The sequence below is a fragment of the Mercenaria mercenaria genome, chromosome 15 (assembly GCF_021730395.1).
Source record: "Mercenaria mercenaria strain notata chromosome 15, MADL_Memer_1, whole genome shotgun sequence".
Classification (NCBI taxonomy): domain Eukaryota; kingdom Metazoa; phylum Mollusca; class Bivalvia; order Venerida; family Veneridae; genus Mercenaria; species Mercenaria mercenaria.
Window position 1 is genome coordinate 66,844,548 of NC_069375.1, and position 132,975 is coordinate 66,977,522.

The 132,975-nt window shown below is 34.3% G+C and overlaps 2 protein-coding genes and 1 non-coding gene across 3 annotated transcripts; 1 reads left to right on the plus strand and 2 right to left on the minus strand.

The window, feature by feature from the left end:
* Window positions 1–43,907: 43,907 nt before the first annotated feature.
* On the plus strand, window positions 43,908–73,476 carry LOC123527633 (DBH-like monooxygenase protein 1 homolog). Its single transcript, XM_053525504.1, has 12 exons — window positions 43,908–44,195; window positions 48,791–48,940; window positions 49,851–50,033; window positions 50,930–51,013; window positions 51,518–51,691; window positions 53,936–54,047; window positions 54,762–54,946; window positions 56,989–57,177; window positions 67,327–67,386; window positions 70,587–70,709; window positions 71,748–71,882; window positions 72,831–73,476. Exons 1-12 carry the CDS (start codon window positions 43,926–43,928, stop codon window positions 72,915–72,917), a joined length of 1,752 nt encoding a protein of 583 aa, XP_053381479.1. The 5' UTR covers window positions 43,908–43,925; the 3' UTR covers window positions 72,918–73,476.
* A 5,387-nt stretch (window positions 73,477–78,863) lies between these two features.
* LOC123557078 (phosphatidylserine lipase ABHD16A-like) lies at window positions 78,864–121,414 on the minus strand. Its single transcript, XM_053525505.1, has 19 exons — window positions 121,259–121,414; window positions 111,776–111,832; window positions 110,182–110,248; window positions 108,885–108,971; window positions 106,956–107,041; window positions 106,581–106,654; window positions 105,929–106,012; window positions 104,234–104,307; window positions 100,922–100,962; window positions 99,861–99,962; window positions 99,032–99,145; window positions 97,675–97,839; window positions 91,539–91,602; window positions 84,283–84,346; window positions 83,739–83,795; window positions 82,658–82,720; window positions 81,316–81,389; window positions 80,647–80,795; window positions 78,864–79,114 (listed from the first exon to the last, which is right to left on the minus strand). Exons 1-19 carry the CDS (start codon window positions 121,325–121,327, stop codon window positions 79,028–79,030), a joined length of 1,578 nt encoding a protein of 525 aa, XP_053381480.1. The 5' UTR covers window positions 121,328–121,414; the 3' UTR covers window positions 78,864–79,027.
* On the minus strand, window positions 87,661–87,765 carry LOC128549201 (U6 spliceosomal RNA). The gene has a single exon (XR_008367519.1). It is a non-coding gene; the product is annotated as a U6 spliceosomal RNA (small nuclear RNA).
* Window positions 121,415–132,975: the final 11,561 nt, after the last annotated feature.

Consider the following 132,975-nt stretch of genomic DNA (forward strand, 5'->3'; position numbering starts at 1 on the left):
ATTATATATAATATTTCTTTTATGTAAAATATCTTTAACAAATTTTCTGTCAATAATAAATACAGGTCAATGGAGACGGGAACTTAGAATTTGGACTAAGAATTGAGACAAGAACTTGTCAGATTATCCGGTTTGTATTAAGTAATTTCTTTGGCAAGTGCACACCATAGCAAAACCGGCTACATCGTATTATTTCACTGATCTTCCAAAATCACACAAAAGCTATAAATAAGTCTCTGTTTTGTGCTCAAAAGTCGTTATACCTGATTAGAAATAGAAATCTGAAATTTCGCGCTATCTGTTGCAACTTTGAGGAAATTTATGATTTGCCTCTTCAACCAGTTGCACAATAAACATTCACTGAGAGTTGGACATTTTTTTTAGAAAAAAGTTTGCAACAGAAATTGCTTGAAGTACAAGTTTGCAACAAAAAAGAGCTTGAACAAGATTTATTTGGGTATAGCACTATCCCGAAAACATGCAGAGCCAAACGTTTACAGAATTCTTCACAATTAGTTGTTTTGTCTCGTTTAAGGGTCCAAAAACAGGCTAGTTTAATCATTAGAGTGTTAAAAACGGCAAGAAACGACACAGTTCAAATTTCTAAACATGGACATGACCATTTTATAACTTCAATAACTTCGAGAATTTAAAATCTACAACCCTGAAACGCAAAACCGAGTGTGACGTAGACATAGAACTGATGCATGCACATATTCATAGAGTTCAAAGTACCGTTGAAACCCACTTACCTGATAAAAAAGCAAGCGAACACGCGATGATTTCAGAAAATATCCGCCATTTTGTAAGTTTGCGACCATTTCGCTCGCTTGAACAAGGTGTGCAACCACTTCACGTCCTGCCCCTTGAATTACGTACTTTCAAAATAAAAGCTATTAATTTTGCGCGGTAACTGACACGTAACGTCATGACGTCAATGGCGTCATTTTAAAGCAACACTGTTTTGAAGCGCTTCTGCGGCAATTTATTCATTATTATTCATTATTAAACCATTAAGCATCAGATTGGAGACAGGTTCATGATTTTTTTTCTTAAGAATGAATATAAAAACACATTTAGTTTATCGTAAACGTCGTTGTAAATGGTCACGTTAGCTTCCGCTTGGACATGCGCAAATACAAATATTAAGGTAACCTACCTCCTTAATGTATAAAAACAGTCTGAAATAAGATTTAATATGTTTTTTTTTTCAGTTTACAAGATAAGATATGTTATAAATAGATACATTGATACATTTCCGCATTTATGACAAGTTGAAAGATTTCGCCGGATATATTCAACCTCAATAAAATTACTGTCAATAGTTCAACATATTTCTACCTTTTGCACTTATGTATAACATATGTCACCATGGGTACCAGTACATCTCAAAATTAAATTGAAAGGTAATTGGCAATTACATGTGATGAGCATAACAGTTAGTCATAAATTTAATATCCAAGAAGCATGTTTTAGAAAATGATTATAGTGCCATCCAGATCATTTCCGACTTAACATTATTGTATAGTGGTGTCCTCAAAAAGACATCTTATTGATTGCCTTATACTCAACTATGTCCCCATTAGGTTATATTTAATTCATATATCGTACAACATTCTCAAAATGTTTTGTTACTATGGCTTATAACTTAATCCACAACGTAAAATTAATGTAATTTATTCTAACTTATGATAATTTTGTTATTAAGGCATGTGAATAACGTAAAATTCTAACATAGCTCGATTTGATTTCCAGTTAAACAAAGAAGGAAATCAAGCTCTGTATATTCTGCGATTAACAATGGTTGACGCGCGGACCGGGTAGGGATCATTATGACGTCAAGTAAGAGTCTGTATTGTTCTCGGTGCTTCCGAGGGATCTACTTTCCAGATTATATCTACTTCAAAACAGCGGGTGTTAAGTGCTGTGTGGCGGCCGTAAAAAGTCGCCCCGACTTCATCTCAGTGTTGTAATATTTTCTGGTCATTCGGGATTATTAATTTCAACTCATTCAGATTTGAAAATTGAATACTGCTTAAGCCAGTGCTAGGGGGCGTGGGCAGTGTTGCATTCTCCATTACTGCTCATGAACAGACTCAATTAAACCGAGTCTGCAATTTTTAATGTCTGTATTGTTCTCGTTGCTTCCGAGGGATCTACTTTCCCGATTATATCATATTGCCAAATGACGTCGAATACATTACTCCTCGGGTAAATGAAGTCATAATATTTATTAAAATATGTCAATAAGCAAGTCAGAATGAAAGCAATCAAGGTCTTATTGTGAGTTATCGTCTAATTTTCCACGGTTTATTGTTCACATGCTTCAGTATTTAACCACTCGGGCTAATCCCCTCGTGGTTCATTTCCTACGCATCTGAACCCTGAACCGTGGTAAATTAGACGATTAACCACTCGAAGGCCTTAATTATTTGTTAAGTATGCATGTAAATGTTTATATTTCTATGTAAGGCAGACTCGGCCATTTCTTGCCTTTTTATTTTTAATTAATACTGTTTATTAGCATTTTTAATATATTTGCAGTATGTCTTCAAATTGTTAGGACTACACTACCATTCTGAGATGCATTAAAGCTTTTAATCTGTTTGGAATGATATTGGAAAGAATTATTTTGGGGAAAATGTTGTCAAAGCAGAATATTTAGAATAATAGTGATTCCACGTAAGTGTAGTATGATAAGTGCTAATTGACCGATGCAACTAAATGTTATTTTGTTGGCAATTTGTTAGTTTGTCAGGACTAGGTTTGTCCCAATCTCTCTCGAATATAGGGTAATACTCTTTCTCAGTAACAATTATGGTATTTTCTAAAACAAGAATAATATAATTGAATTTTATACCTTATTTATAAGCGAGATTATAATGTGAGTGTTATGCAAGCAATGGGCAATAATTGGGGATTAAGTAAATATAAAAATTATTATATTATTTTATAGATATCTTCATTTCAATTCCTGTACTACGTTTTATCCATTTGGCTTTCAATATATTCCGACGACTCCGAGCATGTTCTTAAGTTAAGATCATAATAACGTCTTGCTATATCGTACATGTTCACAAATGGTGTAATAAATATCACAATTGATAGAATCATAACTAAGGAACATTTAATCAAACACCGTTTCGTGTTGAAATTAAGCGCTTTCTTGATTTATGGGTTTAATCAAAACCTAAAAATTGTGCCAACAGATATGTCGAATCGATAAACATAAAAATACCAAAGTCTTAACAATTATTGCCATAGCCTAGTTATAGGTTATAAAATGGGTTTTACAGCAAGACTTTTGTGAGCACAATCTTATTTTATGTTTATAATGAAATTATCATATGATTCAAAATAACGTTTTCAAAAAAAAAAAAACGCATGAAGTTCTTATTCTAAGAGATGATGCGTGGAAAGCCGCATCGATGTACTCGCATGTTACACTTATAGATTGAAAATATCCTACCAAAATGGGCCCAGTTCGATGAAAAGCCAGAGATATTAACTTGGTCAGCGTTCCAAGTCGTGTGATTTAAAATCACATAGGTCTTTCAGTCCATTGTTTTTAGCTTCATCAACCGTTATGATTTCACATCACCTTCTTTCACTGCATTATCTTCCAGCTTCATCAAGCGTTTTCATTTCGAATCACTATCTATTACTGCATAGTGTCCGAGCTCCATCAAGAGTAATTATTTCAAATCACTTCCTGTCATTGCAGTATCTTCGAGCATCATTAAAAGTTTTGATTTCTAATGACTTTCTTTCACTATATTATTTTTTGGTTCACTGAGCGCTATGATTTTAAATCACTATTTTTCACCGCATAATATACAAGTCGCATTACGTGTTATGATTTCAAATCCCGATCATTCACCGTATTATCTTCATTTTCTAGTTTCATCCATTGTTATGATTCTAATTCACTTTGATCAAACATCTTTCACTGCATTATCGTCGAGAGTTCATCAATGTATTATTTCAAATCGCAATTCATTACTACATTATCATCAAGCTTCACTAGTTGTTATCATACAAGCTTCAACAATTGGTGTCATTTCAAATCACAATTTATCACTGCATTATCTTCGAGTTTCATCATATTTTATGATTTTAAATCACAATTTATCACTGCATTATCTTCGAGTTTCATCAATTTTTATGATTTTAAATCACAATTTATCACTGCATTATCTTCGAGTTTCATCAATTTTTATGATTTCAAATCACAATTTATCACTGCATTATCTTCCAGTTTCATCAATTTTTATGATTTCAAATCGTAATTTTCCACTGAATTATCTTCGCGTTTCATCAAGCGTTGTGATTCCGAATCGCTTTCATTTACTGAATTGTCTTTGAGCTTAGCTTAATCAAGCTTTGGATTTGTAAATAAGCTGTACTTCCGTCTTTCAGACGTTTACTGTACTTTTAATGTGCCTTAACATTCACATCTCAACCACTGAAATTTCACCATAGACCTATAATTATGCTTCAAACATGGTTACTAGACAACTTGAAAATATTATATGGAGAACCTGGAAAGCAGTACCTCGGTTAAGATTCAATAAAATATGTTGGATTTACTTTAATTGTTTTTTCACAATAACCACTACAAATGTCCTACACAAAAGACAAAATATCTCTGAATTAACGTTTTATATGGTCTTATAGGAAATTTGCAAATATACCTAACGGCTTTATAAACATCTGACATTTAATAGATAATACAACAAAAATTACTGTGAATATCTGAAATATTAAATTTAATAACAAAATAAATTTTGACATGTAATGTGAATTTTCTGAAATCATTTTTGCGTGAAAGTGAGCGTTCATATCATGTTATCCGATCTGTGGTGATTTTAAAGCGGTTAATAATGAAGAAAGCTATTCTGTTTCGTCTGTTGGACCAAAACGTCATTTTCTGTGTAAAATGTAGGCTTGGTTTGTATGGACCTTATCACTTTTCAAAGGTCTTAAGATTTGATTTAACAGGAAGCAATAAGTTATTCTGACACTGCAATTTAAACCTCTTTTGTAAGACCACTTGTGTTACACCTGACACCTCTTCTATTGTCACTTTTAATGAACATTTTCAATCAAACCCAATACCCAAAAATAGGAGATGTGAGATGTTTAAAGCAAATGTTTTCTTTCATAAATTGTACTTCATAAACGTTTTTATGTAACAGTACTTATGAGTTGTCAAAGTAACAATGCCAATACTAAATTTCAGTGATTTATTATGTGTTTGGCATATTTCTCTTTACGAAAGCATATGATACGGCTGTGACTTTCTTTATTAACTTCTCAGCTTTAACATATTAAAAAGTATGTACACATCCTTACTTGTTCCATTCACAGTTAAAAGTCTAAAATAACCTGTTACATTGTAAAGGCTTCAGACAAACCACTGCACTATTACAGTATTATGTTATATGACAGACTAGACTTTATTCAGAACACATCCAGAATGAAAGTACTGCCAGAAGTTCCAGATAGCGAACCTTTTAGCAATCGATGTAACTAGTGCAATTATAGCATCATACATGTACAGCAAATTGAGATTCATGCATTCTTATACAACACATAATGAAATCAAAGGTTGTAAGCAATTAATTGCAACGAGCATAATGTTCGCTATGCCGCTATTCTGTCTCCACGAAGCCTTTTTTGGCTGATGATCATAGTAACATTTGACAACATCCTGGCAATTGCCTACTTAATAACTGGATTTGAACCTCAATTTATTATTGCATTTTTGTCAGGACAGTGTATCCAATACAGGATTACAATTGACTTGAAAAGACCATTAACTTTCGAAATTGAAATAACAGTCATTAATACACGAAAGGATAAAAAACCTGACATCTTGAAAACTGAAAAAAATGACAAACATATTTTTATTATAACAACATGGATAAGTACATGCACGTGTACAGTATATACGAGAATAGGGTAAACAAGTCAGATATAGAAATGATTTGTATTTTTCTATTTGCCGTTTATATTGAACATTAAGTATACCTTTAAAATAGTATCCAGAATTATACCAAAAGAAGTGACTTTTATTTCTAAAATCGGACATTTCGGTTTATCATATATTTCTTACAAGAATCATAACGCATCATTTACATCTTATTCACTTTTAGGTATACCCTCTATATCATAAGGATAGTATTTCTCAGGTACTTATGGAGGAATTAAGAATTATACATGCTGATGAATGATTTTATCATTGTGACTTTAACCCAACAGGGAGCATTTTATTTCAATATTTACTTTGAAGCTCACACACCTCCTTCCATTATTAACAGTCTAAACAATAGTGCCTATAATGTTGCTTGATTGCGTTCTACGCTACCAAAGAACCTTAAGTTTGTAAATTAAGCTATATATGCATCCTATATAAATTTAATGGTAGGAAACAATTTTGTTGTATTACATTTAGTTTAAGAATATTTTATTGCAAATGTTACACAAGATACATTCATACACATACAGACAGACATAACAACACAAGCAATAGGATATTGACGGAAGTATTGAAATACTTATCGAGTCAACCTCCGGAAAGATAATATTTACAATACTATGGATGGCTGTTAAACGAATGTGTAACACATTCTTAGTTATTCATGAAAAGGAAAAAAAAGCAAAATGAAAAACCAAAAAGAAAAAGGAAAAACAACAAAATGCTCAGAAATGGAAGGTAAAGATGAAATAAAAGTATTAGTACATCGCCTTTTTAGTATTTAGAATATTTTAGCAAAATTAGGTAACCATAATGGTTAATGTATAGTACATAGAAGAACTATATTCTCTAGAATGAAAAGGGAAGGAAGTAAATATGTAGAGAAAATGTTCAGCTGCTCCAAACCACTCCTAGCTTTATATACTTAACAGTCTTGTTGTCTGGAGATAATGACAGTGTGAAACAGTATAGGGGTCAGATCACAAGTCAAGCGAACCTATGGCTTCCAAGGATAAATTGTTGCACAGCTGTGAAGATTTGTCTGTTGTCAGTATCAGACAGAGAAGTATCACCATAAAGTAAGGTGTTAACAGTGATAGACTGGGTGAAATTACCAACAGAAATTAACATTACATGCCGAGAAAGGTAATACAGTCTACATTCAAGCAAAAAATGTGAGCTGGTCTCGGGTTGTCCGCAATGACAAAGCGGAGAGTTAACAATATTACGTAAGAACAAATGATAATTAAGACCACTGCATTTCAAACGAAGTCTAGCATGAAGAATTTGTGCTTTTCTACTTCCACAGTAATAATAAGAGGGAGTTTGACGCTGGTCGGCCTTAAGACGCCTCTTTAACACACTAAGCGACGGTGCATTTTTGATGTCATCCGAAAGATCGTTCCATTCGCGCACAGTCAAAGGAAGAAAGGAATTGAAGTATTGTGAAGTGCTAGAAGCCACCGAGCGGAGATCACCGGAATTGCGAAGGCTGTAGTTGGAAACTGAATTAACGACTGGCGAGACGAGACCGATCAGATACGAAGGAGAAGTGCCTCTGCACATTTGAAAAAACATGATAATTCTGTGATCGCGCCTTCTATCTTCAAGCGTCCTCCAATTCACCTCTAGTCTTAAGTCATGCAGTGATACTAGCTTGGTGGCTCCAGTTACGATTCTGGCACACTCATTTTGTCAAGTTGTTCCTTTTCATATGCTGTGCAGTTGTTCCAGATTACATCTGCATATTCCAAAATCGGTCGTATAAAGGAAAGGTATATCGTTTCAAGAGATCTTCGATCAAAGACAATTTTCAGCTTGCGCATAACATGAACCCTTTTCCAAGCCTTGCTTGTTATGTAGTTGATATAATGATGCCATTTACAATCGTTTGATAGAGTGACACCAAGATGTTGATGATAGGAAACCTCAGGAATCTGGAGTCCTGCCATAAAGAGGTGTAGATGTAAATGTTGATTTGCTTTGCGAGAAAACAATAAAGATTACATTTAACAATCCCAAAAGACAAATAAAGACAAACATATGGATATTTAAGATACTATATTTCAAATAGACGTGAAATCTTTAATATTCCTATATTAAGGAAACTGCGTTACAATTACTGTATATATTACTTTTGAATATGTTGCTGTTTGTTTGGATTTAACGCCATTTCCAACAGTATTTCAGCTACATAACGAAGGGCAGTTAACTTAACCAGTGTTCCTGGATTCTATACCAGTATAAACCTGTTCTCTACTTCCCCACAAAAATCAGAGGTGGAAGACAATGATTTTAGGCACAATGTCTTTTATCCAATCGTCAAGAAAAAAATACGGCCCGCCCAGGGATCGAAACCTCGACCCCGTGATCCGTAGATCTGCGCTCTCCCTACTAAGCGGGCGGGTAATTTGAACTAACCCGTAACATTTCTTCCCAAGAAGATACAGAAATAAATGTTGCATAATTCTGCAGGACTCAGAAGATGAAAGTAGAATATTTTAAGATTGATCAAATATCATTTTTATGGACACAAATGTATTTTTCCAACAGTACAATTTGGGCAAAATTACAATTTTGAATAATAATCTTTTTACAAATACACCTAAATGTTACATTTATTCTAATTAAGATATCCCCCACCCAAAGTTCATTACAATTGGTTCACAGATACTGTTTATATTTACCTTTTAATAAAATCTATTGAAAGAACCTTTGGAAGCATAGGATGCAATCAAGCGAAACAATAGCAGACTCTTTCCGACTGAGTTTGTTCTTGAGAGGTAATAAAATGTACAACACCTCTCGCGCCCACTAGCATTGGCTTAAGGGGAATTTTTTTCAGGTGACAGTACAATTTAATGTACCCAATAATTCTTTAGGATTGGAAAATATAACAAAACTGCGTAAAAGTTCGGGGAGACTTTGAAGATTTTGTTGCCCAGAATGGCTGAAATTTACATTGAAAAATACCCAAAAAAATCCTAATGGTGATTATAAATTCAAAACTAATGAGAGTGTATTGAAGTTAAATTATATGTTATTTAAATCGAAGTTCTTATGACCACTCTAGGAGTAATTTACATGATTTATAATATCAGTTATATTATTGTTGTTATCTTTTAAGATAAAACAAGGAAAAAAGTGGACCAAACAGTAGTATTACAATAACCCACTAGGATAAAAAAATATGTATGTAGGATAGGGCTATAATTTATTGCGTTAGACGGATATTAGATACTGACACCGTAAACTGCTGTATGTTTGACTTATACGAACCGGACAATTGATAAGAATTTGATCTTTAGATTTGTTTGTCCGAATAAGGTTTTCCAAATACTTTGTGACCTGATACATGTTTATTTTTACTTTTACAGATGGCTTTAACATTCATAGTCATATAGCAGAGACCTTTTTGTAGATAGAAGTACAATCAGATATTGTGCTTAAGGTCCGTCAGGTTTTATGTGACTATTATATATTGTTTCGACGCATGTTCTTATAACAAACATTTAATGTTTTCAGGAGTTCTAATCGGAAAAGAAAATAATTCTTTTCGTCGGTATAGTTTTGTACGGTTGTTTTTCATGCTAGGACAAATTAATTCAGGCTGCACTTATTAAAGGAAGGATGAGATATTATTGAAGTAGTTTTTACACTAGAATCAGTATGAACTGTGTTAATCATGGTAGTCACATTTGCTTTGCATCACTGATTATTGTGCTCTTGAGAGGATACATTGGAATGGTTTATTTGTTTTTTATTATGTTGCACTTTTGACTACCGTTATGAACAGATGCAATTAAGTAGAGTTTGCTTATTATATATTTTTCTTAGTTGCGTTCTTTCCTTTGGCTTTCAACGTATTTCACTTACTACAACAGAAGTTTTTAAGTGACTAGTGGCAGTTGCAAATAGTCTTTCTGTACTTGCATTAAATATTGTTATATCATCTAGACTGGAAAAATAGCAAAGTTTAACAGTACTATAATTTTATTAATGAAATGATATCAATATTGTCCATGTAGTTTGTCCGAGATTAATTGTAATGGTCCAAGGCTAACAGCCAAGAGCTATTCGTTTTTCATAGGATATGTATTTAGAATATATATACTCATATGCTTAATGATAATTTTATCATCCCCTTTGGATTGCACCCCATCCCCACAACCGCCCAATTAAAATGTTTGGATCCAGGAATTGCTATTTTACGTGTTGACCTATATATTTTCTTACTGGCAATGATCTTCGTATTAGCTCAGATGCGTTTTGTATTGTGACACTCTCTGTCTGTTTCATATGATACATATAATTCATCTTATATTGTTCCAAACACTGCATAGAATCCATAGCATTTTATCTGAGAGATAAAAATATAATTTAAATCGGGCTTCTTTTGAAATACTCCTCCGAGATTTAACGAACAACATAGATCTGACACTCCCCTAACCAATGAACGGTACGGAATGAAAATCAAATAAATATGTAATCTATGACACATCATAACCGAGAGTGTGACACGGCACCACGATTATCAGCCAAAGCAGACCTCTGAGACAAAATATTGCGGCGAAGCGCCTGCAACTTTAGTAGCACCTAAATATCATTGGCATTTAATTTCATTTTCAGATGGATTGGAGTCTTTGCAAACTTTAATAGTATATTTTTTGAAATGCTCTCGCTGAAGTAAAATAACCAACATTTTTATAGCTTTTATTCAAATTTTAATATGTTTGAATATATATCAACTGAAGCGTATGAAGGATAAGGTAATAATACTGAGTTTTATTTAAGGATGGGAGTTTCAATCCGCTGACATGTAAGCATCGTGGATATTAGTACTTCCGTTATTGTTAATGAAGGTTTGAGCGATATTTCATTTTTCATCACGTTCCACTGGGCATTGTTTTAACTATTAATTTTTTTATTTCAATAGAAGGTGATAACTGTTCCTTGGAAAAGACATGAAAAACACCATTTCATGTTAGCGCAGGATGGTACGAGATAGCATTTACACCTAAATTTAGTGCCTTTGTTCTAACTGAAGAATCTTCTGTCAAAGTTAATTCTTATACAATAAAGAAATAAACCATTATTTGATCAAGCGAAAGAAAGCAATGATTTTTATTAAGAATTAAATTCGTTGATTTAAGCATCTGTCTCACATTTTTTTTCAGAATTGAGTATTAGCATGTCAAAATACCCAGAAGTATGGTACGTATTTAAATACAATATTGGGTCGTTAACTCCTCTTTTAGGCATTGACCCGTAATGACAGTTTTCATGCAATATTTTTTTTCGGCCTCCTTTGGCCATATCAGAAGACCTTTCCATAGCAGAAGACCTTTCCATAGCAAACGTAGGGTACGAAAGACGCATACGGATAATATGTAAATGAATGGAAAATTCCGATTGACATTACGCGCCGATAGCTTTAATAGAAAAAGCTTCTTCCTCTCATTTGATTTTCAGTTTAAAAAGGAAGTTTTATATATAAGAGATCATCTTTTTTAATGGCATCATATCGGTAAGGTAAATCAATTCAGTGTAAAAATGTAAATGTATTAATAAACAACAATTAACATTTAATGACTATTGCCTTTTCTCATTTGTTTTTTTTTCTTTGTTATTTTGTCTAAGTTTTTAGTTGTGATGTTCACTGTGGAATTTTCTCTCAATAACAAATCTATGTAAGTTTTATGATATTCATTTTAGAAAAAGATTGCAGTTCATGTGTCTATTCTTTTTTATACAGTTTCTCTCGATCATTAGAAAACGTGCTTCAGCCACATAATATATGAAAAGAGTTTTATGCCCGTGTCTGCATAAATGCCTATTTTTAATTATAACAAAACATTCCTTTTTCCTCCAGTTTAAGTATTACTTCAAACATTCCTTAATCCTCCAATGTCTGTGTCTTATTTATTTTCAATTTTTGTTTACAATATATGCGACAATAACATTAAATAGGTCTATCTGGTTTTATTTAAAATGGTAGAAGACGTGCATATCAGACTATGTCTATATTATTTCCAAAGTTCAAGTGTCTGTTTCCGAAAATAATTCAAATAGTATAGAGAACATTACAGTATACATTATTTTTATCCATATAGATATTTTTGTGGTGTATTGATCCACAATGTACGGAGTAATTGTGCTTTTCAAAATATCCATTAGGTGCCGTTCTGTTAATTATGGTATTTAATGCACCTTTTATAAAATTAATATTGACGTGACCACATGGCGTTATTATCTCATCGCAAGAAAATATCTTCTGTGTCTTCTATAGAAAATGTAAAAGCAAAATGACAAGCACTATTACCATATTATTTGAACGTTAGTAGTAAGAATATTCTAAAGAACTCACAAATTGCATGGCCAGTATCAAATAACGAAATCATAAAACAAGGAAATGGATAAAATATGCCACATATTAATGCTAACTGAGTTTTACAATGGACGTAAAGGAACAAATATAGTGATTGCCTGATTATTTCTGACGTTCGCTCGATCTTATTAATGCTCTACAAAATGAATTATTAAAAACAACGCTTAATAATCTTAATTTATCGGAATGTCTAAAATATGTTCTACAAAATGAATAGACTGATACTTTTAATAACGATTAAAATTTCAAATGTGTGAAACCGATACAATTCATTAACACTGTGAGTAAAATTATCTGTTCACATTGTTTTTGGTTATTTTTTGCTTTGGCTCCTATCTGATTGTTTAGCACTCGTATCGCTCCATTCGCTTTATCAATAAGCAAACAGGGACCATTTCAAATGTCATTTACAAGTCTGTGGTCCAAATGGGATTTCCAAAAAAGTGCAAAACGATAAAGATTAAGCAGAAAGTGTTTCATGTGATTTTCAGGGGATTCTGATATCTTAAACTTTTTATAGTTGATAACAACAATTTATCTAAATCTGTTAAATGCATTTTGAGACGTTTTGAGAACTGCTGCACATGTTGTTTTGGCCCCAAATAAATCAACTTTAAAAACAAAAAATAAACATTGGTTGTAACGTTATATTTTTTCTCGCTGAAGTAAAATAACCAACATTTTTATAGCTTTTATTCAAATCATAATATGTTTGAATATAATATATGAACTGCGTTCGATGTGATTGTTTTATATTATTATTGAATGAAATAATACTTAAAACGACATACTTGCCAGACAATAGCTTTTTATCAATATAAACTTTTAAATCGTTTGGTAAATGTATATAAGGATACTGATGAAATTTTCATGTGTGTACAAAGCCGCTAAATCCTAATGTAATGCTCATTCAAAAGAGAAGATATTCATGTCAAAACAATGTTACGAAAACTTCTGTTCCATACAAGTAAACGACCATGTACAGTCAAACCTGTGTTAAAGACCACCTCTGAACAAGAATCACCTGGCTCTAAAGACCATATGTTTTGTTTCCCATTTTAACATTTACAGTGTATTCTAACCTATGAATAAAGACCACCTCTCAATAAAGACCACATTTTGGCTCTCTCAAGAGTGATCTTTATAGACAGGTTTAACTGTATTTTATACTTAAACGAAATTACATAACCGAGATTTAAACATGTTTTATATGTTTCTATTCTTTCTTTCTTTTATTTTAATCTTAAGAAAATGTAACAGCGGAAGCAACCGGAATTCTATTTAAAATCATGTCTAGTGCTTCTCTTTTCTGCGATAGGTTTAAATAAATTCATCGGGGCTAGAGATAGGTGGAATCCTGTAACTTTTAAGGCATCTTAGTTTGAAGGAAAAGTTTTTGGTGTTTGTGAAAAAGCCAAACGCAGCTACTGCAAAAGTTCACATGAGAAATTGAATAAGGTATCTTTCTACAAAAGCTAGCAAGTGACACTTTGAACGTGGATTTTACCTGGTAAATTGTGCATAAAATCATTTAACACACTCTTCTGAGCTTTGGTGGCACCGACTTTTGCAGCAACCGCCTTACCAGACAATAACCTAGAGTAGTCAAATCTTTCATGGAAGTCTTTTATATCATGTGTAATTCATATATTTATATCATTATTTCGTGTGCGCGACTTGAGTTTAATTACTTTCTTGTGATTGTTTAATTTCTTCGAGTCCAGAAATCGCTGTTACCAAGATATGCAGTTTCTGAATTAAACTTTCATGATCCGCCGGGAAGGTGACAGTCACATATTCATAAATTTCATGCAAGACACTTGATATAGCTATGATCAATTCAATCGTGTTCCAGATGCGTTACCGTTTAAAACAATCAAAAAACGTTTAATATCTATTTCATTTTACACATAACCAAAAGAGCTCGAGCTCAGATATTTGACACTTAGCCTCATCTATCTGACATTAATAACTTAATGTCCCCTATGGTCAAAATAGGCTCCTTACGAGGAACACTTGCCCCCCCCCCCCCCCCCCCCCCCCCCCATATACACACTTAGAAACATTTGTAAAATTCCTCTTCTTTGATAACACCAGTGCTTATGTAGTATTAGTTAGTAAGTAACATTCTTTTATCTAATAGACCTGTCCTTAATTACTTAAAAATATTCAAATCATGGCCTTTTGTTAAAAAATATTACTACCTTTCACAATATGTTTTCGAGCTTCATCAGTTATTATGATTTCAAATCACCTTTTTCACTTCATTGTGTTCTAGCGTCCACGCGTGTTATGATTTCAAATCCTTATCTGTCACTGCATTGTTTTCTAGCTCCGTCAAGCGTTGTCATTTCATATCGCTATCTGCTACTATAATTATTGTCTTCGAACTTCATCAAGCATTCCGATTTAAAATTACTATCTTTCTCTGCATACTAGTTTGAATTCATTAGCGCTATGCTTTCTGGTCACTATTTTTCACTGCATTATCCTCGAGAATTCAACTAGCCTTTATGACATGAAATCACAAAAAGTCACTACATTATATTTGAGTTTCATCAAGCGTTTTGATTTCGAATCCCTATCGTTCACTGCGTGGTATTTGAGCTTCACCAGGCGTTGGGTTTGTTCATGTGAAGAAGCTGTACTTTCGTCTTTCATACGATTCTCAGAAGCCTTAAACAATTCTCAACCACTGAATGTTCACCACTTACTTAAATATGCATACTGGTTTCTGGGTAAATTGAAAATATTACATGTAGAACGTGGAACGCAATGCTTGGGTTTAAATGCAAGAAAATATGTTTACTGCCAAAATCACAATAAGCACAATAAATGCCCAAGACAAAAGAAAATATTTCTAAATTAAATTTACATGATCTTATAAGAAATGGGCAGATATATTCTAATAATGCCAGACAAATATACTGAACCGCTTTAAATATATTTCATTGTAATAAAAAAAATAACTTAAACCTGTAATGTAACGTTTCTGTATAACATGTAGGCACGATTTATCACGACCTTCTCGCTTCTCAAAGAACAAATATTACACGACAGTAATATAAATCTTGAAATACCATGTAGTAAAGATTTTATTATATATTTGACAGATTTCTCTTCACTAAGGCATATGATACGACTGTGACTGTTTTTATTAATTTGTCCTGACTTTAACTTATTATAAAGTATGACACACACCCTTAATGTTGTAAATTCACGATTAAAAATCTAGAAGGACAGCCATGATACATTTAAAAGGCTTTAGACAAATAACTATACTATATTATTCAATGCATTTGATTTTGCTCAGAACATCACCAGAATTAATGAAAGTTCTGTCAGAAGTTCAAGATAGTGTAACGTTTAGCAATCAATATAAATAATGTCATTATTTCATCATACATATATAGCAAATTGAAATTCACTCCGCCTAATACAACACATAATTAAATCAAAAGTTGTTGGCAATTAGTTGCAACGAGCATAATGTTCGCTTTGTCGCCATTCTGTCTCCCAGAAGCCTGTTTTGGCGGATGATCATAGTGCCATCTGACATCATTCCGGCAATTGCCTACTTACAAATTGGATTTGTACCTCAATTTATTATTGCATTTTGACAGGACAGCGTATCCGATACAAGATTACAATTGACTTGAATAGATCAATGGCTTCCGATATCAGTTATCAATAAGTGTAGCAACGGTCATGAATGTACAAAAGGATCCAAAATTTGATACACATGTATCTTGAAAACTGAAAAAAGAAATTGACAAAAATGTTTTATTAAAACATCATGGATAAGTACGTGTACAGTAAATACGAAAGTAGAGTAAACAGGTCAGGTTGTATTTTTCCATTTGGCGTTTATATCTAATATTATCTAGATTACCTCAGAACTGACTTTTATTTCTTAAATTGGACATTTCATTTTACTATAGATTATACCGCAAATTTCGTATAAGAACCATAACGCGTCATTTACACCTGTATATGTTATTCTCTTTAAGATTTAACCTCTGTACCATAACTTTTGGATCTTCTCTGGAACTTATGGAGCAGTTAAAAATTACACTTCTTGGAAATTAATTTTATCGGTGTAGCTTGCACTTATCAAAGATATCATCACCTCAAAGCTGACAAACCTTCTTCCAAAATATGTTTAAAAGTTGACAATCTAACAATAGTGCCCATTATGAAGCTTGGTTGCGTTCTACGTTTCAAAAGATAAAAAGCTATAATTATATAGATACTATATAAATGTAACGGTAGAAAGCAATTTTGTTTTATTACCTTTGAAATCTCCAAAGACAAATAATCACAGACATATGGATATTCAAGATACTTTATTTAAAGTAGACGTGAAATCTTCACTCTTCCTGTATCAAAGAAACTGCGTTTAAATGATTTACTGAGGTACAACTAACTCCTAACATATTGTTTCGAAATGCGGTTAAATTTTGCAAGATCTAAAAATAAACGATGTATTCTACAGGCCTCAGAAAATGAAAGTAGTATATTTTTTTATTTTTACAATTTCTTTTTATGGACATAAAGTATATCTTCAAATTGTAAAAAGCTGACAAAAATTCAAATTTCGAAAAATAATCTTTGTGAAAATGCACGGAAATGTTACGGAAATGTTACAGTTGTGCTATTTAATTAAGATATCCTTTAAGTTTTATTACAGTTGATGACCAAATGCTGCCATAATTTATCTTTTAATAAAATCTATCTGAAAAAAGAAACGTTTGGAAGCATAGAACGCAACCAAGCGAAACAGTAGCAATCTCGGTTTGACTGAGTCTGTGCATGAGTGGTGATAAAATGTTCATCACAACCCCTAGCGATGGCTTATGCGAATTCTAATACACTGCATTAGTAAAGTTGAAAGTACTTAAAGGACGAGAAAATGAAACAACTCTGCATCGAAGTTCGGGGAGACTTTAAACATGTTGATGCCCGAAATGGCGGAAATTAGCAATGAACAATACCCCCAACATATTCGTTTTGTAATTATGAATAAAATTAAAAAGGTGTATCAAAAGCTATAAAGAACGTTTTGTGGAGAATGCGTTATGAACGTGGCATTCCCTGTTTGATTATCAGATATTTTGATATTTATCTTTGTTTTTTTTCCTATAACCACCCTTGGAGTACTTTTAATTGATTTAAAGTATCAATTAGGAAAAAATAATCTGGAAAGTAGATCCCTCGTAAACACCGAGAACAATGCAAACAGTGAAAATTGCAGACTCGGTTTGATTGAGTCTGTTCATGAGCAAAAATGGAAAATGCAACACTGTCCACGCTCCCTAGCACCGGCTTAAGCAGTATTCAATCTTCAAATCTAAATGAGTTGAAATCAATGATCCCGAAGGACCAGAAAATATAACAACACTGAGATGAAGTCGGGGCGACTTTTTACGGCCGCCACACAGCACTTTACACCCGCTGTGAAATAAATAACCTTTATATATACTTGTTACGGAAAAGGCGGCTCAAACAGTAGTATTACATTGCTCACTAGGATGAAAGCAAAATTAAACACGTACGCATGAAGGATAGGGCTATAAATGTATTGAATTAAACGGAAGGATGATAAATGCTGACACCATAAACTGCTGTATGTTTGACTTACACGAACCGGAAATAAGAATTGTATCTTTAGATTCGTTTGGAGGACTTAGATTTGCCTAAGATTACGTGACCTAACACATGTTTTAGTTTAATTTTACTGGCGGCTTTAAACTTTATGCACATATAGCAGACTCGCTTTTGTAGAAAATTTAGCCATTAAGATCTTCACGTAAAGTTCCATAACATTTTATATTACTTTTGATTAGTATACCGTATTTTTTCAAAGTGTATACATTTTAAAAATATTAAATTCTTTCATCGGTTTTAGTCGGAAATGATTATTATACTTTTCATCGGCGTAATTTTGTACGGTAGTTTCTCAAGCTGGTTAAAGTTGATTGAATACTGCCCATATGAAAGTAAGCATGAGTTGTTATTGATGTTAATTTCACAATAGAGTCAGTTTCACTTGTGTTAAGCTTGGTTGTCTAATTTGCTATGCATCACAGATTATTTCCATTTCAGAGGATACTCTGCAATTGCTTATGTCTTCTTTCATTATGTTGCACTTTAGATGAACCTTATGAAATTGAGTTTGCATTTTACATGGTTTGCTTAGTTGCGTTCTATGCTTCAGCTTCTAACGTTTTTCTTATTTCATATACTACAACAGAACGAATACTAGCATCAAATATTGTTATAATCTATTAAGTACTGCAATTTTATTAATCAAATTATTCGTGGAGTTGATGTATTTGTTCAAGGCTGAACGCCAAAGCCCATTCCATTGTTATAGGATATATATGGACTCCAAAACCCGTTCCACTGTCATAGGATATATATGAACGCCAAAACCCATTCCACTGTCATAGGATATATATGAACGCCAAAACCCTATATGAACGCCAAAACCCATTCCACTGTCATAGGATATATATGAACGTCAAAACCCATTCCACTGTCATAGGATATATATGAACGCAAAAACCCATTCCACTGTCATAGGATATGTATAAAGAATTCCGCGTTGCACCTCCTTTCCCACAGCCCTGAAGTGTAACCAAGTAAAATGTGTTGGCCTATATATTTTTGCCCTCTGTGTTTCATATGATACATCAATTATCGTATAATCCATCTTATATTGTTCCAACCACTGCATAGTTAAATAAAAAAAGCCTTAGCAATTTATCTGAGAGATTAACATATAACGACATTTAAAATCGGGCTTCTTTTGAAATGGTCTTCCGCGATTTAACAAATAATATAGTTCTGACACAAGGCTAACCTGAGAACATGTGGAAACCTGCAAATAAAGATGTATTCTATGACATTGCCATTTCCCAAAGTGAGAAACGGCACAAAAATAATCGCCGAAAGCATACCTTTGGGACAAGAATTTGCGGCGAAGCACCCGCATCATATATAGCAAATGCCTTTAATTTCATTTTCAGGTGGATTGGAGTCATTTCAAATTAATATGAAGTGTATGAAGGAAAAGTAAGTCATATTTGTTTTAATCAAAGATGTACTCCAATTATCAGGCGCAGATCCAGGGCCGAGCCAAGGGGGCACGTGCACACCCCCCCCCCCCCCCCCCTACAATTGGCTGAGAAGTGACCAATACTTATCTATATATCTATATTTAGGCAAAGGAATTATATTTCTCTCAACATTTAGACCCAGAAACGCAGCAGAGGCCACTATTTCATACCTATACTTCAAAATTTTCCAGAGGAGAGAGCCCATTGACCCCCACTCCAAAACAGAGGGAAGTAACTCCTTCTTTTCCTAAATATCTAGACCTAAAAATGCATCAGAGCTCACCATTTTATACCTGTATTTCAAAATTTTCCAAGGGGGGAGCCCCTGATCACCCTTAAATGAAGGGAGTATCCAGTAAATATCCCTGAGGCCACCATTTCATACCTGTATTTCAAAATTTCCAGGGTGGGGGAGACATCCCTGACCCCAACCCCCTTAATGTGCAGAAATTCCCACACCCGTACCTACCCGCTCTCGGGAGTGGCATCTTCGTTCTAGACTGTTGCTCCCACCCCTACCGCTTCCCCCCCCCCCCCCCCCAGTCAGATATTTCTGGATCCGGGCCTGATTATTTTAATGAAATTCCGAGCGATATTTCGTTTTTTATCATACTCGATTGGGCATTGTCCTTACATCTTTGTAGAGCATATACAGCATTTGCATTTAATTTCATTTTCAGATGGATTGGAGTCATTTCATATTAAAGTGAAGTCTATGAAGGGAAAGTAAGTCATATTAGTTTTAATTAAAGATATACTTCTATTATCATACTGTACTTGGAATTGTCCTTACTATTAAAATTTCCATTTCAGTGGGGAGGTGAAAATTGTTCCTTATAAAAGATGTGAAAAACAAATAAACACCATAACATGTTGAAGCAGGATGGTACGAAATTTACACCTGAATTTAGTGCCTCTTTCCTTATTGAAGAAGCTTCTGTCAAAGCTGATTGCTATGTAAAATAAGAAATAAAAGACTATGTGATCAAGTTTTTTGTATAAGATTTCTCACGTTCACTAGAAAACAAGATTCAATCATACTATTGTTTTAATGATCATTAGAATATTTCAGCTGCACAGCTCTCGGACGACAAATAGGTTGATGTGTAACAGATACTCCAGGATTCACCAGCGTAATGTAACAGTTTTCTGTGATTCTGAGTACCAAACATCCATTGAAACATTAACCAACATGTCATTCTGTGTAAACGTATATTTCACAAATGCTTAAATTTTTATCTTTGGTGCCTTGAATGACTTTCAAGTATCTACCATACGCAAACGTGTCACAAATAATTGTGGCTGGTACACGTAGATCACTGGGCGGTCCTATATATGTCGAGCACATGGTTCCGATATCATTATCTACATCATGTCGACTCCTTGATACAAGAAAATATATCTCTGTGTTTCTGACACCTACAAACATACAATAACTTTAAGATATAATTTTGTTAACCCTTACTCTGCTGGACACGATTGGCTCTGCCTTTGCGACCAGTGTAGGTCATGATCAGCCTGCTCATCCGTGTAGTCTGATCATGATCTGCATTGTTCGCCATTCAGTAAGTATCTTTTTGGTAAGCACTGCTTTTAACAGTTAATGGTACAGTCCAAACTGGAAGACGAACAAGTTCAATATATCTAATATTAGAATGGTAAGGGTTAAAAAAGACTAAACTTGATAGATGACATCAAGTGACATCGTTAATTAAAGACAGTTAGAACTCACTATAGAAATGGCCGGTAAATGAATCTACTTGCATGATTAAAGTAACTAATTCAGATAAATATCTAAAGTATGCTACTATCGCGTTGTGTTAACATATTCAAAAGTAATAAGAATGTGTTATTAAAATTTCAGACATATTCAACTTACATATGCTATTAGAAGAGTCCGAGTAGCTGAGAAAAAAAGCAACAAAAAATAAATGGACAAAAGCATCTACAAACGTACTACAGCAGTCAGATCGGAAGTAAAATACAATGCGTCCAACTGGTCCCTCTGTACCGAATTCCATTGCCCAAAAAGCGCCCTCAGGATATTCGGTATGTGTACATGAACCGTCAAAATAATTTCCTTGAGTGTTTCCATCCAGTGCTAATTCAGCCCGACCTGATGTATGGGTAGAAGATTGCCATGCAGTGGCCCCTGTAGTCAAATCTCTGTCTGAGAAAAGATAGAAATAGCCATATTTTGTAGTTTGTTACTTCGTGAAACTTGAAAAACAAAAACAAATACAGCCGTTTCATTCTTCGTGGTGTTAGAGTCTTTTCGTTGTACAGCTGAGACATTTTACTGAAATTGCACGACATGAACTATATGCATTTATAACACTGTTTTTACCCTAAGAGGTATCGAGTGTTCAAATACTCTATAGTTTTCACTCTGTTTTATTTACATTTCGACCTTAAGGGTTAGAATTACGCTTTGAGAAACAAAAATCAAACAACACCAAATCATAGAAGGAAAGAGTTGTTTAACATGAAAATTGAACAGCATGCAAAACATGTATATTACTTTACGAAACGTGTGTCAGTATACTGATATAAACGTTGAATTCCAGAAAAGGACTGCCTAAAGGGGCCCCACTTTCGGACACTCAAACGCCTTTAAAAACTTTTCTTTTACTCAATAATTTAAATACTACCAAAGACCCGTTTCTGATGATATTCAAAACTTCCTCTTTTTCTGGACAGTGTTTGAATAATTTCTTCTTAAATTTTGAGAATGTTGTCAATAATGATTGATAGCTGTAAGCATCTAAAGGGTGTAGTAATATCATCAAATTATTTACTTGGATTTAAAGTGGGATTTGTGACTATTACGCTAAATGCGTTAAAATATTCCCAACTGAATTATTTAATGAATCGGGAAAAATACATTTTAATTACATTGGTTCTGTATAGGTTTTGCACTTCAAATATTACAAGAAATAAAACTCACCATAAACTGCTGAATACGAGTTATACGTTCTCCACCCCGCCTCTGGTTTATAATTCGTTGACATTTCAACAGGATAATCCTCGTTTAGTTCGCATTCCCGTTGATTAATGTTGTAATTTAATGAAAGACAGTTAAGGTGTTGATCGCAGAATCCAGTACATTGCACGCGTGAAACGTTTGAGAACGTAATAAACTGGTCATTGAATCTGTGCCAGACATCCGTATTTTGGAACAACCTGTACGTATTGTGGCGCACACAAGCTTTGCTTGATAGAATAAAAGGTGAAATAAAGCATGTAACGGTAATAAATTGAGTAATCATGTCACATTATTCACGTGAAATATTAAGATGAAATTGAAAAGTTCTGCTTTGGTCGAAATAGTAATTTGGTTAAAATGTCGTTAGACTCTTTATTTATATATGTGGCCTTTTATTTACATAATGTTCGTTCTGTGTGTACCGGATGAGTGCACATTAAAACGTTATAGGCACTGTGAAAAGCTTCACAAATCTTCTTTTCAGACCCTTCAGATCCTGCCACTATTGACTTTCGTACAATTGCTTCAACGGAAACTTTCAAATTAAGTCAATATTTCATTTCCACTTGTTATAAATTGTTATTAAAAAAGATACGAAAAACTTAAAGCTTCCATTTGAAACAAAGCGTTGTAACGTGAAATTTCCATTTAATCTAATGCGTTTGTAAATATTACATATTAAACCTTGACTAACAACATTTTGTAAGCCGGTTAATGGTCGTTTTTCATTTTTTCAAACTAGCCCAGATTGTTACTTGAGTGGCATGAGGCTTCATCGTTTCATTTTGATAATTTGAAATTCGCTCATTTCCTTCATGTCTGGGTAAAATGATTAAAAGTGTGTACAACATGGTCAATGTTCCTTTTTCCACAGAGAAAAAAAAATCTCAATATACATTCAATATGTTATGTTACATAAAAAGATGTTTACGCAGGTACATTCTATAGTTAACACAGCTCTATGCCAAACATACTCAGATATCACACCTATGTAGTACTACTATACAGTCCTATGCCAAATATATGTAGTATTAACACCTTTTAGTACAGTCTTGTGTCATACATGTGCAGACATGATACTGTGTACACAGTCCTATGCCACATATAAACAGTCTGCGGACAACTGTATGAAGACATAACACATATTAACACACCCCTGTGCAATATATATACAAATATTAAACCTCACGTTTTGTAAATTTGGTTTTGATATGATACTACTATTTAATTAGATCAATAAATCTTTATTCTTAAGACATGAAAACAACTTTTTGGCTGATTTCTTATTTTTAAAGCATTATTTATACACCTTCTTTCCTGAGCGACAGATCTTTAAGAAAGCTGACCCATGACGGCAACCGGCGAATTCCGTGTCATTTCCGCAAAACTCAGGTTATGCATTTTGAAAAGTTTCAAAGAAAAGTAAACAGCTTCCTTATTTGACGAGAAACAGACATTATGAAAAACTTGAAAATATGTTGGAAAAAAATTAACAGGCAGTTTCCACATTTTCTATTTTTAAGCTGTCTACGCAATACTTAGTAGCTAAAATGAATTAGTATAAACCAACACGCGCATTTCATGAGCAAAGTCGTGTCACATGTGTGTCGTCCGACGTTTCGCTGCAGGCAACCGGCTAGGCATTCGTTTGGCTTCCCTACACTACCTGGGTCAATTCGGTGAACGTCAATATGCACCGGCCTTGTAAGATAGCCTAGGTGACAAACCATGCATTTTTGCGAAATATCGATAAAAATTTGATAATTTGTGGTAGATACCAGTTAAGAAAGAAACATTCCGCAAGAAAAACATCTCTAAATTATATATTCTTCAGTTCTGGTGGGCCTTGTCCATCTGGTTATACAAGTGCCTTCAGTCACTGGACGATTTTACAATAACTCTGTACTGTACTGAATAAAGTGAATATGTTTTACCAAGTAAATGATGGTCAGGAATCAATTTTATACACGACAACTCCTCACAAGTATGAGGTTGTTACGTTTTTTTTTTTTTTTTTTTTTGGTTTTTTTTTTTTTTTTGGCTTCTGAAAAAAAGTGAAAGTTATAAACCAATCGCCTTATTTACCTGACCTGAGTCCCTGTGACTTTTTTAATTCCAAGACTTAAGAAAATGCTTTCTTGAAAGAACGAACTATAAGTCTAGAAGTTCTCTTGGCAGTGCTATTTATCAGTGTCTCAGTTACCAAAAAAAAAAAAGATCACTTATCTACTTTTCACCACTGGGCAAAAGGTTACAAAAATGTGTTTCCGTTAAAGGGGAATACTTCGAAGCTTTGTAATAAAAATAATTTTGATCAAACGTAGCACTTAAGAAAACCGAACCTAATGACAGAACGTTTTTCCAGGACACTCGTAGACAAGCCTGATGAAACTCAACTTTCTTATTAATGCAACACATGCAATGTATTGTTGACTTTATTGTGGTGCCAATATTACGTTTTTGATTGCTGAACTAATTACGTAGCTATAGTTTTCTCAAATGTAGCACATTTAGAACTACGAAAGTCCGATAGTGACTTGACGTTATTGCTATTCCCATTCCCTATTTTTCACTCCTCATTTCTTGCTATATGCTATGAAATATGTATAGAATCTAAACAATAAGTAGGGAAAAATGCGGAAACGAGACGTGAGCTCTGTGAAATCAAGATTTGGTAGTATGCAAGGGTCGTTCATAAAATACGTAGACTGATGCAATAACTTTGTATCCATTTTGCCTTTAAGACTAAGAGAATGAGGTTAACATAATAAAATCTTGCAATATTGTACTTGTTCACAAAAGATGTAAATGTCACAATTGATAGAAAGATAACCAACGAAAGTTTTTGCTAAATGATGCAATAGTATTCGAGGTAGAAATCATATGCTTCTACGATATTGTCTTTCACCTTTGAGTACAATATTGTACAAATATAGGCCTATTAAATTGAAAATTAAACGTATGGAAGTAATCGAAATGAACCACTTTCTTGATGTATGGGTTTAATTAAAGCGAAGAAAATGTACCACACAGATATGTTAAATGGAATGAAATCAATATCAAAGTCTTAACACGTGTTGCCGTAGCCTAATTATTGGTTATGAATAGGTTTAATATCAAGACGTTTGCTGTATATACTGTTTGCACACAATCATATTTCATTTGATTATAATGAAATTATCGTATCATCAAACACAGTCCTCTTTACACGTGTGCATTAAACAGGCAACAGTTATTTATGGAAAAGATTATACTCAAACGTGTTAAGAAGTTCGATGAAAAGTAAGAGATGTTACTTGCTCCTCGTTCCAAGCCGTATGATATCAAATCACCAAAGGTCTTTCGAGCTTCATCACTGTCTTTCACTGTATTATCCGCGATCATCATTAAGCGTCATTATTTTTCACTGCATTTTGTTCATCAAGCATAAAGATTTCAAATCACTTTTTGCAACTGTAGTATCTTCGAGCATGATTAAACGTTATGATTTGAAACGACTTTCTGTCACTGCATTATATTCGAGCTTCCCTGAACATGATGGTTTCAAATCACTATCCGTCACTGCATTATATTCCAGCTTCCCTGAGCATTATGATTTCAAATCACTATGTGTCACTGCATTATATTCCAGCTTCCCTGAGCATTATGATTTCAAATCACTATCTCTCACTGCATTATGTTTAAGCCTCAGCAAGCGTTATGAATTCTAGTCACTGCATAATCATCGAGTTTCATCAAGCGTTATGAGTATAAATCAATTTCTTTCACTGCATTATGTTTGAGTTTCATCAAGCGCTCGATATGCGAAAATGCTTTATTTTTGTCTTTCAGACGTTTGCTGGTGTTTCTCAATGCCTTAATGCCTGAACTTAAGTTTGAAATCATTCATGAGTGAAAATGAAGTAAATAATCTAGCTCTCATATTATGTTTTCCGATCAGCGGTTATTGTGCCCAGAACCAGTCTGAGAATTAATGAAAGAACTGCCAGAGGTTCATGATAGGTTAACGTTCAGCAATCAAATTAGCTAAAGTCATTAATTCATCATACATATACGGCAAATTGAAATTCATACCATTTAATTTAACACATAATGAAATCAAAAGTTGTTGGCAATTAGCTGCGAAGAGCATAAAGTTCGCTTTGCGGCCATTCTGTCTCCAAGAAGCCTGGTTTGGCTGATGATCATAGTGCCATCTGACACCAACCTGACAATTGTCTTCTTATAAATTAATTGGATTTGTTCCTCAATTAAATATTGCATTTTTGTCAGGATAGGGTATCCTCTACGGGACTAAAATTGATTTAACAGATCAATGACTTCCGATATCAGTTATAATTGTAGCCATGAATGCAAGAAAAGATCCAAACCTTGACATCTTGAAAACTTGAAATCATTTTTTGACAAGAACTATTTTTATTATACCATCATGTATAAATGCGTGTACAGTCTACACGAGAGTAGCATAAACAAGTCTGGTATTGAGATGATTTGTAGTTTTCTATTTGGCTATAATAAGTATCATTAAGAATACCTTTAATATTATCTGGATTACCAAAGAACTGATTTTTATTTTAAAACTCGGCTATTTCGTTTTATTATAGCTTATGCCATAGATTTCGTGTAAGCTCAATAACAAGTGCATTTTAGCCTGCCCGGTTAGCTCAGTAGATAGAGCGTTGGTCTACGGATCTCGGGGTCGTGAGTTCAATCCTCGGGCGGGGCGTATGTTCTCCGTGACTATTTGATAAACGACATTGTGTTTGAAATATTCATCCTCCACCTCTGATTCATGTGGGGAAGTTGGCAGTTACTTGTGGAAAACAGGTTTGTACTGGTACAGAATCCAGGAACACTGGTTAGATTAACAGCCCGCCGTTACATGACTGAAATACTTTTGAAAAACGGCGTTAAACCCAAAACAAACAAACAAACATGTGCATTTTATTTACGTTTAAGTATTCCCTCTATACCATAACATTTAGAACATCCCTCGTGTTGGAGCAGTTATGAATTACAATTTTTGACAATTAACTTCATCAGTACAAAAAGTACAAGATATTTTCACCTTAAAACTGACAAACCTCCTTCCAAAAATACTATTAACAGTCTAAACAATAGTGCCCATAATGTTGCTTGGTTGCGTTCTACGCTTCGAAAGAAACTTAAATTAAGTTAAACATGCATCCTTTATCAATTTAGTGGATGAAAACAATTTTGTTTTATTACCTATGACAATCCCAAAAGACAAATAAATACAAATAAAACATATCGATACTCAAGATACTATATCTATAATAGAAGTGAATTCTTTTAATCTTCATATATCAAAGAGCCTGTGTTTAGATATTAATTTTGAATTACTATGTCATCCAACTAACCCGTAACATATATTTTCGCGAAATGCGGCTCTATTGTGCAAGATCCAGAAATAAATGACGCATCATTATGCAGGTCTCAGAAGATAAAAGTAGAATAATTTTAGATTCTTCAAATATCTTTTTTGACAATTCGGGCAAAATTTTGTACGTTAGTGTTTCGTGCTACGACGAATCATTTCAGGTAGGACTTATTGACGTAAGGATGAAGTTTCCATATTAGAATCAACATGACTTGTGTTAAGCTTGGTACCCACATAAAGTTTGCTGTGCATCACCGATTATTGTGCTCTGCAGATGATACATTGCAATTTCATTTTTCATTATGTTGTTCTTTCGATTACCTCTCATGAGCAGACGCAATCAAATTGAGTGTGTCTTTTATATATTTTGCTTACGTACGTTTTATGCTTCGGCTTCCAACATATGTTCTTCACTTACTACAACAGGAGATTTTAAGTGTCATGTGGCGGCGGCCGCAAAAAGGCTAGCATGCATTTTCACTACCGTACATGAACAGGCTCAATCAAACCGAGCCTGCAACATTTTCATTTTTGTTGTGTTGAGCGACCTGTGGAGTTTCCACTTTTTCTATTTTATGTACTTGCATCAAGTGCTGTTATATCTGGTCTTGAACATTTGTTCTCCCAGTACTATAATTGTATTAATCATATGATTTCATATTGGACAGGTTGTTTGTCAAATGTTAAAGGTATTGGTCCAAGGTTGAAAGCCAATGACCAATGACTGTCATAGGGTAATATGTTTTTTGTTGTTGTTTTTTTTTGTTGTTGTTTTTTTTTTTTTGCTCTTTTTATTTGTTTGTTGTTGTTGTTTTTGTTTTGTTTTTTGTTTTTCGTTGTTGTTTATTTGTTGTTTTATTTTTCGTTGTAGTTTTTGTTTTTGTTGGTTTTATCGTCACACCGACACAATTTTAGGTCATACGGCAACTTTCCAGCTATAATGGTGGAGAAAGATCGCAGGTGCCACTCCGTGCATTGTTTTATTACAAGCGGGCACCTGGATAGAACCACAGACCTTCTTTAAGCCAGCTGGATGGCTTCCGCACATAAAACAATCAACACTCCGATTGAGGCTCGAAACTAGATTGGTGAGAAGCAAGTGATTTCAAGTCAGCTACATTTACAACAAGGCCACGAATGCCCCCATAGGATATGTATCAAGGGCAATATGAAATCACATGTTAAATGGTAATTACATCAATCATCCACGGGTTGCAACCCCCGACTCCTTTCAACACTGCATTTTGACTAGTCAAAATGTTCGAATCCTGAATTTATAATGTTTTCTGGTGTTGGCCCATATGAGCCGTGCCATGAGAAAACCAACATAGTGGGTGTGCGACCAGCATGGATCCAGACCAGCCTGCGCATCCGCGCAGTCTGGTCAGGCTCCATGCTGTTCGCTTTCAAAGCCTATTGGAATTGGAGAAACTGTTAGCAAACAGCACGGATCCTGACCAGACTGCGCGGATGCGTGGCAGGAAAGGCCGTACCGGCGACAGCAACCATCAGAACAAATCAACACCCTTTACAATATTTACAAATTTATTTACATAAGATGATTATTTACAATGAATAGATATGAAAAGAAAAATAAACTGATTATAAGAAAGAAAAAAAAAAAGTTCAGTATCTCTAGATACAAAAGTTCTTATACTTCCATTCTAATCTGACGTGACACAGGTCTTTAATGTAATTATGAACTTTAAGTAGCACAAACAAAACATAGCTTCTAAATTCAGTCCCTTTAAACCGTGAATACGTTGATTCCGTGTTGGCTCCCTATGGTGGTAGGTGATTGCATCCCTGAGCTGACTTCAGAGGATAACAAAAATCATCGTCTTTGCGGTTTACGGCACAACCATGGGACGTAAGCTCTGCGCTGGGAATATCACATCCAGGCGAGTGAAGACAAGTGAACCTCGGGCATTGTACTTCCGGGTTATGACATCACCAGGAAAAATCGTCTGGCGGAAGAAGCTAAAATATATAACATATGGTAAGCACCATAGCAAAACAAATAATTCAGGGCATAAAACTGCTCCTTTGGGTACACCATACCTCCGTAGGCTCCCATAAATAGTACGTGCTACTTATACAAAACATATGTGCTACTAAGTTCAAACGTCACGTGATTAAAATACGTCACTAATTACTTCCATTATTACAAAAATTACTTACTTAAAAGACTAAAGTTAAAGTATGAGAAAAATATGAAAAGTATATGATGAAACATTATAGATACGGAAATGATAAACTGCAGCTATTATTTACAACTACAAATTAACAAAATTCAATATAAATCAAACGTTTTCTCTACCTTACTCAATCTAAGCCAACCATCTAAATATCTACTTATTCTGGCTAGAAACATCACAAAGGTCTCATTATCACGAGGCCTCTCAGTTCTAAACTTTTTCTTATAGCCATCGTCAGTGAGTTCGAACTGACGTAGCAAAGCGGCTTTCAGTTTATCATAATCCTTCCTATCTTCCAACGGAAGCCTATCAAAAACCTCTCTTGCCGTACCCTTTAGAAGGAACGGTAAGTTAAGTGACCATATCTCTTTATCCCAATCCTGCGCAACAGCGTACGTTTCGTACACATTCAAGTACGCATCCATGGAATCAATTTTCTCATCAAAGGGAGATATCTTAACCTTTACCTTTTTCTTACTCATCTTTTCTAAGTCTGTCTTGAACTTATGCTCTGTTTCTAATTTCCTACTTTCTGCTTCCTCCTTCTCTGTTTCTAACTTTCTAGCTAACATTAACTTATCCTTTTCCATTTCTAACTTATCCTGTTCTAACTTACGTTCATATTCTATCTTTTCCTTCTGCAACCTAGCCTCTAACTCTAATCTTTCCTTCTCTGCCTCTAATCTTTCTCTCTCTCTTTCTCTCTCTGCTTCTACTCTTAATCTTTCTGCTTCTAAACTACTTTGTTTTTCATATTCTATCTTTTCCTTCTGTAACCTAGCTTCTAATTCTAATCTTTCCTTCTCTGCTTCTAAACTACTTTGTCGTTCATATTCTATCTTTTCTTTCTGCAATCTAGCTTCTAACTCTAACCTATCTTTCTCTGCTTCTAATTTACTATGTCTTTCATCACGTTCCCTAGCCTGCTCTTCCTTAACAAAGTTACATAACTCCTCTCCTTCATAACCTAACTCCTTTCCTACCTTCGTTAACTCTACTACACTAGTCATGTTTAATTACACTACGTTAACACTATACAACACTACGCACTACAGCTACTATAACAACCTGAGACACTAAATAAACAATCGTGAGGGAATACTAGACTACACTAGTTTACACTAAAGCTATACAGTTACCACTGAAGCCAAAACAAAGTACTATACACTACGTATATACTACACAAAACGTCCTCACTAAAATAATACACTAAGTTGCGCAACAGTACTATGTGTCAATCAAGGTTGCATAGGCAACAATCAACAAAGTACAGTGACAGTAGGCTGTAACAATACCCTAGCCTTATCAAATATCAATCAACTGTAACTAGTGTTAACACTTTAGTGTAACAAATAAACAAAAATAAATCAAAGTGTTTTATCCTAAGATAAAGTATAGGTATAACACAACTGTGTAGCACTAAAACATAAGAGTAGGTTAAAAGTATATGCAAGTAAACAAGCTTGCTAACACACACAAATAAAAAAAAATAATACTGTATCTGGTATGTATACAGCACACTAATACCTAATAGGATCACTGGGAGAAGTAGGGCGACGCACAAGTAAGAGTGAGTAGGATAACTCTCCTTGTCAAGGGCGGTCACTCTCAGCACAGATATATGGTGGCTTAATCATAGAGTGACACAAAATAAACCCAAAAGAAAAATAAAAGGAACGAACTCACCCCAGAATCCAAGTGTCGTTTGCAACTGTCTATCAGTCTGTGACCACTAAAGCTGGTTAGCTGAAGCTATGGATCTGTCCTTGTCTTGTCTGAGGTAAGACGTCACTCTGAAAAATGAATAAAACTATTATATGTGTAACAATAGAACAAAACAAGAGGAATCTTTACAAATTATTGCTGCAGTTGAATGGGTGTTAATAATGTTCGAATAGCTACTGTGTCTGGTCGACCAATCCCACTTCTGACACCATTGTGTCTTATAATTTCGATATGCATAATTCGCCTTAAATGTTCTAAACATTGCATAGTTGAATATCAAGCATTTTATCCGAGATATTAAAATACGATGAAATTTAAAACTGAGTTTCTTCCGCGATTTAACAGATGATACAGATCTGGTATTCTGATAACCTATGAACTATGCAGCGTACTAAACATAAAATGAAAATCCGATAAAGATGTTATAAAAAAACGTTAAGCCCAGAGGAGTGTGAAACGACACCACGATAATCAACCGAATCAGACCTCTGGGACCAAAATTTGCGGCAAAGCGTTTGCAATAGTCGTAGCACCTAAACGGCAACAGCATTTAATTTCATTTTTAAATGGATTGGAGTCTTTCTAAAGTAATGTGAGGTGTATGAACGATAAGGTTTTGGTATTACTTTTTTTCAAAGAATGATGTGAAGTCTCGAGCGATTTTTTTTAATTATAATTCCACTGGGAATTATTCTATCATGGTTTTTTTTCTCATTTCAGTTGGAGGCGATAATTGTTCCTTGAAAACAGATGTAAAATAGATTTAAACGATAACTAATTCAACAACTGGGAATACCAAGTCACTTATTTATTTTTTCTTTCTGTATTTTCTTTCTTTTTTCTTACTTTTTAGTCGTGAATTTTATTATGGAATTCTCTTGATACTTAATATATGGAAATTAAGCGATATTCGTTGAAAAAGACAGCAGTTCATTGTCAGTTTTGAAATTTTGAATAGAATATTCTCACGTTCACATGAAAGCAAGATTCAGTCGTGATATTGTTTTAATTCAATTGTAAAAAAATATTTTCGTTATGAATGCGAGTTTTATTTTTTTAATAACTTAACATGGGGATTTTGAATTTCTCCAGCTGAAGTATAACTTTAAACACCTCGCCCTTCCTAAGCCCTTCGTATTTTTTTTTCTGATTTATTAACATTGTCAATCTTTGTTTACCATTTATTCTACAATAATATTTAACATGTCCATCTGGTTTTATTCACAATGATAGGACACTTAGAAAGTGAAAGACGTGCAGGAAAAACAATAGACATATTGTTTCGAACGTTCCAAGGTCTGCTTCTGAAAATAATTGTATATGCCAAGATCTATGTATTCTCATGTAGAATTAATAAAACAAACATAAATGTGTACATATAAATTTAAACGTCTATTCTCAACACATTGAAAAAAGTTAAAATGATTATCAATTTGCGTTGCTTAATGAGCCGCACCATGAGAAATCCAACAGCTTTTGCAGCCAGCATTGATCCAGACCAGCATGCGCATCCGCGCAGTTTGGTCAGGATCCATGCTGTTCACTTTCAAAACCTATTGCAATTACATACACCGTTAGCGAACAGCATGGACCCTGACCAGACTGCGCGGTAGGCTGGTCGTGATCCATGCGGGTCGCAAATGCACAATGTTGGCTTTCTCATGGTGTGGCTCAAATTTGGTATTTTGAATTCGAATGTCACAATTCTTTTTCAAAGGAAAAAATCAATATCATTCTTTTACTAGAATATCTCATGTATCACCAGGAATAAAGAAAAAGAAGATTCAGGACAATCCAGAAAACCTAGACTCTTATTTTTTAACAGCATTTTTGATAGAATCTTCAGTGAAACTACAGAATATAAATTGCTTTTTGACATCCATGTTGTCTCAAAACAAGGGAGGCTTTGCAGTAAACTGAGTAACTAATACTCAAATTATACTGAAAAGAAGAATAATAAGGAAGGACATGTATAACACAGTATTTTAAATTTAAGTATTGGAAAGATATTTGAATAATGTTTATTTTTACACAACTTCACATGTCAAAACCAATAACTGTTTTCTGTTCTTTGCAACTATACATGCCATTAGTTCAAGTTTTATATTGCATGTACAACACTTACGCTTCATTTTGGGTAATCGTGTTTTTCTTGTCTAAGTTAATAGGTCAACAGATAAATATTTTCTATTTACGAACTTGTTTGTTTATTTCAATTTTCTTTCATTTCATATATTGACCATTGTAAACTTTAATGTATATATAGTATAAAAAGATAAGCATTAAAGAAAGTTATTTTTTGAAACTCAACAATTTACAAAAAAAAAGTATATTAAAGAGAAAACATTACATTAATATTTTTGTAGCGTATTGATCCGCCATGACTGTAGTGAGTAACTGTGCTTTCCAAAATATCTATTAGGTGCCTTCTGTTAATTATGACATTTAATGCACCTTTTGTATGTATAGATATGGCCAAATGACGTCATTATCTTATCTCTGGAAAATGTCTTTTGTGCCTTCTATAGAAAATGTAAATGCAAGATGGCTATTCACCATAATCATATTGCTTGGACGTTAGTAGAAATGAATATTCTAAAGAAAACGCAAATTATCGGGCCAGTTGACAAAATATGACAATGATGCTTACTTTTTTTTTTTCTTTTTTTTTTTTTTTTGTTGTTGTTTTTTTAATGTACGTATAGTCCGTTTTATTTGACCTGGCGGGGCGGAGTTAATCTCTGACATATGCAAATAATGGTAATCTCAAAACACGAGCAAAGTAGGTAGAGCAATATAATTGTTTAATTCCGCAATTTGCGGTAACCAACGACTAAAATTCAACGCTATAATGGTTACATGTACTACATACCCTGCACAATAATGTAGTGGACCGTTGCGAAACCACGCCCCGCCAGGTCAAATAAAATGCACTATAACATACAAGTTATCTGATTATTTCTGACTTATAACTGTTCTACAATTCGACAATTACTGTCCGAAAATTCTAAACAGCGCTTACAATTTATCGCAAAGTCTCAAAATATATTCTACAAAATAATAAGATAAATAAATTTATTTCAGAAATATGTCTAAAATATGTAGATGAGTAATTTTAAGCAATGCTTAAGGTTCATCGGAATGTCTAAAATATGAAATTAGATAATTCTGATTAAGCTACATACAAGGAAGCAAATATTGATATTATCGATATTACTTAACAAAAAAACAACAAGTATAAATATCAAACAGGAAATGCTACGTTCCAAAACCGCAGTCTCCCCAAAATGAAACCAATAGCACGCAGAAGTACACACTGCTCACACACACACTAACATTCAAAGCAAACACACCGAGGACAAAACAAAACAAATAAAGGAACATGGTGCGGCATCGCCCTGGAACGGTCAGTGACAAAAACACCACTGGGGAGCTTTAATCGGTTTATGGTGCGCACCCAACCCCCCCCCCCCCCCCCCCCCACACACATACAACCACACTCCCATCATGTTTCAAAGTCGCGTGACAGTGTAAATAAAAGTAATTCCCGCCAGGTGAATCTCTAACACACGCAATGGAAACAAAAGGCATGGCATGTAAAACACAAATATACTCCTGTATAATTATATAAAGAGGAAGCCAAAATTGTATGTACTCAAAGCCTTTTCAGAAGGCAGAGGATCATAAGAAACTTCCTTAAAAGCTTGTCAACAATAATATATGATTGTGCAATATAAATGTGTTGGGTGTTGTGCGTTTGATTAATGTAATTTTCTAGACGTAACTTGTAGGAGTGGTGTTTTGTTTGTTTGCTTGTTTTGGGTTTAACGCCGTTTTTTCAACAGTATTTCAGTCATGTAACGGCGGGCAGTTAACCTAACCAGTGTTCCTAGATTCTGTACCAGTACAAACCTGTTCTCCGCAATTAACTGCCAACTTCCCCATATGAATTATCAGAGGTGCAGGACGAATGATTTCAGACACAGAGTCTTTTATCAAATCGTCACGGAGAACATACGCGATCCGCATACCCCGCGATCCGTAGACCAACGCTCTCCCTACTGAGCTAAGCGGTGCACAGTACCTACTGGTATATGCATATAGGTATATGATTAACAGATGCATTTTGTTCAGAAGGACCGCGGTCCAATGAACTTAGTTAAAATATATGGACATTTAAACTGCGAATACTGTGCACTCAAATGCAGCTTTGTTCCCATTTTATACTTCCATGCTCTTTAATCACATCTCATTTGTTCAACACATCTTACAGTAACTATTTAATTCTTCTAGACTTATATCTAACATATTATGTAGACAATATCATAATCATTTCCTAACTGTTTGTGTGTAGATATGAAATTGGAAATTGATTAGAGTGTATGAATATGTTTGTGGATTATGAAATAGACATCACTTAGTAATAATTGTCTCTTATACTTTGGTATGAGGTTGGTATTGCACTTTGTAATTTTATATTTGTACATAATACGAATATGTACACAAGTGATACTCGAACACTAGTCAACAAATAAAAGATTAATAATTTAACTGTGTTTAAGCAATTTAGAGCGATAAGATTCATTGACATTGTGCGTAAATCTTTGGCATTATCTGTTCGCATTGCTTTTTTTTTTCTTGGATTCTAGCTGATTGTTTAAATTTCGTATCATTCCATTTGCTTTATAAATGAGCAAATAGGGACTCTTTCAATTCTCATTTACAAGTCAGTGGTTCATATTGGATTTCCAAACAATACAAAACGATAAAGATTAAACGGTAAAAAACGTAATTTTCTGGAATTTCTGGTATTTTCAAACTTTTTATAGTTGATACAAACAATTCATTTTAATATGTTAAATGCATTTTAAATCGTTACATATTCTGTAGGCCCAAGATAAATCAACTTAAAAACGGGTGAACATTGTAATATAATATCTTTAGAAACGCTGTCGCGGAAGTAATTAAGAAATATTTTTATCAAAAGTTTTTATTTAGATCATATTATGTTTGAATATATACGAACAGCATTCGATGTGATTATTTCATTTTTTATGCCCCCGAAGGGAGGCATATAGTTTTTGAACCGTCTGTCCGTCAGTCGGTCTGTCAGTCTGTCAGTCTGTCCGCAATTTTCGTGTCCGGTCCATATCTTTGTCATCGATGGATGTACCACAGTACGACGACGTGTCGTGCGCAAGACCCAGGTCCGTAGCTCAAAGGTCAAGGTCACACTTAGACATTAAAGGATAGTGCATTGATGGGCGTGTCCGGTCAATATCTTTGTCATCGATGGATGGATTTTCAAATAACTTGGTATGAATGTGTACCACAGTAAGACGACGTGTCGCGCGCAAGACCCAGGTCCGTAGCTCAAAGGTCAAGGTCACACTTAGACTTTAAAGGATAGTGCATTGTTGGGCGTGTCCGGTCCATATCTTTGTCATCCATGGATGGATTTTCAAATAACTTGGCATGAATGTGTACCACAGTAAGACGACGTGTCGTGCGCAAGACCCAGGTCCGTAGCTCAAAGGTCAAGGTCACACTTAGACGTTAAAGGTCATTTTTCATGATAGTGCATTGATGGGCGTGTCCGGTCCATATCTTTGTCATTCATGCATGGATTTTAAAATAACTACGCATGAATGTGTGACACAGTAAGACGACGTGTCGCCCGCAAGACCCAGCTCCGTAGGTCAAAGGTCCTAAACTCTAACATCGGCCATAACTATTCATTCAAAGTGCCATCGGGGGCATGTGTCATCCTATGGATACAGCTCTTGTTTATATCTGTAGAGACCTGCATGCACGGTTATATTTTATCAGTTAATGCATCTTTCAGTACATTGATGAAATATAAATCAACATATGTACACATCCGCTAAAATCGTAATGTAATATTATACTCACTCAAAATATGTAAGATTCATTAAAAGAACTAACTTACGTTTCCTACAAGTTCAAGACCACGTACGTATTTCAAACACAAACAGAAATTACAAAAACTGAAATTTATTCATGTATCTATAGGTTTTCTTTTTCTTTTAATCCTTTATTTTGCTTTAATGTATCCAATGCTGCATTGTTTGCTGAGATAATACACTCGTCAGCCAACAGCCGCTATTCGAACAGTAAACATTATGACGTCGTGACATAACACACGTTTTAAAAGGGAGCGGTTGTTAGTGGTTAAGGTGTCGGCAACAAAATCCGGGGGTCGTTGGTTCGAACCCCATTGTTGGTACGACCGCTCCTTGTAGCATGACGCCAGTACTGACTTTTAGGAAGAAGACTTAAGCATGTTAAGAATGGTTCAAGTACGCTGAAAGCTTTCCTCACAATCGAGCTAAAATAAATAAGTACAAACCAACATGCATTTTTCTTGGATTTAAACATCCGTTTAAACTCACGTGTGTAATAGGATGATGTGTTAGAACATGTTAGAATGTTCGTGTCGTACGTAAACTAGCCAATCGAGCGTCGTTAAGATGTTCCGCCTTCATCTAACACCATAGTGATGTGAGTTCATTAGAAATTGTAATCAAAGGCCTTTCAACTGAAACCATGCATTTGAAATTCGATCTAAAAGTTTATTAAAAATCAATGTTTTCGTTAGTGTATCATTAAAAGAAAACTGAATTAATGGTGTTAACACAAATAGAATATGATGTTCTAGAAGTAATGCTCAGTCATACATAGATGTTTCCTGAAAGGTTTTGTTTTCTTTCGGGTCCGTAATTTTGTAGGATATTTATTTTGTGGCCATACAGGAAAACACACTGCATATACTCAGTTATCAGGAGCGATTTTATGTCATGCATAAAGCAGTCGTTTTAAGTGAATAACTAACCTTTTGCTATAACACCCAATGACAACGCTTTAGAAATATGCGTCTTCCATTAATAGACAGGCATAAAGAAACCCAACATCCTTAGTTAGGCAACACATGTTATGTATTCTAACATATATGTGTCTGAATGTTGCTTTCATTTTGCAACAAGTGTTTTCTCAAATGTATCACATTTAAAACGTTTGACTACTTCTTGGCTTAATCCCAAAAAGGAATATTGAATTATCGGCTTTATACTCTTACAACTATTCTTAAAATAGGACTTCTTCCGTTGACACTCCTTTATATTTCAGTTGGAAACTGATGTCTTATCTTAAGGTCCGTGTGAAAACATTTACGTACGATAAATCATGATAGTCTGTATGTTGTCAAAATATAATGGAGCTGTCAAATAGTATCTATATAAAATGAGGGAAGTTAATTTTAAAACATTAATATCACTGCTACTTTTGGAAACGGCAATAAATATAAAAAAAACAAGAAATAATAACATGAAGGTTATCAGTCAGCGATTTTAACGCATAAAATTCAATAATTCAATATTCGACAACAATTTTAAAAATTCAGCGTGATATTAAAGAAAAAGACAAACCCTTGTGGCAAGCATTTTAGTATATGACGTTTTTATTTTGTTTTGTATTTCTTTGTTGTTGTCTGTTGTTGTTCATACTGTCGTATATTTTGTTTATACTAATTTATTTTAGCTCGATTGTGATGAAAGCTTCAAATTATTGGAACCACTCTCGAGTCCGCTTCCTGGAAAAGCCAGTACTGGTGTCATATGAGAAGTCATGGTCGTGATCCCAGAGCAATAGCTTGTGCGCAGTAAACCGGTTTATATAAACAAGTCAAGACGGTGCCCGACTGTGTTCCTTAATTGAGTCGATTTCTATCGTCTTCACTTTCATACATACACTACTTTACAGATTCCCTTCTTGTAGGATATTCTTCATTACGCGATATATACACGATTTCTAGCAAATATTTCACTTATATATATACAAAAAGTTTCATCAGTCATTTTGTGTTGAATGCAAAATTTCAATTGTTAAATTTTCCAAATTAGCTTCTCACTGGAAACTAGTTTCTTCGAATAGCATTTGAATTGAATCAATGAATGTGGCAGCCAAAGTATGGCATATTATGCTCCCAGACTATGACAATTAAGTTTCTTCTAGAGATGCCAAAGCTGTCCAAGGGTTCTTGTCATATAATCATGTATCAAATGATTTTTTTATGATTTTTTATGTCAGAAAAAATGCACGAGAAAATGGGGGTAGAGGAAAATTTATGACAATACTGCGAAAACGAAGTCGGTGACCCCCGATTTTTGTTTGATCATTTTACAGTAAAATAAATTTGTAAGATAATATTAATTGTTATTTTTTAAATCTATGGACCAGTTTTTGCACACTACTTAGCCATTCCGCAAGAAAACAATAATTCCATAGAATGATTTTTGCATGATTTTTGCATATTAAGTAAGCGTTCCTTCGGCGAAGAGTAGGAGCATATATTTGAAAATTATATAACCGTATAGGTTTCGAGTGGCATAATATATAAAATGAGAAAAAAATAAAAATAAAATGAATGCCCCGAAACTAAATTAATCGCCATGAAAATGCCAACGTTACAATTATTTCCGACTAGGCCAAAACGTGAAATAAATTTCGACGTCATTTGCGTAAAAAGTGTGCATTTGACCTTTTCAATAATTGTACATCGGATAAAGATTAACTTTTGCTGTTACTTACGTATGTTATCAATGGTGCAATTTGTTTTTGAAAATTCCGCTCAATACACCTTCTTTACCTTAAACTAGATCCATACAGAAACAAATGTGTGTTTACGGCCGAGATTTTGTTTAAAATATGTACAAAATAAGTCGTTTAGAATATTTAAACTGGCCTTTCTTGTATCAAAGCTCATCTCAGAGGCCAAGCGTATCTGGATTTGGTGCGGCTGTTTGTCAGAGTTCTTTATCATGTCATCTTTTCTTGTATTAGGAATTTAAAAATATTCTTAAAAGTATTAAACAACTTGTTATTTCAAAAACATTGTCAAGTCTTTTTATCCTCTTTTGTAGTATTCAAAGGTTGACCTTAAAGCTGAAGATCTGCTCTTTTTAATATATAAAATGCAATTCCATCTCCATATTTTACTATTTTCCAAAGATAAAGATATTGACGAAAGTGCAAATTAAAGTGTTTTTCCCCACTCCATGTGGTATTATTTCTCAGGGACATTTCATTTCGGTTGAATTGTCTTCATAAGAAATGTTGAATAAATTCATAAATTCTGCAAATGTCAATTATATTTGAATTTTAGATGTTTTTGTATAAAGTATAGATCTAGATCAAAAGTTCATATATTGAAATAAGTAACAAATTAAGTTTATCTGATTTACAGTATATCAAAAAAAAAATGGGAGGTAAACATTTGTAACAAATAAATGATTCACTTTATTATATGTTCCTTGCCAAATAAAAACGGATGACCGAGCCTAATATGTTTAGGTTGACCTTCGAAAGAAATCATGTTCTGCGGTAACAGAACATAGCGAGATAAATGCAATTATTATAACTTTTCCCGAAGGCCAGTAAGTGACCTATTGATAGCTTAACAATAACCAGCAACCTCAAAATTGTCACAGACAAATGAATTAAAAATTTGTAAAACTCTGGTTGCTGTCTAATGGTTTGGACAATCAGAATGCCATCAGATAATGATGAAAGCTAAATAAAATATTTTTTTCTGAACAGTTGTGTCACAAGAGTACAGTGCAATTAAATTCCTTTTATATTGTGTCTAATTATATTGCCCCCTTTCTACCTGATGCACTGACTGCAGGGAGAATTTTAGAAACTAGCATGCGAGTCTTTTATTCTATTTTACACGTATAGCATATAAAATATAAAACCTTGAAACCAGAAGAATTTAATACCAATAACTTACATAAATGATTCATTTTGAAAGCAACACCATTAAAACTTTATGTTTTTAAACTTATTCATATTTACATGTAATTATGACTGTTTTATATAGAACGGCTTTCGTGATAAACTCGCTTAAAAGGCAGGTGGCCGAATTCGCTCTCTTTCGGTAGAGAAACAGAGCGATCTGACCAGATGGATGACAGAGTGAGAGAAAAAAATCCGAACTAAAGACAGACAAAGTCTTTTAGCAACAAGCACAACAATCATGTCCGGCTAATTAATACAGCTCTGTGTGAATAGTAAGCCAGGTTTTTGAACGTATCCGGCATATAGCACCGATACACACGAAGGCCTCTTTCCTCAGAAGACCCAGTACCCACATCTAAGGTAATCTATATGGGCTACTCCTGAAGAAAGTCAGTAGAAATGTGAAATTCAGAAGATTCCCCTACCACAGAAGCTTCACTCGTTCTTTAGCTTACCGGTTGTACCCATTCACGGGGCTCTTATCCGGATGCTGGCAAGAGCGGTATCTCGAACTCACGGCCCTTCATTTCGTAATCTGGCGTCTTACCATTTTTCCACTTCTTCCGTATCTCAACACTCTAAAAGGTAGTGTTCTTTTTAACTTCAGACAAGTCAGCTGTGATTTGTAACTCTGTGTCGGTTGTACTTACCGTTTCCATAGAGATTTAGACCATAAATATTGAAAAATAAAACAAACTTTGACACTTTTTTTAAACAAAACGTTGTTCGTCGTGACAGTGATAATAGGTCAACTTTTTAAGAATCAGATATTTTTCAGCTGTTTTACTTTCTTTCATTAAAGAAAGTTACTATTCAGAAGATGATATTATCTTTAACATCGACACGTGCGGTCAATGAATCAGTGTTGTCGTGCTTATTTTTGTAAATAGCTTGGAAGATAATCTAATTGTTTGCATTTTTTCTAAGTTAACTAATATTCGAATATCATATAAGCTCTGGATAAGTAAGTATAATGAGAATTTGATAAACAAGTATACCTATTAAAGAAACGTGAAAATGCAGTCAACACTACCTCTCTTTGGCATAGCTGAATCTCTATTTGGACGAGTTCGAGTAGTCAGACGCCGGTCTACGAAACCAAGGATCGCGAGTTACCGCCAATTAAAATATTCTTTCGGCGTAACTTAAATCGAGGCCCTGTGTAGAGCGTTTTCATACCATGTACTTAAAAGACCTGGATTTACGTCATCATGTCTATCTTGTACTATCTTCCCAAATCATAAAATTATTCATTTTTTTGTACAGAATTCGCTCATATTGATAAGCAAAAAACTTAAGCCATGTTTACATGGCGGAAGTGTTACATCTGTGTATAAAATGTGTCCGTGGAATAATTGCGTCAGAATTTAGTTCGCATGCTAAGGACTAATTTATTTTAAATTTTATTGGGCAAAAATGCAAACTATTTCTAGGGATAAGCATCTTAACGAATGTCTTTCATATTTTTGTTACTTAGATGATTGTCCTGCAATATCCAAAGTTTGAAGAAATTCTATTATTGGGAAAAAAATCGCCCATCTCTTATACAGAGAATTCTAGCGTACGCCTTAAAGTTTTGTTTTGTTAGCTAATTTAACACCATTTGAGTGTAAATAGTATGTGACTATGACAGTTTTATAGGTATCTTGAGTTAATTTATTACAATGACAGTGTACTATATTCCATGCATTTTTATCTATGTTAGAATCATATTATCAGATAACTTAAGATATGTTTACCACGTTAAAGATTTTTTGCTTGTAACTGTACGTGGTTTTGTATCCCGGTTTCGTTTGATATCGATCTATAACATGTACACAACAAGCAATTATTTTATGACAACAAATTCTTTATGCTTGTATTTCTTTGTATAAATACATGTAACATTGAATATTATGATATTTGCATTTAATGACGCTTGTCAATACAACGAAATAAAGACACAATTATTTCTAGACTAGCCACTAGACTGGTTATAAGATGTTATGTCTTTTTTTATTTTTCGTCTGATTCCATCTCAGAGAAACACAAGCCAGTCTATTTAAAGAATTGTCTTAAGAGGATATTGTCTTAAGAGGATTATCGAACGATTCGTACAGACTGGATACATTCACTAGATGCATGTTAAGATTTTAAAAATATAGCAATGATATGTCATAGTTCAGGGGCTAGTCTACGGGATGTCATAAAAATGACAAATTAACAAATCAACAAAAAGACAAGAATATGAAATAAAAACAATGATTGATGGACAGGCGAAATTATTTCAACCTTTCGGTCCACATACTCAATTGTCTTTCATAATTAACCATGTCGCTAAAACAAAACTATCTTATTATTGCCTCTCTGTTTTCTATGGTTACACATATATGCACCCAAACTTTGGATTATAAATATTACAGGGCATTGGATTATGAAGCGAACTATGTTATGGGATGGCGTTTTAATGATACTCATATAGACTTTGAGCTCACTGTCAACACTTTGGGCTATGTGGGGTTCGGAATCTCAGATGTTGGGCTTATGAACCCGGCTGACTTACTTATAGGATGGATTAGTGATGGAAACATGTACCTTGGTGTAAGTGTATACATGTAGATATTTATGTACTATGTTTAGATGTACTTAGTCATTTGTCAAAATTCGTTAGTGAAAACAGATAATGTATTAAAGGGAGATAATTTATTATATAATATTTAAATCTCTTTGAATGAATAACATTAAAAAAATAGAAATTTATTTAATTCATTATTTATACATACGTAAGCAATAAGGGAATTCTACATTTTTATAGGATATATAAAATTACATTTTGCGTACAACTACTAATATACATCGTCCACAAAATGAAAAAGAAATATACGCGTATTATGTAAATCAAGTTCTTGCTCCATTCTTTTAAGATGTATATACAGGGTATTGCATCATCTAAACATTGCGGTTTTGAACTATGATATAATCTCTATATGTACTTACAGCCTTAAATATGGGTCCGAAAGACAGAAAGGTTGCACAATTTAGTAGCATTTTCTTTCTGTATCGCGGTGATCTCTTGGTTTCCTCCGTGCCTAGCGGTTTCAAAATTAGGGTTGAACAACAGTCTTAAACCTCCAGCATTAGATAAAACAGTGACTTAACATACATAAAATCTGTAAAACAAACATATTTCTCTCTAGAATCTAAACTAGAAAGCGGACAAACCCTTTTCCGGATAACCAGCTGATGGGTAGTAGTAAAAGAACGCTTCTGAAGTACATTCAAATACAAGTTGGAGGTTCGGTAATGCTTTTGAAAAAAAAAACGTAGCCGTATCAATAGTATTCCAATGTACTCAAACAAAAAGCCTTTACTTTTGGAAGTGAATTTCAGAAGGATTCGCAACTCCTGCTTATAGTAAACCTGGATTCTTAGTTTTGAGGCTTTTTTTTTTGAGAAAAGATAAGATTTTTTGTTAAATTAGTGTATGTATTTTTACGGTTATAAATATTATTGAATTACATAACTGAGCGCCGCGCCGCTGTGCGAAAACCAACGGCAGGGCTTTGCGATCAGTATGGAACTAGATGTGCCTGCGCATCCGTGCAGTCTGATCTTGATCCATACTGTTCGCTTACCAGTTGCATACAAGCACTGAAACTGATAAACACTAACTGGATTCTTGCTCGTCGCTAAGCCCTAGCGTTGTTTTACTCATGTATAAACAGCACCGGCCCAGTACACTTGTATCTGTCATTAATATATGTCAGCAATATGGATGATGTTAAGACTTATTACAGTGTAATTGATGTTAACATAATATGCTACTTATGGCGTGCGTGTTTTTTCATGTCTTTGTAGCCAATATTGATCATTTTTAATTAGTTTTTTTCAGTTTTTCTTTAGCAACATCGGCACATTATTTGCCTTCGGCCATTAACAAACTCAAGACAAATATAGCGGAGACATAAAAAAGTACAAAAAATTACGATATATATATATATAATAGTACAGAGAATTTATACGAACTAAATCACCACCACAATATACCAGACCAATTACGGCAAAGCGCCTAGCAGTACAAATGAACACGCATATGTCACAGCAAGTCCACTAACCCAAGAAGATTAGTTTCGATGCTGCTTTATATATGAGCCCGAAATGTACTACACATTCGTACTGGTTCAACATTTGCATATATATACTCAAATCTCTGTTTTCATGTCTCATAAATCAGTAGTGACAGTTTAGTCTTTTTAACTGATTGGGACCAGAGAAGCTATATTTTCTACTAAAATGTGACTAAAATTTGAAATTTGAATACACGCAATCATTGACCACTGTAGTAAAAATGGTTTGTAGAAGCGTCGACAAGAATGATGAAATACGGGCTTACATCATAGCTCGCTCATAACTTGGTTGTTCTTTGAAGCAGCTGATGACTGAACTTTCTACTGCTTATGTACCTTCTTGTGTGTCACATGACACAGTTCGGCGGTGGAAAAAGAAATTTGAGTCTGGTGTAGAGTCCATCAAAAATGCACCGAAATCAGGTAGGCCAAAATCTGCATCTCGTAAAGAAATCGTTACCAAAATAAAGGAAATCATTGAAGGAGATGCCAGGTTTACAGTTCGTGATATTGCACGAAAGGTAGGCATATCACTATCAACGGTTCACCTTATTTTGAAGAAGCATTTGAAAGTCAGAAAGATTTCTGCTAGATGGGTGCCACATCTGTTGACTGATGAGCAAAAGAGGCAATGGGTTAAAGTGGACAAAAAGCTACTTCAAATGTTTCCAAAATATGACAAAAAGCAGTTTGCCAATGTCGTCACAGGTGATGAAACCTGGGTCCATTATTTTGAGCCCGTCAAAAAGGTTAACAATAAGATCTGGGCCACTAAACACAGCAAACGACCAATAATTGCCAAACGTTCTTTGAGTGCAAAGAAGGTTTTGTATGCAATCTTCTTCTCTGGTGAAGGAGTCGCAATAAAAGTGCCGGTGAAAAAGGGCAAAAGCATCACCGGAAAGTACTACAAAGACGTAGTACTGAAGAAACTGAAAAAGTATTATCAGAAACGACGCCCTGCCACTGGTTTTAAACATGTCCGTCTTCTACATGACAATGCCCCCGCTCATACCTCCGCAATAGTTACGGCGTTTTTGAAGAAAAGAAAAAGTAACTGTTTTGCCTCCCCCCCCCCCCCCCCCCCCCCGCCGTATTCCCCAGACCTTGCCCCATGTGATTTCTTTTTGTTTCCGAAATTGAAATCATTCCTTGCTGGACGGAAATACCAGTCCCGGCAGGCACTTGGATCTGCCATTCATCAGTACCTTATTACTGTGCCCAAATCAGCGTACCGTGACGCCTTCAAGAAGTGGATACATCGGCTGAAACTTTGCATTTCTAGCCACGGGGAGTACTTCGAGGGCATGAAATGAGCCCTTTTGGGCTAACTTGAAATTTGAAATAAGCAATTCATTTCGAACATCCCTCGTATATACTCAAATCTCTGTTTCCATGTCTCATAAATCAGTATATATAATACTAGTTGATAGAAGCGTGGGCAACTGCATATAAAAAGCTTTTTTCGTTTACATTCGATAATGCTTAAACATAGCAATAATGTTAACAAACTTGTTTACAAATATTTATTGGACAAATAATAGCGTCAAAGCGCATTTATCATTTGACAGCCGTTACTTTAAGGTATTACAGAAAAAAATGAGATGTCACGGGCGGGCATGGTATGATCTCAGCGTACGAGGTGTAAAAAAAATGTCAATAAAATTTGACATATACCAATTTATCAAACTATGTTATTTTCAACGCGTAGCTTTACGTGTAGCGCGCACTTCGGCCAACTTTTTAGGACAACGCATATAAAAGATTTCTACCCAATTTGGAGGCTTTTTACTTTAATCTATCTAGTGTCTAAAACTGAAACAACGCAAACATTTTAACCACCGTTGTAAAATGTCTGAAAATAAGCAAACTAAAAATAATAAATAAATTAATAAAACAAGCAACGTTCTGGAAAAAGAAGAGATGTAAATATTTGGCAGTGTAACCAGAAATCTTAAACAAAAGCGCTCATAATCCTTTTTAAAGGTTCTTCACTTTACTGCTTGTTATTTGATATGGTCTGTGTAATAATTATAGACATGTAGCTATTGAAATAAAAAGATTAACTTCTTACGCAGCGCATGCGCGAATCACTCATACAAAAGCATGTCATGTTTTGATCATATATAACAGCTGTATTTTATTATCAAATACATTGATTTCACCTTTGGCAAAATGTTTACATGATGATGTATGATATGCATTTATTGTCATCAATAATGATATACATGTAGCTGAATGTCACAATACATACTTGTTATAAAAATGCATTCATTTCAAAATTTCTTTGTCATTCACTGCTAATCAATGCTAAGTTAACTTGTTTGAATATAAATTTATTATTCGGGAGTCTTCATAATTGGGTGATTACGGTCGCTGACTTTAAACCACTTGCCCATCAACATTGTGGGGTCCGAAACACTGGGATGGATTTTTTTTCATGTGAGGAAGCCATCCAGCTGGTTCGTGGAAAGTCGGCGGTTCTACCTGGGTGCCCGCCTGTTCCTGAAATAATGTCCCGAGGATCACCCGGTGTCCTTACTAAGAAAAGCTGGAAAGTCACCATATGACCTGTAATTTTGTAACTTCAAACCTAACGAAAATCTCGTATTTAGATACAACGTTATAAGTAGTGGAATGTTAAATTCGTCCATCATTTTAAAGGCGCCTAACACGATTTATCCCCTGGCCACCTATATATTGATTTATGAAATCTGCAAATGTATAATATGCAGTCTGTAAATAAGTTCATACTAAATTCTATTTCAACAATATAATTTCCGGACAATTCTTGGTAGGTTATTATAGCTGTAGATATTTTATATATAGTTGTTTCACCGAAACCAAGAGTATAACTTCATCAAAACGCTGTACTTAATTTATTGATTTTACCGTTAGCAAAAAAGCGTGTGTTTTTTTTTTTTTAAATTAAAATCTTTGACAAAACCCTTGAGGCGTTTTACCTTAAAGAGAATATGTATTATTTATCTTTATCTGTAAAAATTATATCTAAAAATGGGACTATACATAGACCCTTTAAACCTGACGAATCACATTTTTTCTTTTCAGGATTACCATACGAAAAGTGACTCCCGCACGCCCTATATGGACACCAGTCAAGACTGGATAATACAAGATGGTGAGGAACAAAACGGGACGACAATTCTCAGATTCTCACGAAAACTGGTCACCTGCGATCCGGGAGATCGGCCTTTTACGGTAACTTGACACTTACTCAACGTCAAAATATGTTTGCTGGAAAAGTAAAAATTAAAAGAATGTTCCGATGAACATTTTCATGCCCGGTTAGATCAAACCGCATGTTTCATACAGCTTTGCCCATACTACACCCCCTCTCTGTCGACTAACGAAGAGCGTTATTAGGAGCGGCAACTCCAAAAGAGTTTTTTCACAGATTGTTTTCAAGCGCTTACTGTATGCGACACCAGATCCTTGAATAAAAGATTCTAACCGGATCACAATTACTTAAAAGAGAAGAATGTGCACAAAGTATATGTTTTCTCTATGCTTCTGTAGATTGTGTTTTATTTTTTGTTTTGTTTTTTCAGAGCTAAGATTTTCCCGTATTTTTATTAATATTTTGGTCTAGTGTACCTTTAAAAAGATAAGAACTGATTGCGATAATGTTCAAACGTTCGCATAGCCGACACTTATTCCAAATTGCCTAACCGTATTTTCCTTTTTTTTTCTTTTTTTTTTTTTTTTTGCATTTCTTTTTCAAATTATCTTCAACACATTTTGTTCATAAAAGATGGATTTAAAAAAGACATTATTGTTCGAACAGTCTAGATATTTATACACGTTTGCGCAAGCTGGAAATATCAACGAAGACATGCATCATCAAATTCAAAAATTATTTTTGAGAATAATAACAAAATGTTTCAAAACTGGTAAATCGTTTTCTTTCTCTTTCCTCAACATATTATCTACCATGTGTACACACCAATTTACCGTCAAATCGAGAGAAAAAACCTTTAAGTTCATTCATTCATTCATTCATTCATTCATTCATTCATTTTTCTTATTTCCAGAAAGATCGACTGCAGCTGATTTGGAGTTTTGGGGGAGATGATTCATTCATTCATTCATTCATTTTTCTCAATTCCAGAAAGATCGACTGCAGCTGATTTGGAGTTTCGGGGGAGACGATCCAGAACTGGCCAACGGTCTGGTTCCCTATCACGGTGACACCAAGCGAGGCTCCACAAATATAATTCTTCTTGAAAATGACGCAATTCCGCCAAGCTTTCCACCACCCAATACATTCTTATTACCATTGAAGAATCATGAGGTAATTTAGTGTCTAAAACAATTCTAGAATTCAGTAGAATAAGTGATAATTCTATTTTTAATTCTGTAACGTAACCACTGTTTGATCCAACTTATCCGTGTCAGGGTTTTCTTGCTTTAGTTTCAAAAGATATAAACTATACAACATTTAAATGGACTTCTAGGGTGGGTGGTAGCAGTATCTTCTTGAATTTTAAAAATATATTTTATAAAATCAGTAATATGATCGAGAATGTTTTATTTTTCGGGCAAATTCACAACTTAGAAATATTTTGAGACATTTTCAAAAGTGTTGAAAGGAAATATTGCTTTTATACTAACTTTAATATACTGATAGTTTTATATAAATTACGAATGAAGTCAAAATTGATATTTAAAAATGTATGTCAAAAGTAACATTTTTTGTATTGAAATCGCTGGAATTTACGATGGATTATACCCCGTCGTTCTCTTTTTTATGATAAATTTACGATAATTTCAAAAGTAATCACGATATTTTGAAATTTAAAAAAAAAATCCTAATACAACCATTCTTTAGTCTAAAATGCTGTATAGTATGAATTGTTTAGTCTTCTAGTTAACCTTCACCCTGCTAAATTTCTAAAATGGACTGGTCCACTGACTGATTAGCGAACAGAGCTTGCGCGGATGTGCAGGCTGATCTTGGTCTGCACTAGTCGCAAAGGCAGAATTACTTGCCGCCAGCTGGATAAAGGTTATGGAGAAATCGAGGAAAATCTTGTTACGGAAAATGTCGATCAAAGTTAAATGGCAGTAGTTGAAATATGTTTTACATGTAAATTTCTTCAATTCAACCTCCTCATCAACAATTTTATTTATTCTGGACATTACGACTTAAGATGTCTTTAACAAAATTTACAATACTTTACATTTCAGTATGTAATTCCAGCGACTGGTTCCTCCTTACAGTGTATTGTCTTTGATCTCAGCAGCCTGGTACCAGAAAGTCATATAATCAAGGTATTACTTATAGTAGAATATACCTCATGAACTGTCCGTTAATTAACTGTTTCTAAAATCAATTCTCCACTGATTTTTTAATGTTAAAAAGCTAGTAGGACAGAATAAAGTCATTAAAATATTTAAACAGATGTTGGTACAACACAAGCATAAATTTGTTTTAGCTCTCCTTGACCATTTTGGTAATTTTCCTATCTCACTTCCTGTTATGTATCATGGTGGTTAAAATTGTATAGGAAGTACTCTAGTAGGCTAAAACTTCCTAAACTTGCGGCCAGTAAAGTTGCCTTGATTCGAAAATTCATGAATTAAGTTGACGCTTTACCCATACAACACTCTGCCTCACCTGGCTTGTTTAGGGACGACAACTCCAGAAGAAATTTATCACAGATTTTCTGATATGTTGTTTAGGAGAACTCGCCGTACGCGACTCCAAATCCTTGAAAAGAAAATTTTAACTGGATCACTATCACTTTAAAACTAAATGAAGTTGACATTTTTCAGTACGAAGCGGAAATAACTCCCGGAAATGAAGCATTTGTGTATAGAATGATACTGTACAGGTGCGACCTAAAGGACCCGGACCTAAATGGTGCAAGGTTTGATTGCGAGGCAGACGCACCGAGTACCGTCAAATCCTGCAAGAATACCGTAGCCAGCTGGTCAATGGGAGCAGAGGTAACGTATTTAACGCCAATCAAAATATTTACAATGATATCTTTCCTTAAACAGTGATTTGAAACATTTAAATGTTAATCAACCATGTACATATTAATCTGTGTTAAAAGAACAAATAGCATTATCGAATAATCATTTCTATTCATTATAGAATAGGTTAAGAAATGTAGTTGCATTTGTTTAAAATCATATCTCATTAAGATTCGATTTTATACCAAAATAATGTGTGATCAAGTGTTGTAATGCAATAATTAGGTGCTCAGCGTCAAAGTGTAACAAGTTATTTTACCAAAAGATTTATCTACGATAGCCAGTGGTAACTCAGAGAATGCACAAAATATCATTTTAAGTTTTATTTCGGTTCTGTCGAGGCAAAACACTAGATCCCTTCGAGAATCAGAGTTTCAACTGAATATTTTGCAGTCACAAGGAGTTGTCTATTGTCGACCTTTACATACAAAAAAAAAAAGATATTTTGATTTTTGTGCGTTTCTGTGCTAGCGCAACATAGTAAAATCCTGTTTGTTTGTTTGTTTTGGGTTTAACGCCGTTTTTCAACAGTATTTCAGTCATTAACGGCGGGCATGCCGTTAACCTGACCAGAGTTCCTGGATTCTGTACCAGTACAAACCTGTTCTCCGCAAAAAACGGCCAACTTCCCCACATGAATCAGAGGTGGAGGACGAATGATTTCAGAATGATTTCAGACACAATGTCTTTTATCAAATCGTCACGGAGAACATACGCCTCACCCGGGGATCGAACTCACGATCCCGCAATCCGCAGTCCAACGCTCTCTCAATTGGGCTAAGTGGGCGGGCTTGTAAAGCCTGTAGTACCGAGAATATGTAAAACTAATAATAAAACAAATAACCGATGGGTTTTTATTAGTTGGCATCTAAATGACCTCGACACAATTTCTTCACTTTTAAACATGATAATCCTTAACACCTACACTAAAATGAATTACAAGCCACTCCACTCTGTTTTACGACTGTTCTAGTTCACAGGTCCTTTCGTTTCTGCTAGTAACAATTATGAAATTTTAGTAGATCTTACACTTGACATTTGTTTACACCTTAATAAAAGTGAAATGGAATCTGGTTGACTTTCAGACCTTTGGCAAAAGGAAATGTTAGAATGGTATATGTAATTACAGTTATAATTAATGTATTATCACGACCTTTCCTTTATTCACAAACTAATGTTACATGATATGAAATTTCAGCAGATATTTCTATTACCATTTTGATACATTAATATAGGCGGAGAAACCTATAGGTTAAATTTCAGATATCTGATCGAAGAAAATATTAGAATATGATATTCGCTTTTCATTTAACTATTTGTCCTTGTCAGTTCACAACTTCATTAAAGCTATCCCCGAAGTTCGATGTACTGGTGTCTGTCTTATCGGTAAAGTCTTGAAAGGTCATTTACTTCATCATATGTATTGATAATACTACAGCCTCTTGGTCCTCTTGAAAAAATAAAACTAAATTTTCCTTCTGTTTTTTTTTACAAATAACGATCTATCTAAGGTTACAAGTTTCCAAATACTTTCGTGAATAAGTGACAGCATAATGATTGTCGAATATAATTATTACTAGAAAAGGCAAGTGTAGTTTAAATATCACTGTAAACACATTTTTTTTCTGGCTTTAAGACCCAAAGTTTTATCGCAGCAAACATATTTGTATATTTTAAAGGGGATCGCCTCCAGTTTCGATATCATTTCAGTTCGAAATAAGTCGTTTACAATACATGTTTCTAAATTTGTGTAAATTTCCAACGTGCCTTTAAAGTAATATCTAGAAGATTTTGGCAAAATTCGCAATTATTTTGTTTGTGTTAGAAGATTTGTTAAGCGTTTTCGCAATGTTCTTAATTTTGCTAATATTTCCGAACAGCGTTACACAAAATTTAAAAATCCGTGAGTATTAACGTAGAAGATCGGAAAACTCTATTGATAGCGTACATACCGTATCGTATTTCGGAATTTCTCGCCTGGCTCGTTCTAGCTGAATAAACGGCCGAAGATTACCGAAGTCGAATATGGAGATAGCGTTACCGTACGGAAACTGCAAATCGCCATTAGGTGTTGCGAAATAAATTTGTCACGAAAATTAACAATCTACAGTATTATTATATAAATCTGGAGTTATATCCCTTTAAATTGTTTTCTTTATGGATCTTTACTCTTTATGATATTTTTATAAAATGAATTCAACTTCAATGTTTCAGAGCTTTCACTTCCCCGATAACGTAGGTATACATATGGGCGGAGCTAACGAGCCGTCAACGTACGTTCTGGAAATCCATTATTCAAAGTACCAAGAGCCAATGGCGCCTGACGGTATGTTGTTATATCTACTAAATTCTTGCTTATCATTCATAATATTGAATAGGTCCTGCAGTAGCATGTGTAAGAAATCGTGGCGTATGTTCGACTCTTTTTTTCAGGGCCTAAGATAAAAAATATATACACTCGAGACGCAGAAACGTGGGAAAGAGATCAGAAAAACAAGACGCCTCCTTTATGCTTCCGAAACATTAACTTATTTACACGTTTCATCACTATTTGTTTTTCCTTGTCAGCCCGGATTTCGTGTTTTCTCTTAAATATGAAACACTATAATAAATGCAGAGTTTTACCGGAACCGGAAGTAATATGTGGGATTCATTTTTGAAATTGAAGCCATTGTTTGTGCAATATTATATCATTGCTGCATCTAAAATATGATTTTAATGACAGCTTTAACATTTATTGTTATGACGTCTCTTAGAGCATTTCCGTAATGTAAATACGCATTTAATGGTTGGTTTAGAATAACTCTTATGTTGTTTACTTCTTCCACGATATTTCATTCAGCAACAAACAGTGCGACGTGTGCTTCGAATCGTTTTATATTGCCCGGTTTTTCTAAATTTTCCTTCCGTTTCATGGACAAAAGCAGTATTATTGAAAGACATTAGAACTTCATTATTAAAACATGCAAGTAAATGGATGCCTGGAATCAGTTTTTTAATCGGGTAACTATTTTAATAAGGCGTAATAATTTAACTTCAGGTACTCCCATAGTAATTCCGGACAGTTCCGGACTTCAGATTACCTACACAACGTCTCCGATAGTAAATAAGGCCGGTATGTTAGAGATTGGAAAGGTGATCAGTCCTGGATGGCAGCAGATTATACCAGAAAAGGAAGAAGCGTTCACATCAACGTCCGTCTGTTCGCCGAGATGTATGAACTGGGTAAGAATTACTTATATGTTAATGTTTTATGGTCTTGTAACTTTTCCAGGACAGTTTGTGTTGGAATTGCTACAAAAAGTTGTCTGACTGGTGGTCATTTACTGATACATTTATATCACTGCCATTTAGCTATTTGGATGAAGTTGCGAAAGAGTGGTTGTTTTCAGAATCTTTGAATACGATTCGTTTTGGGAGTGTGTTGGGTGGCTGGCTGGGGGAGCGTGAGGTGCGGCGTGGAGTATATTGTTAAGTAGTCATTTATTGTATATTAAGCCTGCCGACTTTTATTATCATGAACCCACTATTCATGGTTAATCGAAGTCGTGACAAATCAGCATAATGCCTAAACGTCCTGGCAGGTCAGCACAATTCGTAAACGCCGTGTTAAATCAGCATGGTTCGTCAAAGCCGGAACAAAATAGTACAATTCGTAAACGCCGTGTTAGATCAGCACAATTCGACAAAGCCAGGACAAATCACAATTCGACAAATCAGCACAATTCGTAAACGTCATGATGTTAAATCAGCACAATGCGACAAAGCCACAACAAATCAGCAGATTTCTTAAACGCTGTGTTAGATCAGCACAATATTCAACAAAGCCATGAGAAATCAGCATAATTCTTAAACGCCGTGTTAGATCAGCACAATATTCAACAAATCCATGAGAAATCAGCATAATTCTTAAACGCCGTGTTAGATCAGCACAATATTCAACAAATCCATGAGAAATCAGCATAATTCTTAAACGCTGTGTAAGATCAGCACAATATTCAACAAATCCATGAGAAATCAGCATAATTCTTAAACGCCGTGTTAGATCAGCACAATATTCAACAAATCCATGAGAAATCAGCATAATTCTTAAACGCCGTGTTAGATCAGTACAATATTCAACAAAGCCATGAGAAATCAGCATAATTCTTAAACGCCTTGTTAGATCAGCACAATATTCAACAAATCCATGAGAAATCAGCATAATTCTTAAACGCCGTGTTAGATCAGCACAATATTCAACAAATCCATGAGAAATCAGCATAATTCTTAAACGCCGTGTTAGATCAGCACAATATTCAACAAATCCATGAGAAATTAAACGCCGTGTTAGATCAGTACAATATTCAACAAAGCCATGAGAAATCAGCATAATTCTTAAACGCCGTGTTAGATCAGTACACTGTTTATGGTATGATTCGACAGAGCCGCGACAAAGCACAATTCGTAAACAACGTGTTAGATCAGTACAATTCGTTAAAGCCGCGACAAAATCACGCCGTGTTAGATCAGCACATGTATACATTACTTTAAAAAGCTGACCAGCCTTAGACTCCTTAGTACATATCTGCATTCTTTCAATTAGATCTATGCAGACATTTTTATTTTATTTCATTTTTTTTTATTTTTTAATTTTTTTTTGAATGCCACCACCACCACTAGTGGAATCGGGAAAATGTTCAAGGAAATTAATTGGGAAAAATTGAAAATTATTATAATTTTTATAAAGTTTTGTTTGTGTGCGTAATATTTACACATGTGGGATAATGACATTTTAATAACTGTTGTTTACATAACCAAAGTAAACATACAAAGTAGTAAAAATATTGTAAAACCAACAAAAACCATAAAAGCTAACAATCATTTTGGAATTTTAAGTTCAGCACTAGGGAAAAACATATTTTTAGCTTTAGGACTGCCTCCTTTTACCGGAGGTAGATTCATAAGCCCAGCGATAGAACCTTTAAAACAGTTATGATAATTTCATCCGTGAGTATGAACCCTTCAATAAAAATTAAATATAGTGCTATTTATTACATTACGTTAGGATGAGTTGTTGTCTTGTGATAATTAACTAAGACAACAACCAACTTACTAAATGTGCTGTCGCCAGTATAAACTATCCGAACAATTGTAAAAAGCTGAAAAGGTGAAGGAGAAACAAGCACCAAAGCTAACATTTTTAGAGCATTTATCATTATTTCTTTGAAATCTTCTATTTAAGATAAATGTGCACTTCTCTTCAGACACTTTTTTCATGTTTTCAGGGGTTTTCAACTGACAAGACGCCAGTAAACGCTATAGCTGTCATGTTGAAAGGAAATGACGTAGCATCTGAAATAAAACTACGTCATTTCCGGGGAAATGATGAGTTACCATGGATTACGGTGGACCAAAAATTTTCTAACTTTTACCAGGCAGCAAGGTTGCTTACTACTCCAGTGACAATAGAATCGGTAAGAGTTATCCTTAGTTCGTAAAAGGTAAAGTTTTCTATATGTATGCCTTTCATATAGCCCAATCATCTCCCCTGGCCACAATTTTAATATAGACGGGTCATTCCACATATAGGCTGCTACAGTTAAGACAATGTTTTCTCACAATGTTATATTAATAATCAGTTTAATGATAGAACACCTTCGAAATATATACTGAATAAAACATTTAATCTTTTTTTTTTTCAAATTTGTTAGAGCTATAAGACATTTTGTTTAATCTAGATCTAGTGTAGTCTCTACGCTTAGATCAACAGTAATATTTATGACATTACAAAATTTCAATAAAATTAAGCTATGTCACCATATAAATTGTTCCTCAAGAGGATTTAGATACAAAAAAAACGTTGTACAGTCAACACCGAATAAGGACTACTGCTGTAAAACCTATATTTAAAATACACTGGTTTCTCTTCCCGTGTAAATTTACCTATATTGAGAGTCCATTTACCATCCAAGATCAGGGCCCAGTTGTTCGAAATTTGCTAACAATCGACTGAATTTTGGGGCTATATTTTGACAATTTAGAAGACTTAGTAAAACAAATATGAGTTAAGGATTTTGAATGCTTTAAAAATGTCTTTACAATTAAATAAAAAATCAGACTGTTATTTCTAACCAAGACCAATATTTTGAAATAAAAAGTTATCCGGCGTTTAGTTTAACAGCCGGCTCAGGCTTCGAAAAGCAGGACCCAGTTTTTTCCAAAGGTGGGTTTCGCAGACAAGTTTGGATGTACTATCAATTTTTACTAAAATAACTATCAAGCAATTCAAAGCTGATTTATAAAATTAAAAAATTCAGCACACTGTATCGCTGTTCTGCCGGCCATATATCTATATCATTTTTTGCAAAGTTTGTGTTAAAGAGTAGGGCAGATTCTCGAACTCAAGTATAGGCACTCTTAACTTGTCTCCCACCCGCCCCCAGACCGACTCAGTTTCATACGAGAGTGTAGAATAACTGATATAATAATATTATTAAATGTGTTATTATGGTCATTAATATTAACCTTTGTCAAGGTCCTTTGTAACAAAAGGTAATCGTATTTCTATGAAATATTCCCATTTACCCGCCTAAACTTTTATCATTTCACATGTTTGGGTGTGTGAGGTATTTATTACCGTTTTCATTCTCGCAACTTTGGTAAATTACAAAACTGATACCTGTCCATTCTATCACAAAACGTGAAGAAATGAAACGCAGACCAGAAAGATGTCGTAAAATGTTCTTCTTTATCAAGTACCAACTTTATGGTAACAGTTTCTAGAAAAGAATGTTACCCGGACAATATATAAAGCTGAAACCAGATCAAAATATTAAAGTATGATTTTATTCGAAGCGAAGTTCTTTTGAATTGAAGTCAAGTTTCCGGTCCCGTGGCAAACGTTTTTTTTATCCTAATCTAAAATTATTTGGATTTCAGCTACCAGGGAACTAGAATAATTTCTGTCTGTAGGAGGAGCTGTCATGATTACCTTAAGTGTTTGTAGAGTGTTTTTGTCATACATGTAATACAGAACTTGTGCGTAGAACCCCATTACATTACATTACATTACATTACATTATAAAAATAATATATTATGTTATACCAGGTTTATACAGTGCCCTTTTATAATGCTACAGTGTAATCTGAACAGAGGGACAGAGCACGAGAATGCCACCAGAACAGAGCAAGTGAAATACATTAGATAAGACCTGTCCCTCTAACTTAGCCTAGCACTTGGCGAATAGAAAATCTGGTTCTTTTTTACGTACCCGGTGTATAGCACCGACACACACGTCTTTCCGTGGAAGAACTAGGATTCAACACTTAACATAGGAGACACTCAAGAACATTTCAGAAAATTCGAGATCTTGGAGCGGGGTTCGCACCCTGGACCTCTGGATTGAGAGTCAAACATGTTACCACGCCACCAGGCCACCCGAGATATTGAGGAAATATTCTGTTTTAAGCCTATTGTAGGTGGGGGGGGGGGGAGTTAGGGAATGCACATTTCTTTACCTGTCATCAAAATCAGATCATACGTTAGCTTATCTTGCTTGATTGCACTTTATGCTTTCAAAGGAGTCTTCTAGTGTCATCATGACGGAATGGAAGCTGCAAAAATTGCCCCTTACTTAAATACTTTGGGATCATGGAGTCCATTCAAAATTAATTAAAGTTTTTTGTTCTTTTTTTTAATTTTCTTCTCTTTTTTTTTTTACAAAATCGGGATTTTGTGTTGGATTATACCGCAACAGGACCTTGTTTTGCAGGCGAAGCTCGCCTATGAAATATTTTGCAGGGAACAGAGATTAGGTACTTAGACAATCCGTATTTTTTTCATTCCCGAGAGTTTGAGTAAGATTGTACTGTAAGGGGATCCTATTGATAGTACAGTGTGTTTGTTTGACAATACGCAAGGTTTCCAGTTGTTCCGGCCGCCGCCGCCGTCAAAAACCATAAAAAAAGAAAACGGAAAACAATTTATAGCTGGTATTAATAGTGGCAGCGTGTTCGCACTTTTTAGGCGACAAACGTATCTTCCAGAAATAAATAAATGTGGGTGCTGTGAAAGTGGCCCGTGATACAAACGTACTGACATAAATTTTGCAAGGTATCATAACATTTCAAAAATTAGCAGTACTGTTGCACCTGCTTTAGCGGCCGCCTGTTTTAGGCAACCACTTGCCTTAAGCCCACAGTCAGCGAACTTCACAAACTCATTTCTTTTTAAATTTCAGTCTACCTCAAGTGGCCAGATTATGTCAGTGCCAGCTGGCTGCTTAATATATAGTTAACATTTCTTACAAAACTGACAAGTATTTGGGCTCCTCGGGAAGTATTTGACAAATTAATGCACGCTCGTTTCATTGAACATTTAATGAAACATTCTTGTGGCCTTGCCAATGGTGTATTTTTCTTTTACGTTCTCTTCGCGAAGAGGCGACTCCATTCACATGTTTGTGAGTGTGCGTACACCACTAAAGGTGTTCGCCCAAATAACTAAGATCAAATTCCTGTGGGTTTATGCACTAAACACGTATTTTCCTATTTGAAATGTGATAAAATTGCTTCTTTCCGGCGGCTTAGCTAATGTTTCTAATTGGAATTTGATCATTTGAACATGAATGTTATTGAAATGACAACCTTAGTCATCATGTCTCGATGTCCTTGATTATTTTTTTTCGAGGATATTTGATCAAGCGCGATACTTAATATCTTACCGGGTTGCACAGATATATATATATATATATATATATATATAAAAGTTCGTCACGGTGTATTTAGCCTTGACTGCACTTTCAAATATAGACTATTCCTGGTTATGGGGATTCTTAGCTATGTTCGTAAATGTATAATTATGTTATGAATATATTGTATAATTATTAAAAATGCACAGAATTCGAACCCTTTTTATTTAGACCCGAAATATGAAAGCTCTGCCTACTGCTCTGTCCAGTCATTTATTCAACTTCTTCCTACTGATTTGATATATACGACGGTAAATGGCAAGGTCAGATCGAATATTTGACTACCCATTCAACATAGAACTCTTCTAAAGGTAAACTTCAGAGGTCAGTGACGAACTAAAACTACGTGCTTTAAATTTCACCGGACCGGAAAAATAACCAAATTTTAAGTATCTAGGTATATAGGCTGAATTAACGTTCCAAGCTTTTAAAGTTTGAATTAGTTTTAGGTTTTCATGGTACTCAAATCGTCCATCCCTTGTCACTTTTACTTACCAAATAATCGTTATTGCTAAATGGATACAAAGTAAAGACAACTGCGTAAGATATTTTTCCAATTAGAAGGATATTTTTGTCATAGTTGTTTCCCTTGAAAAAAAATGCGTAGAGAAGGGCCTCGTTTTACAAATGTTTTCTGCTTAAGAGCATTTACAGAATTTTTATCGCTAGTTTCTTTCCGAAAAACCGCGAGCGACTTGAAAGGGAAAAAACTCCGGCTATACAAAGTAAAGACAACTACTGAATATTTTTCGAATCAGATTTTTTTCAAGTTGCTTCCCTTGTAAAAAACTATGCATATCGTGTTAGTAAAATAATAACAGAATTTGGTCTTTGCACCATTTATCTAGACTTCATATTTGAACAGAAATTAATAAAGAACATGCAAGCCAACACTCGATTCGAGATTCATTATCCATGGAAGTAAAACATTCAGTTCAATTTTACTTTAAGGTATCAGTCTCGTAATAGAGTACCTCCTTTTGGAATTCCTACCATAAACCTACTTTGACTGCAATTTTCAGGGGGTCGTAGGTTCAAGCCCCACTGGGGCCAATTTTTTTCCCTTATTTTCATTTTTTTCCAGTAAGTTTTTACTTCTTTCAAGGCTTATTATTAATTTATTGTACAAAAGTGGAAAATTTTCATTTAATAAGCGATTTCTATCTGTTCAAAGTGAATTTACCTCTGAAACAGAAGGGGTAGAGTTAGACATCTGACTTACATGCGGTTAAAGTTCTCTATTTTGCATTCACTCTTCAGATTACATATTGTGGAATAATTGTAGGTAGGTTTTACTTCTGCCCCGAGGTTATTTTTGAATGAAGTGAGCAAAATTCAAAACAGACCTTAATTTTTCAATGTTGGAGTTAGAATTCTGTCTCATTAAATCCGCTTACTTAAGGAACCCTAGAAAAAATTAAATTGACAGTTTCATTTTATGTTTTATAATTGTTTACCAATAGTTTGATGTTCCTTTTATCAAAACTAATGGTAAAATGAATTCTCTGCGAACGTTTTGGATAGCGGCCATCACTTTGAAATTTGTCTCTACTTGGGCTTGAGGAAATATCATGAATTATACAAAATTTACAACAAAAAAACGGCACGGTAAAAGTTGTTTAAAAAATGCAACACAGTGCGAAACATGGTCAACTTTAAGAATATACCAAGCAAATGCCATTCTTTAAACTTTACTATTAGGGGTCCAATATCTTAACTTTTGTACTAATTTATTTCTTTTGGTTAAAATGTTGATTCTATTTTGCAGTGCAATAAAATCTGGAAATTGATACAAAAACCACAATTCTATTAGATAATAGTGCTCGAATCGAGTGTTGGCTTACGAAGTGGTAAATCATAAACTGGCTTTGAATCTCTTGTCTTTGGCCGCTGTAGGAGACACCGCATGGAATGACGAAATTTTCGTGCGAGGAAACTATCCACCTGGCTTATGGAAGGTCGATGGTTCTACACAGATACCCGCCCATGCCTATAGTAATGTTCAGGTGCTCCTGGGTGCTTCCCTCACCGTTACCATATGATTCAAGCAGCGTCTGTGTTTTCTTAATACTAGAAATTCGTGGAAATATTGCTTAATATCCAGCTTTATTTCATTCACATGTTTATCTGTGTGATTTCCCATCCATCAACAGGTCATATTAGAGATCGGGTCAGTTTTCACGAAAAAAAAAGTGCAAATCTATTAGGCCTATCTTCTTACGATGGGTTACAATTAAGTTTCGCAATGATACACTTGTCTAATAATGGACTGTAACCAAAGTTTCATTATTTGTCTAATTCACTGTATGCTGTCACGTGACTTGGTGTACGGCGAGAAAAAGTTAAGATGGCGGATGTGGATATTGAAGAAGGGTAGGCTCCTTGTTTGTTCATTGATTTCTCTGTTAATATATCCTTTAGGGGAGAATGTTTTATCGTATTACACAGCACTGACATTTGTCTTTCATCGGTTGTATATCATTACCTCAGACGACGTCTCGATTTTCTAGACTTTGCCCTTGAATGCAACAAAAACAACGGAAAATAAATCTAAGCGAGGAGAGACTCGGTTTTTTTAATTTTCCATCACTTTCTTGTGCGATTTCTGCCAGTTTATGAAGTAGACATAGACTATGTACATTGACAAAATGTGTGTATCAGCCAGTTCCCAAAAAGCCGCACATTTCTTAAAAAAATACTTGTTTTAAAATTTGCCAAGTGGACGGTCAGAAGACCGAGGTTATTCTGTCGGTGTACGGAAAGACGACGGCCAAAAGTGTACTGTAGGAAGACAAAAATTCAAAGATTTTGCTACGAAATGGTGTACGGAAAGAAGACAAAATCCTGACACGATCATTTATTGATTATATTTCGACATTAGTGCTGCCAATTTTCAATGTTTTTTCAAAACAATAGAATTTTAAAGATTAATGAAAAACTATGTTTCTGTATTTAGCTCATTTGACTCAGAATCGTCTTGGATGATAAGTATATTGGCATATAATCTGATAGATCTATTCTTACATACGTTTTCTTTAGACGATTTTAATTTGTTGGGAAGGAAAGTACAGAGGGATTCTAACCTTGTAGTGTTCTTTTTTACCTGAACATTTGAGCTCACTTATGTCATACTTATGTGAATCCTTCGTGCAAATACAATTTTTTTTTAATATTTAACACGATTTTAAAGTATGGCATGCTGCTATTTTAGAAGAAACTTTGGAGTCGCCATTTGAGAAGTTATTTATGATCGACATTTAAAATGTATTTTGACGTATCGGCTTAGACAAGATCAGGTGTTGATTTTCAATAAGATCATTTACTGAAATATGCTAAATACTGATAATAGTATGTTGAAGTTCAGATGAACACCTTTCCATAGGTATATTTAACACCTTGTAGGTACTATCATTAATGTTTAAGGATGTAGGAGCACATTTTTTTCTAACGTTAAGAATCTTTTCATACTCTGTGAGCTTGACGAATATTAGTTTCTAAGACAAACAAGGGAAGAAAAAACACAAGTCACCGATGGTGGTACCTTATAAAACATGTAATATCCCATTTAATGCTATAGGGATTTCATGTCTTACAGGTTGATAGGAATACAATGTGATGTCAGCATTTTATAAGCATAAATGTCACTAACACATCTCTTTCATTTTTACATGTTGACATAATTACCCCACCCACTTTATTTTCAATGGAAAATGTATTTAGATCTACAGAAAATTTCTGTTTTCAAAATATTTTGCAGCTTTAATGACACACAAAAATGCTTCAAAACGGAAAGAAAAAGGTTGGGATCACCGTGTATCTAAGAGATTTATGAAGAAAAAACTGTTAAAAACTGGTGAATTTTGATATTATTTTGTTCTTTTTGTTTTAATCTATATTTTCTAGATAAAATAAAGTGCTATCTTGAAAACTTTTATTTCAGTTATAGCCTATTGTTATATGTATCAGTCAGGAAAATATCAAAACCAAACCTGATCTACTTTCGTAGATATTTGAAATTACCTACCTCTACCCCATTGTAAATCTTATGTCAATTTTAAGCAAATGCCAGCCAAAAATAAGGGTGATTTTTTTTTTACAAAAAGTAGAATCTATTTTGTTAAATGGTACATTATTAGTCAAATTTTAATTATTTAGCGTTAATTTTTGGCAAAACTTTTGTTAAAATTCAATGCTCGAAGAAACATTTTTCAAAATGGCGGATATGAAAAAAAAAACGCTCGTACATCCTTAAGAAAATCAACATAGACATGATAGAGATCAAAAGGTGGCTTTTTAACGCCTTTTGATGCAAAATGAAATTCAGTATTTCTTAATAGAGAAAATACACTTACAACAATAAAAATTATAAAGTATTGATTTAGTAGGTATGACACTAAAGAGTAAAGAGCTCCAAACTCTTTTGGAAATCAAGTTTGGCTACTTAATGTAAAGTTGTAACGGAAAATGTGAGTATATATGCGTTATTTTGTTTTTAATGTTATTAGGTGTATGCTCTGACTGCAAAAACAGAAACCTTATTCATGCAATACCTTAAACACTTTTGTGTTACGGTTTATGTTATCTGTGCTTATAGCTGTTTTGGCAATTTTAGATTTAGTGATGTTTTCTGTGAACATTTTGACCAGTACGTATTTACTCTAAATTCGGCCTTTATTATGACAATGTTTCTGGAAGAACTATTCACAAAATTGGCGGAAATACTCCGAGTCCGTGATTCGAACCATAACACAGCTTGTGTTAGGCTGATTTATGACTGGACTCTTATTTACTTAAAATATGACAGAATCACAATCAAATTGATAACAAATTGCAATGCAGGCATCTGTTTTTGACATACAGTGATAAATCGAAAGAAAATTGTAGCTTGTATATTCATTTGTTCAAGTTAGCTCACATGATCAGGTAAAACACAATACTGTTATCTCTCCATACTTTGCTTCCCAAAAAATTAAGGTCCCCCAAAGCAAGTGCATGAAAGAATATGCAGATTATATGCAGATATTAAACATCATTCAAATGAGCTAAAAACATAAACAAGTTCATTCTAATTTTTCAATAATCTTTAAAATTCTGTACGGTTTAGAGAGACTGGAGAATTCTTTGGAAACACATTGAAAATTGGCAGCACTAATGTCGAAAAATAGACCACATTAATCCTTCTAAGTTCCCGGGTAAGGCAGCTGGTGATCGTGTCAGGATTTTGTCTTCTTTCCGTACATCATTTCGTAGCAAAATATTTGATTTTTCGTCTTCTTACCGTACACTTTTGGCCGTCGTCTTACTGTACACCGACAGAATAACCTCGGCCTTCCCACCGTACACTTGGCAAATTTTAAAACGAATATTTTTTTAGGAAATATGCGGTTTTCAGTGAACTGGCTGATACACGCGTTTTGTCTATGTACATAGCCTATGTGTACTTCATAATTTGGCAGAAATCGTGGATGAAAGGGATGGAAAATTCGAAAAACCGAGTCTCTCCTCGCTTAAATTTATTTTCCGTTGTTTTTGTTGCATTCAGGAGCAAAGTCTAGAAATTTAAGCTGTTGTCGGAGGTAATGGTATACAACCGATGAAAGACAAATGTCAGTGCCGTGTTATACGACAAAACATTCTCCCTTAAAGGAAATATTAACAGAGAAATCAATGAACAAACAAGGAGCCTACCTTTCCCCAATATCCATGTCCGCCATCTTGCATTTTTCTCGCCGTACACCAGGTCATGTGACAGCATACAGTGTAATTATTGTTCTACGTTCGCCACTTTTTAGAGAACCTTCAACACCTCCAAATTAAACACTCTTTCACATGTTTATGTGTGTGTTTTTTTCTCTTTTTTTGTATAAAGGTCTAACTAATGTTACTAATAAATATTCGACAGTGTTTCAATCTATAACGTGGTGAAATTAATGGCTTCTGATAGCATGCATATACGTCATGGTATCATGTTAAATACGTCATGATCATGGCCCTGAAATAAGACCAAGGCTAGAGAATCAGAATATAGAACAAGGCTGAAAAGATCGTACTTCTATAGAAAACATACGATTTTACTGACACTTTCGTACACAACGTAAATAAAACTCTCACAAAAGTAATTCTGTTTCACGATTCAATTGTCATAGCGGATTTGGTTGGTAATGCAATTTTCAAATGGGACATGGTTATACTTAGTCCCAATCCGTGACTTTAGTTACCTCCCCTGACGGTAATATCGTTCATGGGTTGAATCTTTATTGGTATCGAATTTGACCTAAAATTAACTTGCGATACATTTTTTGAAAAAAAAAATCCTCTTAATTAAAGCGGCCAGTCATCATGACGTCATCGCTATTTCTATATATTGTCTGCGAATTGCATAAAGCTTTACATTGTCGGTTTAGTTCTTGTACACTTACCAGGAGTTTAGACCCGGTGCTTTGACCGCGTCTAAAATTCCGATCTGCATCTGATATTATATAAATGTTCTTTATTTCTCTTTAGTATTTAATATTGAATCTTACATTACTTTATTGAATTAATCATATAGATCTTTAACATAATTAGGCCTAAAAATGGTCTGTTTCCGGTATCCCGATTTACCCTAAAAATTTGCCGCGACCCTAAATGTTTTATGGCGTTGGAAAAATAATCGATATTTTCGCTACTTTTCATACTTTTCAAGGGAAGTTGCTCTTTCTTCATTGTAAAAAACAAAACAAAATAATGTTTCCTATCCTATTTTGGGGGCATGTTACCGGGAACAAACAATATGTTAGGCCTTGTTAAGCGGTGGTGGTTGCTGATAATAATTGATATCCTACTCATAAATAAGATAATCTAATATTTAATATTTCATATTTTTAATTCCAGTCGGACACGCTTATGGTAGAATGCACGTTCAACACTTCTTCGAGATCTGCGAAAACAAAGGTAGGCTGAGTTAAGGTAGTTTTTCACATTTGATGAACCGTAAGTAATATTAGCGTCACGTCATTTATCCAGAAAACGTAGAAAAAAGCCTGGATTCGGAGTACGGCAATGAAAATCATTTTTAAATTATTGATTTTAATAATGGTAACATGTGATTAAATTTACAACACCAACGTAACTGTATATATCTTTCTAAAGTTAAAATGTCTTAGAATCAGCTCGAGATAGGCGGATCTCTTCTATCATTTGCAAATATCTTGAAAACAAGAACACGGACCTACACATTTTATTTCACCATATTATAGGTCATATGTTTATTTACTGTAAGGAGTTTCATTCAATTCTACATTGTAGAAAAAGATACATCCGCGAAAATGTTATCAAAATTATGACTTTCCTATCGGAACTTCCATTATGAAAACATTTTGTTAAGTCAATATTTTTCAAATCGGTCTAGCAAAAAAAGCGAACACACGACCCTACAACCCTACCTTTTTCATTTGCCTAATTCTAAGTAAATTCTCGAGTTTTAAAAGAGGGTGTAATCGAAATCTACAATGAAAAAAGACATTGCTCCGAGGGTGCAGCACTACCTTAATCTGTATGTTTTACCAAGGGAGATAATCAAGAACAGATTCAGTAGAAGCCGGGTGTGTAGAATGGGTCATGCATTGGTCTCGTATCTGACAGAACATTGGGCGTTTAAAGTTTGGGAAGGACATGGGGTCGAACAAGCCACCACTAGTTTCGTAGTCGATTGTCTTACAATTGGACTACACCCCTCTCCTGGTCGACCTATCCCTCTCATATATAGTGAGAATAGGGTAAATAGATAAAATTGTCAATATTTAAAGATATTTTAAAACTTCAAAAATATTTTCCTACCACCCTAGGTGTCATGTAGAAAGATGTATAGCTTATAATCTTGCAAAATACATATGCAATTCACAAGAAACACTAACGGATTAGATTCAAACAGTAGGTTAAGTCTTCTGGATTGAAAACAAAAACAGAAGCCATAAATTAAGTACAAAGAGTTTAAGAATGAAAAAAAAACCCTCCTCTAATTTCATTTATTTTGTAAATTGTTATCTCGGGATATACATTTTTTTAGCTTTTGCTAAAATTTTAATTAGAAAAAAAAAGTTATGAAATTAGCATTTTAAAAATAAATGCATGAATCCCATTAAAATAACACTTAAAAATTTGAAAGGATTATTTTTGTTGATGATGACAAAAAAAAAACCCAGAAGATTATATTTTTAAATAACAGGTGTGTAATCAAGCAGCCACTTGAACAAAATTATAATTTAGATGTAGAGGGATTCAGAGTTTTTTTGTTTTTTTTTTCAAAAACTCTACACGTTTCATCGCTTATTTTCTGACCTTTTCACAGCATAGCAACAGGGCCGGGCGTTGTGAGAATTTTTCTGATTTAGCGAAAAAGTGAAAATAGTATTTTAAATTATGAACCCTTTATTGGCGATAGTACGACAATATTCATTTTCTATAAAAAGAGATTTCCGGTTCGATGAAAAGGGTAGAGAATTAGTTATTTTTATAATTTAATTTAAATATTATTTGATATGTTTGAAGTGGTTTTATTTTAAGTAAATGTAAATAATTTCTAACGTATGATGTTATTAATACTGAGATATTTTACGACAATGACGACAATGTGATAATCTTCATTGGAAGAGTACTGTTCAGTCCGTTGAATCTATCAAATTTGTCATTAATTAATTACTATAAGATTCTTTTACTGGTTGTAGGTGCAGATGGGAATATCCGGCCTCGAGGGTAACTGTTTAGGCGGTAACGAGGCTCCCTGCCGAGTTACCGCCTAAACAGTTACCCTCGAGGCCGGATTTTCCCATCTGCACCTACAACCAGTGAAAGAATCTTATATTCTTATTGTTTAAAAAAATAATCTACAATTAATGTAATGTATCAGTTACATAAACTGAGTCTCTGATTGTAAGCCAAGAGCGCATTATCCGCCAAAAAAGCTATTCAAAGAATAGTTTTTTTCTGTAATTATGTGCACTGGCTCTATCATTTTACTCCCACAAAATTAAATTATTTCCCTTTAAAGATATATAAGACCCAAAGTCATATCTGAAAATATACACGATTACTTCATATTTTCAGTGTAAACATAAAATTAAAATGTGTGTGTGTTTGTTTTCAATTTAAAATTGTACACACCTAATACATGTATAGCTAAAAACTTCGGCGCTGGAAGTTCCTTTTACAAATTATATACATTTAATTGTGAATGTAGCTCCGCATATATACTCAGTTCCAAAAGAAAGTGTGCACTTTTTAAGTTTAAATATTTCAAAAAAATTCCCCGACGTTTTAGTTTCATTTTTTCATACTCTAACTCTCAGGTATAACTCAAAATCTAAAATGCACACCAATTTGTTTACGAACTGATTTAAATTTTGGTACCAAACATTATAAGTTTTCATGAAAATAACCGAGAAAAAATAACAGAAAACTAAGTGCACACTTTCTTTTGGAACTGAGTGTACAGTTGAGTTATATCTTAAGTAATGATAAATACTAGTACATTTGATAAGATTTTCTACTTTTGAGACATTTATTTGTGAATGTAGCTATGCAAGCACAGATAGTGTGTATATAAATATATCTATTTTAGTCAAGTTAAATTCATTTGATGAAGAATTTTAACATTTAAAGTTAGTTTCTAAAAATAAACAATTTAATGAAAGATGCACACTGGATATTTTTAACAGAGAATTTTTGAGTCGTACTTTTAATTTATTTCGTTTTTGTCACACCTGATACGACCTGGGGAAATATAGTCATGTAGATCTGTATAAAAATCTACATGTCGTACCTACGTACCAGTTGTGAGGAAAATGCAAAATGTTCAAACTGAATAGACAAGGTTTAAATGTTTCTAAATTTCAAATTTGGCATAAGACTTATCGATGTTTTTTCGCTACCCGCATTACCAACATAAAATATTACAAACTTCATAAAAAGTACTTTTTTGGTTTTAAAATGAGGTTCACTATGAAACATATCATAAATATTCTAAGCAGAATTATGTTCAAAAAGCAGAATTAATATTTCCTGTCTAAAAAGTACCACAAACAGCATTCTAGTCTGCTTTTAGTTGTCAAAATGAAATAATTTCAAGATAAAAACATTTCAAATTCATATCTCAGGGTGGCTGGTCCCGTATTGAAGAGGTGTGCCGGGCAACAATCGTGTATTATCCCGCCAAACCGTTTGACATGTGTCTCAGCTGGTCCAGTTACGACAACCTGTTTGCCAAGAACGGTACCAAGGTGAGTCGTTACAGCTTTATCTTGATAAAAGTCTGGCGTTATTAGTAAATCCGCGGTAAATAGTTGTTTCAACTTACACACTTTCGCCAAGTCAGTAGTTATGTGGTTAATAGCTTTTTGACTGAGGTGCATGTTCTAGGGGACCATTGATAAAATACACTGTTGTCTGCAATCAGTCGTCCTCCACATGTGGTTCACGAGGGAAAATGGAGAACAGAATCCGGTACAGAATCATTCTGGTAAGGATAACTGCCTGTCATTACATAACTGAAATACTGTTGAAAAACGTGCTACACACAAAACCAATTGACGTGTTCACATAGGACTTCTTGAACTGTCAGCTCTTGGTCTCTCCCTCATGAACAGACTATTTATACAATCAAGAGTCTGCTTAAGTTTGACTGGTTGTGTTGAATCAGAGACACCCCGGACCACGTTGGTCACAACCCGGACCACGTGTTAGGACGACCCGGACCATGTTTCTGAAAATTCCAGGAAACTATTTACTTTGAAATATATGTTATTTTGATGTCTTGGAATTATCCGTAGAGTCATAGATGAACAATATTCATTGTCAATTAACTTCAGTAAACAGTAAAAGTAAAAAATAGTGGTATAGAACTTTCAGAGACATGGTCCAGGTCGTTCTGAAACGTTGTACTGGTGGTCCGGGTTGTCCCGTGGTCCGGGTTGTCCCATGATCCGGGTTGACCAAGCACCGTTGTGTTCTATGCTTCAAAAGGATAATCTAGATTTGACCCGCACCAGTCACAATTTTGTTCCGTAACATGCATTATGACGTTATGAGAGAACATAATGATGTTAAAGAACACAAAACAATAGGTAAGATACAAATGCCCTTGGTTGTCAGTGTCTTTTCAGGGAGAGTCTTGGGGTACGGTCCGTACCTCTTGACAAGCATGTTTATCTACTTATATAAATAATAGATATATTATTATATAGACGAGTAAAAATGTTCCATAATTGATTACATATGCTAGTTCGTCTGCTAAACATTCTACGTTATTGATTCGATAGATTCCCGAAGAAGCCGCTGCAGATTTTTTGGGCAACGTCACGCAGTGGGATGCTCCAATGAAGAATATGTTAAAGCAAGCGCTAAAGAAATCAAGCGAAAGATCCATCTGTTCCTCCATATCTAGACAACCAGCCGTAAGTTCTATACACCATGACATCTGTTTACAACACATTCAAAGTACAAAAACCTCTACAAATATATATATTTTCCTTCCCAGTAGATTTATTATTTAGTACATTTACCTCCACAGAACAACAGTAAATCTGACCCCCGTCCAAGCATGGCCTCCGTGACAATTTGATACTAGACACTGCGTCTTGAATCGTTTGTCCTCCACATATGATTCGAGGAGAAGATGCAAATTACTTATGGAGAACTGGCCCCGTGTTCACAAAGCATTTTTCGGGGGCTGCTGAGTTTGAGCTTGAAGTTTTAATATCAATTTTACTAAAACTTAAGAATTCCGATTGAAACTGACCATCAATACTGAAAAGTCATTTGAAAATAGTTATTAACTTAAAATTTAGCTTTAAACATGCTATTTAGATATAAATGACAAATAAAGTTTCATTATCAAACTCAGCTGAGACTGAAAACGTTTTGTGATCACTGGCGTTGGGGATGTGATAAGTGGTGGTTGTATGTGGGGGAGGATATTGATACTATATATCATAATGAAGAAATACAAGGTATTAGACACTGAGAGATATTCTTTCGGATGAAGATGGGATTGTGGCGGAGGTAGGAGAGGTTAAATCCCAAATAAAATCCCAGATGTACATTTTCACATTTTGGACAACATTCTTATTAAGTTTCATGGCTCCCAGGTCAAATACATTTTGATACAGGTTAGCAGAGGAAAAGTGACAGCTATTGTAAAATTTCGTCAAAATTAAAAAAAGTAAGTCGCACAGTAAGTCACGGTCCTGTCTGAATCGTCTGGATGTCAAAAAGCTTACAAGTGGTGAATAAAATTTACAAAAGCTGCACACATAATCGAAAGAGCAAGTATTGCATCTTTCAGTAGATCCCAAAAGCAAAACCTAAAGAAAATGCAATTATGTCTTCTTTTTCTTTTTCAGTACGCCATTGACCGCTACAGTCTGCCCCCGAATACCAGACGATACGCAGAGGCGCCCTCACCCTGCGAAAAGAATGTGCGCCAGTGATGCTATTATAAAACATCTATATCTTTTCTCTGATTGCGTGTTAAAACAGTAGCGTGTGTAATTTTTGCGACTGCCTATTTTCTACAAATTTTAGCAAAACCGTGCCACCTGTGAATTGAAAACGACTGTAAAGAAATGGAAAATATCTAAACAATTCTTATGAATGCGAATAAAAGCTCTTTTCAAAATATGCGACGCGAAAAGTACGAATTCTACGGTACATGTGGAACTCTTTTCCGTGAAAAAACATGCAAAAAGATAGCAGTCTTCTTAAAAAAAAAAAAAAAAAAAAAAAAAAAAAAACGGCAGATGGACTGATGGACATTTATAAATTTCTTATGATATTGCGGACTTTTGGATACTTTTTATTCATTACTATGTAATGGCTGGATGACTTCAAGTTCGTAGTACTAAAATTAAAGATGATATATGTGACCTTGCTTCATGTGTTCTTATTTACATTACGTAATGTACACAGGAGCACCATGTCCTTAACCAAACATAACTAGCTTGATTGATATATTACATAGACAAATCACTGTTTGTAATATTTAATGTCATTCTAACACGTCAATGATTATTTTCTTACATCTTTGAAGATATTCACGAAATAGTTGCCCTTTTTGTGTGGTTTTCTTTTCCAGCGTGATGGTTGATGCTATGACGTAATAACAGTCATGTGTTGCATAATAACACACAGTTTCAGTCAGGGAGATCGGGTCCAGTAGAATACACGTTCCTGTATTCTCTACAGGTCATGCTTAACTCAGTGTGGAGGATCGCGAGTTCTTCCCAAAACGAGGCTGCCCGTTTCTAAGACGATTTGCTGGAAGACAATTTGTCTTAAATCGTTTGTTCCCAACTTTTGATAAATGTTAAGAAGTCGGCAATTTCTTACAATGAACAGATTATTACTGGTACTGAATCCAGGAACCAGTTACAAAACTCACTGTTGAAAAACGGTGCTAAAGTTTAAAGTTCATAACAAACAGGTTACAAATTTCTGGAAATTAAGGATTATGGAAAGGGACGATCAGCCTGTCGTCTTAAACACCAGAGTATAAACATATCCATAAAATCTCCATAAGTGGCAATTTCAGCAGGTACGGTATTACATTTTTGTCTACAAATTAAAATGACAACATGTTCAAATTGGAGACTGTAGAATGAGTAGAAGAAATTCAAGAAGAAACATTATGGAAAAAGATGATTAAAACATGAGCTTTTAAGATCACAGAGACATGGATATCTCCTCCCGACATTATCACTAGGGTTTTGTCTAAGACACCATTTATTGGTGGGTTTTCTTCATTCATAATGGCTACATACAGGGTTACACTCTTGCAGATGATAATTACAGGTCATTAAAACAACTTCCATTCACAGATTTGTTAGTTTTATTAAAATCCAAAGAATTGTGTAAACTTTGTCACAGAACTGAAGGGATTTGGAAAAGTTGTTCCCTTCATATACACCACGTCCACCGTTTATGTTTAATTTTCTATTTTCTTTTACATTCTTATTTATTAGGTTAGGAAATGCTCAATATAGCCACATCAAACCACAATGTCCCACCTTTTAGTGACACTGTATAAAGATACGAATAGAGTCCAAAGGGTTTGTATTCAAATTTGTTTTAAGAACAAATTTACTTCAACACAAGGCATAAATAAAATTAAATAACAGCGACATAACACTGGAGCAGGGGGTCAAATTGTTCAAATCCCTAGTAACTCTATGGCCATAAAAGAAATACAAAATGACTCCATTAGTGGAACATAATAAACATATCAATACAGTCTTAAAATATCAAAGTTTTATCAAAAAGTCTTGTTTTCAACTGAATATGTGACATATTTCATTCAATTAAGGTAGTGGATTAGTATTGACAATTGCCAATTTTTCGTGCCACCTCATATTTTAATATGCTATGTCAACATCCTTTGGCAATAACCAATACTTGCTTTTCATAACAACCTGATAATGCTGAAATTGCATACAAAAAATATGTAAATGAATAGAAAATGCAGAATTACCATTTCGGATCCTCTATCTGAAATTTGTAAGAAAATCTTTATGATAAATTTATAACAAGATCCTCAGAAATCAAAGAATGCAATCAAGCAAAATAATAGACTAGTTGACTCTGTTCACGAGAGGTAATGAAAAGTGTAACACCTCCTATGGGATAAAGCAGCTTGTGCACATTTTTTGATGAAAATAAAGCAAAAGAATCATTAAAACCAAATTTTGTGAATGTGGCTTTATGTATAAACCTGTGGACATATGAACATTTGTTAAAAATATCTGTCGGCAAGAAGAAAAGGAAAACTTCATATGAAGTTTCATATCTATTGGTAAAAACGATTTTCAAATTTTGGGGCTAATGGAAGGACCCTGACTCAATATTTGCTGACCAAAAAAATCAAATAGTGTCATCTAATGAACATGAAATTTTACCACAAATTGAACTATCACACATTTCGGCTAAACCACTTGAAACAAGTTACACGGCCATTGTGACCATTGATCTACTAATGGCACGAACAAAATGGTATACTGTATCTATGATGTTATTAAGTATGATGACTAGAAGGTTCTGCAGCTACTGGTACTGGTCAGAATGTATCTGATCTACAGACAGACTGACCAACAGAGTTTTAATTTAAGGTGACATTTAACTATTCATATTTTTTTTCACAAAATTTTTCAAGTGATGTATCTTTTTATTATATTTAAAAATTATATAAATCTACACATTTTTGAAAAAGTCTTTATATTTCTTTAGCAGATAAAACAGAATGTTTAAAGACTTTATGAATAAAATTTCATACAGCATAATACCCTACCTGAATGAGGGAGTAACCATTATGAGTTATGTTTACTTGCTTTGGTTAAATATAATAAATGTAATAAATAACTACATGTACAAAACATAAATCAGAATGTCTGAGCAAAAACAGTATAACTGCACCTTATTACCTGTAGATATAATTGCTTCATTCAAATTCTAGAAAATTCAATAAAACTACTAAAGAAAGGAACAACTGTTCATGTAAGATATGTATTACAATATTGATTCAAGTGAGGATGTGAAAATGGCAAAGTACATGTTTGGGAAATGTTTATCAAAATTGCCAGACTTTGACAAACAACACCAATACAATGTAATTTATCATGTCTTTGTGTATATAAATGAAAGCAAACTCAAATGTTGTACTGCTTCAGAATTCATGGCAATATTCTTTTTATTCTGGACCTTGTATTCATATCATATAGTTGAAACCATACCAGGTATTAATAAAGTTATGTATTTCCAAGGGTAAACTTTGTGAAAGATTTATCTAACAAGAGGGCCATTAAGGCCCTGTATCGCTCACCTGACCTATTGACCTAAAGATCATCAAGATAGTTTCATTAAGATATGGTCATAAATGTGGCCTCTAAACTGTTAACTAACTTTTCCTCTGATTTGACCCGGTGACCTAGTTTTTGACCCCACATGACCCAGATTTGAACTTGACCTAAAGATCATCAAGGTTAACATTCTGACTAAGTTTCATGAAGATACAGTCATAAATGTGGCCTCTAGAGTGTTAACAAGCTTTTCCTTTGATTTGACCTGATGACCTAGTTTTTGATTCCACCTGACCCAGATTTGAACCTGACCTATAGATCATCAAGATTAACATTCTGACCAAGTTTCATTAAGACATGGTCATAAATGTGGCCCCTAGAGTGTTAACTAGCTTTTCCTTTGATTTGACCTGGTGACCTAGTTTTTGACCCAATATGACCCAGATTCAAACTGGACTTTGAGACCATCATGATTAACATTCTGACCAAGTTTCATGAAGATACAGTCATAAATATGGCCTCTACAGTGTTAACATGCTTTTCCTTTGATTTGACCTGGTGACCTAGTTTTTGACCCCAGATAAACCAATATCGAACTCGTGCAAGATTTTATTAAGGGTAACATTCTGACCAAGTTTCATTAAGATTGGGCCAAAATTGTGACCTCTAGACTGTTAACAAGCTTTTCCTTTGATTTGACCTGGTGACCTAGTTCTTAACCCCAGATGACCCAATATCGAACTTGTCCAAGAATTTATTGAGAGTAACATTCTGACCCAAGTTTCATTAAGATTGGGCCAAAATTGTGACCTCTAGAGTGTTAACAAGCTTTTCCTTTGATTTGACGCGGTGACCTAGTTTTTGACCCCAGATGACCCAATATCAAATTCATCCAAGATTTTATTGAGGGTAACATTCTGACCAAGTTTCATTAAGATTGGGCCAAAATTGTGACCTCTAGAGTGTTAACAAGCTTTTCCTTTGATTTGACCTGGTGACCTAGTTTTTGACCCCAGATGACCCAATATCGAACTCATCCAAGATTTTATTGAGGGTAACATTCTGACCAAGTTTCAATTAAGTTGGGTCAAAATTGTGACCTCTATAGTGTTAACAAGCTTTTCCTTTGATTTGACACGGTTACCTAGTTTTTGACCCCAGATGACCCAATATCAAAATCGTCCAAGATTTTATTGAGGGTAACATTCTGACCAAGTTTCATTAAAATTGGTTCAAAATTGTGACCTCTAGAGTGTTAACAAGCTTTTCCTTTGATTTGACGCGGTGACCTAGTTTTTGACCCCAGATGACCCAATATCGAACTCGTCCAAGATTTTATTGAGGGTAACACTCTGACCAAGTTTCATTAAGATTGAGCCAAAATTGTGACCTCTAGTGTTAACAAGCTTTTCCTTTGATTTGACCCCGTGACCTAGTTTTTGACCCCAGATGACCCAATATCGAACTCGTCCAAGACTTTGTTGAGGGTAACATTCTGACCAAGTTTCATTAAGATTAGGCTAAAATTGTGACCTCTAGAGTGTTAACAGTCAAATTGTTGACGACGACGGACGACTGACGACGACAGACAACGGACACAGGGCGATCACAAAAGCTCACCTTAAGCACTTTGTGCTCAGGTGAGCTAAAAATCTATAAAACTCCATTACTGATTAATCATAATTAAATTTTAGGCATATCAATTACAACCAAAGTTGACCTCTGTATTTTGGGAAATTTTCTGGTATTTCACAAATTCTGAAAAAAAATCTTATATAGGTCAAGTTTTTTTTATAATTTTGTGTAATTAAAAATCATTTTATATGCACATTATTAAACAAGAACTGAAATTCTATCAAATACGATGTATAACACTATATAAATTGTAGCTTATCATTTGTAATTTTACGAAGTCAGACTTTGTCCATGAAAATTTTCGACGATGAAAAACACAACAATATTTACTCATAACTTCTCGACGACATGATTAATAACCACATCAGTATAAAACTTTGAACATACTGAACAGTTGTTAGCACTGGCTTAGACCTACCATATCAAATGAATTTGTAATTATAGTGAACATGAAAATGAATTAGTATCAAAACAAAGTATAAAAAAAGTGTTCAACAACAAAATCATGTATTTTATTCCATACTTAGTGACAGATACAGTACAACCTCTCCAGAGCGGCCCTCTCTTAAGCAAAAACCTCTCTATAACAAAATCATCAACATTTCCCTAAGCTGAAATATACTATGAAATTTACCTCTCCAGAGCAACAACCTCTACATAACAGTCAATATTTGTATCTCCCAAAGGGTGTTGTTCTACAGAGGTTGCACTGTAAATATCATATAAACCATCTGGGAAGTAGGAGCTTGACCTATCCAATATCCTTCGAGTATTCGTCCAATCTTTAAAACAACACCAAATGTTATTATGAAACACTTATCAAAAATTCAAATTTTGTCTAACAGACACTGGTACCACCATTTAGCAATTTTCTTTTCATGTAAATTATCAACCAGTTAAAACTCCGGAAAAATATTCCATAAAAACAAATTTTTTTAATAGTAGTATGTGACCATAATTCACATTTAAACCAATTAGATTAAAAAATGACTGTGGATATAGATAAAACAAATGAAGAACAATTTCAAAACTGCATTCCCCAACCAGACACATGTTGAGTGATCACACAAAAAAGATAATGTTCAAAAATTATAGATAAAGGCCTAAGATAAGAATCGTTATATAGCTGTCCATGGCTGTCTGAAGAACTGAGTTGGTAGGGGAGTACAATGTGTCGAATTAAAATCTTCCATGTAATTAGATGCCTGAAAAAAAAAAGAAGTAAAAAAACATTTCAGTATACAACTTGGTCGATAGTCTTCATTATTTTCTTATAATTTTACAAATTGGACAAAGAAAAACACTTTAAAGTTTTGATAACTGGCAGTTACTTGCAAAACATTGGGTTAAACAATAAAATCTATATTATTTTACACAGGGATAACACAGAACTATACATCTAAGACCAGATATTATCTTCAAAAAAATATTATAAGCAAATTTCATTGTCATTTCAGTTCAATCTGCTATGTCCCTATTTATTCAACCATAACTGTACTGGCTCTAGAGTGATTTGAATATTGGCTTTTGAAAACTGAACGCGATAATTATATTGAAATATATTTACTAGGCTAGTCGCTATCAGCTATGGCAACATTTTGGATATCATCATTTCACAAAGGGTTTCATATAAAAGGTGTATTAACAAAAAATAAAGGACAGAAAACAAGTTCGTTAAAATTCAGAAAAAAAATCTATGAAGAAAATGTTAACCATGATAATTATTTCAAAAGCTTCTCTGACATTTTGGCTCAATCTCTTTGGCTTTGATACCCTGAAGAAAAATCATGGCAATAACCTTTCTCCCAATGCATCTTTTACAACGTTTAATACTGAAACTTCATTAAATAAACTGCATATTCTTCAAATAACCCACTGGTCACACAAGAGGTTTTCCAAAATTTCTAAAGTTAACATAGGAACTACCTTGTGCAATTGAAAGATGGGCAGACATACAGATAAACAGACAGACTATAGGGACAAAATAAAGAGATCTGCATATTGGACATACTGCTTTCTATCTCTGTCCAAGATTTTATACAAAAATCTCTTCTACTTTTAAGTTATGGAAAATACATCAATTCAGACAGATAAAAGGATGAACAGATAAAGAAAAGAGAACAAAGAGTAATATGCATGTTTTTCACATTGTCATCTATCTATCATGTCTATACACCAAGTTTCAAGTACTTTTAAAGTTATCAAAGAATCAACTTTTTGTGTCATATTTTTGGACCATCTGTAGCTCAATAGCAACACAATAAAAGTATGTGTATATACTTGATATTGCCATCTATTAACACATGAAGTTTCATGGAAAAATATCAAGTATCTTTAACCCTTAGCCTGCTAGCGGCGATTGGTTTTGCCTTTGCGACCAGTGCAGACCAAGATCAGCCTGCATATCCGTGCAGTCTGATCATGGTCTACACTGTTCGCTATTCAGTCAGTAAATTTTTAGTAAACACCCCTTCAAATGATAAATGGTACTGCCCAAATTGGAAGATGGACCAGTCCATAAAAGAAATTTAGCATGGTAAGGGTTAAACTTACCACATGATCCCACTTTGTGTATTGGATGGATTGCCAAACAGACAGAGAAGGTGGGGTGCTAAACCGTAAGTCTCTTCTACAGATACTATGCTACGGGACTAAATACGCAGACAGGGACAACCAAAGTAAAAACACAATTAAAGCACATTTCAAAAGTAATTGTATAAGCTGTATGTTGACCTACCAGAAACAGTGCCATATGCGCTTTCTGTTGTTCTGTATAATCTGCCCCTATGTCCAATGGAAATGTCGTACTTTCCGCCTCCTCCATGAAAGACGTCATGGCTACTGTGCACCATTCTCTATCAACTTCTAAAGCTGCCATCAGAACTTCTAAAATGTTTACAAAATTTCTCGTATTGGAAAATATGTGTCAGAAACGCATTAATGATTACATTAGCATGGCTGGGTTTGTGCCAGTTGTTTGAGAAGAAAACATAACATTGTATAATCTCAAATAAAAAAATGTTTGATTTCCAGACTAGTGAGAGACTTTTACGATTTAAAATTTTACAGCATTACAACATTTTTTTGAACCAATGGATAAATAAATGAAAAGCAGAATAATTTGTATGATTATATCAAATGAGTCCAACCTGTTAAGCATTGCACCACTGACTCTTATCATTAATGCATCTACTTTGTCTAGATTAGAAGCCACAATGGCAATATCCAGGTAATATGAAAACTGGTAAAAGGAAACCACTCCTAGTATTATTCTAGGCATGTACAGCCATGTTCCTTACATGACAGTAATCTTCACTCTAACAAGAGGTGAGGGGAAAAGTACTGAAATACAATTATCTTTACCACTCAGCCAAAGAGTGAGGGGCATTTTTTGTAAAACTAATACCTTGTCCTCCTTTTTCCTTGCTAAGCCAATCTTCCAGAACTGGCTTTGTTGTGTTGTCTACAATATTTGGATATCTGTAAAGAAATAAAGAGAAACACATTGTTACTCTTACAGCTGTCTTATAGTAAAATTGACCAGCCTTTCTATTTTAAGTTAAATACCTACAATAAACTAGAGCTATTTCTGATGGTGATCAATACCCCCCAAAAAGATGCTCTGATACACATAAGGTAAAATGTTAAGATCATCACCTTTGACCTCCAAGTGTAACCTTTAATTTAGACATAGTGACCAGATTTGTATGCTCTGCATGTCCTTTTTATGACGTCAAACACTGAAGCTAGTTTTATGAAAATTATTCCAGTGATATAATTATATGATATGGATAGGACATGAAATAAATCTATCTGACCTCTGACCTCGAACTGTGAACTTGGATCCTGCATGATCCTGAACATATTATAAAACAAATATGTGTAAACATTCGAAAATCAATATACAGTCAGAAACAAAACTATCTGACCCTTCAACACCAACAGTGACCTGATTATCTAAGTTTATGCACTTTGCACATTGTCTTGAATGGGTAAAGAACTGTTGCTTGTTTTATGAAAATTCTTCCATATTTTTATCAGATATGAAACAGACACAAACTCACAGTATTTGAATTTTGACCTTCAAGCATGACCTTCACCTTGTGACTTGGGTCAGGCAAATATCATTGTATCATCATGGTTAATATTTATGTGTAGTTATTTGAAAATCAATACCCTGGCCTCCTGGCATGGCACTGACCTTGAATATAGTTACCTCAGTCATACTTATTTTAATCATATTATAATGGCGAACATTTATAGTAGTAATCCATCAAACTATTTTGGAAATATGCCTTACAGATGGGGATACGGATTCATCTACAGTCATTTGTGTATGTGATCACATTTTGACGGTAAACATTTGAGCATAGTTGACAGAAAATCCATGGAACAGTTTCAAAGATATGCCTTCAAAGACTGACAAATGGAAGTGCGTGACTCGATTATAGCCCGTACATAGTTCTTATCTGAGGGTATCTTAACCTGTTAAGAAATACTACATGCATGATCAGTATTAACACTTAGCCTCTGGTGGCAAGTGATTCTGCCTTTGCGACCAGTGCAGACCAAGATCAGCCTGCACATCCATGCAGTCTGATCATGGTTTGCACTGCTCCCCATTCAGTCAGTATCTTTTTGGTAAACACCCCTTTTAACAGTAAATGGTACTGTCCAAATTGAAACTTGGGCAAGTTCATTATAGAAATTTAGCATGATCAATATTAATGGTAAACAGCGCGTAATACCTGGCTTGTAATAACTTCAGAAGAAGGAAGTTCCCTCTATTTGTGTGTATTGCAGTTGGGTCTCTGAAAATACACAATAATTATAACAGTAAGTAAGGCTTTCACTGAACAAACTTTTCCTCAGCATGCAAATGGTGCCTAAAAAACAAGAAGCTGTCTTCTTTGGTTTAAGGACTGATTTATTTTTCAACAGTATTTTAGTTATGAACAGTTGGCACTAAAATTGACCAATTTCCCTGGATTTTGTACCAACTGTTCCACCTGAATCAGAGCTGGAATGAATGATATGAGCCCCGCCATGAGAAAACCAACATAATGGCTTTGCGACCAGCATGGATCCAGACCAGCCTGAGCATCTGCGCAGTCTGGTCTTGATCCATGCTGTTCGCTTTCAAAGTCTATTGCAATTAGAGAAACTGTTAGCAAACAGCATGGATCCTGACAAGACTGTGCAGATGCACAGGCTGGTCTGGATCCATGCTGGTCGCAAACCCACTATGTTGGTTTCCTCATGGTGCGGCTCATTTCAGAACTGATACAATGTCTTTTTATCAAACCATCACTGAGAAGATGTTTCATCCCTGGAATGACACCATGACCTCGTGATCCACAGACCTGTGCTCTCCCTATTGAGTAAGGCAGATTGGCTCTTTTTAGTTTTATCTTAAAAAGTCTCACCAAAGAAAACTGAGTACATCTTCTCTACCTAAAAGGATTGGATCTTTAATTCTATGGCACTCCCACAAAAACTAAGAATTCACAGTACTACAAAAACCAATCCATACAATATGGATTATGGGATTGCTACAAAGGAAAACAACTATAAACATAAATATTCTAATATAGATTTCTTAGGAAGAGATATTCTTAAGATAATGTTGCTTGAGAAAGTAGCGTAGGTATGCTGAAGGCACTCCAATGCTGTTGGGAGTTTTCTTGTGAAACAATAAGAAGCATTATGTTTTTAGTATGATCATGCCGCGGCATATCTCTGGTTCTGGCTATCTGCTACTGGCACCTTTTTCACATCTGTATATAGTAATATAGCTACCAAAGCATATCTTGTAATTGCTCTACTTACATAGTTGTCAGCATTTCATCTCTACTTCTTCTTATCAACAAAACTGGTCCTGGGTACCTAAAATTTAAATTCACATGCTAACATTATTATTGCATTAGGTCATACAAGAACAATACATATTTATGTTTATAGATGATATGGGATTAATATCATTTCAGGAACTATAAGGATTCATATAATATTTTATTGGTTGAATCATTGGATTAGAGTGCATAAACCACACTGGACTTATTACAAATCCATGTAACATACTGGCTATTCTTGGAAGACTTGCAAGAAGTCCGAACATGGTTTTTATGTTTCTAAATGAACACAAATTCACAATCAATTCTAAAATCAAAATAGATATCAGGCTATTAACCTTTTCAACATCTAAATAATTCTTTTTATATATTTAACAGCCAAAAAAAATCCGCCCTTGTTAAACTGTAATTCGCCTTTCTGTTCACAGTCTAAAGTTAGAGTTATATTTACTTTTTACTTTACAAGATGTGCTGCTAAATGAAGGTTAAGGTATCTGTTCACATCTTTCAGCTATACTTACGTTACAAGCTGTGCGGCTATATCAAGATTAAGGTATCTGTTCACAGTCTTTTCAACAAGACTTTCTGAAAAAATATTGTACAAATATTGCAACTTGGAAACCTTGGGTCCTGAGTTTCAAAGAAAGAAAAATAAACAAAAGGAAACATCAGATATCATCTTTTTTTTTCCAAGTATAATTATAAAAGGCAAAATGCATCTGGAAAATAACTGCTGACAATATGCTTAATTAGCTCATCTGATTTTTGAAAAAAAAAAGTGAGGAGTTATTGTCATCACTTGATCGGTGTCGGCGTCTGCGTCGGCGTTGCCTGGTTAAGTTTTATGTTTAGGTCAGTTTTTCTTCTAAACTATCAGAGCTATTGCTTTGAAACTTGGAACACTTGTCCATCGTCATAAGCTGACCCTGTATAGCAAGAAACATAACTCGATCCTGCTTTTTGCAAGATTTATGGCCCCTTTTGTACTTAGAAAATATCAGATTTTTTGGTTAAGTTTTATGTTTAGGTCAACTTTTCTCCTAAACTATCAAAGCTATTGCTTTGAAACTTGCAACACTTGTTCACCATCAAAAGCTGACCCTGTACATCAAGAAACATAACTCCATCCTGCTTTTTGCAAGAATTATTGCCCCCTTTGGTCTTAGAAAATCAGTTTTCTTGGTTAAGTTTTATGTTTAGGTCAGCTTTTCTCCTAAACTATCACAGCTATTGGTTTAAAAGTTGCAACACTTGTTCACCATCATAAGCTAACCCTGTACAGCAAGAAACATAACTCCATCCTGCTTTTTGCAAGATTTATGGCCCCTTTTGGACTTAGAAAATATCAGATTTCTTGGTTTAGTTTTATGTTTAGGTCAACTTTTTTTCTTAAACTATCAAAGCTATTGCTTTGAAACTTGCAACACTAAATGTTCATCATCATAAGCTGACGCTGTACAGCAAGCAACATAACTCCATCCTGCTTTTTGCAATAATTATTGCCAGTTTTGGACTTAGAAACTCATTTTCTTGGTTGAGTATTATGTTTAAGTCAACTTTTTTCATAAACTATCAAAGCTATTGCTTTAAAACTTGCAACAGTTTTTCATCATCATAAGCCAATGCTGTACATCAAGAAACATAACTCTGCCCTGCTTTTTGCAAGAATGATGGCCCTTTTAGACTTAGAAAATCATGGGTAGGACAATATTTCTATTATACAAAAAAAATCAGATGAGCTGCGCCCCCAGGTGAGCCTTTTTTTATTATTCCCAAATTTGGAAAATACTAATACGGTGAAGTAGGTCAAATGTTTCTTCTGATACAACACGATTGGCTGTGTCGCTAAGCTTTGGTCAAATTTAAAAGCTGTAGCTAACATTAAGGTAGTACATTATCAATTCAAGGGTTCAAAGTTCATTCGAAACACAAATCATGCACTGCTACAAATTGCAGGCTGAGCTTGGCTAATGGTGGCAAAGTAGAATCACTATAAAGCATCAAAAGTAATTCAATTCTGTACAATGCAGGTCAAATTGCACACGAATTGCAGAAATGTGAGTAGGCGCAATAGTTCAATCAACAAGACAAAGGTTCATTCTCATGAACATCAAACATTTTGCATTACAATATTTAAGCTGTATTAGAAATTGAAAGTAGTTCATAGTCAATTTGAAGTATCAAATTCATTTTAAGTGACAAAACTGATTACAGTGAGTCCAAAATGAATCTGTACTTCAAAATGAAAGTGTCAATTTCCATGTCCAAGTGTAAAATATTGATCTTCGCCTACAAATAATGGCATTGGCAAATTTAATGTGTACTTTTATGCAATGCTGAAAATGTACTTGTCACATTTTTGTCAAAAGTTATAGGATCCAATTTTTTTCTAAAAAAACTATCCTTGATCTGCAAATGTGATCTCCTTGTATTTATTTAAATAGTCAATTATTCAATTCAGGTAAATTTACAATGATACCCAAAAAGTTCATACATTTAAGCAATTTACCTTTGAGATTTTCATTTAAGATAAATATCGTGCAAAAAAGGTTTTTAAGTTTTCATCACCAACACAAATATACCTTGTAAATTTGCCTACAGCACAGAAGTGGAGTCTCATCAAGCAATCAGTTTCTAAATTTTTTTGTGGTGAACAAAACAATAGGATTCTCAAATTGAACTGTAGTTAGAAAGTAACAGTAGTCGCTAATAATGTAAGGAAATAAGAATTTTCAACATCTAAAATTAGAGCATGTGTTGAAATTTGACCGTGCTTAATATACAATTGAAACCGTAGTTCAATCATCTGTATAAATCAAATTTCATTTGAAACAAAACTCAATTACCTTGTCCAAATTTGAAGCCTAACCTCAAAAAAATGTTTGAAATTAGGCCTCTTAATCTCGTCAATTCAAGTTGTTATAAAGTTTTTCTCGTGCACAAAATTCAGCAGTGTGGACTGAAATCTGACTGTCTCAATTGATCGTACACTAGTCAGATCAAGGTCAGACTGAAATCATGTTTCATCTGCACTCATTCAAAATATACATGTGTCCAAATTTGAATGCTGTAGTTATTGACAAGATTTTAAAAGCTTTTCCTATATATGTCTTTATGACCATGTGACCCCCAGGCGGGCCATATTTGAACCTAGGGATAATTTGAACAAACTTGGTAGAGAAACAGAGATGATGCTACATAACAAATATCAAGCCCTAGGCTTTGCGGTTTGGACAAGAAGATTTCAAAGTTTTTCCCTATAAGTCTATTAAACATATGACCCCCAGGCGGGCCATATTTGACCCAAGGGGGATAATTTGAACAATCTTAGTAGAAGACCACTAGATGATGTCACATGCAAAATATAAGCCCTAGGCCCTGTGGTTTTGGACAAGAGTTTTTCAAATTGTTTTCCCTATATAAGAAAATTAAACAATGTGACCCGGGCGTGACCAAATTTGACCCCAGGATATAATTTGAATCATCTTGGTAGAGGACCACTAGATGATGCTTCATACCAAATATCAAAGCCCTAGGCTCTGTGGTTTTGGACAAGAAGATTTTCAAAATTTTTCCCTATATAAATCTATGTAAAAGGTAAAAGGTAAAGGTCTTGTTTTATTATAGTGTCACCCCTATTGAAAGGGCCAGCCAATTTGGCTTATGAGACACCTTTATTGTGCGTACCAATTACCTCCCAACTCCTACCACTATGCCAGGCACCAGGCGGATAGAAGTCGGTAACCATTCATTTAACTAGCTCGCAGCTCACGAACCGGCCTTTTCGGAACGAGTCCCATGACAAACATCCCCCGGACGAACGCTCCCCATGGGGCTCGAACCTTCGACCTCCCGATCCCGAGGCGGACGCCTTAACCACTGGGCCACGGTGACCGGTAAAAAATATGGAATGCTTCACGAATTTGCGTGTCATCCTTGCGCAGGGGCCATGCTAATCTTCTCTGTATCATTCCAATTTTAGTATATGTACTGCCGAAGCAAATTATAAAAATAAACAAAGGGCCATAACTCACTCAAAAATTGTTGAACCAGTCTGATTTTCAGGGGGACACAACTAGGGTACCAATACATCATTCTGACAAAGTTTGGTCAAAATCCCCCTAGTAGTTTCTGAGGAGATGCGATAACGAGAAATTGTTAACGGACGGACGGACGGACTGACGGACGGAATGACGGACGGATGGACCACGGACGCAGAGTGATTTTAATAGCCCACCATCTGATGATGGTGGGCTAAAAATCAGATGAGCATCAGCACCCGCAAGGCGGTGCTCTTGTTTTTCTATTATCCCCAATGCCATATGGAAAAATATCTAATACTGGTGTGACTGGTATGTGTAAATGGTCTGTCTTCTGGTGAATACAAATACTGAATATAGGTTTGTCTGACTTTAAGCTTTAGCCTGCTAAATTTCTATAAAGGACTGGTCCATCATTCAATGGGCAGTACCATTTACCATTCGAATGGGTGTTTACTGAAAATTTACTGACTGAATAGCGAACAGTGTAGATCATGATCAGCCTGCACGAATGTGCAGGCTGATCTTGGTCTGCACTGGTGGCAAATGCAGAATCATTTGCCACCAGCATGCTAAATGTTATCAGATTTGTACTGAGAAATATGCACAACCAAATATGCAGCAGAAATACTGTGTCAGGCACGCAATATTATTCAACAAAAAAACAAGACTTAGTGTATAATCATTTCTCAATGTAAAACTTATCATTTTTTATTACATATATGCATCTACAATCACTATTATTACATGTATATAAATGCATTGATAAAATTTGTAAGTTAACATTAGTAACATTGAAAATATTATCAATGATGACCATTTTAAAGTGAAAAACTGATTACAGTTATGTCACAAATGAAATTGTCACACATCAGACACGAAATTTCAAATTTTGCCTGTCACAATGGATAAATATTGATGTCTCTCGTCTTACTGTAAATAAATGGAGACTGAAAATATATATGTGATAACCCTTTATATGCAGTCTTGAAAATTACTTGTCAACATTTTATTTAAAATGAATTATACCGGTAGATTAATTTTGTTAAAAAAAAAATTCCCTGTTCGATCTGACGAAATAGATCAAATCTCCCATTTTTATTTCATTTTCAAACATATACTAATTTTCAATTCATTAAATTTTAAAATGAGTACCCATGAAAGTTCATACTTTTAAGCTAATTTTTTTTCCTTTTTAAGGTTTTTCATTTAAGAAAATTATCGTGCATGAAGGAATTGTTTTTAGTTTTGTCATCACCAACACAAATTTTGTTCTGCTACAGCACAGAGGCTGGTGCAGCACGGAGGCTGGTGCCTATATAAAATGACAAACATTTTCTAAATTTTGACTTTGTGGTGAACAAACAATAGGATCTCTCATTCACTGTTATTAACTTAAAGTAACTAGTTTGCTGCTAAATTAAGTAAAGGAAAAATAACAATTGCTTCAAACACACCTCTCATAAATTTAGAGCATTGTTATTTGAAATTTGACCGTCCTTAATTCACCTCTCACAATTTGAAACCTTGTCAGTTCTCAATTCATCTGTAATAAATCAACCATTGTCATTTGAAATCAGATCATTCTCAATTTACCTCTCACAATTTGCAATTCTGTCTTTTCTCAATTCTCCTCTCATAAACTAAGACTGCTGTTATTTGAAATTTGTCCATTCTTTAAATTCATCTGTTACAAATTCAGACAGCTGTTGACTGAAATCTGACTGTTCTTACCAGTTATTCATCTGTTACAAATTCAGACAGTTGTTGACTGAAATCTGACTGTTCTCAATTCGTCTGTTACAAATTCAGACAGCTGTTGACTGAAATCTGACTGTTCTGAATTCGTCTGTTACAAATTTAGACAGCTGTTGACTGAAATCTGACTGTTCTTAATTCATCTGTTACAAATTCAGACAGTTGTTGACTGAAATCTGACTGTTCTCAATTCATCTGTTACAAATTCAGACAGTTGTTGACTGAAATCTGACTGTTCTTAATTCATCTGTTACAAATTCAGACAGTTGTTGACTGAAATCTGACTGTTCTTAATTCATCTGTTACAAATTCAGACAGTTGTTGACTGAAATTCCTATGTTTCAATTCATCTGTTACAAATTCGACAGTAGTTGACTGAAATCTGTCTGTTCTCAATTCATCTGTTACAAATTCAGACAGTAGTTGACTGAAATCTGTCTGTTCTTAATTCATCTGTTACAAATTCAGACAGTTGTTGACTGAAATCTGTCTGTTCTTAATTCATCTGTTACAAATTCAGACAGTTGTTGACTGAAATCTGACTGTTCTTAATTCATCTGTTACAAATTCAGACAGCTGTTGACTGAAATCTGACTGTTCTTAATTCATCTGTTACAAATTCAGACAGTTGTTGACTGAAATCTGACTGTTCTTAATTCATCTGTTACAAATTCAGACAGCTGTTGACTGAAATCTGTCTGTTCTTTATACATCTGTTACAAATTCAGGCAGTTGTTGACTAAAATATGTCCATTCGTAATTCATCTGTTACAAATTCAGACAGTTGTTGACTGGAATCTGACTGTTCTTAATTCATCTGTTACAAATTCAGACAGTTGTTGACTGAAATCTGTCTGTTCTTTATACATCTGTTACAAATTCAGGCAGTTGTTGACTAAAATAATATTATGTCCATTTTTAATTCATCTGTTACAAATTCAGACAGTAGTTGACTGAAATCTGTCTGTTCTTAATTCATCTGTTACAAATTCAGAGAGTTGTTGACTGAAATCTGTCTGTTCTTAATTCATCTGTTACAAATTCTGACAGTAGTTGACTGAAATCTGTCTGTTCTTAATTCATCTGTTACAAATTCAGACAGCTATTGACTGAAATCTGTCTGTTCTAAATTATACTCATGTTTTGTTCAAATGATGTTTATGTAAAAACTGACTGTTTTAACTTAATTCTAAACTCATTCAAAATCTTGTTGACAATCTATAGCTACTGCTAAATGAGCAATAATTAATGATCCAAACACACCTTAAATTATCAGATTTTATATATTGACGTCATGTTTTTGTTAACTGATAATTGCTCGTAGACTTACTTGCTAAATGAACAATAACCCAAACACACCTCCTTAATTTGTCAGTCTTTATATACTGACGTCATGTTTTTGTTAACCAAAAATCTCACATTCACCCTCTGAATCAAATGTAGTAAAAGGAATATGGCAAGACTAAAAGTAAGTTTTATACCTATGCATCAACTGTTAAAAAAAAAATCAAAATGAATGCTAAGCATATGCGTGGATTGGCATATCCAAACACTTTTGTCCAACAAAACCAATAAGTGCAAGGCCAATTGTAAACTCTTAAGATAGATTATTTACTGACATCCAAATGCAATTATATTATGCAAGTATATTTTGTCTGTCTCCAAGAAACTAAAAATGATTTTCATCCGAAAATACTTTGGAAAAAATGTTTCTTTGAGCTTTTAATGATGAAGTTATTGCAATTTAAGTTTATTTCTCAAATGATAAAGTTACTACAGTACAGAAATCAGACATTTTTGCATGTCTTCTTTTTTGTCTACTTTTGCAACCTTGGAAACAGATACTAGCTTTTGTTATAAATAGTCCTATATATTTTGCATGTTAACCATTAAAACACAAATATTCTACCTCTCTATTTCTAATTTTACATGAGCAAATTTTTAACCTCGTGAAAATATCTAAATATACAGTAACTTACTTGCAAATTCTGGCATTTTTGCTAGAGCTAATGGCATCATTTCATCAAAAGTTGCATCCAGTATCTACAACAGAACGACACTTTCAATGAAGCATTGATTTTCAAACAAAATTCACAAGCTGAAAGTGAAACTGAATAATATGATTAAACACCTATTTCTATACAATGACATATCCAATGGCGCTGTACATTTGATTTAACAAACCTTAAAAATATAATTGATGAAATGCGTTAAAACCAAGTGGGCGACAGGAAATGGAAAGTTGTAGAGGGAAACTAAGGGACAGCACGCAGGTTGCTGCCGATGCGGTGGCTGGTCTTTGGGCAATATTGAAAAACCAATTACTAACAACTAAAAAATTAAAAAATAATAAACAGTGCCATGCAGTCTCGTATCAAGAGATTTACTTTGGCATAATGCTAACAGCAGTTCATTCCACAGTTTTGGACCAACAGTACAGAAGCTTCATTTATTAAATGTTTTACACTTGAAACAACAAAACCACAATAAAGAGATGTGTGACTAAATTCATCTGTTTAAAGCAAAAAAAAAAACAAGAAAAAACCAAGAGCTGCCTGATGACAGAACACTCATCTTTTCTCAGGGCTTGACTCTGAATTACAGCTTTGCCAGTAAAAACTTAAAACTTTTGAAAAGTCAAGCTAAAAATGGAATGAGAAAAAAAGAATTTACATACTGTAAAATCATTTAATTTTGTGGGCATGAAATTTCGTGGTTTTGGTCATAACGGAAATTTCGTGGGGACATGAATTCGTGGATTTCAACTTTTGAACATAAAATGAATGGGAATTTTACTTGTTCGTTGTGATTAAATTTCGTGGATTGACTACCACGAAATCCACGAAAATTAGTCCCCCACGAATATTAATGATTTCACAGTATCAATCTTTATCACATATGCATTTAAATCTACAATGTGAGTAAAGTGCTACTGCTAACTGGCGAACAAGGTGAATAATTACCCTAAAGTTAGCAGGTTTTTAAATGATTATTCTGTCAATTGTTTGGACAAATATTATAAAAATTTAGTACAAAGAGAAGGATATATTTCATAAACTTATATAGAGTTATAGTTCCTGCTCTTCCTCCCATTGCTACCGATCTTTCAATATCCAACAGAGCTGTCTCCCTTTACAGCAAAGAGACCTCTGCCACTACAAACAATTTTAATGTTGATAAGTCTTATTTTTTCATCATTCGAGATCAGATTTTCATTACTGAATGTTTTTTAATGTATTTCAAATATTTAATCTAATGTGGGTGATAAAATGAATACACTAAGCTGAAATTAAAAAAATAATATAAATGTATGAATTTTGTTTTAACAGTCATTCTCTTTCTTGTCATATGATCTGGCGGTCAGTCTCTTGAAAAGAAAAAAATTCATCTACATTTTTCATTAATGCAACATGGGATTGACAATCTTACAAAAACACAATCCTTCACCTTTGCGGATCACGTTCTCATGTTAGCTAATAAATTTCTTTTGTAGTAATTTAGGTCACAGAACATACATTAAAAATATGATTGTATAAAATTTCGATCAAATCTCAGAATAAAAAAAAAACTTTCTTTGAATTTTTCCTTCAGTTCCTTAATATAAAACAAAAAAATTAAACACCTGCGTGATGATATGACACTTTTTCATAATTAAAGTTCTTGTTTTATTGCTTGAAAAATTAATGTAACTTTATCCTAGTAAAAAGAATCGCATAAACATGTTGTATCAAATCATTACTTTCATAAATGAAAAAGCCCATTTTTTTTTTTATGGAATAATATTAACTGAATATTGAACTACTTAGATTTTGTTAACACTAAAATATTAATTTCTGCTGAAAAAAAACAAGAGCTGTCTGATGACAGCGCGCTCGACTATTCGAAGAATTGATTGAAGAGTGGGGTCAAAATATTTCCACGGATATTCAGACTAAAGAAATAAATAGATTAGACAAACAATGTTCCTGTATTACTTTGATTTCGATAAGTCTTGCACTAAATGGCAATATATGAGGCAATTTCAAAGTCCAAAAATGGCCATAATTCAGCCAAAATAGATGACAGAGTTATTTCCTACAGATAGAGACTATTATACTAAAGAAGTGATAAAAGTTTCAAAGCCATAAGTCAAACACTTTACAAACAAGAGGACCATGATGGTCCTGAATCGCTCACCTATCCCCACATGACCCAGTGTTGAACTGAGTATGACGTCGTTATTCTATTATTGACAAAGTGACCTAGTTTTTCAGCACATGTACCTAGATATCATCAAGAAAAAAATTCTGACCAATTTCATGAGATCCATTGAAATATATGGCCTCTAGAGAGGTCACAAGGTTTTTCTATTATTTGACCTAATGACCTAGTTTTGAAGCACGTGACCACTTTTAAACTTGACTAGATATCATCAAGGTGAACATTCTCACAATTTTCATGAAGATCTCGTGAAAAATATGCCTCTAGAAAGGTCACAAGGTTTTTCTATTTCGACCTACTGACCTAGTTTTGACGCACATAACCCAGTTACGAACCTGACCTAGATATCATCAAGCTGAACAGTCTCACCAATTTTCATGAAGATCTCATGAAAATATGGCCTCTAGAGAGGTCCAAGGTTTTTCTATTTTTAGACCTACTGACCTAGTTTTTGACCCCACGTGACCCAGTTTCGAACCTGACCTAGATCTCATCAAGGTGAACCTTCTGACCAATTTTCATGAAGATCCCATGAAAATATGGCCTCTAGAGAGGTCAAAGGTTTTCTATTTTTAGATCTACTGACCTAGTTTTTAACCCCACGTGACCCAGTTTCAAACTTGATCTAGATATCATCAAGGTAAACATTCTGACCAATTTTCATGAAGATCCATTGAAAAAAATGGCCTCTAGAGAGGTCACAAGGTTTTTCTATTTTTAGACCTACTGACCTAGTTTTTGACCGCACATGACCCAGTTTCGAAACTTGACCTAATATCATCAAGGTGAACATTCTGACCAATTTTCATGAAGATCTCATGAGAAATATGGCCTCTAGAGAGGTCACAAGGTTTTTCTATTTTTAGACCTACTGACCTAGTTTTTGACCCCACATGACCCAGTATCGAACTTGACCTAGATATCATCAAGGTGAACATTCTGACCAATATTCATGAAGATCTCATGAAAAATATGGCCTCTAGAGAGGTCACAAGGTTTTTCTATTTTTAGATCTACTTACCTAGTTTTTACCCCCACGTGACCCAGTTTCGAACTTGACCTAGATATCATCAAGCTGAACATTCTGACCAATTTTCATGAAGATCCATTGAGAAATATGGCCTCTAGAGAGGTCACAAGGTTTTTCTATTTTTAGACCTAATGACCTAGTTTTTGACCCCACATGACCCAGTTTCGAACTTGACCTAGATATCATCAAGGTGAACATTCTGACCAATATTCATGAAGATCTCATGAAAAATATGGCCTCTAGAGAGGTCACAAGGTTTTTCTATTTTTAGACCTACTGACCTAGTTTTTGACCCACGTGACCCAGTTTCGAACTTGACCTAGATATCATCAAGGTGAACATTCTGACCAATTTTCATGAAGATCTTGTGAAATATATGGCCTCTAGAGAGGTCACAAGGTTTTTCTATTTTTAGACCTACTGACCTAGTTTTTGACGGCACGTGACCCAGTTTCGAACTTGACCTAGATATCATCAAGGTGAACATTCTGACCAATTTTCATAAAGATCCCATGAAAAATGTTTTTGTTTGTTTGTTTGTTTTGGGTTTAACGCCGTTTTTCAACAGTATTTCAGTCATGTAACGGCGGGCAGTTAACCTAACCAGTGTTCCTGGATTCTGTACCAGTACAAACCTGTTCTCCGCAAGTAACTGCCAACTTCCCCACATGAATCAGAGGTGGAGGACTTATGTTTACAGACACAATGTCGTTTATCAAATAGTCACGGAGAACATACGCCCCGCCCGAGGATCGAACTCGCGACCCCGAGATCCGTAGACCAACGCTCTTACCTATTGAGCTAAGCGGGCGGGCTCATGAAAAATGTGACCTCTAGAGTGGTCACAAGCAAAAGTTTACGGACACACGCATGCACGCACGGACGCACGACGGACGCCGCGCGATCACAAAAGCTCACCTTGTCACTTTGTGACAGGTGAGCTAAAAATATGAACTGGTACGAAAAACTTAACCAAGATTTCAAAGTCAAAAGGGGCCATAATTCAGCCAAAGTCCTTGATGGAGTTATGTACTCTTGCCTATAACTGGACATGGTGATGGTAAACAGGTGTTGAAAGTTTCAAAGATTTATCTGAAAAGACTTTGTCAAAATATGAACTGGTACGAAATATTAACCAAGATTTCTAAGTCAAAAGGGGCCATAATTCAGCCAAAATCCCTGATGGAGTTATGTACTCTTGCCTATAACTGGCCATGGTGATGGTAAACAAGTGTTGAAAGTTTCAAAGCTTTATCTTAAAAGACTTTGTCAAAATATGAACTGGTACGAAAAACTTAACCATGAATTCTAAGTCAAAAGGGGCCATAATTCAGCCAAAATCAATGATGGAGTTATGTGCTCTTGCCTATAACTGGCCATGATGATGGTAAACAAGTGTTGAAAGTTTCAAAGCTTTATCTTAAAAGACTTTGTCAAAATATGAACTGGTACGAAAAACTTAACCATGATTTCTAAGTCAAAAGGGGCCATAATTCAGCCAAAATCCCTGATGGAGTTATGTACTCTTGCCTATAACTGGCCATGATGATGGTAAACAAGTGTTGAAAGTTTCAAAGCTTTATCTTAAAAGACTTTGTCAAAATATGAACTGGTACGAAAAACTTAACCATGATTTCTAAGTCAAAAGGGGCCATAATTCAGCCAAAATCCTTGATGGAGTTATGTGCTCTTGCCTATAACTGGCCATGATGATGGTAAATAAGTGTTGAAAGTTTCAAAGCTTTATCTCAAAAGACTTTGTCAAAATGTGGACTGGTACGAAAAACTTAACCAAGGTGTGACGCCGACGCCGACGCCGTGGTGAGTAGGATAGCTCTACTTATTCTTCGAATAGTCGAGCTAAAAAACGTATCTTTTTTTCTAAATTTGTATAAAGTAATGTAGTCAGAATAAAATTTATTATTTAAGAAATATTATGATCTTAAATTTCATTTGGTTTCAACTTACTGAAATGAAGTTCTTTATAAAGTACATTTTTGTACCATTAATACCCATGCTTGATGCACCCTAATGTATAATGCATACCCTGAATTGTGCCTGCCAAAGGAATAACACAATCTGGCTGTTTAAAGCAGGTGGTTGCTTAACAAATGTTCAAATTAGAGCAAGCAAATTCAGTGCGTTTATATCCCCGGCTGAATAGGTTATTTTGTAAATGAGAGGGCTACATTTTGAAAGACATTTACTTTCAAGATATACACAAGTAATGTACAATAGGACTATACCATGGTTTGTTAGTTATGTGACTGATCTGAATACAGTGTGATTTAACTTTTAAATGACAAAAGTTGCATGGGCAAAACTGCCCTACAGTGATCTATATTTGTGTTAAATTTCATCAACATCCATCAATGGGTTATTTTTTTGGGAGAATTAATAAATTTTAACAACTAAAGGGCAATACTTCTGCAGTAACTGTTACTGAAGACATACGGATGAAAATGCACAGGCACCATCACCCTATAGTGATCTATATTTGTTTTAAATTTCATGACGATCTATCTATGGATTACTTTGTTGTGTGGGAATTTACCGATTGTATAACAATTAAAGGGCAATAACTCTGAAGTAACTGAAGTAATCCTCACGACCGTTGCCGGTGCACCACTATCTTACAGTGTTCTGCATTTGCGTAAAGTTTCATGAAAAGCCATCAATAGGTTACTTTGATACAGTCAAAAATCAGGACCTTTTTACCAAATTCGGAAGAAGTCTGCTTTTACTGAGTCAAGGAGAATAATACTAAATGTGATCAAAGGTCGAGTGTTAATTCCTGATCAGGAAAGTGGCTGTTACTGGTGGCGGCTATGTCAGGTTAAAAGGCATCTCTTAGAGAAAATTTCTTTAGTGTATCATGTACTTACAACAAATTTTACATCTGGATAATTCATAGCTGCCCATGTTGCAGTATAACCTCCTATCGACCATGCATATAGAATGATATTATCTGGGGTAAACCCAAGTTTATGTATAGAATACTGCATAACTGCGTCTATTGCACATTGTTCCTGTGATGGGAATGGTACACCCTGAAACATACGAATAATATACGTTCTATGTTAAAAGCTTTACTGTACTTCCAGTGTTTGTTCTTGGGACTCTTAAGTCTGAAAAAAGGAATCAAGACAGCTTGAAGAAAATGGTATTATTGTTATTTCATGCAAACCAAATCACGTTTTAAATTCCACAAACTTGCAGCCTTAGAAAAGTATCTGATTTTATAGTACGTATTAAGCAAAATAAGAAAAAAAAACAGTAACACTTTTCAAATTAAGATACAGATACTTTGAGAAAGCTAGTGCATTTGTAAAATCTCATTTGCTCACTCATTTGGTTGTGGATTCTTTCAAACACACAGAAAAACCTATAAACACTGTCTTTGTGATTTTTTATTGACTGAGTGTGTTAAAGACTTGTTAATAAATATTCCTGTTATGCAACAAGGATCAGTTAACCCTTGCCCTGTTAAATTTCTATAATGAACTTGTCCATCTTTCAATTTGGATTGTACCATAACTGTTGAAAGGGGTGCTTACCAAAAAGATACTGACTGGATAGCGAACAGTGCAGATCATGATCAGACTGCACAGATGTGCAGGCTGATCTTGATCTGCACAGGTTGCAAAGGCAGAATAAATTGTGTCCAGCATGGTAAGGGTTAACATAGTGTTTCTGGGTCCTACAACAGTACTGACATGTTCTGCGTAAGTAAATGACATCTTCTCATGTCTCAGAAATGTTGGGACAAATGACCCATGACCCCCTGTCTTCTGTGAAACCATCTTTGCAAACATGCCATGCCATGGATCAAACTTATGACCGATCAGTTCAAAGTCTTGTGGTCTAACCTCTGAGCAACCAAGGCAAACATATAATTTATTTATTTTTATTTTGTTGGGTTTAAAGTCGCACCAACACAATTATAGGTCATATGGCGACTTTCCAGCTTTAATGGTGGAAGAAGACCCCAGGTGCCCCTCCATGCATTATTTCATCAGAAGTGGGCACCTGAGTAGAACCACCGACCTTCTGTAAGCTAACTGGATGGCTTCCTCACATGAAGAATTCAACGCATCGGGTGAGGTTCAAATCCACATCGATGATAGGCAAATGATTTAAAGTGAACGACCTTAACCACTCGGCCACTGAGGCCCCCAAACTATATATTTATAAAGTCTCATTCCTAAATTCCTTTATTCTGAACAATGATGAACAACTTACAGAGCTTCCAGCAAATCCTGGATGATTCCAGCCTATCACAGAGTAGTCAAGGTCAAGTGGCGTTGCCATGGCACCTATCTCATAGAAACCTGCATTACCCTCACATGTCACAACCTGGTGAAAATAAGATTAATTACTTGTATATGATATTTTGTTCCACATCAAAGGATGACAGATATATAATTTTTTTAGTAAGAGATGACTTTCAGCTATCTTTTTTTCTATCTCACTGCTAAGTAAGAGCTTACAATAATACTTTTATAAATTTAATGGTTAAGTCTAAATGCATTTTGTTTGTTGAATCTATACAATACAGCTTATAAAATCCAATTTCCCATGAAATCTATTGTGTCAAGAAAGAGAATATTCCTGAAGTCACAACATTTTATGTTTGTTTATTACATCTCACCTCAAAACGAAATATGAACATATTACCAGACAATGCCCACTGAAAGCAGTTTATGGACCAGTCTATCATTTCTAAAGTTAACCAATTCAAAAACATGAAACATTAAAACCATTTAGACAATGGAATTGAATTTAAAAACAAGAGCACCACCTACAGGTGCCATTGCTTGTCTGCAAGTGCTGGACAATATGTAAGAAAAGAGTTACAGTTCTGATTTTCTAAGTACAAAAATGGCCATGATTCTTACAAAATGCAGGTAAGAATTATGGTTCTTTGTCTACTTACTTATCTAATGATGACAAACAAGTGTGCAAAGCTTCAAAGCTGTAGCTCTTAAAGTTATTTTAGAAAAGGTGGACTTAAACAAAAAGTTTAACCCTGCCGACGTCCATAGTCTGATTACATTATGTTGAAACTTACCAAAGTTTTTCCAAACCTGGAATTTGAGTTCCTTCTATCTACAAACATTGTGTCTATTTCATTGTTGTCCTCTGTTAAAAGTTTAGCTCTTTCTCCTTGTTTCTGTAATCAATCACAGATGGTAAACAAAAGTGGAAATGCAACAAGATTTGCCATTTTGTTTAAAATTTACACAGTACATTCATTTGTCACAATTCAGTTGTTCATAAATATCTACAAAGTTCCTTTAACTTTCAAATTTGCATGTAGTGCAGTAGCAATGAAAACATTTAATATCTTAATAATTATTAACATTTCCTGATTTATGTAAGAGAAAGTCCCCCCTCACATGGACATTCAAATCTATGTATTGTGAAATTATTTAATTTCGTGAGCACAAAATTTCGTGGTAAGGACCAAAAAAGGCTTAGCCTATTTTTTTTATATTAATTTGTGTTTTTTTACCTCTGAACATAAAATAAGTTAGAGCGTTTAAGTTTGTGACTTGACTCAAGCACCAATTCACAAAAACTATTCCCTCAAGAATATTTATGAACTCGCAGTATTTATTTTTTGTACACAAAAAAACCCACAAAAAATAATTCATTAACTGCATGTAAGTATTTTTCACAAACTCACCGCAATGTATAAATACTCAGTTGACTAACAGGCAAAATTGGCTTGTCAATTAACCAGTAAAGTAATGGCCTTACTGTAGACTGAACTATGAAGAAAGCCGCAAATTATGACCACAATTAGACAGAAAAAGCTGTAAACTTTATGATTTTGAGCAATGGAATAAAACCAAGTAGTTTGTCCATTTCGAGTAAAATTCAAAGGACTGATCAATAATTTTTCATAATTCTGTTTAATTGGAAATAATTTCACATGCCAATTAGTAATAAAGAGGGTCAATGATGGAAATCGAACAGCTATAAAACAATAGAATTTAGTTTATTTTTTAACACTGCTAGGACATCAGGCATTGTCAATAAAGAAACAGTCATTTGACAATCGCTATTCCTGACAGGATAATGCCCTGATAAATCAGTACATCACTAGTATGTACAAAATATTATTACCTCCTCCACAAGCTTAGCTCTTCCCTGACAGAGTGGCCCCTCTGAAAACAAAAACAAAAGCCAGTTGTTAGAATAAAGATTCTTGCTTCCCTTGAAAGGAAATAATACAGTTGTCTGTTCATGTGCCATGGATATTCCTGTACTTCCCTACCGAAAGACCTCATAAACTGTACACATAACGTCAGTAAATACCCAAATCTATTTGTCATCACAATCTATTTTATTTAATTGGAGATGATAAAAAAGGATACAAAAATGTTACAAAAATAATTATATGACTGTTATTCTGCATAACAAACTTGCTGCAAAATCATGTTGTTTTGGGTGGGATATGGACAAAATCCACCCCCTGCTCAATTTAACCAAGGCAGACAAAATCCCCCATTCATTTTTTTTCAATTATATAAAAAAATTCACTTCATTCCACTTAAAAAATTATTAAGTATTATCTCAAAAATAGTATTTTTTTAATTTTATAATCTTCATTCCATCTTTAGAGTTTTTATTCAACAAAATCAAAGTGGGAAATTTGTCTGCCTTGGAATAACTGAGCTGAGGTGGGTTTTTTTTTTTTTTTTTGAGGGGGGGGGGGGGGGGGGGGGGGGGGCGAGAGGGAGGGAGAGATGATTTTGTCTTACACTCCTTTCTAAGACTTTGTTACTGTATTGCACAGCAAAGTCATACAAGGTACTGAAGCTTGACAAGGTCTAAGGTTCAACAGCAATGAGGGCATTGAAATATGAAGTCAGTGATCTAGAATCAGTCATGTCGCATTCATACATGCACAAGGGTTACTGATCAGAATTGTAATGTCTCATAAAACTTTTGCCAATGCATGTAAGTGGGGGATGGTATGAGAAAATCAATTCCCTTTGACTGTTGAAGTAATTTTCTTGTTCATTATCAGTTCCATTCCCAGTCTTGACCAACATGATTATACCAAACCTCAACAGTACAAACTGCGAGCAAACATCTCCAAACCTATGTCATGTCTATACAATCCCAAACAGCAATTAACAAAACCTAGCCTACAGAGTACGAAAAAGTCAAAATCTTATGAAGATACAACTGGTCCACTCATTTAGCTAACAACAGTAGAAAAACAGCCTCTGGTCAGAATACAAATTCCTCCCCCTGGATAAAATCCACATGTTAGTTTATATGACTTAGCAGGACTATGATGAAATCTTCAGGCTTTTCATAATCTACTTCATAGAAATCTAGTACTGAGATGGTGTGATTGTGATCCCATTTTAAATTTGACCAAGGCAGGCAATATCCATCCATTTCCTTTCTTTCTGAAAAAATATCCTTTTTTTCCAATTCATTCAATTCCAAATGGATAAATATCGCCTTGTCATTATTCAATGTATGTTCATACATTTTGTAATTTTAAATTATTTTTTTTTCAAACGGTGAATTTATCCATCTTACTCAAACTGTTGAATACCATTTCTTCTTTAAGATGATTGACTTATGGCATGCATCAAAGGATATTCATTCTCGGCTTCTGACCCATGTCAGCGAAGTTGTCAGTTTCTTTAGATCAACAGGTTACATGAATGTAATACTGGCATGGAATACTGGCTAGGTTAACTATCACATGTATTTATCGAATCATCTGTTAAAGACGATTTTTCCAGGAAAAAAAACAACATAACGTTAGTCTATATTTATACAATATTTCATTGTTAGGTATGGTGGCAAAGTATGGTGAAAATCTGTCAAGTGGCTTCAGAAAAGCAAACAAACTGTGTGCAGTGATGCGGGACCATTTTGACAAAAATTCTCAATATAATTATGTCCTGATACAGATGGCACACTTCAGACCAAATTTGGTATAAATCCATCAAGCAACGCATAAGGCTTTGGTATTTAGCTCTAACATCCTCTCTATGAAGCCATTATTTTGAACAAAAATGAGACTGGTCAATGACAGGACGGATACTAACAAAAATTCTATCAGTTGTAAGTGTTAATTGTAGGGAGTATATTGATGAGAAATTAAGTCAACAACCACTCTCAACCAGAATTGTTAATTACAGGGAATAGTCATGTCACTCAGTGGAAAATATTAACACCAGCTATCAAACCTTGCGTAATGTAGGTGTTAATTTTAGGGAATATACCCATGTGAACACTTTCAAACCTTAGTAGATGTTAATTAAATCTTAATATGTGTTAATGCCAGTAGTAGGAGTACCACACAGTCAACAAGAAAATGTCAACACTACCAAACCTTAGTAAGTGTGCATTAATTTCACAAGAAACGCACTGGTCCAGTGGTAACTCTTGTCAAACTACGAAACACGGGGTTGTGAGTTAGAGCCCCATTTTCTCCACTAAAAATTTCTAACATTGAGGTAACAGTCCTGTGTATGGGTGCTTTATGCCTGGCATGCTAAAGAACAAGGGAAGCTTCTGGAATTGTAGCATCTTCTGTAACTTGCACCATCCTCCATCTAGACTAGCCACTAGATTGATAATAAATATATTTCTACATTTTTCCCCTTATTGTCGAATTCAATTCCATAGACTGAGACAAAAGCCAGTCTATTTTGGAGATTTTCACAAAGGAATGATGTTAAAATACATGTTCAATGTATATGATATTGGACATAGGATATAGACTGGCTCATTTCCTACATTCAGTCTTAAAAATGAAAAAAGACATACATGTATCATAGTCTAGGAGCTAGTCTACCCTCTATCTAACATTACTAACAGTCTTTCTACCAAATGTTATCTAACTTGGTCATTTCAGTAGTTCTTGTGGTAAAAAAATAATGTGTGTGTATGTAAGCTTATATTATAGTCGCCACTGGCTGCCCAAATAAACAACTCCTCCAGAACACTGTTATGCATATTCTTGACTATGTCAACTGATCTGGCTGTGTTAGATCCCATTTACACACCAGGTGCATAACTCCACATGCTGAATAACAATCCTGTGAGGTTTGACGACAAGCATGCATCACTGCACACATTTTGAGATACGCATAAAAAATTCAGACGACAGACATACGGAAAGTCAAGGGTGCAACTCTAGCTGCAACCCCCCCCCCCAACAAAAAGATTTAGGGAGAGAAAAGGGCCATAATCTGTCTTAAATTTAATTGTGTAAAGTTTCAATGCATCACATGTATGTAATGCTTACTGATATATAAACTTGCAAGCAAAACTTTAATAAAGGCGCGATGCTGATGTCAACACAGACATCCGGGTGAAAAGAGCAGCTCTCACTTTCTTTGAACACTAAAGCTAAATATGCCCCTACTAGCCAGATATACAATCTTTATGAAGACAACTTACCAACAAGTGTATTTATTAATGCTGTTGCTCCCGGATACACCATTCGTCGTCCAAACGTGTTTGCACACATATAACTGAAAGTAAGTAACAACAATTTCAAAGATTCTTTCAATTGCCTTAGAGTATGAAAATACCCATATCTGATGAAATTTAGGACAAAATCATCCTGGCTAATTGATCGAGGCATACAAATTTCCTCCCTTGATTTCAATCAAGTGATTCAAGAAAAGAAGTATACAAAATGTATTTTCTATCATAAAGTCTTAAAAACCCTGTATATGAACATGTCTGAGCAGGGTTCTTAAAATAATTCACAGCATTCATGCTATTCTTCATTTACATTGTGCCAAAATCGTGACTTCTACAATTCTAACAAGAAATGATAACGAGAAAATAATTCTGGTACATCCACCTATACTCATAGCTGGTGTCCAACCTTTGGTTCAGGTGAGCTAAAAACTTTATATGAATGAATAAGCCTAACATAGATAAGCCATTAACACCATTATGTAGATATTTAGCACTCCAAGGAAAGAATTCTACAGTAGGCATGTGATAACAAAAACACACTAAGAAACTTGGTTCAATCTGAATATCACGTGTTGTGCCAGGCATGCTTGTATGTTTCCTGTTAATTGTCCAAAGAGGATGAAGACTTAATGTTAATTAAATGTAACACAAAACAAATTGTTTGGTACATAACTGTTACCCACCAAGCTCCTTTAGTGTTTTACATCAAGCACTAAGTAACCCTAACATCAATATATTTGTAGACTTTGATACTACTTTGTACAGAAACATCTAGATGTTTTTTATGTATTTTACGATGTTAGGTTAAGTGAATATCAATTAAAACAAAGCAACAATCAATACAAAATGTCATCCAATAATTTTTTGTTTGGTTTAACATCATACAGACACAAATATTTGATGACTTTCCAGCTTTTGATGGTGGAGGAAAATACCAGGTGCCCATCCATGCATTACTTCAGGCACAGTAGGTAAGGACAGGCACCTGGGCAAAACCACCATCCTTTCATTATTTGATTTGGGTTTGACGCAATTTTTTCGACAGTATTTCAGTCATGTAACGGCGGGCAGTTAACCTAACTAGTTTTCCTGGATTCTAAACCAGTACAAACCTGTTCTCCACAAGTAACTGGCAACTTCCCCACATGAATCAGAGTTGGAGGGCTAATAATTTCAGACATAATGTTGTTTATCAATTAGTCAGGGAGAACATACGCCCCACCCGAGGATCGAACTCACGACCCCGTGATCCGTAGACCAACGCTCTACCTATTGAGCTAAGCGGCGGGCCCCAACCTTTCATAAGCCAGCTGGATGGCTTCCTCACATGAAAGAATTCCATACCCCAAGCAGCAAGTGGTAGATCTTGCCACTCATTAACTGCTTTACTTTATTTTATCATGTTTATTTTGTACCCTGAGGAAGGTTAATCCAGATGAACATTGGTAATAAATGAAAAGGAATGGTTGCATTTTGTAGTTTTGACTACTTTTAATATCTATATAGACTCATCAACTGAAACTGTGATGAAAAGAAGAAACAGATGGAGCAGTTTATATTCACATTAAAGAGTTTCAAATGCTTTCATGGCCGTTCAACCTCACACTTACCCTGAATTCAACATTTCACCATAAAACCAACATATAAAATAAGCTAGACAATCACCTGAGTATATCTGTTGGAATAGAGAAGACAGACCGAGGAGGGTCTCTGTTACTAGATGCTTGAATTTTTGTCTTTTTCACCTCCCTGAAAGAAGAGTTATATAATTTAAAGTCTTCTAATAAATGATCATTGCTGTCACCTAAGTTAATAGTAACAGAAATTCATCTACATTTAAACTTGTGCTAAAAGAATGCCTGAGAATACAGGCCCTTTGACTATAACAGCTACTAGTTTTATTTCTGATAAAAAATGTTTTCCATGTACATAAACCTGTGAATAAAGGGCCCCTGCAAATCAAGATAACTCCTTGGTATTCCTTAGTGAAAACTTTATTGACTTAACTGTAAAAAGTCAAAGTACAGTAATAAAAGGGGAGCAACTGCTATACATCTTGAAAACACAAACATACCAGTCTTAAACATCCTTTTGTGCTTACTGCTTTCATGAATTTTGTGGTGTTAATCCTAGAAATCAATCCCACCACACAAAATTCCCCTTTATTGTATCTTTACAATTTGAAATCCACAAAGTTATGCCCCTGCCTCTTTTGAGCAAACGATGGAATTTTATGCACATGGAATTAAATGATTTCCCAGTAAATTGCATGAACTACTGTATGAAGTCTCTCTATAAAGTATGAAATATTACGTACCCAACATTAACATCCTTCCACCTCCATGCAACTGGACTTGCCCAGTAGGCATAGTCATATCCCGCTAACAGTTTCTGAAATAAGTATTACAGTCCAAACTAAGTCCATGTATCTAAATTTGCTTCTCTACAGCTCTGTAACAGTAGCTAAAAGATACATTGTTTCGACTGCATTCATGCATACTGCAAACAGTCTTTTTTAAAATTCATAACATTTTTTGGGATTGTTAGGGCTTCAGTCATTTTCAAGGGGTTTTAAAGGACAAGCATCAAAGTCAAGGACTTTTTAAGGTACAGTTATATCCTAATTAAGGTCTATGGTTAATGTCAGTCACAAAAATATTTTGATACATAGTGAAACCAAGACAATACATACCCTGTTTTGTTCATTAAAAACTCTTTGAGCATTCATCAGAACAGCTGTAAATGTCATATAGTCAGGGTTCATATATCTGCCAAAACCTACAAACAAAAACAAATGTAACTCTTTGTAATTAAACTTCTGTGTTTTGGGTAACCTAAGCCTTTTTTTACAGAAATAAAAGCAAGAGTCACTGTGGCAGACTGTCATTAAATATGCCCGTCATCAAACTTGGCCTAATTCAAGGGCCATAACCCAAGAGTGCCTGTAGCGATTAGGCTGGTTATCCAACTTGGCTGAGATATTAAGCCCACAAACATAGTCAGCAAGTTTGGTGAAGATCGGATGAAAACTGGTTAACTTAGAGAGCGGACAAGGCTAAATTTGCAGATTTCGAGTATTTTAAAGGGCCATAATCCATGAGAACCTTAGGCGATTTGGCTGGTTTTCCAACTTGGCCAAGGTATTATGCCCACAAACATTATCTGCAAGTCTGTGGAAGATCGGATGAAAACTGTTTGACTTAGAGAACGGACAAGGTTAAATTAACAGTTTTTCGAGTAATTCAAGGGCCATAGTCCAAGAGTGCCTCAGGCAATTTTGCTGGTTATTAAACTTGGCCGAGATATTATGCCCACAAACATTGTCACCAAGTTTGGTGAAGATCGGATGAAAACTATTTGACTTAGAGAGCAGACATGCTTTTGGATGCCAACCGCCAACCCGCCATGGGTGTTCACATAATACGACCTGCTCTTTCAGAGACGGGCGTATAAAAAGTAAGTCGAGTTGCACTTTTCATCCTGTAATAATATGTAGTTAGATATGTGGGAGTCACCTTAAGTATCTGCGTCTGGTTTCACTGTTTTGAGTGTAATGAAAAAAACAACGTAATAACCAAGTCCCTACCCTACCTAGCTTTTATTGAGACTGTTACCCAGAAAACAGACTTTTTAACATGAACATTCATTCAGGACTTCCCTTTATTGACAAATTTAAATCCACAATAATGCTGACAAAGTTCAATATTAACTCAATTGAGTAATTAAGGTAAGTGTAACATTGTTTTATCAGATTTTCTGTTTTTGTTGGGTTTAACATCACACTGACAAAGTTACAGGTCTTATGGCGACTTTGCAGTTTTGATGGTGGGGGAAGAACCCATTTGCCCCTCTGTACATTATTTAATCACAAGCAGGCATCTCGATAGAACTATCGACCTTCTGCAAGCCAGCGAGACGGCTTCCTCACATGAAGGATTCATTGCCCGGAGTGAGGCTCACATTGGTGAGGGGCAAGTAATTAAAATCAGCTACCTTAACCCCTCGACCACGAAGACCCCCCCCTTATTTTACTGGAAGAGTTCAATAAATTCAATATTAAATCTATGCAAATGTACTGTGTAATCTTGTTTAAAAAAATTATCACACACGAAGATAATTTTTTCAAAAATTTCCCTATGGATTATCAGTTTTTATGGAAACAAAAGTGAATGTGAATTAAAACACCATACCATACTCCACAGGTAACTGATAGCTTCTCCGCATGAATCAGAGGTGGAGGACTAATTATTTCAGATACAATGTCTTTATCATATCATCAACTGAGATTCAAACTAAAGATCCAACTGCAGTGCAACCATTGTAGAGCAATACTGCTTGGAAAACTAAAATGCATTTTATTTCAAAGAGGCTGTAGCTCCATTGATGTTAATTCAGTAAATTATTTAATAGAAAAAAAAAAAAAAAAAAAAAAAAAAAATATATACATCTAACCTGGTGTCCTCAAGTTAGTTCTATAATCATGTTTAATGGACTGGAAAATAATTATGTAATTGTAATTTGTAATGTCATTTATACGCAAAACTTAGAATTTCATGGAAACGTCATACAGAAAAAAATACAGCTGAGTATAAATGTTATCGCAACAGAAAATGAATATTACCTCTCACTAATACTGCTGTGTAATACAAGGTTCCTATGTACATCACAAACTTCCCTAGGTTTACAACTCCTTCTGCTGTAAAATGGCCTGGAAATAAAATACAAATAAATTGGTACTTTATGTTAACAACACTGAATGACTGCTACCTGTGTTTCTGACAGTACTTACACCTTTTATAATATAAAAATATTACTGTATGGGCTCTGAAACTTGTGTCAAGTTTCACTATCACAGGATTAAAACCCAAGAACACTGCCACTCGCTGGTGTACAATTCTGAACAAAGACACCCAAGAAAATTTAAACACTCAAGATTTTCAGGGTGAATTGATAAGCATCTTAAAGTAGAGAAAATCTCTCCTCTCCATTGTTTTCAATGTGTGCAAAAATGTTATACTTCAAGGATTATAGATGCCTGTCTGTGTAAGACAGGGTTTTTCTAATAGAGAAACAGGGTACAGGGTGGAACGAAAAACTGAGTGTTACGTATTTTCATCCATGCAGTCAGACTGTCCTGCTTTGGAAAAAATAGCTGTAATTCACAAGCAAACATGTAAGATCATTTTTTCTTGCCCATCATGTTCAAAACAGGCCAAGATGACAAAATAGATGCACGGATGCGCAGGCTGGTCTGGATCCATGCTGTTCACTTTCAAAGCCTGTTGCAATAGGAGAAATCATTAGAGCACAGCATAGATCCTGACCAAACTGCGCAGATGCTAAGGCTGGTCTTGATCCATGCTGGTCGTAAACGCACTATGTTGGTTTTCTCATGGCGCTGCTCATATGTGTTAAAACCAGTACCTACAATAAAGGTAAATCAGACACATAATATAACCAATGCCATTTTTTATTGACAGATTTATTGGAAGTATAATAGGGCTATTATAATAGTAGGTTGATGTAGGATCCTGTATTCAGCTCGAGTGGATTTTGCCAAGTCAGTTCAAACGAGTGTGATCAGACCTGGCAAAAATCTATGAATACAAAATCCCAGATCTAGCTACTGTTATAATGACCCTTTTATTAGCTACCTCAACCTTTTTGTTTGTTGATTTGTTATCGAACAAACTCTTCGATGTTCATCAAAGTTAAAGAAGAACTAGGTGTAGTTTTTGTGTGCACTATTTATAGATCTGTGTCAGGTCATGCATATTAAATGTAAGTAGTCTGGCAAGATTATACAATACCAAATGTACAATACGGATTTTTTTCCGCCTGTTCGTATTTACTTGTGAAATGCAAGCCATATTTTTGACAGAATTCATATAGGTATAAAATAAAGTATATTACACTACCTCTCCTGTAAAGAATTCCAATCAGTAGAGGTGATGTCCAATAAGACAGAGACCAACAGAACCGTATCTGAAATACAAGCCAGTTTTTTTTTAATTTAGGGTTTACATTCCAAACTATTTGTTCATCATGTTCACAGTTGAAAATTTTAGAATGAAAAGTTTAAAAATGTAAATTTACAAAAAGCTTTATACAAAATGAATACTGTGATATATATGTCATTTGTAAATATCATATGAAGTAATTTTAGTACTGATTATTCTCAGACTGTTAAAAGCTAAATTTCAGGGTTGGCAAATTCAATTGTCCATTTTGTTCAGGTTGTCCCAAAGCTTGTATGGACTAGTGAAATTTGACCAGAATTTACTATAAAACTATCATACGGACAAGTACAAAATAGCAATTGACAAAAACGGACAAGCAACTCAAAATCTGATTTCGCCGCCCCCGCAGCAACACAGAATATTGATTTTTCATTCTTTGTCATCCTTTCTAAGTTTCAGAACTTCCCAGAAGACATCTTTCAAATGCCATTCAAATCATTCTAATTTTACTAGTTTGCATAGTAACATGTTTGTACAGCAATATCCATTTTTGTATGTAAATGAGTCACTTTAATCAAGTGCCAGACTAATGAGAGCTTATAATAATTCATCATAATTATTCAGTATTTGAGCCGTGCCATGGGAAAACCAACATAGTGGGTTTGCGACCAGCATGGATCCAGACCAGCCTGCGCATCCGCGCAGTCTGGTCAGGCTCCATGCTGTTCGCTTTTAAAGGCTATTGGAATTGGAGAAACTGTTAGCGAACAGCATGGATCCTGACCAGACTGCGCGGATGCGCAGGCTGGTCTGGATCCATGCTGGTCGCAAAGCCACTATGTTGGTTTTCTCATGGCACGGCTCATTTTGTGTTTTCCATTTTAGCATCTTTTTACAACAATTTTTCTGTCAGGTAAATGAGGGTAGCTGTAGTTATAGCAGTGAACACCATGCCAAGCTTTGGTAGACACGTGATATGATACCCCACTCAGTCACATTATACTGACACAGGGATGACCGGTTCTAAAAGTAACCTCTCAATGCTGAGTGCAAAGCGAGGAACCTACTTGTTAATGTACAATTTTTAATGTCTTTTGTAAGACACAGCCAGGAAACGAGCCAACAGCCACATTAAAGATCTACTTCTAGGCTTCTGAGGTGTTCTTTTTTTTAATTATGTAACATTTAGTACCAAAGATCCTTAACACAGCATTAACTTGTGTAATTTTATAACCATAGTCTCATAGATCTGGCTATCTCTAAGGTATTTTCAAGTCCCATCCCCCCCAAAAAATGTGCACTAAGTATCAATCATTTTAAGTCAAATTTAGGTTATCTCGAGGTAAAACGCCCAATCCCTTGTACTTGGAGTATAAGATACTGAGTTTGAACTGTGTATGAATTTAACAATAACTTTTCTCTGTATATATGAAATTTACAATTACATTATTAATTTATAGATAGAATGTAATCCGACTGGGTTATATGACTATAAATGTAAAATGAACAGGCAGACAGACAGAGATCTATATGAAAAAGTTTTGTGACTTACTGTTCCGATAACCCTGTCAGCACCTGATTCCAGCAGTGATGGTTCATAGTTTTTTCCCTAGGAAGAAAACAAAAACAAATAATTACAAAGCAGGAAAGTATATCTAGGCAGTTAAACTCGATTGTAAGCAAGAAAAAAAGGCAAGAAATAATTTGCATACAAAAAAGTATTCAACAGGAACATCCACAGATATTTTGGAGCTGGGACCTGCTGTACAACTGAACCCTGACCTGGTTGAAAATTTGGCCAAATATAAATGAAGTTACTGTCGCTATTTAAAAGCATTCTAGTGCTGCGGTTGTTGTTGTTGTTTTGCGGCATCTGTGCTGAGACTTCTTCGAAATATAGTATTTTTTAAAATAAGCACTATTAATCCTTACCCTGCTAAAGTTCTGTAATGAAATTTTGGACAGTATACCTTGTATACCTGAATTACCGGCCTGGGATTGACCGGGATATAGATATTACCGTGAATGTCCTGTTTTGACACTTAACATGAAAAGTACTTTACACTTTTTCTCTCATTATTTATGCTCAATGTGCTTAGATTTTTAGAAAAAACTATTTTAAAATTTGAAAATTTGGGTGTCTTTCTTTCTATTTGACACTGATCAAATAAATCAAGGAATTTCGATACGTGACTAGTCATTATGGTTAACCTTTGCAATTTTTCTCTGCTAATTTTCAATGAAGTTGCTTATTTCTGCCAAATCTGTTTCATATTTAGTTTGACCTATTGTAAAATAGAATGCTTTCTTTGTCTTAGATCAATTTAACAACTTCTCTAGACTGAAAGTTGAAATTCACAGTAATAGGTATATCATGTGGCCAGAAAATGCTAAAATTCCCCACCTCTGTTCTTTGAATGACAAAAGTGGAACTTTTACCTGGTGTTTTGATGAATGTTTTGCCAAAAGTCTAAAGCTAAAATATCATGTAATTAAACAGAATAGAATATTATACATATCCTTTCATACAATCATTTTGTTAGAAACACATGATAAATAGAGTCCACTGAATACCGAGTACACTGAATATCCAGTATACTATTATATGTTAAAAGGGGTGCTTACCATAAAGATACTGACAGAATAGCAAACAGTGCAGATCATGATCAGCCTGCACATCCATCCATGCAGTCTGATCATGACCTGCACTGTTCACCATCTGTGCAGTCTGATCATGATCTGCAATGTTCGCCATTCTGTCAGTAGGCAGAATCAGTTGTGTCCAGCATGATAAGAGCTAATACAATAAATCATGTTCTTAACTTTGTATATGAATATTTATAAATTGTATAAATGAAATGTCGATTTTCTCAAAACATTCAATAAATTTGCGAAAGATGTTTTTTTTTTCAATTTTGGTTAAATTGATTTCTTCCTTCTAATCAGCTGAGATGGCGTACCCATGAAAATAGGAGATCTGATTCATGCCTCATGTTCTCAAAAAAAAAAAAAGTGCTGTCAGTCCGGGGCTCGAACCCAGGACCCATTGCTTACAGGACGAGTGCTCTACCAACTGAGCTAACTGGCTGCCTGACACATATTCTCCCCTTACGTGACCAAGTCCGTACCTTGACATACACCCCAACAAATTGGAAATTCGTTCTAGAATTCCAGAGGTACATAATATTGCATGCATCTTAAGACTGACCAAGCAAGCATGCCATGGTCCAATGTTGGGCGTCAAATGCAACAGGGTGAGAAAAATGTGCAGTCAGTCTGGGGTTCAAACCCAAGACCTCTCGCTTACAGGGCGAGTGCTCTACCGACTGAGCTAACCGGCTGCCTAAAACATCTTCTCCCCTAACATGACCAAATCCGTACCATGACATACACACCCACAAATTGGAAATTCGTCCTCGAATTCCGAAGGTACATAATACTGCAAGCGTCGTAAGACTGACCAAGCAAGCATGCCATGGTCCTAAGCTGGGCGCCAAATATCACAGGGTGCCCCAACCTGGGGCAGTGGCATGCTTGCAAACGTCACAGGGTGAGAAAAATGTGCAGCCAGACGGGGACTCGAACCCATATGGCCGGGCCTCGGAATTCCGTTCCGATGCTCAAGTGACTACATCTGTATCTGTAGGGTATACGACGCAGGACCACTTCTGGTATAAGGCGTCAGGGTGAGTGGGGCCGTTCAGTAACGATGTGTGAGAGCTGTTTTAAAGCTCTCTACTGTTTCTGCGCATGCGATATTGTCTTTCAGTCTATTCCAGTCCTGCACTGCCTTAATAAAAAAAGAATGTCTGTATTGATCTAAGTTGGCGTTATTTACTTTGAAACAGTTTGAGTGGTTAAAGCAGAATTTTTCAACGATGTTTGAGCTGATGCTGTCACTTATAATTTTAGGACGTATTCGTCTTTTATTAAGTAGATCTACTGGTGTTAAATAACTGTTCTTCTTAATTGCCGGCACCATACCCCTGACGATTTTCGACATATTTCGATCCCAACCATTTTGAATTTCAGCGGGTACTTTATATATAAGCAATTACAGGCGTCGGAGACTATTCAGTGTAATGCTGTCACGTTGGGGCGCCAAATGTTACTGTGAGAAAAATGTGCTGCCAGACCGGGACTCGAACCCAGGCCTCGGAAAGTCTGTTCCGATGCTCTAGCGACTGAGTTAACCGGCCGCCCACACACTTTCTCCCTGTTTTAATATTCAAGTTCTATACTGTGACATATGTAAATTTACAGTTAATCTGTAAATATACCACATTCCTAAATCTGATAAATACATATCCCGGCACAACCAGTTTTCGACCGCTTAACAAGTTTTCTGTGCAGTTTTGTACAAATGCAAGTCCAAATCTTTGGTTTAATGTCTAACACGTTCTATCAGCATAAGTGCTATAAAAGCATACCATTTAAGTTTCAAGTTTCTAACCAATCAAATCCCTGGCATGATGGTTTGAAAGCCATCAGTAGGAAGTCATGCTGAAAAGTTACAACCTAAATTCGACCACAGGTGGTATTTTCCTTCCAGCAAAATGAAACAGCACTAAACATTTACTGTAGTTTCATTACAACATGGCAAACATAGAACACCCAAAATTCAAGTCTGGCAACAAACACCAAAACCAACATGGCAGATCAATATACTGTAGGTACACTTCCCTAAATTGGCAGCTAAATTACAGGGGTTAGGGTAAAGTAAATGGCAGACAAAATTTAGTGCATTATCTAAAGAACTATATCATGTGCTCAATTACTCAAGAGAACCAGTGTGTCACATCTGCTACTTTGATAGCTGTCACAGATGACAATGTATTATATAACTGCTAAGCTTTTGACACTCTGAATATTTCAAATTGCTTAGAAAATGAAGGAAACTGCTGCAAGGACAGGCATCATGATTGCATTGTCAAAATAATTTAACAGAAGTATGCTTCACAAGTCTGGCAGTAAGCATGTGTTAAGCAATAAACATTTAGTGCAAAAGATATATAAATACCGATATTGACTTAAGCAAGAATAGTTAGTAGACAAGGAAAGATGCAGGTTTTTTAGTAATAAGAAAAACCTCATGAAAACATAGTACTGCTACATGAATGGAATTTATATAATTTTCCAAGTACCCTAACTCAAGGAGAATAGGTTCCTAACATGTTCTGTCTCTGCTGTAAACAGTTAAACAATCACAACTGATAAACTTGGCTTGTACAGATTTTTATAGGGAGTGCACCGGAAAATTGCGAAGCATTAGTCAAAGACATGTGCAAAGAGTATTTGAAAATTGAGGATGCAGACTCCTTTACATTCGAGAAAGTTCTGCGGCTGGGGAAACGGACTGGCTCAAAAAATCGCCCCATTCTCGCGAGATTTCAGTTTAGTCATCAGCGAGAACGCGTTAGGACTGTTTCGTTCGACTTGGCAGACGACTTGAAGGCGGCAAGACGCGGAGTAGGAGCACATCTCCCGAGGACCATACGTGATGCACGAAAACCACTGTACCCAGCAATGGATGAGGCAATTAAAAACGGAAAATCTGTAAAATTCATTGGCAAAAAACTATTCATTAACAACGAGGAGTACAAACCAGAACCTGAAACATAGGAAGGTCGTGAAGAGCAAACTTTAAAGGTTTTATTCTGGAACGTTAATGGCCTTAAAAGGAATATCGTTGACAGTGACTTTCTTTCATTTTTATCCGAGTATGACCTTGTTTTCTTGAACGAAACATGGATTTCAAAAACTGACCAGTTTATTTATGATATAGACGGTTTTTCTTGTACTCAGATTCCTGGAAATAAATCTAATAATGCCAGGAGAGGAAGATATAGTGGTGGAATATCTTTTTATTATAAAAACAGTTTAAGAAAATATGTTCATGTATGTGAAAAAAATCAGTACGGTTCTATTTGGATAAGATTAAGCCGCGAACTATTTTTGTTTGAGGAAGATGTTTATATATGCCATATTTATGTACCACCTATGAACTCAAATGTAGTAAAAGAGGATGAATTTGATTTTTTTGATAGTCTCGAAAGTGATATTTTGAAATATAATGAGTTAGGCAAGATTTACATAACTGGCGATTTTAACAGCCGAACTGCTTCTGTTACAGATTATTTTGAATTTGATAAGTACTTAGATGAAAACCTGCCGTTTGTTAATAGGGTTCAAATTTCAGAACGCGCCAATAGAGATCACGTGATCGACATGTACGGACGGCGATTACTAGATTTATGCATGGCAATAGGTATCCTAATAGTTAACGGTCGAGTCTCACGTGACCGTGACGTAGGTAATTACACATACTGTTCATATCGAGGTCAGAGTACAATAGATTATTTACTTTTAAACTTTGAGGATTTTAGTACTCTCCATAATTTTGATGTACTGACCTTTAATGAATTTTCAGATCACGCGCCTTTAGTCTTTAGTCTTCTGAGAAAGTATGGAAGTGCTTCAAAAACATCTGCAGAACCCGAAACTTTTACTCATAAGATCGTATGGGATAGTTCTAAAGTTAGTGATTTCATTGACAGGCTTTCGAGTAAAAATGATATAATTTCACATCTGTCTGAAATAGTAAATACGGAACCGGTAGACACTATAGTCAGCAATTTTTCCTCGATTTTGTTAGAGGTAGCTTTTGATATTTTTGGCCAAGAAAGTAAATCGAAAAAAAAACAGATCCTTTAAAAAAAGAATGTAAATGGTTCGACGATAGATGTTATAATGAAAAGAAAGTTTTTAATAGTAAACGGAACAATTTTACACGTAATAAAACTGAAATTTCTAGATGCAACTTTATACATGCGCGAACACGTTATAATAAAGTAAAGAAAATTGCAAAAAGAAAATACAAAATTAATGAAGGTAAGCGACTGGAAAATTTAGCCGATATGAACCCCAGGAAATTCTGGAAAAATATTAATAAACAAGAGCACCGCCTTGCGGGTGCTGACGCTCATCTGATTTTTTTTGTATAAAGGGCCATCATTCTTGCAAAAAGCAGGATAGAGTTATGTTTCTTGATGTACAGTGACCACTTATGATGGTGAAAAACTGTTGCAAGTTTTAAAGCAATAGCTTTGATAGTTTATGAGAAAAGTTGACTTAAACATAATATTCAACCAAGAAAATGATTTTTCTAAGTCCAAAAGGGGCAATAATTATTGCAAAAAGCAGGATGGAGTTATGTTGCTTGCTGTACAGGGTCAGCTTATGATGGTGAACAACAGTTGCAAGTTTTAAAGCAATAGCTTTGATGGTTTAAGAGAAAAAGTTGACCTAAACATAAAACTTAACCAAGAAATCTGATATTTTCTAAGTCCAAAAGGGGCCATCATTCTTGCAAAAAGCAGGATGGAGTTATGTTTCTTGCTGTACAGGGTCAGCTTATGATGGTGAACAAGTGTTGCAAGTTTTAAAGCAATAGCTTTGATAGTTTAGGATAAAAGTTGACCTAAACATAAAATTTAACAAAGAAAACTGATTTTCTAAGTCCAAAAGGGGCAATAATTCTTGCAAAAAGCAAGATGGAGTTATGTTTCTTGATGTACAGGGTCTGCTTATGATGGTGAACAAGTATTCCAAGTTTCAAAGCAATAGCTTTGATAGTTTAGGAGAAAAGTTGACCTAAACATAAAACTTAACCAAGAAATCTGATATTTTCTAAGTACAAAAGGGGCCATAAATCTTGCAAAATGCAAGATGGAGTTATGTTTCTTGCTATACAGGGTCAGCTTATGATGGTGAACAAGTATTCCAAGTTTCAAAGCAATAGCTTTAATAGTTTAGGAGAAAAGCTGACCTAAACATAAAACTTAACCAAGCAACGCCGACGCAGACGCCGACGCCGACGCCGACAACCGCTCAAGTGATGACAATAACTCATCATTTTTTTTCAAAAAATCAGATGAGCTAAAAAATGAAAAAACAGTCTGAAAGTTCGGAATCACTATCATTAAACAATTTACATATGCATTTTAAAACATTATTTGGAGAAACGCTTACAGATGAAAATGAAAGAGATACTTTTGCAGAAAATCAAGATGATGAATTAGACACTTTTTTCTCTGAAAATGAATTATGTACCGCCATCTTCTCTCAGAGTCAAAATAATAATAAATCGCCAGGTAGTGACAATATCATAAGTGAAATGTTAAAAGCGTCATTTAATATTATCTCCCCTTTTTTTGCTTAAACTGTATAACAGATTATTTGATACGGGAGACTACCCATTATCATGGGGAGAGGGAAATATTGCACCAGTTTTCAAAAAGGGTAATATCCATGAAGCAAAAAATTATAGAGGGATTACACTAATTAATACAATGGCAAAGGTATATTCACAATTTCTGTTAAATAGATTAACTTTATGGTCAAAAAAATATGATAAAATTTCTGATAATCAGTTCGGATTTCAAAAGGGGAAATCAATTAGTGACTGCATTTTCATATTACACTCGGTAATCTCAAAAGTGCTGAATTCGGGGCATAAACTTTATTGCATTTTCATCGATTACCAACAGTGTTTTGATAAAATCGATAGGTCATTTCTTTGGCAAAAAACTTATCTCAGCAAACGTTAGCTCCAAATTAGTCCGTGCAATTAAGTCCATGTACAGTACTGTCAAATCTTGCGTACGTTATAAAGGCAAATGTTCAGAATTTTTCAACTGTGATATCAGCTTGAAACAGGGGGATCCGAGTTCGCCGTTACTCTTTATGCTGTTCGTGAACGACCTAATACAGAATATTAATTCAGACCTAGATAATATTTTTACAACAGGCGAAATGAAACTATTTCTTATTCTTTGTGCAGATGATCAAGTTCTTTTTGCTAAATCCCCCGAAACTTTACAATCAATGTTAAATTATGTTGTGCATTACTGTAACGAATGGGGTTTGAAAATAAATACTACAAAAACGAAAGCTATGATATTTGAAAAAGGAAGGCACACGAATTTCAATTTTTATATTAATGGTACACAAATTGAAGTTGTGGAGAGCTTTAAATACTTAAGAATGACATTATTTAAAAATGGTAATTGGTTTAGAAGTCAGAAAGTTATATCTCAACATGCATCTTTTGCTTTGTTTAATTTGTTTCGTTTATTTAGAAATGCTGAATTCTCTATAATGCAATAATTCAAACTTTTCGACACATTAGTTAGCTCTATTCTTAATTTTTGCTCAGAAATCTGGGGTTATCATAACTCTCCAGATATTGAGAAACTGCACACAAAATTTATTCGGTACATTCTGGGTGTAAAGAGGTCAACAAACATAACTGCACTTTACGGCGAGACGGGTCGAGTCCCATTATCAGTCAGGGGTGTAACTGTTTCAAGTTATCGCAGTTTATAACCCATTTGAGTTATTGGTTAAACTTTCATAACTTGTTTCAGTTATCATGAAATATTACAAAGCCCCCCTGTGCCAATTCCTCATTTTGAATGAGACTAATGCAATTATATCTTGAATCCTTGACCTTTTATCTTTCCAGCTGTGCAGTAGAATTTTTTACGCAAGGCTGATAAAGTCTTACGCAAAAGCTTTAAAGCTATAAAACTCTTAATATCTCATTATTATCCCATTATGCTTATCAGGTCATGCACAGACTAAAAGAGAATTTGATTAACCTCAGTTTGCTACTAATTTCACTTTAAAGGTCACTTTGTGAGAACAGCAAAAAGACTTTTTTTGAATAACTTACCTGAGTTAACTATATTTTATAACTAATACAGGTTACAGAATGCTTGAAAAAGTAACTGAAATAGGTTACATAACTTAAAACAGTTACACCCCTGACTGATTATCAGTTATTCGAAAAGTCAACATGCTCAAATATTGGTTAAAAATGCTATCACAAAATGATGACTCTCTTGTTAAACAGACATTTAAAATGTTAAAGCAAGATGCTGAAAATAATAGGCTATACAATGGAAATAATTGGGCGTACCAAATAAAACGCATTCTTGATGACCATGGATTTAGTTATGTTTGGGATTATCAGTCTAATATTGATATACCATTTGATGCTATTAAAGAAAGAATTTATGATATTTACATGCAAACATGGTATAGTGATATAAATAATTCAAGACGTCTTCAGTCCTATGCAATTCTTAAGTATGATTTCGAATTAGAAAAATATTTAAAAGTGATCTCGGAACCAAAATACAGAATAGCTTAAATAGCCAGATTTAGAACGTCTTTGCATAATCTGTTCATAGAAACTGGTAGATATGAAAATATAGATAGGGAGGCAAGGCTCTGTAGATTTTGTAACATGAACCAAATTGAAAACAAGTCGTCACCTAAATGTAACAAAGTCGTATCTTATTATAAATTTATAGTAAGATACGACTTTGTTGCGTTGAGGTGACGAAGTATCACTTTCTGTTAGTTTGCCCTTATTACCGGGATTTAAGAATAAAATTTTTTAAACCCTATTTTTGCCATTGGCCAACAATAAAAAAGTTTGAAAGTATCATATCTACTACCTCATATAAAACAATATATAATGTTGCGAAATTTATCTACTTTGCAAACCTTAAGCGCAGATGATAATAATAAAAGTTGTAAAATCTCCAGTACTCATGAAAAAAAATACCTGTGTTTTCATGTAACGTTCAGTGTTAAGTCTTAGCTAATCTTTTTTTATATTAAGCTAACCTCATTTTTATAGATGTCATTTATCAGATATTTCTTTAAAATAACTGAATATGATTATCAATGAATATATGTAATTTATACTTTGTTTTGGAAATTCCATGTTCTCTTTGTGTTCTCTTCGACTTTGTAGCTAGAAACATTGTAACATTGTTTAAAGCTAAATAAAATTATTGTAGATTTTTATCATACAAAGTCCTAGGCAGTCGAAAATAGGTTGTGCTCGAAAATAGGATGTGTGGGGATACATGATGGGTAATTCCAATTTAAAAAAAAAAAATCCATTCCTTTCATTTTTAACAAACTTAGGACACAACTATAACATATTATAAATTCTTACTGGTGTGAGGCCGTTTTGAAAAATTCTGAAAAGCTTTGGTCCTCGAAGAACACTAAAAAATGTTGTCATGTTTGTTTTAGAAAGTATTTTTGTTTCTTTTTATTTATAATCACGATCCATATAAACGCTTGGTATAATGCAATAAAATCCGATTAAGGCTAAACACCACTAAATCCCGGTATGTCAAACACCGAACATGAGTCATGTCCGCGGAAATGAATGGTAAATACCGAACATGAGCGATTATTATTTTATTAAAGCAATTTATCGCATAGTGCGGCAATTTTCCTTTGATCTTTGCAGCATGTTATACATAGTAACACACATTATTACTACAAAACTGTGCTGATATCTTACAAAACTGTTGCGATATATATCAACACGGAAATCTCTATGGAGTTTCATAAGAAAAAAAGTGTTCCGATATATATCAGCACAGTAAAACTGTTCCGATATATATCGGAACACTTTTGCTCTATTGAGGTCCTATCAAGGGAGTATAATTTTTTCCTTTCAAAGAAAAGATGATTTTAGCTCCAATTTACAGTTCACAGAGAAAGAATTGTCACAAACACCTACATTTATAAAGTAAAAGAATAAATAAACTAGAATATTTCTCCTTGATAGTTATTGCCAAATTCAGAAATACATGATATATACGAAATTCTGAGATTTCTCAAATGTTTCTTTTTCTTTGATTTTTTTTACAAACAAAACAACAAGTTTTACAATATGTCTGGCCAATGAAATGCAAAGATTTAAAACCAATGCAGAAATTTGTTGGGTACTTTTATCTTGGGAACACATTTTCTAAAACAGAAGTTTTAGTGTTTCAGTCAGCGAGGCGCAGAAAGGGAATCAAAATAGTAAAAATAATAATAAACAAATTTAAATGAAAATAATATATAAATTTTAATGATAAACTATGCGATAAAACAGTTATAATATGTAGTGCTCGTGTGTTACCAGGATATATCAGAGCTAGGGGTACATCTCGTTATTTTTCTCTTCACATATCTGTCTCGGCCTACCGGCCTCGACGATATGTGCAGAGAAAAATACCCTCGATGTACCCCTAGCTCTGATATATCCTGGTAACACACTCTCACACATACTATAACTATTACATATTATGTTTTTTTTTTTGTAATTTAAATTGATTATTTATGCTAAAAACTAGTGCATACCAAAATTATTTAAAATTTAAGCATATTAATGCTTTTAATTCATATGAAATAGATGACTGCCAATCTGATTCATGTCCGTGAACAGACCGGTACTGCAGTAAATACCAAACATGGGTGATTATTATTCTATTAATTAAAACACTGTATAATTATTCTATAATTATTTTAAAAATCTGGCAGACGAGATCAATATTACGTTTGATGACGAAAGCGAAGATTTTTGTCGTGAACAGAGGTCGCCGGATGACCCTATTTTGAAGAATTAGACACTAATATAACAATTGCTGAAGTTCAACGCGCGATTAAAAACCTAAAGCGCGCCAAAGCAGGCTCAAGTGATGACATAATTAATGAATATTTCATTGAAGCTGGGGATATTCTTGCTGCACATTTGGTGGACTTGTTTAACATTATTTTTTCAAGTGGCCATTTTCCGTCTGCTTTGATGGATGGAATAATCATTCCCTTGTTTAAAAATGGTGATGAAAATAATGTAGACAATTATAGAGGAATTACACTTGTTAGTGTTATATCAAAGCTTTTTACATCAGTACTTTATACTAGACTTACAGACTGGTGCGAGGCCAACAATATAATTACTGATTCGCAATTCGGATTTAAAAAGGGGTTCTCTACAACGGACGCCATTTTTTGTTTGCACGGGCTAATTAAACATAGTTTAAACAGTGGTAAACGTTTTTATGCTACATTCATTGATATGAAAAAATGCTTTGATAGCGTATACAGAAATGCACTTTGGCTTAAAATGTACAAACTGGGAATTAATGGTAAAATGTTACGTGTAGTAAGATAAATGTATGATCAAGTAAGATGCCGTGTTAAACATTTGGATAAATATTCAGATTTCATGGAAATAATTGTTGGTTTGAAACAGGGAGAAATCTGTTCGCCATTGTTTTGGCCAATGTTTATTGAGGATTTGGAACTGTATTTGAGTTCACGACCCGATAGTGGTCTAAATTTCGGAGACATCACGTTGATTCTTTTTCTTTACGCCGACGACATGGTTTTAATGTCAGATTCGATAGAAGATCTTCAGCAAAGTTTGAATAAGCTCCACACTTATTGTGGACGATGGGGATTAAAGGTGAACACAGACAAAACTAAGGTGATGGTATTTAGACGGCGGGGTAGATTGAAAAGAAATGAACAATGGACATATAACGGAAATCAGTTAGAAGTCGTTGACAACTTTAATTATCTTGGCACAGTTTTTAACTCAAACGGGCGTTTTGATTTAAATACGCAAATGTTAGTAGGTAAATCGCTTAAAGCAATGATCACTTTATTATTCAATATCAAAGACTTTGATTTTACACCTAGAACTATGTGTGGTCTTTTTGATTCATTTTGTGTGTCTATTCTGAATTATTCGGCAGAAGTATGGGGTTATACAAAGTGTAAAGACATTGAAGGAATACACTTGAAATTTTGTAAACGTGTTCTTAATGTTAAAATTTCTACAAGTAACGCCGGGGTATACGGAGAACTTGCCCGTTTCCCATTATACATAAACCGTTTTGTTAGAATCATTAAATATTGGTTTAAGGTTCTTAACACGAAAAATTGTGTAATAAAGACAATATATGCACTAATGTTAAATGATGAGAAACAAAACTGGGCTCAAAATGTAAAAACTTTATTATATTCTAACGGTTTTGGCTACGTCTGGGAATGTCCGCTAAACATAGATGTGAACACTTTCATACCATATTTTAAGCAACGGTTGATAGATAATTTTGTACAAGACTGGAACAGTAGTTTAATTAACAACAGTGTTTTATTTGTTTACAAATATGTAAAGCAAGATTTTGAATACGAGGAATACCTGCATACAGTGACAAATAAAAGGTATAGACATTTGCTTACAAAGTTTAGACTGTCTGCACATAAACTGCGCATTGAAACTGGGAGATACGGTCAAAATAGACTTGATAGAAGTGAAAGACGTTGTGAAATTTGCGGATCAAATGATATTGAGGATGAGTTTCACTTTATTCTGAAATGTAAAAAGTATAAAAATGTTCGAAAACGATATATTGATCAGTATTATTTTGATCGTCCTAGTGTATTTAAACTTGTTGAATTGTTTTCATCAAAGAATGTACAGACTTTAAACAGATTAGCTTGTTTTATAAACTGTGCTTTAAAAAATAAGGAGTAACATATTGTGAAGTTCTTTAGATTATAACTATAACGGTTAAAATATATTCAGACTCCTGTATGTATGAATCACAACTGCGAGTCTATCTTTTGATATATATATAAAGTTTTAGCTTTCATAATTGTTTGTGTACTTTGATATACGCACAACTGATATTTTCTTTAATTATCATAATGTCACTCTCGTTTAATCAATTGTCTGTATTGTATTGATGTTTGATATATATACATATGTATATGTGACCTTGATATATATATATTTATTTGTTTAAGGATGAGGAGCGTAAGCTCAAGTCTAAAAAAAAATAAAAGATTTGTTCTGTTCTTTTGTTCTGTTCTGTATTATGTGTTTTTGGTTTAAAATGATTATAAATATTAAAAAATGTACATACCAAAAATGAGCGATTATCATTTTATTTAAGCAGTGTATTATGTTTTTTTGTGATTTAAATTGATTATTTATCATAAAATACTAGTGTACTGTATACCAAAAGTATTTGAAACTCAGTGCTTTTAATTAATGTAAAAATGAAAACCTGCGATCTGATTCATGTCCGTGAACAGATTGGTAAATACCAAAAATGAGCGATTATTACTCTATTAAAGCAATATATTAAGTGTTGGTGGTTATAAATGATTATAAATATTTAAATACATGTAGTTACCAAAAATATATTATTTTAAAGCTTGTTATTTATATAAAATACAAAATTTGCAATCTGTTTCATTTTTAAGAACATGATTTTTAAATTCCGATCATGCCTGATTAATTATTTTATTAAAGCATTATCATATTTTTTTGTGGTTTAAATTGATTATAAATACATTCAAGTACATTAAAATTGTAATTTTTTTTACACTCGATCCGTTTCAGGCCGCAATAAACATGATTGTATTGCCTGGGAGATTTAATTTATAGCGCTAATTGGATTATAGCACATTTTCTAATCGCAATTGATTGAGAAACTAGTGCACTGGCGGTTAACTTTGATTAAAAATAATACCAAGCGGCTCATTTGATGTATCGAATTAAATCTATTAAAAACAAACGAAATACGTAAATATACAATGTAATAACTGAACGATCTCAAAATTTATCCTGTCCGGCTTTAAAATTTATGTACTCGCAAATATCCCTCTTCACACTGCGACCTGCAATAGATTATTACTAGGAAAAGAAATCGAGATCTCTTTGTTATCATACAAATACATGTTGCGCAAAGACAATGTAAATTTTAAGTGGGTTTAAATCCGGCTGTTTTTCATTTTATATAAAATTCACTCACTTTAAAACGGGTTTTTGACATTTTCTAGCATATCAGATTTTCAGAGACTTATATTCCCATAAATAACTATATCGCTATTTTAGAAAAACAAAAAAAGAAAAGGAAGTGTCTAGGGGTATGGATCCTTACCTCTAGAATCTGATTCTAGAGGTACGGATCCGTACCTCTAGACAAGACTATTGGGGGTTTTCTAGGGGTACGGACCTCCATTTTTCTAGAGATTAAGAGTCAATTATCTTTCAATTTTTATTGAAAATGAAATAACAAATAAGACCTTATCAATAATCACCTTAAACTTGGATGTAAATCATCCGATTTGTTACATTTTCCTTCGAAACGTAAATAACCGAGGAATACCAAATAAATCACGAGAATTCGAACTGGCAGAAAAAAGATATAAAGATTAAAAAAATAATCTAAAAATAACGTTAAACATGTTGTGAAAAAAAAAAAACTATTTTTAATGATAATTAACCCTTTGGGTATTTATGTCAGTAATGTATATGTACTGTTACAGAGTTACTGCCCTTACTCTTGTATGACTGTGCTTTTTCTTTACAGCTGATTTATTTTTCATTTTATTTTGTTATTACTATATCATTTGTTTGTCGGGAAATAGCTTTAAGCTAATGTTTATTGTTAATTTCATATCCGACGTTAAATTAAGTTTCTTGTATCTTGTATCTTTATGTTTTCCACACATTTGGTAGTCGTTACGAGATACAAAGGACGTTTTCACAAACAGTTTCTTTTACTTAATGTTGCTTATTGATTATCAAACAATCAGTTCCGTGCCGATGATCATTACTGTATAGCTTGTATAAAAAGTTAAATAACAAAATAAATAGGTGCATAACATTATGACTATTTTTTTTCTGCTGAATGTCAAATGTTATAATTTATTCAACGGTTAGATTCACCCAATCTGTTATCAAGGACGGATTACACCAAACCGGAAGTGACTACTCAGTGTTACATGTGAAGTAGTCCAAAATGTAGTTCCATGCTAGTTATATACAACATAACATGTCAATATTTTTCTATTTTTGATAAGAAGACATGTTATACTAAATGACCATATATGGTTTTCATGTCATTGAAATGCTCTAAAGTGTGGAAAATGAGGTCTGAATGTTTTGTTATTAATATGAAATAAATAAGGAATTGAATTGGTAGAATGTAACCTATCAACAGTTTTGTTTCGGCACGGGAGAGTGTATTCATTTGGACTTCCTCGGTTATTTAGGTTTTTAAAGAGGAAAGCCATTATGTTTCAGAATAGTATCATTGAGTTCGTAGAAGTACGTGGATTTACTTTTTACTCTTACAATGTAACTTTTTCTTTTCTCGTTAAATTTAAATATATACAAGGCTGGAATGTACTAAATACCTTCATAACTATTATAACTGAGGTATTTTTTTGGCGACGCCGTCTAAATTCGTTTTCGTTACCTATGCCACGTGACTTCAGATTGCAAATCAAACTACTTAATAACGCATTATAGATAATTTATCAAAATGGAAGATTTATGCAACGCGCTGCCTGATTAGACGAGAGTGTCAATTTCTTTCACTCTGTTGATTGTGCTACGCTGAGTGAAATGTAGACAAAGCGTTTATCCTAAACGACGCTGTTCACAGTTTTAAAGCTAACTTTGACCCAGTATATTTAGCAAGACTATTGATATATCTCAAAATGATAAGTAAGTTTAATAAATATGATAAAAACCTGTTCAAATACCAACATATATCAAATTAAAGAAAGAGCTGAATACGGTCTGCGTATCACATGAATAAGGGTGTGATAAGAGTCTTTTATTATCATAGCTGAAACTGCAAGTGACTTAAATAACTAACAGCATTAAATGCTATGTCAGAGTACTGAGAAATACCTGAACATTTTTCCATTTGATATGTCGAATATACTTTGTAAAATTAACTTTATTAATAAAAAAATACCAACCGAGAAAGGCAGATTTTGTCATTTATGTAATTCTATGCTTTTAGGCGATGAGTTTCATTCTCTTTTTATCTGTCATCATTTTACCGTTGTTAGGAATAAGTATTTACGCCAGTATTAATGCAGAAATCCTAATGCCATGAAGTTTTCACAGTTGATGAACAGTGAAGATAGAATTACATTGTTAAAGTTAATATTTTGAAAATCATGTCACTTTGTACTTAAGGATGTACGAGCGAATTTTTTCTAACGTTAAGAATTTTTTCATACCCTGTGAGCTTGAAGAACATTAGTTTCTAAGACAAACAAGAGCAGAAAAAACATAGGTCACCGAACTCGTTTTAACTTTATAGGGTATTTTCTTCACCCACTGTTTACGCATTTCTGAAATTTTGTAAAATTGAAAAAAGTTGGTACTTTATAAAACATATAATATCCTACTTAATCTTATAGGGATTTCAGGTATTACAGGTTAATATGAATATATGGTGATGTCAGTATTATATAAGCATAAATGTCACTAACAAATCTCTTTAATTTTTACATTTTGACATAATTACCCCACCCACTTTATTTTCAGTGGAAAAAACGTATTTAGATCTACAAAATAAATTCTGACGTTAAGATTTTCAAAATATTTTGCAGCATTAATGACGCACAAAAATGCTTCAAAATGGAAAGAAAAAAAGTTGGGGTCACCGTGCATTTAAGAGATTTATTAAGAAAAAACTGTTAAAAAGTGGTTAATTTTGATATTTTTTGTTATATTTGTTTAAATTTATATTTTCTAGATAATATAAAGCGCCGCTATCTTGAGAACTTTTATTTCATTTATAGCTTAACATTATATGTATCAGTCAGAAAAATATCAAAACCAAATCCGATCTAATTTAATAGATATTTGAAATTACCTATCCCTACCCCATTGTAAATCTTACGTCAATTTTAGGCAAATGCCAGCCAAAAATAAGGGTGACAATTTTTTTTTCGCAAAAAGCATAATATATTTGGTTAAATGGTATATTATTAGCTATATTTTAATTATTTAGCATTAATTTTTAGCAAACCTTTTGTTAGAAAGCAATATTCGAAGAAACATTTTTCAAAATGGCGGATATCCTGAAAAAAACGCTAGTACATCCTTAAACAGAGAATCTTATTTTACTTCTCAATCTCCATCATATAAACATTCTGCTCATTTTTTATTCAAAACATTACAGTTTACAAATGTTATTACAAATTGGAAATTACTGTTTACCATTGACATATACTTTGTAAGCAATTTTGTTGGGAGAATTAGCTTTTTGAATTATTTAGTTGTAGTTTATTCATGTGATGTAGAATAAAAAATAAGTCTACGTTGATTCAGTTTTAATGTTCTGTATAAATATAAATGATCTTAAAACAAAAATATTTGTCTTTGGTATCTTAAAGAGTAGCTTTAAATAGTGTAACATGACTGTCGATGTAGTTTCATAGTTCAACTTAAATGATCATATCTGTTTACATGTTCTTTTCTTTAAAGTTAGTAACATATCATTCAACCAGAGCTTTTGTTGGTATCACTTTTGTATTAAAGATATAAAAAATACGTTTTTTTAACAATTATTAAAATTGGAAAACAATTTTCTTATAGTGTCCTAAACCCTGTAAATGTATACCTCATATATGTAAAAATACAGGTTATTAAATTATGCCCAAGAAATAGACTTAAATTTAAATACAATCAAGCTTGCCATTTCTCTACAACTGAATTTATAAATAATTCAACTGTTACACCAAGGACAACTTTAGAGGATCACACGAAACAGAATGAACAAATAAAGAATCATAAGAGTCACCTTATGAAAACTACATAACATGGAAACAAACAGTTAAAAATCTTTTTTTAAAACCAAAATCAGGTTTTAAAAACAATATTTTTCCATTGATTTGCACTTACATGTATATTATATAACTACATTACTTTTAAATATTGAAATACTCTGGAGGCTCACTCTCAAACTTGGGCTTGCCATTTGTAAAATAGAAAAAGTTGAAACTCCACAGGTCCATCAAACTACTGCTCAACACAACAAAACTGAAAATGTTGCATGCTCGGTTTGATTGAGCTTGTTCATGAACGGTAGTGGAAATGCATGAATCGTCCGTGCCCTCTAGATCCGGCTTGAGCAGAACGCAACATTTACACATGCTACAAGTACAAAAAATAGAGACATCCGTAGACATATTCATATGGCGGTGCTAATGGAATCTTCATGATACACTTGTGTGTAATTCAATGAAAAACCGCGTATGATACCAAGTTAAAATAATGGTTTGCCCTAAACGAGAAAACAATGTACTAAACAAACTGGAATTTAGAAAGGGGATCTATAAACCGAATAAATTAACATAACAAAATTTAAAATGAAGAGGTAAATGCTATCAAGAATTGAGAAGCATTAACGAAAAGTAAATAAAGTGACACAAAGTATATTAAACCAAACGAACGTTTGTTCAATGCGTACATATTACGTTAAATGTATATCGATTAAAGTATTTTCTTGAGCGGTTTACATTTGAATGTTCTTTTTAACAATAATAGTTGAAATACATTATGGAAACATACGAAAATATAGTATATAATTTGAAAAAAATAAACCATACGAAAATACAGTTTACAATCTGAGGAAACATACGAGAGCGCAGGAATCTTCTACTCTAAACTCAGCGCATTTTGACCTACGAACAAAAAACTTTAATGGTCGAATACCAGCAACCTCTTTAACCTCAATAGTGTTATTTCCGTCCCAAAAACATTTAAAAACGTTTCTTGCCTTGATATAAGACTAATAAGCAAACCTTAAGTCACAGTAATGCTTCCAAAGGTAAGAAATATTCGTAAACATCTTACAGAAAATTATTTAGCATTTTCTTACCCGTCATTTTGAAGCTTGTTCGTCGAAGGTTTCGCATTTCAATACCACGTGATCTAAGAGGCGGAGCGATAGTGGTCATTTGGCGATTGGTCAATATTGTTGCCTCAATAAAAAAATCGGTATTATTTTTAAAAAAGAAACTGCGAAAAATTGAAATTGACACACGCTCAATTTGTCCACAAAGGGTATCCGGGTCAGTCATAAAAGAATAGGCAAATGAAAATTATGAAATGTAAAAATTTACACATATAATTTTTTGTATTCAATTGTTGTCAGAAACTTGTAATTCTTATACAAATACAAATTGCGCCGATACACATAGCATTTGGTGTGTTTTCCAATAACTGCTATCTGGCACCTGCACTTGTACGTGACCCTGAATTAAATTCGCTTACAGCGATCTACTAAGGATGTGACATAATCAATGGCGGAAAAACAAATCGAAGATTTAGATCAGTGAGTGACTTTCTTCGGGTACTGCGAAATGCTCAATACTTGACATATCATGTGCTGCACCAAAACATGCCCAAGAGAAAAAATATCTATTGAAAAATTTCTATAGGAACTGTTTTCGGTTTAAATCCGTTAAATCATCACCGTGTTAGAAATCGTGTCTGATTGATTAAAGTATATCGATTACACCGACTTTTAATAGTGGTTCTTTCTGACTCTGGGCACTCACTATGGGCACAATCTGGTCAGTTTTGTTCTGAAATTTAGTGTCCCGTAATCGATATTTTTTATTTTAAAAACTTCTGAGTTAAAAGGCTAAAATGCCAAGTGAAGAAGTTCTAAAAACGTGTAATGCATTTATTCTGTTTCTCACAACATTTCTAAAAATTTCATTTTTATGATTTTTTTTTTGCACTGGTATCAACGCATTATTGTACAATTTTTCAGATTAACTATCCCCTGATCTAGTCCGAACTCTAAGTCAATGAAGTGAGAAAGGGTAGTGTATTAGATTGTTTTGAACGTTTGCCGGTTGTTATGTTTAAAACACGGTATAGAGAAAACAGTCACATGATATGGGAAAACCGGGAGTTTTCCGTCTAGATTTTAATGTATACGTGTATATGTCAAAGAAAACATATATGCACAGTTCAGTCTACTAAAGCTCCGTAATGTTGTTGTTGTTTTCTACCAATTAGCTATAAACGCACTAAATAGCTGTTAATCTTTATTCTATATAAAATTGAGAAACTTCCAGTGGCTGCTGCAGCACACACCCGGACCCATTTATATTGTTAGTGCTGAATAAAAACCAATAATAGAAAAGTGGGTGTGATTTCTGATGCACGAAAAATACTTCAGTCCAAAAATTTACACTGTAAAATCAGCTAAAAATGAGAAATGGTGAATGATCTTTGATTCCATGACAAGTTCTGTAATGCTCTATGTCAAAGATAGATCCGCCATGTGATTTCAGAAAAAGAAATGAAGTGAAAATAAGGAAAATATCTCTACAACGCAATAACAAATAACAACTGGAAAAAAAAACAACCTGAGAACTATTTGAATCTGCAATTAAGCAACTACCGGTTTTTTCCACGTTAATTTTAATGTCTGTATGCCATGATTCCAGAACTGTACTCTAGTTTGCATTTTTACAAAATTATGCCCCTTTTTCGACTTAGAAATTTTTGGTCAAGTTTTTGTATATAAGTTGGTGTACGTCTTAGTACCCACTTATGGGAATGGTTTGAAACGTCACACAGTTTTCACACAATTGTCAAGAGCTGATATGCATTGCACAGGTTCCATAACCCTGTTTTGCAATTTTACAAAATCATGCCCGTTTTTTTACTTTAATATTCATTCAATTGACAATACTGTTGAATAGTCGAGCGTTGCTGTCCTCGGACACCTCTTGTTTTATTTGCTCAAATCACATGCCAAATCTACGCTTGACATTCAGGTAACATTTTCAAAATGAAATTATAACATGACAGAATTTGTCTTGGAAACTTAGTTCATACATCACTACTACAATTAATTTGGGGTCTCATTTTTAACTGATTTACAGCCTGTGTTTCCATCTACCTCAAAACAACAAATAAGAAACTTATGGCCATGTAGGTGATTGCTGGGTTTTCCAAAAATGGTGATTTGACAAAAAAGTGGTTAATTTTGACAGTCTTATTATATACTTGAAACATAGTATCATTTTATACCTTTT

Excerpts from the sequence above, each read along its gene's own strand:
- LOC123527633 (XM_053525504.1), top strand. The coding sequence starts at position 43,926 with ATGTCGCTAAAACAAAACTATCTTATTATTGCCTCTCTGTTTTCTATG. Across the intron at positions 51,014-51,517 it reads CAGAAAGTCATATAATCAAG|TACGAAGCGGAAATAACTCC; the intron begins GTATTACTTATA and ends GACATTTTTCAG. Across the intron at positions 54,947-56,988 it reads CGCCGAGATGTATGAACTGG|GGGTTTTCAACTGACAAGAC; the intron begins GTAAGAATTACT and ends TCATGTTTTCAG.
- LOC123557078 (XM_053525505.1), bottom strand. The coding sequence starts at position 121,327 with ATGACAACATTTTTTAGTGTTCTTCGAGGACCAAAGCTTTTCAGAATT. Across the intron at positions 108,972-110,181 it reads TGGAATTCTTTACAGGAGAG|GCCATTTTACAGCAGAAGGA; the intron begins GTAGTGTAATAT and ends TTTTATTTCCAG. Across the intron at positions 79,115-80,646 it reads CGCATATGGCACTGTTTCTG|GCATCTAATTACATGGAAGA; the intron begins GTAGGTCAACAT and ends TTTTTTTTTCAG.